This window comes from Periophthalmus magnuspinnatus, chromosome 16 (assembly GCF_009829125.3).
Source record: "Periophthalmus magnuspinnatus isolate fPerMag1 chromosome 16, fPerMag1.2.pri, whole genome shotgun sequence".
Lineage (NCBI taxonomy): Eukaryota > Metazoa > Chordata > Actinopteri > Gobiiformes > Gobiidae > Periophthalmus > Periophthalmus magnuspinnatus.
In genome coordinates this window covers 242319-363660 of record NC_047141.1, presented here as the reverse complement: position 1 = coordinate 363660, position 121342 = coordinate 242319, and the positions used below count along the sequence as shown (strand labels likewise).

Sequence of the window (121342 nt, the reverse complement as noted above, 5' to 3'; positions counted from 1 at the left end):
AGGGACAAAACTTGAAGCCAGTATTAAGTCAGGACTGATAGTGATAGGCTAGTGATACTGGTCTAATTCCAAATGGACAAACCTTAACCTTCAAAACACTTTACCTGTGTCTCCATCAGTGTCTTCTTAGACGAAGTCTCTGCCAGTGTCTTCTTAAAAGAAGTCTCTGCCAGTGCCATGCTGTATTTGAATATAGAATGTATTCACAATGATACAATGCGTTATTATGTGTAAATACATGGACCATTAATGAGTGCACATTAGTCAGTTCACTCCTTTCATTCATCTAAATGTAGAACAGCAAATGATAGTATTTCAGTTTAGACCATGAGAGCTGGTGTAGCTCTGTACTAACAGGAGCAGTTGTAGCCTGTCTGTGCTAACAGGAGCACCGAGTCAAACTACACAAAATACAAACTCCATCGACGTCTTCACATTGTGCAAAGGTAGAGTCTCATAAAAGCTCCCATATAACTAATGATCTGATCTGTAATTAATAATAAAGTCCATCACTAACCTCCACCTGCCGCTCCACACAGAGAGCAACAAAAACAAGTGCTTCTGAGACAGCCAATCAGCACCTGTCCTGCAATGCATCCACCCCGCCCTCGTGCCCGCCCCACACGCACTACTGTGAAGCTGGATGTCTAGGCGGAACTTTTTTCCCTTCTTTTTTCACATGTACCTAATCAGCTCCTCGCATTGCCACTGCTCAGGCTGAGAACCTGTCACATACACACAGATGAAGTAAAAGTATACAAGCCCAATGTCTGTGTAATCCCTCAGTCGTCCACATCTGATCCATAGTAAAAGCCAAAGCTTTCTGGACAAAAAGGTGTAGGAGCTGCTCATTCAAGCCGTGTCTTCAGTTCTGGTCGATTACTGGTGGACACTGCCTTATCTGACGGGAGGAGCTAACTACACTGAAACTATAAACATCTGTTGTTTACAGTTTCTGTATGTAGGCTAGGTCTATTGAGCTACATGTATTCATTCATACCAGGGCAAGTTTACATGCAGAGTCTATGGTAGACGCATATCTTGGCAAAATGTGTTCTGGAGGCACGTTTTCAAGCACCAGAGCAGCGCAGATCTGACAAGGTATGTCTTGAGCGTTCAAGCGTCGGATGCTCTGTTCGCATGTCCAGGGGTTCAAAAAGATGAACTTTTGGCATTTGATGTGCAGTGTCAACCAGTCAGAGACTATGCTCCAGTGATTTAGCGACATCATTATCCTGAAAAAGTAGAAAGACATCAGCTAAAATGTAGCGGAAACTTAAATATGTTGGGCGCACCAACTAGCATAAAGGCTAGTCACGGAGCCGGATACTAAAGCTCTCTCAACCTGGTCTGCAGCGTTCACAAAGACACAGGGAAAACAAAACATCCAAAGGCACTTGCAGACCACAACGCCTCCGTCCCTGGGCCAACCTGAGCCAACCCTGGACGCGAAGGCGTTTGTCCTCAAGTGCAAAGGTGTCCAACTAAAGGCATCCAACTAGAGGTGTCCAACTAAAGGCATCCAACTAGAGGTGTCCAACGTGTTTTTATGCCTCGGTGTGACCGCACCATAAGTGTGCACTGTGCCTGAGACCTACTTAATGTAATAATTCAGCTCTAATGGGCCTACTGGCTAGCACTATTGTTCTCTTTGTTTCCTTTCTTTGCTTTGGATCTGAGGATGGAGTTATAGATGGGGGACAGGTGATGTCTAAGGCCTCCATTTCTTTTTTGTCTGGCTAAGATCTGAACCTCACTATCTTCAAAGCTCTCACAACGGCATTGGTTCATTTTCATGTGGAGTGGCTGTTTAGTTTCTCCAATATAACGCGCACTGCCTTCTTCACTACCCTGAATGAAGTAGACCACATTGTTTGTTTATGGCTCGGGGTTTAACTTTGGCTTTTTACTACAGAAGCCAGAGCCAAAAACACTGAAGGTGGTATAAGTATCCACTGTAAAATGTACTAACTACAGATACCTAAAGTGTATAGTTAAGTACAGTAATTTACCACTACTCTGGTCTGGACACTGTCTCTTTTTAACAACATTTGTTCCACTCTAACCCAGTTCTGTTCTTGTGTCCTTAGGCAAGATATTTCCACATTAGTATGAAAGTGGTGTGTGTTGATAGTGAGAGGGGACTAGGACATTACAAGTGCCAGGCATTATTATTAATGTCTCTCCTTCTCCTCCTCTCCTCCCCTCCTCTCCACTTCTCCACCTTCTCTCCACTCCTCCTACTCTCTTCTCTCTTCCTCTCCTTCCCTCACCTCTCCTCTCTTCTCCTGTCCTCCTCTTCCTCTCTCTACTCCTCCTCCTGTCTTCCCCATCACCCACCCTTCTCTCCTCTTTTTCTCCTCCTCTCACGCCTGCTCTCTCCTCTCTTCCACCTCTTTTCTCTCTTCCTCTTCCTTTCCTCCTCTTCTCTCTTCCTCCTCATCTTCCTCTCCTCATTTTCTCCTTTTCTCACCTCTCCTCTCTCCTCTCTCCTCCTCTTCTCCTGTCCTCTTCTCTTATCCTCCCCTCATCCTTTCCTGTCCTCCTCCTCTTCTTCTCCTCTCCTCTTCTGATTTTCTCTCCTCTTCTCCTCTCTTTGTCTATGTAGGCTTCTCCGGCGGCCCTGGCGAAGTCGGTTTTGGCCGAAATTCCGAATCAAATCATGGAGTATTACAACAGCCGAGGAATCAAACCCAAAACCCACAGGTCCACCAGGCCCTTCTAGACCAAGCCCAGGACTAAACCAAGACTGAACTAGGACTAAACCAGGACTTAAACCAGGACTTAAACCAGGACTGAAACCAGGACTAAACCAGGACTGAAACCAGGATCAAACCAGGATCAAACCAGGACTAAACCAGGACTAAACCAGGACTAAACCAGGACTAAACCAGGACTAAACCAGGACTTAAACCAGGACTGAACCAGGACTCTCAAGTCCACGGGGCCCTTTTAGGCCAAGATCGGAACCAGAACTAAACCAGAACCGAGACTCTCCCAAAACTCTCCCAAAACAAGACTAAACCAAGACTAAACCAGGACTCACCTGAGACAAACACTAAACCAGGACTAAACCAGGACTAGACGAGGGCTAAACCAGGACCAGGACTAACCAAAAACCCTCAAGCCTACCAAGCTCATCAAGGCACAAAGAAGAGTGCATTCACATAATTGATGTACCAAACTGGGACTAAACCTGGACTAGAACAGGATTAAAGCAGGGCTACAACGGTACCAGACAAAATCTACACCAGGACTCAAACCGGTCCAAACTAGAACCAAACCAGGACAAGTGAGACCAGAACCAAACCAAAACTAGATTTGAAGAAGACCAAACAAGGACTGAATCCAGACCCACCTGGGCATATGTGGACCAAACTGGACTAATCTTGATGATGTCACAAAAAATGGTCCAGTCCAGGTCTGTCGGAAACAAATATTTCTCTGTAAAAACCCGGGTCCAAACAGGACTAAATCAGGACTAGAAAACTAAAACAAAATTGAACTTCCTGGTTGGAAATCATGATATCACACAAGGGAATACCAGAACTGTTACTTAGCAACCATGTGGCCAAAACTCCTTTAACTTAAAAACAGAACTCTATATGTTCTGTTCTACAGCAGCCTTTCTGTTCTTAACCATCTTAATTAAGTCCAATCTGTTATACGCATTTAAACAGAGAAATACTAGACCAAACCTGGACTGGACACACTTCCTGTGTAAAAGTACTGCAGTAGTACAGTGCAGTAGGTCGTGTAGTACTGTATTTGTAGTGGTAGTATTTCTATGCATATGTGATCCTCCTGGACCTGACTCATGCTTGTGGTAGGCCTCTGTAAGTCAAAGGTCATAGGCCTCTGTAGGTTGTAGGTCAAAGGCTTCTGTGGCTCAACGACCATAGGCCTCTCTAGGTTATAGGTCAAAGGTCGCTGCATGTTTGGGTCCAGAGTTGCTAAAGCACAAAAGTCTCGGGCTCTGTCTGAGTCGCATGAGAAAAAAATCTGTGATAATAAAAAGGCTGAATGTAACGTTTAGTGTTTAGACCCAGAGACACGCATCCTCTGATTCACTCATCCACTGCACTTCCTCTACACCTCAGCATCACTCATCTTCTGCACCCCTGCATCATTCATCGTCTGCACCTCTTCATCACTCATCCTCTGCACCTCTTCTGCACCTCTGCACCTTCGCATCACTCATCCTCTCCACCACTCATCTTTTACCCTCCTCTGGTCCTCTGAATCACTCCTCTGCACCACTCACCATTTACCCCTGTGCACCTTTGAATCACTCCTCCTCTACACTTCCTCTGCAATTCTGCATCATTCATCTTTTACACTTCTTCTGCATGACTCATCCTTTTGCACCTCCTCTGCATCTCCTCTGTGCCTCTGCATCATTCATCCTTTGCACTTCCTCTGCATCACTCATCACCTGCACCTCTCCTGCATCACTCTTTTTCTGCAATTCTTCTGCATCCCTCATCCTTTGTACCTCCTCTGCACATCTGCATCCCTCATCCTCTGCACACACGAATATAATCACATTGTGGGCCTCAGGTTAAAAGCATCCTCTGACCGGGGGTCTGTAGTTTGGTCACTCACTGCTCTGACAGTGTGCCCTTGGGCCTGACACCTCTCTCTGTCTCTGGGTCTCAGATCTGCATTTTGACTTTGCCTTGCTGTTTTCTCTTCCGTCTGACTGTAATTTAGTAATAATCATCATATAAATATAATAATAATGAGATTAGCCTTAGAGCGGCGCTTGGTGCATGTGTCTCTGCGCTGACTCAAAACAACGCTGTGAAACCTGTGTCCATCAGCTCAAAACACCAGGACTAAAGCAAGTCTGAACCAAGTCCAGACTCTGGTTTAGGTTTATGCTGCGTTCAGACCAAACATGTTTTCAGTGTCAGAGTCAGGTACCTCCTCAGATGTGAGGAGGAGATGATATAACAGTGATGGAGGTGATGATGTAACTGTGATGAGGTGCTGATGAGGTAACAGTGACGGAGGAGATGAGGTAACACTGATGCAATAACAAAGATGGAGGTGATGAGTTGTTGATGATAGAGGTGATGACGTGACAGTGATGGAGATGATGAGGTCACAGTCATAAGGGTGACGATGTAACAGTGATGGAGGTGATGAGGTAACAGTGATGGAAGTGATGAGGTAACAGTGATGGAGGTGATGAGGTCACAATGATGGAGGTGATGAGGTCACAGTCATGGAGGTGATGAGGTGCTGGTGATGTAACAGTGATGGAGGTGATGAGATAACAGTGATGGAGGTGATGAGGTGCTGATGATGTAACAGTGATGGAGGTGATGAGGTCACAGTCATGGAGGTGATGAGGTGCTGGTGATGTAACAGTGATGGAGGTGATGAGGTGCCGGTGATGTAACAGTGATGAAAGTGATGAGGTAACAGTGATGGAGGTGATGATGTAACAATGATGGAGGTGATGAGGTAACCATGATGGAGGTGATGATGAAACCATGATGGAGGTGATGATGTAACAGTGATAGAGGTGATGAGGTAACAGTGATGGAGGTGATGATGTAACAGTGATGAGTGATGATGTAACAGTGATGAGGTGCTGATGAGGTATCCGTGATGGAGGTGATGAGGTAACAGTGATGGAGGTGATGATGTGACAGTGATGGAGGTGATGAGGTCACAGTCATGGAGGTGATGATGTAACAGTGATGGAGGTGATGAGGTCACAGTCAGGGAGGTGATGATATAACAGTGATGAAGGTGATGAGGTAATAGTGATGGAGGTGATGATGTAACAGTCATGGAGATGATGAGGTCAGAATGATGGAGGTGATGCGGTGCTAATGAGGTAATAGTGATGGAGGTAATGATCTAACAGTGATGGTGGTGATGATGTAACAGTGATGGAGGTGATGATGTAACAGTCATGGAGATGATGAAGTCACAATGATGGAGGTGATGTGGAGCTAATGAGGTAACAGTCATGGAGATGATGAAGTCACAATGATGGAGGTGATTTGGAGCTAATGAGGTAACAGTGATGGAGGTGATGAGGTAACAGTGATGGAGGTGATAATGTAACAGTGATGGAGGTGATGAGGTCACAGTCATGGAGGAGATGATGTAACAGTGATGGAGGTAATTAGGTGCTGATGAGGTAACAGTGATAGAGGTGATGAGGTCACAATGGTGGAGTTGATGAGGCCACAGTCACTGTTAAATCATCAGTGATGGAGGTGATGAGGTAACAGTGATAGAGGTGATGATGTAACAGTGATGGAGGTGATGATGTAACAATGATGGAGGTGATGAGGTAACCATGATGGAGGTGATGATGTAACAGTGATAGAGGTGATGAGGTAACAGTGATGAGTGATGATGTAACAGTGTTGAGGTGCTGATGAGGTATCAGTGATGGAGGTGATGAGGTAACAGTGATGGAGGTGATGATGTGACAGTGATGAGGTGATGAGGTCACAGTCATGGAGGTGATGATGTAACAGTGATGGAGGTGATGAGGTCACAGTTAGGGAGGTGATGATATAACAGTGATGAAAGTGATGAGGTAATAGTGATGGAGGTGATGATGTAACAGTCATGGAGATGATGAGGTCAGAATGATGGAGGTGATGTGGTGCTAATGAGGTAATAGTGATGGAGGTAATGATCTAACAGTGATGGTGGTGATGATGTAACAGTGATGGAGGTGATGATGTAACAGTCATGGAGATGATGAAGTCACAATGATGGAGGTGACGTGGAGCTAATGAGGTAACAGGGATGGAGGTGATGAGGTAACAGTGATGGAGGTGATAATGTAACAGTGATGGAGGTGATGAGGTCACAGTCATGGAGGAGATGATGTAACAGTGATGGAGGTAATTAGGTGCTGATGAGGTAACTGATAGAGGTAATGAGGTCACAATGGTGGAGTTGATGAGGCCACAGTCACTGTTAAATCATCAGTGATGGAGGTGATGAGGTACTGATGAGGTAACAGTGATAGAGGTGATGATGTAACAGTGATGGAGGTGATGATGTAACAATGATGGAGGTGATGAGGTGCTGATGAGGTAACCATGATGGAGGTGATGATGTAACAGTGATGTGTTGATGAGTTGATCTTGAATCACTGTTGTCTGAATTCTCTGTGAGGTGATGACCTGAGGTGTTTGTCTCTGATCTCTGAGGTTTAGATGATCAAATGATAATGATGTAAGGATGATGATGTAATAATAAAGACAGGTCTCTGAATGTGTCCAGATGTGTCCCTCCGAGTTTGTGACACCTGGAGGACTTCTCTCTGTTTTTAGATGTTTTCGTCTCTCTGTGGTGAAATGTGGAGAACAGGACCTTATAAACCTAAACCTCACACTCCAGACCTGGTTCAGACTGGTTCCGGTCTAAAGCTACACTGTGGTCTTTTCCTGGTGGATACACGATTGTCGCAGCTTTCTGTGGCTGTGGTTTCTGAGCATGCTCAGTCTGTGGTAGAACAAAAGCACAATTTTATACATGACCTGCCTCTGTCGCCCCCTGTGTGCTGCTCCCTGTGTCTCAGGTTAGGACTGCACCTGTCACCTGTCTGCTCACCTGTGGGGTCTCAACTTTCTCTTTTTGTTCCCGAAAATTCAGAATTAAAATACAAATTTGAATCTGTGATGTATGTGAACAACAAAGAGGAAAGTTATGGTCAATGACAGGTGTGTCCACATGTGACAGGGGCTCACTTGTTGGGCCACCTGTCAGGTCATCTGTCGGATCACCTGTCCTGTGGTGATGTCGTTCAAAGCATGCTTTGTGGAAAAATAAAAGCACAATTTCTCACTTTTCTTCAAACCTTCTGCCTCTAATGTCTCTGTCTGTCTGGGTCTCAGATCGAAGTTTTAGTTTCAAACATAAAAATAAAATTTATATTTTTATGTTTTAAAAAATTGTGATAAAATTTCTCTGTCAAAGCTGTCAATCACCAAAGCTCCGCCTTCCTCTGAATCCTGCTTTTGGATTGGTTAGTTATTACACATTTTAATGTCTTTATTTAGTTTTACACATTTACACATGAAACTGTTTGAATATGTTTTATATAAAAGCTGAGCTCCAAATGGTTCATGTGTTTTTCAAATGATTGCCCCTGAAAGTGTCTCATTTCTCCTGTAGCCACTGTGTGTCTTATGAGGCAGTCACTCTGCTCGTTTGTAAAAATAAAACTTTGCTCTGAACTGAACTCTGACTCTGAGTCTGTTTTAGCATAGTATGAGCTCTTTAAATCTAAACTTAAACTCAGACTTAAACTCAAACCCAAACACTGTTTTCTGATGTTATAATGTTTCCTCATCACAAACTGACCTGGAGTTGTGTTTTGTTTCATTCTCACGTGTTTAACACACAAACCCTGCATACTTAGGCTGAGTTCTTCTCTCAAACAGAAAACACTCTATTCCACCTTGTGATGTCATGTGGTAATACAGGAAGTGCTCCACTGTGTTTTTAAACTCCATACACCTTCACTAGAATCATTTGGATGATTTCAGCCCTGGAATTGCCAATCTCTACTGAACTAAAAGAAAAATCAGCTGTTAACTTGAAAGGTACCACTTAATGACATCACAAGGTGGAACAGAACATTTGAGATGTAGGCAGACTAATAATAAAGGGTTACTCAAACATGTGTGAATGAAACAAAACACAACTCCAAGTATGTTTTTGAGAAGATATCAGCATTAGAACATGGCTAGAGTCATTCTGTGTAATATAGGACCTTTAATTCATGTTTTAACGCTGTCTGGAAAAATTAATAAACACAAAAATAAGCTCCAAATAAACAAAGTGTGTTGCTCAGTGGCATAAGGGGCAGGTCTGTGGTTAGATTTGTCAGTATGTGGTTTGACTCATCCCAGAAACATAGAAACAAAGTTACCTCCCAGAGACATAAGAAGTCTAACTCACAACCTCTTCACTGACAGGAGGAGATGCAGTATTTTCTGACCTAGTTTCTGTCGTGCCCTTGAGCCAAACTCATTTATTTCGGGGTGATGGATGAACCTGCTGCTGTTCTGGGGTTTGGAGTTCAATGACTATGACCCTGTTCCTGAAAACACCACAGGGAAAACAGAACTAAACCAGGACTACACCAGAACTAAACCAGGACTAAACCTGGTGTCAAGATTCCAGTTTGCCTTGTGTTTTGTGCTGTTTTCCCCCTCCCTTCTGTGGCGCAGCATGGAGCTGGGCAGAAATTTGAGCTCCTCCCATGCACACCTGCAACTAATCTCTAATCAAGCTGCACCTGGGGAGGACAAAGGGACTAAGGACCTGACACTCAGCGCCAGATCGTCTGCGTATCCACAGTGGTACAGCTCTGCTTGGCTCAGTCTCATGTTTTGCTTTTGCTACTTTTCACTAAGTTGGATGTATTTTGCTCCACGTCAGATCCCGCTCCCTGGACCCACTCCGCTCCTCTGCCTCTGACCCAGCTCTCCATGACTGGCACGAACCTCACACCCTCCGACCTGTACAGATTACCTCATCTCTGACCCTGCTGCCCACGACCTGCTCAAGGACTACTGCAAAGCTGGCCACTGGAGAGCACTCCAGTGGGCAGAGACAAAATTTTCGAACACTGCTTTAGACCATGTAACTTTAGATGGGTTTGTGGTAGAGTTTAAACTAGTGTTCGATCACCCACACTATCAAGCTGACACCTCACTCTGCCTATAAAGTCTGGTTCAAGGTTCCAGGTCCGTGGCAGATTATACCATCGAGTTTTGGATACTGGCAATGGAAGTGGATTAGACTGACAGTACACTGAAGGCTGTCTTTGTGAAAAAATTAACTGACAAATTAAAGGATGAACTGGTGCCCCCAGCGGCACAACCACCAGAGGAGCAGCTGGGTCGAGTGCACCTGACTGCAGAGGAGCGTCTGCGACGCCTCCAGGCTGGGGAGTGCCTGTATTGTGGGAGACATGGGCATTTCTTTGCAACCTGCCCAGTTCAGCCCAATGAGGGGCACCCATCAGTAGGACTGGGAGTACTGGTGGGTCAGCAACACATTTCAGAGAAGAAACATAATAGATTTCAGCTCGACGCTACCTTGTGCTTTCAAACTATTACCCTACCCGTCTTGGCCCTCATTCACTCTGGAGCAGAGGAGGACTTCCTTGACCAGCAGGTGGCCAAACAGTTGGAGGTAGGGTTGGAGCCACTGAAGCAACCACTCACAGCCTTAGCTCTTAATGGGAGACTGCTAGCCATGGTAACACACATCACCGAACCTGTCACCCTAGCCTTGTCCAGTAATCACCATGAAACCAGGTGGCTCTATGTCATTTCTGCTCCCACTATGCCCATATGCTATACCACGATGCTCATTCTGGGCCACCCCTGGCTTTTAACTCACAACCCTACAATTGACTGGGTTAGGGGAAAGGTGTCGGAGTGGAGTCTCTTTAGTCATGCGAACTGCCTACAGTCTACCCTGTCTCCAGCTGGAGCAGTAGACTCTCCTCCGTGCCAAGCGAATATCATGACCTCAGGGATGTTTTCAGTAAAAGTCAGGTGCTGTCTCTTCCTCCCCACAGACCTTATGACTGCACTATCGACCTCCTGCCCAGTGCTCCCTTGCCTTCCAGTCATCTATATATTCCCTCTAAACCTGTATGAGAGACTATGGACCAATATATTCATTTTTCAATTCATTTTATTTTGTAACACCCAAAATCACAACAACAGTTGTCTCGAAGGGCGTTCATGTTTTGGTTGATGGGGGAAACCGGAGTACCCGGAGGAAACCCATCCAGACACGGGGAGAAACATGCAAAACTCCACACAGAAAGGCCTGGGCGACCCGGGGATCGAACCAAACCATATATCCGGAACTCTCTTGCCGCAGGTATCATCTGCTCGTCCTAGTCACCCCTAGGAGCTGGATTCTTCTTCATCGGCAAGAAGGACAAAACATTACGGCTACGTATCAACTTTAGTGGCCTCAATAATATCACCATTAAAAACAAATATCCACTGCCACTCATTGATTCTGCCTTCACACCGCTTCACAGGGCCACCATCTTTACCAAACTAGACCTCAGGAATGCTTATCATCTGGTGCGCATAAGGGAAGGGGATGAATGGAAAACTGCAGTCAAAATGCCTCTGGGACATTTCGAGTACCTAGTGATGCCCTTTGGGTTAACCAATGCTCCAGCCGTCTTCCAAGCTTTAATTAACAACATGCTACGGGATTTTCTCAGCCATTTTGTGTTTGTGTATCTGGATGACATTTTACTCTTTTCTAAGACCCCACAGGAACACCAGCACCATGTGTGTCTGGTCCTCCAGGGGCTCCTGCAGAACAAGTTATACATGAAGATGGAGAAGTGTGAGTGTCACGCGGACAAGGTCAGTTTTCTGGGGTTTATTGTGGGATGTAGACAGGTGAAAACCGACCCAGAAAAAAATTTCAGCGGTAACTGAATGGCCTACGCCCAACAAGAAACAGCTGCAAAGATTTATTGGGTTTGCTAACTTCTACAGCTGTTTCATCAGAGAGTTTATCCATGTTGTTGCTCCCCTCACTAAACTTACCTCTCCCTCCAGACAGTTCTGCTGGACCCCAGAAGCCCAGTCTGCTTTTGAGGAACTGAAGGATCTATTCACCTCTGCCCTGATCTTAAGTCAGTCTGATGCCTCCCGCCAGTTCGTTGTGGAGGTGGATGCCTCAGACACAGGTGTTGGGGCAGTCCTCTCCCAAAGGTTTGAACCACACAATCGATTATATTGTGCGCCTTTTTCTCTCATCGCCTTTCACCAGCTGAGAGCAATTATGATGTGGGGAATCGAGAACTGTTGGTAGTCAAGTTTGCCCTGGAAGAGTGGTGCCACTGGTTGGAAGGGGCAAAGCATCCTTTCCTGGTTTGGACATTTCACAAGAACCTAGCTTACATTCAGTCAGCTAACTGTTTAAATTCCCGTCAAGCCCGCTGGTCACTATTTTTCAGTAGATTCAACTTCATACTCATGTATCGCCCACAATCCCACAACATCAAACTGGATGCACTCTCGCGCCAGCTCTCCCAGGAGGACACTATCATATCCCCTACCTGTGTGGTCGAGGCTGTTTGCGGGGAGATTGAGGATCTGGTCCGGGAGGCCCCTCTCAGACACCACATGTCCAAGGTACGCGCACTGGACTGGAAAAACTTGCATTTTTCAGGGGACAGTTTTAAGCCAAACTGTTTGAGACAGGTGAGAACTCGAAATAGCCGATTCACGTGTTCTTTGTTTTTTCTCTGAGAATACCATGATGTCGTCAAGGAACACCTGGACTTCTTAGAGGTTCAGATCCCCCATACATTTCTCTATGTGCCTCTGGAATGTACTGGGGGCATTGGTTACTCCTTGCGTCTTTCAATTCCATTCCCAGAACCACCGCGATGTAACGAAAGTGGTCTTAAGTTCCTAAGTCTAGGTCTTCTCTTGGCCTCATGTCATTTCGATGCGCCGCTGCTAATGATTGGAATTTGGCTCAAAGCTCACTTAAACTGGACTCCTTCATTTCTCTTTCTGCTTTTAAATGTAAACTGAAGGTAATTTTTAAAGACATCTGTAAATGTTTTACTAATGATACGAAAGGAGATTTTTAGAGACAGATGTAAATGTTTGTTTTATATTTTAATGAAATGATGTTGTGTTGTGTCTAACTGTGTTAACTCCCCTTCCCCTTCCCTTGGCTGCTCTGGCATGCCCAGGCCAACATTGTAAATAAGAAATTGTTCTTAATGTTTTGCCTGGTAAAATAAAGGTAAAATAAATAAATAAATAAATAGTCTTCTTCTAGCTTTATCCATTTGAATCTGGTAATACCCTGACTTGAGCTGAGATGTCAAATTCTACCCCCCAAAAGTCTTAAGGAAATGTGATTGTCAGCACCATGTAGCCCAGGTAAGGTACTGATTGACCCACAGCTCCCTCCACCTGAAGTAAGTTGTACAGTGACTTCACAGGTTGTTCACTGAGGATCTGGTTGTAGAATGAGATTGGGACTGTAGTCACCTATGAGTGAGTATCCAAGAGACAATGGTGGTTCTGTCTAGCAATGTTGACAGCTGCCCAGCACTTTGAGCCCACTAGCCCCTTTTGAAGTCGGGTCGGCATGTTCTTTTTGGACTGTGACATTTCAACAGATTTAACACTGTTCTTTTCTTGGGACGGATTTGGTCCCCTTTGGCTACCATGTATCTCACAACTCAGTTTAAATGACTGGAGGAGGTGGTGTTCTACTGTCTTCTAGAAAACCTTTTTACAGACTACAAGTGCTGGATTTGGCTCATTCTCACACTGAGGATGGATGTGGCCATCTTCACTGCAACAGAAACAGTAATCAGGCTTGGGCTGAAAGAATGGGGGTTAACACGACTGCTGCGCTATGGATTTTTCTTTGACATGCGGATTGCTGTAGGATGGCGGCTTGAAGGAGGTCTTTGGATGGTTTGCAGTTAGCATGGCTAGTTGCCGCTGTACGTCAGTTAGTTGCCACGTGATGTTGGTCAAAGCGGCAGCTGCCCCACAAAACTTGTTCAGCAGATGTCGGTTGATGTCAGACTCCATTATTCCTCCCCTCTTTAGAGCAGCGTTTAGGGCAACCATAAGTTGTGGGAGGTAACCAGATGGTTTCTCGTCGTGTCCATAAATTTAGCAAACAGTTTGTTTCTGTCCTGAACAGTTCCATATGCAGAATCAAGAGTATCCAAATAAAGTGTGGGCATGGCATCAGAACTCAGGTGCTTCACCACATCAGCTGCTGGAGGAAGGAGACTCTCGACAATCCTTCAAGAATATTGGAAATCGGACACAATTGGATCCCTCAACATCAGGTCAACTTCCAACATCTAGGTCTCATAATCAGCCTCGTGTGAAATTTCAATGCCTTGTTTCACAAATACATCTATTTTGACAATGTAATTCAAAAAATGAATGCACTCAACCACATGACAAAAAATCGAATTAAACACAACCCAGTTCCTCTTGGCTTTATGTAGCATGTACAATGCTGCAGCATGGATCAAAAATATTTGGTAAAAGTAGTATCGGTGTGTGTAGTGCTTAGTCATGGTGTTATTTACAGTGAACAGACATTATTTACAATACTTACAATGCACCCTTAACAGTATTTCCTTTGTAAATGGATGAAATGAATCTTCAAACACATTTAAATAGTTCTTTTTTGGGAGTGCACAGGGTGCAACCAATTCATATAATCCACAAGAGTGGAGTTCCAAAGATCTGGCATTGTGTGCCAAGTCCCGTAAAGTTGAGTGTCCAGTGTCCATAACAAAGCAAAGCAGCTGCAACGCCTCCTACCGCACCAGCAGATGCTTTCACTCTTTGGGGTTTACTTCATGCTCAAGGCCTTAGCTTGCCATACAGTTTCTCCAATCACTCAGGCTAAGGACAGCGCTTCGTTACAAGGCAAGAGGCATCTACAGCAGCTCAGTAACACCCAGCACTAACACAACACATGACTGAATAGTAGTATGTGGCCATGTTTAAAAGTCTTGCGTTACTTGTCAAATCTTGAAATAGTTTAGAACAACCGGTGAAAAAATGAGGCATAGACGGACCAACGGCAAAAAAATATCTGGGAGGGGGGTGGATGTAGGGTGGAGGGTATAGGGTGGAGCATGTAGGGGGGAGCCTGTAGGAGGAGGGTGTAGGGAAAGGGTGTAGGATGGAGGATGTAAGGGGAGGCTGTAGGGTGGAGGCTGTAGAGGGAGTGTGGAGGATATAGGGTGGAGGATGTAGGGTGGAGGATGTAGGGTGGAGGCTGCAGGCTGGAGGCTGTAGGAGGAGTGTGTAAGGAGTAAGGAGCAGCTCTGATGTCTCTGTCGCTGATCTGTTTGTGATGATGGATGATGCTTCTCTGTGACCTCTGACCCCTCGCTCATTTCTCCTCATTTACATAAACACAACACAGAAATGAATACAGCATGGCCAGATACTCCCTCCTCATCATAACTGAACCAGGTCTAAACCAGGACTGAACCAGGTCTAAACCAGGGCTAAACCAGGGCTAAACCAGGGCTAAACCAGGGCTAAACCAGGGCTAAACCAGGGCTAAACCAGGACTGAACCAGGACTAAAGCAGGACCAAAGCAGGACCAAAGCAGGTCCAAATTGTCTGTTGTTGCGTTTTTACAGATAAATCGTTAATGATGTTTTGTCTTTGTCAACCTGTGTCTCGTCAGGACAGTTATCAATAATACTTGAGATTCATAATTGGATCATTAGTGAGAACTTGACTCTCAGTCCATTTGGGAGAAAGCCAGAGGAAGGACACTTTTACACCAGTGTGTTGTTTTGTTGTTGTCACTGAATTTAATTTACTCTGGAGACACTAAAAACTTGTCTCTGTGGTAAAACCAGTTTGTCAAAGCGTGAAAATCTGATCATTTAACTCACAAATAGAATGAATGTGTGCTTGAGTGATGGTGGTGGGAGGGGTCGATGTTTTTAAACCATAATTTATAACCACTAGATTCATCTGCACACAACTTTATGGAGAGAGCAGATCATGAACAGAATAACAGTTCGGTAAAGTGTGTGAAGAATCCATGCCCATGTGCTCTGAGGTAGTGGTCAGCTCATTCATGTAACATGGTGTATTGAGAGCTAATTTGTCTCTGTTATAGTACTAGTACTATAGTACTAATGTCCCTTTCAGAATAGTGTGATGTCTGTTAAACAAGTTGTTATTCCTTTTGAAATTGCATAAAAAACTATCCAGGAGGGATCCTGAACAGACACCCGAGCCACCTCAGCTGTCTTTTATTGATGTGTAATAGGGAGGAGCTATTCTGAGCTCCTCCCATGTGGCCAGCTCCTCACCCTCACCAGATAGGGTGAGGGTGAGGAGCCCACCCTGCAGAGGAAGCCCATTTCAGCCACTTGTATCCACCCATCCACAAATGTATATATATGTAAATATACATGTATACCTTGTACCTATTAGAGCCAGCAGTGAGCTTAGTCCTTTCCAAAGCTGTCTATTGGAGAGAAAAAGAAGCAGAAATATTATTTCTATTATATATTATTTTATATATATATATATATATATATATATATATATATATATATATATATATATATATATATATATATATATATATTATACTATTGGGGACACACATACTTGAATGTGAACCAACTGGGGACAGATGTTAATCAAACCATCATATTAATAATATTGATATAAAAGGACTTTTGGGGACATTGTACACACTTAAACACTCGAGTCAGGACAAATCAGGGATATTAGTTCTATCCAAATCAGTTAATAATAGTATTACTGCCAGAACGAGACTTTTGGGGACTTGGTACACACCCTGTCTTGGCTGACACGTCTCTGCAACATCGCGTGGCGGTCGGGGACAGTACCTGTGGAATGGCAGACCGGGGTGGTGGTCCCTCTGTATAAGAAGGGGGACCGGAGGGTGTGTTCCAATTACAGGGGAATCACACTCCTCAGCCTTCCCGGTAAGGTCTATTCCAGGGTACTGGAGAGGAGAATCCGACCGATAGTCGAACCTCGGATTCAGGAGGAGCAGTGTGGTTTTCGTCCTGGTCGTGGAACACTGGACCAGCTCTATACTCTCCATCGGGTCCTCGAGGGCTCATGGGAGTATGCCCAACCAGTCCACATGTGTTTTGTGGATCTGGAGAAGGCATTCGACCGTGTCCCTCGTGGTGTCCTTTGGGGGGTGCTCTGGGAGTATGGGGTCCGGGGCTCTTTGCTAAGGGCTGTCCGGTCCCTGTATGACCGGAGCAGGAGCTGTGTTCGCATTGCCGGCAGTAAGTCAGACCTGTTCCCAGTGCATGTTGGACTCCGCCAGGGCTGCCCTTTGTCACCGGTTCTGTTCATTATATTTATGGACAGAATTTCTAGGCGCAGCCAGGGGCCGGAGGGGGTCTGGTTTGGGAACCACAGGATTTCATCTCTGCTGTTTGCAGATGATGTTGTCCTGATGGCTTCTTCAAGCCAGGACCTGCAGCAGGCACTGGGGCGGTTTGCAGCCGAGTGTGAAGCGGCTGGGATGAGAATCAGCTCCTCCAAATCCGAGGCCATGGTTCTCGACCGGAAAAAGGTGGTTTGCTCTCTCCGGGTGGTTGGTGAGTCTCTGCCCCAAGTGGAGGAGTTCAAGTATCTCGGGGTCTTGTTCACGAGTGAGGGAAGGATGGAGCGTGAGATTGACAGGCGGATCGGTGCAGCGTCTGCAGTGATGCGGTCGCTGTATCGGTCCGTTGTGGTAAAGAAGGAGCTGAGCCGGAAGGCGAAGCTCTCGATTTACCGGTCAATCTACGTTCCTACCCTCACCTATGGTCATGAGCTTTGGGTAATGACCGAAAGGACAAGATCGCGGATACAAGCGGCTGAAATGGGCTTCCTCCGCAGAGTGGCCGGGCGCACCCTTAGGGATAGGGTGAGGAGCTCGGTCACACGGGAGGAGCTCGGAGTAGAGCCGCTGCTCCTACACGTTGAGAGGAACCAGCTGAGGTGGCTTGGGCATCTGCTCAGGATGCCTCCTGGACGCCTCCCTAGGGAGGTGTTCTGGGCATGTCCCACCGGGAGGAGGCCCCGGGGAAGACCCAGGACACGCTGGAGGGACTATGTCTCTCGGCTGGCCTGGGAACGCCTTGGGGTCCCACCGGAGGAGCTGGAGGACGTGTCCGGGGTGAGGGAAGTCTGGGAGTCCCTGCTTAGACTGCTGCCCCCGCGACCCGGCCCCGGATAAGCGGAAGAAAATGGATGGATGGATGGTACACACCCTCGACTGGACACCCTTGACTGGAGACAAACTGGGGACAGCTGTCTATTCAAACAACTAACTTTAATAATATTGATATAAAAGGACTTTTGGGGACTTTCTACACACCTACGCACTCAGATGGGGACAACTTGGGGACAGTTATTTATCTGTCTAACAATAACAATTAACAATAGTAATACTGACAGGAAAAGTCTTTTGGGGACAGTGTAGCGTACGCATGCAATCAAAATACAGACTTTTTTTTACTTCTTTGTTTTATTTTGTACAAATGCTTACAACTTGCATGATCAAAGTTCCCCAACTTGTAAAATAGCTCATGGAAAAAAGTTCATGGGATTTTGAATATGTAGCTAGCCTCAAAGCACATGATTAAATAAGCTATCTTAACAAAGCTAGTTTAGCTTCTTTAATCTTAGCATAGCTTAAGTTTTGTCCAGTTGACTGAATTGTATTTCCTCTCCAGGGCGACTGAAGGGTCACATAGATAGCTTAGTACTTGTTACTATGTGCAAAGTGCTTTTTAATTTGGATCATGGAAAGTACATCCAGATTTGCCATTGCATTATTTTTTGTCCTCCACGTTGTACCTGTCATATGTTGTGCTAGGTAGTGGGCCCACACTTAAACAGTAGTGAGACTAAAGTTTTCTAGCAAAGCAAATACAAAAAGTTACCTCAATCAGTGTCATGCTGTTCAAATAAGGATTTGATTTAATTTAGTCTTCTTTAGTAATTTAGTCTTAATTTAATTGAATAAAACTTACCAAAGTTTTCTTACCTTGAAATGGTGTAGTGTTATACAAAGCGTAAAGGTAAAAAAACACAATATATAGTGTTATCATCATTTTAGATGTCAAAAAGTATTTGCAGCTCCCAGTGCTTTCTTTTCTGTGGAAATCGGGTCCAAATGGCTCTTTGGGTATTCAAGGTTGCTGACCCCTACTCTAGACGATATGTTATTTTAAGTTTACGATTTTAAGTTTATGATTTTTTAATGGAAAAAACACATCAATAAAATAAACAATATCTTCACTGAAATTTGATTTGATAAACATGGTTTGAACCTCTGACTTATTGTGATGTCATGATGGTGGACGATAGTGCGTCCTTGGAATATTTTCTGAGCTATCAGGAGTCCACAAATTAGGTCAAATTACACAGTGTTTTGACACTATAACTCGGGTGTCCTGAGTTGCTCACATGGTTATTTTGGGGGTTTTGCCACTATTATAATTTTAGTTGGTTGCGCTATCGTTTATGGCAATCAATGCAGACTGACGCAGAAGAGCTGGACTGCTTGGGGGGCTTGCACATGAATGGCAAAACACAGATTTGATTGAAGTAAAATAAAATATGTGGCAAAGTCCCAAAATAAGGTAGGTGAGATACTGTTTCATTAAATGAAATTGAATAACAAAATAAAACCTTTTTAAACAACAAAAAATAAAGGCAGTCCCTTGTCAAACACTTTGACTCTGTCTGAGAGAGTTCAGTTCACTCCTTTTTTAGGATTTTGTTCAGTTCAAAATAACGCAAATTCAGACCATGGGCCGCAAGGCAAAAACAAAATTGGTTAGTCCTACCAGCTCACCATTAGTAGAGAGATCGCAGTTCAGTCCCATAAAAAACCTGACCTGAAAACAAGGTTAAAGGAGTGTCTCAGTTCATAATTAACAGTAAAAATTAATAATTAAACATTCTTAATCTAATTACTGTTACGCAGCATCATTTCAGAAATCAAAACATTTACAGAAGAATGCTACAGCTGAAAAGTTTTGGAACTGCTGGAATCTTTGGCTTCATTGTTAGAACGTAAAACATACCCATCTCAAAGCAATAAATATGTTTGACAATGTGAATAGGCTACAAAAAAACACTGTTTTGGAGGGGCTAGTTCATTGTCTAAGCAAATCAGACATGTGTAACACTGTGTCCACTCCCAGAATGGGAAGTGCAGACCTATTTAAGAATTGTAAGAATTGTTATTTGGATCAACAACGGCCACCAGGGGGAAGTGATGCACAAATGGAGTGACACAAACACACAAAATGAAATTTCACTTTTAGGGACAGTTGAGATTTTAAGTGGGAAATACATTTTGGAGCTTGGAGATGCCATTTTTAATGGCGTCTAATTGGGAACACTGATTTTTGTCCCCAATTGGATTTGTGTCTCCAATCTCCTGGTGTGAACCCCATACACACACACACACATATACATGCACAAGCCTACACACGTATGTACACACACACACGCACATATGTATGCATGCCATATACATGTCACACTACGTGTCTGTGTGTGTGAATTTTGGACATGTCAGTTTTATTTTCTGAGAGATTCTGGAAGTTGCAAAGAGTTACATCACATTAGGAGGTGACCACGTCCTCCAGAGGTACAGACTTGGTATAGACCTGGTATAGACCTGGTTTAGACCTGGTTCCAGCTCTCACTGATGAATACTGTTGTTGTGTCTTTGGGTAAAACACTGCTCTTCCCCTCATTCCCTAAACCAGGTTTAAATTAGCACCAAACAATGTCTAAAAAAGGTAGAAAGTGCTATTTACCATTAAACTATCTTCCTCCTCCTTTCCTCTCTCCTCCTCCTCTTGAATTCATTCATTCATCCCTTCATAATTTTCTCCTGAAAATGGATTTGTTTCTTAACTCAAATGTCACAGAAATCTTTAAATATAGATCCAAATCCAGGACCAGACCAGGGATCAGACCAGAGACCAGGCTAGAGACCAGACCAGAGACTACAGACTAGAAACTAGACCAGAGACCTGAGACCAGAGACCAGAGACCTGAGACCAGAGACCGAAAACCAGACCAGAGACCAGACCAAGACCAGAAGCCAGACCAGAGACCAAAGACACAACCAGACCAAAACCAAGACCAAGACCAGAGACCAGACCAGAGACCTGACCAGAGACCAGAAAGTCCCTGGTCTAATTAAACTTTGTGATTATATTTCTGCATAAAATGAAAAGAGGTTTTTACACATTTTCTTTTAACCTGGAGCCAAAACCAAAGCGATACTTTCATTTGTGAAAATCCAATTAGAGACTGAGACTGGGATTATACTCATTTAAATAACCAGGACTGAGCCAGGACTGAACCAAAACTGGAACAGGACTGGAACAGGACTGGATCAGGACTAAACCATAACTAAATCAGGACTGAACCAGGACTAAACCAAGACTGGAACAGGACTGAAACAGGACTGGATCAGGACTAAACCATAACTAAATCAGGACTGAACCAGGACTGAACCAAGACTGGAACAGGACTGGAACAGGACTAAACCATAACTAAATCAGGACTGAACCAGGACTGAACCAAGACTGGAACAGGACTGGAACAGGACTGTAACAGGACTGTAATAGGACTAAACCAGGACTGAACCAGGACTGAACCAGAACTGAACCAAGACTGGAAGAGGACTGGAAGAGGGCTTGAAAAGGACTGGAGCAGGTATCAGATCTGAGTGATGATATGTGAGTTTGTATGAATCATATCTGTGTGTGTATGTGTCTGTGGTTTCCGTGGTTACAACTACAGTCACCGTTTCCATAGCGACGGAGACAGGACCAACCCATTAACTCCACACGACTGTACTCTCCACACCTCTACATTTAATATACTGCAGACGGGATACTACTACTACTGCTGCTACTACTACTAGAACCACTACAGCTGCAGATACTACTGCAGTAGTAGTAATTGCTACTTGTTAGTACTACTTTTACTAGGGCTGCAATTACTAGATGTGTATAATTCTGCCTGAAAGGTCACTGTTTGTTACATGACAGGACATCCATCTTAAATCTGAGATTATATATGTATATACAACCCCAATTCCAATAAAGTTGGGACAAAAAAAAAATAAATAAATATGGAATACAATAATTTGCAAATCCTTTTCAACCTATATTGAACTGAATAAACAAAAACATGTTTGCAACATGTTCCAACAAAGCTGGGACAGGGGCATGTTTACTACTGTGTTACATCATCTTTCCTTTTAACAACAATCAATAAACGTTTGGAAACTGAGGACACTAATTGTTGAAGCTTTGCAGGAGGAATCCTTTCCCATTCTCACTGAATGTACAACTTCAGTTGCTGAGCAACCTCTCCTCCTCTTCCTTTCCTTTCTTCCTCTCCTCCATCAGGTGAATTAATCCTTCATAATTTCCCATTCTTGCTGAATGTACAACTTCAGTTGCTCAGCAGACCGGGGTCTCCGTTGTCGTATTTTGGCGCTTCATAATGTGCCACAATTTCAATGAGCCTAGCTGTTCGGTGTCCCGGCATCCAGATGGTCGGGTGTGTACCGCCCTCCCGTGGAGAAACACTTGGCAGATCTCCAGCGGTGGGTGGTGCACGGGGGCATGGCCACAAACAGACATGTGACCCACTTTGACCCAAGATCAGACAGCTACTGTTCCTTCTGCCAAGAAGAGACACTTGAACATCTGTGGTTGTCTTGTCCTCAGCTGGCTCCCCTCTTTAGTCTCTTGGGACACTGATTGCAGACTTTGGGACAAACACTAACCCAGGAGCTTTTTGCGTTTGGACTGAAGTTTTCTGTAGCCAAACTCAGAACAGTTGTTTTAATTAACTTTATCCTGGGTCAGGCAAAGATGAGCGTGTGGCTCACCCGGAGGAATAGCATGGTCGGCTCAGGCTGCACCGACCCGGAGCTTCTGTTAAAGAGACTGGTGGGGGCACGGCTCAGAGTGGAGTTTATGTACAGCAAACTGGTGGGGCAGGTGGAGGACTTTGAGGTGATATACATTGAGGTGTGGACAGTGAGGAGGGTGTTGTGTTCAGTGAGAGAGGGGGAGTTAGTATTGCATCTGTAGGAGGGGCTGGAACATGGATGTGTGACTGTGTTGTTTGATTTTAACATTTTCTTGTAACTGACAAGTGGAACAAAATAAATGTATTGTCTTTTTCATAATTATCATCATAATTATATCAGTATTGTATCAGTTTTGTATGATGGAGAATTGTGTATGGGAGCATGGGTGATGTAGGCTTGTGGGTGGAGCCTTGTACAGACTTGTACTGCTGATCATTAACTGATTTGAATTGGGCCCGGGAGAGATCGCTAGATTACTCAAACATGTATGGATGACATCTAAAAACTCTTCAGACATGTTTTTGATGAGGAAACGTAAGTTAGAACATTGCAGAAAGATTTTTTTAAATCAATGATCCATAATAAATTTTTAATAATGCCGTTGCTGTGTTCGGTCTGTTCAGTGTGAGGCATCTGCAGTGACTCTCTTCTCCACCTAGTACTTTGGACTCTCTCAGTTTTTAATATAAAAAAAAATAAAAATAATAAACCCTTCAAATAAAGGGTTCCACCATCACCATGGAAACAAGATCTGAAGAAATATAATAACTTCAGCCCAGGATTCCCCCACATCCCATAATATCCACACACACACACGTACATGTGAAGTGTCCCTGGCTCACACACACTCTGTTTTTAATTTAAAAAAAAAACTTCAAATAAAGGGTTCCACCATCACCATGGAAACAAGATCTGAAGAAATATAATAACTTCAGCCCAGGATTCCTCCACATCCCTGAATATCCACACACATGTACAGGTGAAGTGTCCCTGTCTCTCTCTTACACAAACGTACATGTGAACTATCTCTCTCTCTCTCTCTCTCTCACCCACCCCCCACCCCCCCACACGTGAACTGTCCCTGTCTCACACACATGTGCAGGTGAAGTGTCCCTGTCTCTCTCTCTCACACACACACAAACGTGTACAGGTGAAGTGTGTCTCTCTCTCACACACACACACACACACACACACACACACACGTACAGGTGAAGTGTCCCTGTCACACACACACGTACAGGTGAAGTGTCCCTGTCACAAACACACACACGTACAGCGGGTGAAGTGTCTCTGTCTCTCTCTCTCTCTCTCTCTCTCACACACACACACACACACACACACACACACACACACACACACACACACACGTGTACAGGTGACGTGTCCCTGTCTCACACACATGTGCTGTTGCTGTGCTCTTGGGCCTGGTCTCTCAGGTGCTGCTGGTTCACTCTCATCTCGTCTCAGTGGCTTCGCTCTGAATCTCACGCTCAAATCCTGTTTGATCCAAAATGTATAAAAATAACCCCAAATGAAAGAGACAGGTGTGGTTACCATGGGGACGCACAGGGCATCCTTTGCTCCTCTGACCCTTTCCTCTGTCCCTCTCCTCTGCCCCTCACCCCCTTTCCAGTTTTCTTTTTCTGATTCTGATGTTTGAATTATAAAAAAAAAAAAAAATCCAGAGCACATCTGTTTGAATCTGACAGGAGCGCAGTTTGGAGCGCAGACAGGAGCGCAGACAGGAGCGCAGACAGGAGCGCAGACAGGAGCGCAGACAGGAGCGCAGACAGGCATTTGGGTTTTGAATTCTTGGAACAGAAACAGAGTGTGGAGTTTGACCAAGAAAACGAGTTTAAACTTAATCAGTAAAATCACAGACAAAAAACAGAAACAGTCTGCTTTCAATCTAAAAGTACTTTGGGTGGACAGTGGCTCAGTGGTTACAGAGTCCTTGGGCAAGACACTTCACCCACATTGCCTAGTATGAAAGTGGTGTGTGTGCAAATGATTGGTAGTGGTCGAAGGGGCTACTTTAAGATTTCCAGTAAACATACTGCAGTACTCACAATAAAAGCACTGCAGTATTCAGAGTACATGCTCTGGATGAGGTGCCTCGTTATGGCTCAACACCTGTGTCAGAGTGCTCTCTAGTGGGCACAGTTTGCATAAACCTGAGAAATGCTTGTGTCTGACATTTGGCTAAATGTGCCAATGTGTCAACATGCAATATGTATGTGTGTATGTATATGTACGAGGGTCATTCAATAAATAAGGTGAATTTTTCGTTATAAGGACTTTTAATACGCATAGAAGCTTACTTTTTTTATTTTTTGTTTTACTTGTTTTTCACATGGATTTAATTTCTTTTGCAGATAAAAAAAACAAAAAAACTTTGAGAGTTTTGGCAATTAACAAAGATGGTTGACCAAGAAGTATGCTCCAGGATTGAACAGCGGTCAGTTATCAAGTTTTTGGTTGGTGAAGGGTGCAAATCCATATTCATAGAATGTCAACTGTGTATGGTGCCACATGTTTCATCCAAAAAAATGTCTACAAGTGGGCTAAATTGTTTAAAGAAGGACGGAGCAGTGTTGACGATGAAGGCAGGCCTGGGAGGCCTACAAAAGTGAGGTCTCCTGAGGTGATCGAACCATACACAGTGTGTGTGGGTGTATATATATATATATATATATATATATATATATATATATATATATAATATATATAATACACACACATTTATATATGTGTGTGTGTATATATATATATATATATATATATATATATATATAAATAAATATAAAACACGTGCACACACAGACATGCACATACAGACATTCACAGAGGGGGAGGAGAAAGTTAGTTATAAAAGTGCCAAAGGCACATTCTTTATTAAACATTTGGAGATAAAGTTCCACAATCGACTCAATAAATAAAAAATAATTTCTCAGAATTGTATCAAACATTTTTACAGCAGCGTCGTCCTCAGAGACAAAGTGGTCCAAACATTTATCAGCCCAAAAAACCCAGATGCCCTCACGGCGCACTGCGGAGTGAAGCCTCTGACAGATCACTCACACACGCTCACACACACGTACATATGTCTGACAAACACATCGGCTCCAGAAGCTTCAGTATAAAGTAAAAATACATTTCAAATGGAACTAAAATCTGATAGAATCAATAATGAAATTTGGCTGCTCCCACCAGGAAGTGAAAAGTGTGACAAAAAACGATTAAAACTTCACCTGCAAAGAAATGCCCCATAGCCCCGGTTTAGCCCAGGAGCTCTAAAGAGACACTGTGAAACTTTCCTGATCAACTTGCAACTAAAATATTGGTACTAAAGTCAACTGGAGCCCGGTTCATCGTCTCTCACTCTCTCACTCGACCCAGAACCAGTCCAGACTTGGTCCTGTTGTGGCGCCTTCAGCAGTGGCCAGACTGAGGTCATACCTGAAACACACAGATAGCAATGGCTCAGTGGTACAGCACACACCCCATAACCACAGTTTTCTAAAGCAGAAGTCAGCAAACTTTTTTCTTTTATTAAGTCGTTTTAGATGAATATTGTGGCTTAAAATGTCCAAATTATAACCTAATGATCCACGAATGTCAGAGATTATAACTACAGAGACACACAAGCACAACAGAGATGATTGAAACACAACTTCAGGTGTGTAAATGTTTATCATTTATTAAAGTGCATTAGTGGCACCAAAGTTTCCAGTTTTGAATGAAATGTATTCCATTTTTGGGAAGCAAAAAAACAGCAACAAACAAACAAAAAAAAACATTAGCTTTTTTTCCCCATGTCAGTTCTAGGCAGCATAGACAATCATGAGAAGCTGATGCCATCAACATTCCTTGGAGGTGTGATGCTAACTGGAGGCTCTATTTGTCTGAACACTCTGAAGACTTTATAATCATATTGTGTTAAAACAAAGCTCGCATTAAAGAGCTGACTTATCTGAAAACAGGTGAGCTGATTTGTGTTGTTGAAAATCAAATATCAAACAATCAAATAAACACAACCATGAATGCTGGAAATGTGCTGTTTTAATGATTTTTTATTTCTTGAGTTTTCAGACTAATCTTAAAACTTTTTGACAGTGTTTGCCAATAGCAAAAGGCAAGTTAAATCTTTCAGCTGGATGAAAAGTTGTAAGAGTGGCATGTGGCTGCTCATCCAAGCTTCTTCAGTTCTGGTCAGATTACCGGTGGACGCTGCCTTATATCTAAGGGGGGTTCTAACTACACTGAAACTGTAAACAGCTACTGTTTACAGTTTCTATATGTAGGGTAGGTCTATTGAGCTACACCAAGTGCACTGTGCCCGAGACCTGAGACTTGGCATAATCGTCACTCTTAATGGGCCTACTGGCTAACTCTATTGTTTTCTTTGTTTCAAAAATAGCTTCTTTAACTCCCCTCTCAAACCATTTCTTTTCTCTGGTTAAGATCTGTACCTCACTATCTTCAAAGGAGTGGTTAGTGGCTTTGAGATGGAGATGTGTAGCAGACTGGGTCCATGAAGAGTGAATGATTATGTTAAGTAGGTCTCAGGCACAGTGCACTCTTAGTGTAGCTCAACAGACCTAGCCTACATACAGAAACTGTAAATAATAGCCGTTTCCAGTTTCAATATAATTAACTCCGCCCTTCAGATATATAACAGTGTCCACCAGTAACCAGAACTGAAGACTTGGATGAGCAGCCAAATGTCTTCACTCCTACAACTTTTTGTCCAGTTGATGGATTCAACTTTGGCTTTTACCAAGGATCACACCTGGATGACTGAGGGATTACGCAGACAGTGTTTGCTAATGTGTGCATTGTCACCATGGTAACTTCTGAACATTCCACCATAGAGTATCAATAAAGTCAAGTTTCTAAAGTTTAAAATGCACCTCATGGTAGTTGCGGGCAGGGGGCGGTCTTTCTGTTCCCCTCCATTGCTCCACCTTTTTGATGAACTCGGAGATGAAGCAGACAGAGGAGGTGAGGCCCACGAGAAAGAACAGGTCTGAAACACACAGGTCATCAAAATGGCATCCGTGACAGGAGGAAGAGGCAGCCATGTTCAAACTGACCTGTGAAGCTGAGGCTCTCGGTCTGAAACACACTCTGCAGAGGAGGGAAGTACACCACCAACAGCTGGCCCATGATGGAGGCCAGGACAGCACAGCAGAACGGCCGGTTACTGCACAAGCCCAGCTCATACACCATACGGGTCTGAAGAAAGGAGAGACATGTGAGAGAAGAGAAGAAAGGAAGAGTAGAGGAGGAGCAGAGTCAGAGGAGCAGAGTCAGAGGAGCAGAGCCAGAGGAGCAGGTATGAGTAGACCTGGGAGCGGGAGCTCAGGGCGTTGAACATGTCGAAGAAGACGAAGCAGGTGAAGGTCATGGTGGTGTCTCGAGGTGTGGTCTCATTGTCCTGCAGCTGCAGGAAGTGACACAAAAAAACAGGAAATGACACAAGAAAACAGGAAGTGACAAAAGAAAACAGGAAGTCACAACACAACATCAAAAATAAAACTTTGGATGTGCAAGTATGTGTATTAATATTCATAGTAGTAGTATTTACAGCAGTAGCAGCAGCAATAATTGCAGTAGTAGTAGTATTTACAGTAAAAGTAGTAGTAGTAGCTGTAATATTGGAGCAGTACCTCTCTCCAGAAGACGAACAGCGTTCCACAGACGATGATGAGTGCTGACACCAGCACTTTGACCAAGAGGCTGCGCGTGAGGATGCTGTCGCTAGGGTTACGGGGAGGCTTCCTGATGATATCACGGTCCACAGGCTCCACCCCCAAACTGCAAACACAAAAACAGACTTTTTGAGTATGATCAGACAACACAAATTCTAATACACAGAGATGTCCCTGTGAGGATGGTGCACCTGAAACCTTGTGATAATAAGGATGTCACTGCCCAATTTGAGTCATTTGCTGAATTTGCGTCAGCCATGCTAGTTGTTAGCTTGACTTTTTATTTTTATCATTTCATTATTACTCAGTCAGTTAAACCTTAGTTCTCTTCTCTGCTTAGCTTCTCTGCTCTCATCTGTTTGCTCGAGCTTTTGAGCAGTTAAATGTGCTGTTAACACCAACATTGGGTTTGGATAGTACTTCAAAAAATATATTTAAAGAATAATACAAATAGATAGCATATTAGATGTAGTGTATGTGTTGCCGTAGTAAATGTAGCAAATAGTAAGTGTTCTGCACACGCCTAGATGCTGCACAGTTTTGATGCGAATTCAGCTCCGACTCAAACTGGGAAATGACTGAGGCTACTCTTACTATAGACTACACTTAATCCACCCATAATCCTCTCTCACCTCTGTGCGGGCGGCCCATCCATGATGATGTTGATCCACAGGATCTGCATGGCGTTCAGAGGGTTTGGGAAGTTCATCAGAGTCGCCAACGAGATCAGAGTCAGAGCAGCTATAGAGCTGAAGAGATACAAAACAAAGAGAACACAAATATTATAATTATAACAATAAAACAAACAACAGGATCAGGGTCAGAGCAGCTATAGAACTGAAGAGATGACACAAACAGAACACAAATATTCTCATTATAACAATAAAACAAATAAACAATGAGATCAGAGTCAGAGCAGCTATGGACCCGAGGAGACCTAATAAAAAAACACCGATAAAACCAATAAGCCCACAGACCCTGAGAAACAGCTTAGCGATTCCTCATTTGATCTAATGAGGTGTATGTCAGATTAAGTATAAATAGTAGTAAATATTAGAAAGAATAAATTAAGTATAAATCCTCTGTTAAATCTCAAGTACAGTTTGGTTTGTGTGCATGTGTGTGTTAATGGATGTGTTTGGGTGTGTGTGTGTCAAAGTCTCACGTGCTGAGCTGGAAGCGGACAAAGTTCTTGATGTTGTTGTAGATCCCTTTGCCTTCCTCAATGGCCCACCTGAAACACAGGGAATATCTCAGGTCTAAACGAGGTCTAAAACGAGGTCTAAACCAGGTCTATCCCTTTTGCCCTCCTCAATGGCCCACTTGAAACAGACCAAAGATTAAAGAGGGATAATCTCAGAACTAATCCAGGTCTAAATTTGGCCTAGGATCTGCATAATCATCTAAAAATGGTCTAAACCTGATCTAAACGTGGTCTAATCCTGGTCTAATCCTGGCCTAACCCCAGTCTTTGACTCACATGGTCTAAATATGGTCTAGACCTGAGTCAGGACTCACATGATGGTCTGGAAGTCATCGTCCACCAGGATCATGTCGGCCGCCTCTTTGCACACGTCGGTGCCACTGCGTCCCATGGCAACACCGATGTCCGCCGCCTTCAACGCCACCGCATCGTTTACACCATCACCTGTCATAGCAACCACCGCTCCGATGTTCTGTAGAGACTGAAGAGAGGAGAGAGGGGGTCAGAGAGAGAAAGCATCAGAAACAAAAAGCTCCATAACAGGGTCAGAAAGAGAAACCATCTGTGCAGATGTTCTGTAAAGACTGAAGAGAGGACAGGGAGAGGGTCAGAAACACAGGGTCAGAAAAGGTCACCACTGCACCAATATTCTGTAAACACTGAAGAGGAGGAGGGTCAGAAATAGTAACTACCCATTTATGTTCTGAAAACACTGTGGTCCAGAAAGAGAATCAAACACGGTCAGAGTCAAACAGGGTCAGAAACAAGGTCAGAGAGGGTCACCACTGCTCCAATACTCTGTTGCTGACTGAAGAGGAGGACAGAGACAAGGGGTCAGAAAAAAGAAGGTCAGAAACAGAGCCACCACTGTGCCGATATTCTGTAGAGACTGAAGAGGAGAGAGAGGATCAGGAACACAGGGTCACGTCTTGTTCAGTCTGCCACAGGGTAGGTCTGACCACAGTCTAAGAGCTGTTGCAGATTGTGTTTGGTGAAGAGAAAACACAGACCTCAGGAAGTCCTGTCCTGGACTGAAACCTCTTTAAACTCTTGAGACTCTAGTAGCCCATCACATCATACACATTATAGACATTCACAAATATTCTGTCCCTCTGCTCACTACTACAACTCGATGACTCTGAGGCATTCCTCCTGGAGTTCCGGCACCGTTTTTTCAAAATCTTCGCAGACTAGCGCATAGCCTGTTTAAAGAAGTGGACTAAGGGAGTGCGACCTCACCCACAGCTTTTGGCTTGGTAAATGAAGCTCATTGAGGCTAGCAGCGGTTAATCTGGAGCCCAGTTCCATATTTGGAATTCCAACTGACAGTATCATAGCAACCAATGAGCCAATCCGAAGCGAGGCTGTTGGGCAGTTAGCAACGCTGTCAATCAAACCTATTGCTAACGCTAGCAGGAGCGAAGTCGGGGAAAGAAGGCGCCTGATCGGTCTGTTATTACCCTTCATATCTTTACTTCAGGTCAAAATAGTGAAATACAATCCCCAGGATCATGTAGTGCAGGTTAAAACCAACATTTTAAGGTCAAAATGGTGAACCGGACGTGAGCAGTTAGAGGGAGGGGGGCCACAGTTTTTCAATAGAAAGTGAATTGGAGCCAAAGTCGATGGAGCACCCACGCTCACTTCCTGTTTAAAACGGGGGGCTATGGACACAGTCTATGACACATTAGTCTACAGTGCTGATGAATGAATGAGGTGTTACCTTAACGATCTTAAGTTTGTGTCTGGGACTGGCTCTGTAGAACACGGCGATCTGCACAAACAGGAGCAAACTTATTAGAACGTCTTAGAAACACACAGAAATAAGAATTTATTTTAATCATTTGTGTCAAAAAAAGTGTGATCTTAAAGGTCCTATAGTATGCAAAATGGACTCTTGTGAGCTTTAGGCTCACAACTCTCAAGAGTCTGTTACCTCCTCAAAAACATACCTGGAGTTGTGTTTCGTTTCAGTCACACATGTCTGAGTAAGCCTTTATTATTAGTCTGTCTGCATCTCAACACAGTCTGTTTTACCTTGTAATGTTCCACCTTTAGATCATTAGAGATTGGCAATTCCAGGGCATGACATCACAAGGTGGAATGGAGTGTTTTCTGTTAAAGAGAAAAACTCAGCCTAAATTTGCAGTGTTTGTGTGTTAAACGTGTGAACGAAACAAAACATGACTCCAGGTCTGTTTGTGATGAGGAAACAACATTAGAACAAAAATCAGAACATATCCTAATATGGGATGTTTAAAGAGGATCAGACTGACCCGAGGTACGATCTGAGAGAGCTGCTTCAGGTCCAGAGCATCCACCTCATCTCCAGACAGACACTGGCCTCCTTTAGAGCACAGGCCAAGGCGACCGGCTATAACAGAGAGACAAAGGATAGAGGGTTAAACATGTGTCATGACCCGCTACAGGAGGGAGAGAGAGGGAGTGGGGGGAGACCAGAGGCATAAGAACACAACACAAACCTACCCACAAATGATGTTTAAAGAGGGGTATTTTACTTCTATGGGGTATTAAAGAGGGTGCATTTTACATCTACAGGGTATTAATTGCTAACACATAACATATTTATATCACCATGTTACCATTTATATTAACCCAAAACAACAAAACACAATAGAATACATTGTTGCTCTGACTCAAGAACAGGACTGAGTTCCTATGGCCCTGCCATTAAATACAAGCTCACGTAGATAACACTCTGCTGACCAGATGATCCTTCTACGCCCCCAATACATACTAAACACTGGAAACACACTCTTCGGGGCTCTCCCCGTTTTTTTTCTGGAGGATTGTTGCTACTCTGTTCACTTTTGCCTATCTACGCTGCAGCGTTATCTCCATAAGACTCAATAAATCCTACTGACTTTGCATTTCATATTCACGGTCCTCTTTGTTGTCACATCAGAAACCAACATCTTTACAAGCCCTAAAGTGCAATCAGGAAAACCGCTGTTTAATCCATTACGAAACTAAACACTAAACCCTGTTTGCTAGCACATTTGACTTGAGTCCTGAAAATTACAACATGGCAATATTACCACTACTACTGCAATAATCCTGTACTACTAATATACTGCTACTACCACAATACTACACTCTCCCTCTCTTTCCTACTGTACTACTACCTCACCACTATCACTACAACTACTGCAAGACGACTATACTACAATACTGCTGTCTGACAATATTGTATTACTCCTAGTAGTATTATTAATACTACTACAATACCACTTTACTGCAATATTGGGCTACTACTATTACTACAATGCTACTGAAAAACTACTATTAGCAGAGACAGGGGATTAGGTCATACAGTGAGGGGCAGTATGAACAGTAAGTACAGTATATGTGTGTGACAGGTGCAAGACAGGTGCGAGACAGGGGCAAAACAGAGGTGAGACAGGTGTGGTCCTGACCTATAGCCACAGCAGTCTCCTGAGAATCTCCGGTGATCATTTTCACAGCGACACCCGAGCCAATCAGAGTGGACACCGCATCTTTGACTCCAGAGCGAGGAGGATCCAACATCCCAACGAGACCGACGAAGGTCAAAGAGGAGAGGTCAGAGCCTACGGCAAATGCTAGGACTGAGATAGAGAGACCGGGTCAGAACAAGGGCTGAGACGGAGAGATCAGGTCAGAACCAGGATTGAGAAACAGAGACTGGATCAGAACCAGGATTGAGAAAGAGAGACCGGGTCAGTACTAGGGCTGAGACAGAGGGGCTGAGTCAGAACCAGAACTGAGAAAAAGACATTGGGTCAGAACCAGAACAGAGACAGAGACACCGGGTCAGAACGAGAACTGAGACAGAGAGGCTGGGTCAGAACCAGGACTGAGACAGAGCAACCAGGTCAGAACCAGGACTAAACCAGGACTGACCTCGGAGCCCGGCTGAGCCCATGTAGCTGATCTGCTGCTGGTACAGCTCCCTCTGCTGGTGGCTGAGGGGCAGTGTTGTTCCGTGGCTGTGGTAGGAGCTGCAGAAGCGAATCAACTGCTCGAAGGCTCCTTTGACGAAGAACAGGCCTGATTTGTCCTGGAGAAAGAACGTTAGAAATGACACCTGTCATTACACCTGTCAGACCACCTCATGATGTTCTTAAAGAAGACCTATTGCACTTGTGTATGGTCTATAGTTATAATCTATGACACCCGTGGATCATCATGTTATAATTTGCACATTTGAAATTACAATATTCATCTTAAATGACTTAATAAAAGATAAAAGTCAGCTGACTTCCGCATTAGAAAACTTCGTTGCTCAGTGGGAGCTGACGTTGCCGTAAATGCCATACTAAATTACTATACGACTGCTGAATCCTACGAGTATCACCGATTAAGAAAATAAAACTGGAGAAGGAAGTATGTATGTCACAGTGGGTGCATACGTCACAGTGGACATGTATGTCACAGGGGGCATGTACAACCCCAATTCCAATGAAGCTGGGATGCTGTATAAAACTTAGAAAAAAAAACAGAATACAATGATTTGCAAATCCTTTTCAACCTATATTGAACTGAATAAACTACAAAGACATGATATTTAAAGTTCAAACTGATAAACTTTGTTTGAGACATGTTTACCACTGTGTTACATCACCTTTCCTTTTAACATTAATCAATAAGCGTTTGGGAACTGAGGACACTAATTGTTGAAGCTTTGCAGGAGGAACCCTTTCCCATTCTTCCTGAATGTACAACTTCAGTTACTCAGCAGTCCGGGGTCTCCATTGTCATATTTTGCACTTCATAATGCGCCACACATTTTCAAATGGCAGACAGGTCTTGACTGCAGGCAGGCCAGTCTAGTACCCCCACTCTTTTACTACGAAGCCACACTGTTGTAAAACATGCAGAATGTGGCTTGGCATTGTCTTGCTGAAATAAGCAGGGACATCCCTGAAAAAGACATTGCTTGGATGGCAACATATGTTGCTCCAAAACCTGTATGTACCTTTCAGCATTAATGGTGCCTTTACAGATGTGCAGGTTACCCATGCCACGGACACTAACACACCCCCAGACCATCACAGATTTTGAACTTTGCGTTGATAACAATCCAGATGGTCCTTTTCCTCTTTGGCAAGCAGGACTTTGCCTCAGTCCATCTCAGGTGAGCTCGGGCCCAGAAAAGCCGACAGCATTTCTGGGTGTTGTTGATATATGGCTTTCGCTTTGCATGCATAGAATTTTACCTGGCACTTGGAGATGTAGCGACGAACTGTGTTAACTGACAATGGTTTTCCGAAGTGTTCCTGAGCCCATGTGGTAATATCCTTTACAATACAGTACCGCCTGAGGGATCAAAGGTCATGGGCATTCAATGTTGGTTTTCGGCCTTGTCACTTATGTGCAGAGATTTCTCCAGATTCTCTGAATCTTTTGATATTATGGACCGTAGATGATGAAATCCCTAAATTCCTTGCTATTGTACGTTGAGAAACGTTGTTCTTAGACTGTTGGACTATTTGCTCACCCAGTTGTTCACAAAGTGGTGAACCGCGCCTCATCCTTGCTTATGAATGACTGAGCCCTTCGGGGATGCTCCTTTTATACCCAATCATGACACTCACCTGCTTCCAATTAACCTGTTCACCTGTGGAATGTTCCAAACAGGTGTATTATAAGCATTCCTCAGCTTTCTTTTGTTGCCCCTGTCCCAGCTTTACTGAAATGTGTTGCAAGCATCAAATTGAAAACGAGTGAATATTTGCATAAAAACAATAAACTTTATTGAACTTAATAAACTACAAACATATGATATTTAATGTTCAAACTGATATAGGTTGAAAAGGATTTGCAAATCATTGTATTATGTATTTTTTTTGTTTTCACACATCATCCCAACTTGGAACACTGGAATTGGGGTTGTACGTCACAGTGGGAGTGTACCAGTGGTAGATCGGTGTAATGATGTCTTGAATACAGGCGGATTAAGAATACTCAAACATGAATCACTCCAAATACAACTTCAGAGGCTCAATGAGAAGAAACAACTAGAACATGGTTAAAGGATGGAGGAAGTTTGAAGAATAGCTCTGATTTAAAGTGGAACTAAACTGTGAATATGGTATTCCCAGTACTTTTTGGGTGTTTAATTGCAAAAACGCCTAAACAGGGAAAACTTTAGAAATGCCACCTGTCACAGCACCCGTCATGAGGCTCTTAAAGGGGAGGTATTATAATTCTATGGGGTAGTAACTGCTAACACATAAAATATTTAGATTGCTGTGTTAGCTTTTACTCTTTGGAAACTGATACATTCACACAAAACAACGTAATAACATGTTTCACTTTTCGTTTTTGATGCTCTGAGTCTCCCCTCTGTTTGCTCTCCAAGTCACTCCCCCGTCAAAGTGCCATCACAACACATCAGCATGCCTCCTCCCAATAAAACTACTGCACTTCGCATCAAGTTTGCCAAGTTGCTGCGTACAGTTCCGCATCATGTTTTTGTTTATTTATGGAGAATTGTCATGTGAGAGCATGTAGGCTTGTGGGCTTGTTCCGGCATGTTTTGGTTTTACCATGTTATAACGTTTTTCCCTCATCAAAAAGTCCAGTTTAAACTAAACGTCTATACAGAATAAATGAGACTCAGACCTGTTGCGTTTGGTGGACACAGCGCACAGCCATCCACTTCTGCTCCGAGGAGAATGGCACCTCCTCCATGCGTATGTACTCCTGCTGTACAGACTCCAGCCCCATCTGAGAACATACAAGAATATACAGGGTTCAACCTAAGGGTAAGCAAAAGTATAGAAATGTCGATATAAGGTATAATTTAATTTGATGATACAGTGTTGATACCGTGTCGATACCATGGGCTGCTGTATCAATATCACTCCAAGAGTATTTTCTGACATATTTTACTAAATGTATTTTGCGACAGCTCTATAATTTTGTTGTTTGTTTAGAGGAAGGACACTGCACGACATCTAACATTCACTGTTTTCATGATGGTGTATTTCGTATGAGCCATTCTGTTGTGGGTCTTTAGAGCCGTTAAACTGCACAAATAAAAAAGTAAATGTGGGGCTTGTATAATCTGGATGAACACACAATGACCAGTGCAACACTTGTACATATATGTTCTTCTAGTTAGCAACATGCACTAAACAAAATGCTCGTTGTTCTGTTTGTCTTCTGTAAATAGAAGATAAATGCACCTTTTTGTGAAAATGGGGGTGATCATGGGGCCGAAACCCTTTATTTTTTACTCAACCATAGTAAATCCATTTGAAATATATTGTATCGAAAGTGCCCTGTATCGAGATGTGTATCATACTGTGGACCATGTTCGAGGTATGTGTCGGATCGGCAACCTCTTAATGATACCCAGCCCTAATCAAACCAACCCTCCCACTCCCCAGACACCTCCTTCACATGTATGTATGCCTGCTGCAGACACTCTACATCCGGTGTCGGCAACCCGCGACTCGAAAGCCACATGTAGCTCTTTCATCCTTATCCTGCGGCTCCGTGTACCTTGACAAAACAGTAATAGTAATTTAATTGAAGTGTATTTTATTTGCTAGTTCTTTTTTATTGTAGTTCTAAATTGGAAGATTGTGATCTTGAAATATTAAAATAAAATAAAATTTTATTATTTTATGTCACTCACTGTATTTAGGCTCAGCTACAACGCTCCGAAAGCCCAAAGGCGATATAAGGATGACGGCTTGCGGCATTTTTTGTTTGCTACATGGATAATTTAAGTTCAGCTTTTTAATTCATTTGAAAGAAACCTTCAACTGTTCTTTTCTTATTTTTTTAAGAGTTCAAAATGTGTTCATTACATAAATAAAATTGTATTTTCTCTGTAGCACTTCCTGGATTTCATAAGCAACACAATAGAGTCATTTATACAAAGAGTAAAGGTAAAAAAAACAAAAAAAACCCAATATATATAGTGTTATCTTCATTTTAGATGTCAGTGTGCCAGTGTTTTCTTTTCCGTGGAAACCGGGTTCAAATGGCTCTTTGGGTGTTCAAGGTTGCCGACCCTGCTCTACACCCATCTGAGAACATATCAGTCAAACTATCTCCAAGGAGCAAGTTCACCTGTTCACTGTTGTCTTGCGGTCTTTTATCTTTACTAGTCTAATCAGAACTATTGTGTAATTTCGAGTTGTGGACCATGTTAACATTATGGTTGCTAGGTTATGGCTATGTATGGTATGTCACATGTGAATAAAAAAATTAGTAAAATAATGTAAAATAATGCACTTCACCAAAAGTTTAGCCAAGTTTTAGCCAAGTCCCCCTCCCCTTAGACCTCCCATTTAACCTCTCCCCCTCACACCTTCATGGCTAGAGCAATGAGAGCACCCTCCGTAGGCCGGCCCAGGAGAGTGTGGTTCTTGATCACAGAGTCATTACAGACGCAGCCCACCTGCAACACAGCACCAGGGTTTAAAGCTCCACTGCGGGACATTTCTGAGTGTGTTTGAAGGGCAACCATATTGTAAGAAGGCGCAACTGCCAACCACACATCAACAGGAGATTAAAGGGCTCATATTACATTGTTTTCTGAACTCTGTTCCGATGTTGGTCCTCATCACAAACAGACGTGGAGTTGTGTTTTGTTTTACACATCTTTAACACACAACCCCTGCATATTTAGGCTCTCAAAAGACTCTGTTCCACCTTGTGATGTCATGTGGTAATACAGGAAGTGCTCTACTGTATTTTTAAACTCCATACACCTTAATTAGAATCATTTGGATGATTTCAGCCTTGGAATTGCCAATCTCTACTGACCTGAAGGTAAAATTAACTGTTAACTTAAAAACTACCACTTCATGACATCACAAGATGAAACAAAGCATTTTAAATTTTGAAGATGTTGACGGACTAATAATAAAGGGTTACTCAAACATGTGTAAATGAGACAAAACACAACTCCAGATATGCTTTTGATGAGGTAACAACATTATAACTTGGCTTAAAGTTCACAGGAGTCCATTTTGTGTAATATAGGACCTTTAAAGCTCCACTGTGGGACATTTGTGCCATTACCTCAACGATCTTGCTGATAGAGGGACAGGAGAAGCCGTGGATCACTTCTCCATCCAGCACCACCTCACCCGCTCCATTATAACCCACACCTGAGACCTGTAAGAGACCAGATTGGGACTAAGACCGGGACTAAGACCGGGAGTGAACCAGGACCAGGACTGACCTCTGCGTGGAGTCCGTCTGAGGTGAAGATCTGTGTGACTGTCATCTCATTTTTGGTCAAAGTCCCGGTTTTATCAGAACAGATCACATTACAGCAGCCTGAAAAACACACATGTCAGATGCCCTCCCATCTCCCTGTATCCCTGTGTCAAATGCCCTCCCATCCCCCTGTATCCCTGTGTGTCAGATGCCCTCCCATTCCCCTGTATCCCTGTGTGTCAGATGCCCTCCCATCCCCCTGTGTATCAGATGCCCTCCCATCCCCCTGTATCCCTGTGTGTCAGATGCCCTCCCATCCCCCTGTATCCAAGTGTGTCAGATAGCCCTCCCATCCTCCTGTATCCCTGTGTCAGATGCCCTCCCATCTTCCTCTATCCTTGTGTCAGATGCCCTCCCATCCCCCTGTATCCCTGTGTCAGATGTCTTCCCATCCCCCTTTATCCCAGAGTGTCAGATGCCTTCCCATCCCCCTGTATCCCAGAGTGTCAGATGCCCTTGCCTTCCCATCCTCCTGTATCCCTGTGTCAGATGCCCTCCCATCCCCCTGTATCCCAGTGTGTCAGATGCCCTTGCCTTCCCATCCTCCTGTATCCCTGTGTGTCAGATGCCTTTGCCTTCCCATCCTCCTGTATCCCTGTGTGTCAGATGTTCTCCCTATGCGTCATGTGCTTCAGATGCCCTCCCAGTGTGCCAGATGCCTTCCCTTGTGGTACTGACTGAGTGTTTCGACGATGGGCAGCTTCTTGACGATGGCTCTTTTCTTGACCATCCTCATGACACCCAGAGCAAGAGTCACCGTGACTACGATGGGCAGGCCCTCGGGGATTGCTGCCACCGCCAAACTGTGCCAAAAACATCAGGCAACTGTTTAAACGAGACATACAACACTACAGTCACAGAGAACACTCAAACATGAAGAATCACAGGCATTTCAGAACAGGTTTACAGAAGTTTAAAACAGAGATTCACAAACACCACACCAAGTACAATCAACTCTAAACCAGGTCTATAACAGGACTATTCGTGGTCTAAACTAGGGCTGAACCAGGTCTATAACAGGACTAGTCCAGGTCTAAACTAGGACAAAACCAAGTGTAAACTAGGACTAAACCAGGTCTATAACAGGACTATTCCAGGTCTAAACTAGGCCTAAACCAGGTACAATCTAGGGCTAAGCCGGGTCTATACTAAGGCTAAACCGGGTCTATAACAGGACTAATCCAGGTCTAAACTAGGGCTAAACCGGGTCTATAACAAGACTATTCCAGGTCTAAAATAGGGCTAAACCAGGTATAAACTAGGACTAAACCAGGTCTATAACAGGACTAATCCAGGTCTAAAACTAGGGCTAAACCGGGTCTATAACAGGACTATTCCAGGTCTAAACTAGGGATAAATAGGGTCTACAACAGGACTACTCCAGGTATAAGAACTAGGGCTAAACCAGGTATAAACTAGGGCTAAACAGGGTCTATAACAGGATTCTTCCAGGTATAAAAACTAGGGCTAAACAGGATCTATAACAGGACTACTCCGGATATAAAAACTAGGGCTAAATCAGGTCTAAACTAGGGCTAAACCGGGTATTAACTAGGGTTAAACCTGGTCTATAATAAGACTATTCCAGGTATAAAACTAGGGCTAAACAGGGTCTATAACAGGACTATTCCAGGTATAAAAACTAGGGCTAAACCAGATCTAAACTAGGGCTAAACTCAGTCTATAAAAGGACTATTCCAGGTGTACACAGGTGTACTAAACTGGGTATATAACAGGGCAATTCCAGGTCTAAACTAGGGCTAAACCGAGTCTATATCAGGAGTATTCCAGATCTAAACTAGGGCTGAACAGTGGGAGACAGTGGCTCAGTGGTTAGAGTGTTGGTCCCCCAACCCGAAGGTCGGAGGATCGAGTCCCGCTCGGACCAAGTTCTGTCGTTGTGTCCTTAGGCAAGACACTTCACCCACATTGCCTAGTATGAAAGTGGTGTGTGCATGAATGATAGGTGGTCGGAGGCGCCGATGGCGCAGATTGGCAGCCTCGCTTCCGTCAGTCTACAATAGTAGCTTACCATTACCAAGTGTGGAAATGAATGAATAATGACTATAGTGTAGCGCTTTGAGAGGCTTTGACAAGCGCATTACAAGTGTAAGGCATTATTATTAGTATAAACTAGGGCCGAACCGAGTCTATAACAGGAATATTCCAGATAAAAACTCGGGCTAAACCAGGCCTAAACTGGAACCATTGCAGGTCTAAAATAGGAGTAGACTGGGTAATTTCTCAGTTAGAACTACAGTAGCAACAGAGTGGATAAAACAGAATCCATAATGAGCAAAAATAGAACAGTACAGTTGTAGTTCTCTGAAAGCTGTAAAATGTGAACTTTGAACAGAATCCTGCTTTGTGATTTTTCTGACAAGCATAATAATAATAGACACCATGGACACACAGGGAGGGCATCTGGAGCACAAAGGGGACAGGAGGTTATCTAAATGCAGAGGTTTTCAGTTTGATCATTTGCGACATGATTTTCAGACATCTCTTTTACACACTTTAGTGAAGTGACTCTGATCTTTGTGTTTTGTCACACTGACCTGACTCCAATGGTGAACATGTCCAGGATGCTCTTCCCCTGCAGCCAGCCCACCAACATGATTACACCTGGAATATATTACAGTGTACAACAATATACTGAGGAGAGTGCCACCTGGAGATCTCTCGCGTGCGCACGCACACACACACGCGCACGCACACACACACGCACACACACACGCACACCTGCACACACACACGCACACCTGCACACACACACGCACACCTGCACACACACACGCACACCTGCACACACACACGCACACCTGCACACACACACGCACCCCCCCCCCCCCCCGCACACACACACGCACCCCCCCCACACACACACACCCACCCCCACGCACGCGCACGCACACCCCCACCCCCACCCCACACACACACACACACACACACAGAAGTGAGTGCCATCAACAGGACACCAACACGCACTGCAGCCAGCCCACAGAGAGCACAGGGACAGAGGACACACAAGAAAGAGGACAGAACCACAGAGAGCACAGGGACACACAGGAGAGAGGACAGAAACACAGAGGACACACGGGAGAGAGGACAGAGACACAGAGAGCACAGGGACAGAGGACACACAAGAAAGAGGACAGAGCCACAGAGAGCACAGGGACACACAGGAGAGAGGACAGAAACACAGAGCACAGAGGAGACAGGGACAGACAGGTTAAATGGAAAAATTGCCTTCAGAATTCCCGCCTTATCTTACTGATAAAATGTTTTTCACCAATAAGCGTAAATCCTCACATGCTCAATTTTAGTAAATGGACAAACATCAGGAACGTAGATGAATTTAAATATTTAGATCTAGTAGTAGACTCAAAACCTTTCAAAAGCCACATTAAAAAAACTTTAAAATTGACCCAGTGGATTACAAACACTTTAAAGACCTGAGACCTCATACTATACATATTTTAATGCCATGATTGTCTTGTGCCTCCATAATGTGGTCTCAGGTGTGTCAAACGTCTGTAAAGCTGGTCTCAGGCATGTCAAACGTCTGTAAAGCTGGTCTCTGGCATGTCAAATGTTAGCTTTAATTAAAATCATTGCATTAATGTACTCCAGAGCGGCTTAGTCTGGAAAATACAGTATAAGGTGCACCAGCCAAAAATGCATAATAATGAAGGAAAAAAAAAAACATATATAAGTCACACTGGAGTGTGTTTGGGGAAATTTATTTTACAAAGTCAGAGATCAAGAACAGACCTTTTATCTTTAAAGGAAAGTTATAATAATAATAAAATAGAGAACAACAGGCTGAATAGCAGTACAGCACGCTAACATAACACATTTATATTTATTCAGCTACATGAATCATAGACAACAAACTGAATATGTGTCTGGTATGTTAACGTCAGATATTAATCAGATAACTAAAGCATAAAAACAAGCTCAGTTTACTCTAAGTCTATCCACTGAATTCTTCATCCTCAATATCGCTTTTGAACTCCATCAATTCTGGAAGTAGATGAAGTGCCACATCCTCTTCCGCCTGGCGGTCATACTGGTACACAAGCCTAGAGTGTTCTCGCGCAGTCGTCAGTGTGACAATAACAAAGAGGTGAAATTATATATTTTAATAATTTCACACATAAGTCGCACCCCCGGCCAGGCTATGAAAAAAAGTGCTACTTATAGTCAGGAAAATACGGTACATAGTATTTTATTGTCTACCCCATTTATGACATGAACCTGTCCAGAGACTGAAGCTGGAAATAACCTCCACAAACAGGTGACCTCTTTGTGTAGGTCCATGTTTTTATGTGCATTGTCCCTGATAAATAAACAAGTAACACTTAAAAAAATAAGAGACAGTGTGAGATGTGAGACACTGACCAATGATGCCGAATGAGTAGAGGGACAGCTGCTTCCCCAGGAGGTCCATGCTCTTCTGCAGTGGGGTCTTTGGGGCCTGGACACAGCACAGAATCAAAGGTCAGGGGTCAAAGGTCAAATGTCAAGGTCAGCTGCCCCAGTTGGCTGTGTAAATCCAGACTGATACGAGTCTTTAGTTTTTATACAGAGGGATATCAGTCTGGTCCTCAAACTCTCTGTTGAGTCTCAAGCCAGAAGCAAATCCATCCATTTTCTTTCACTTATCTGGCAGCAGTCTAAGCAGGGACTCCCAGACTTCCCTCACCCCGGACACATGCCCAGCTCCTCTGGTTATCCTCAAGGCGTTCCCCGGCCAGCCGAGAGACATAGTCCCTCCAGTGTGTCCTGGGTCTTCGCCGAGGCCTCCTCCCGGTGGGACATGCCCAGAACACCTCCCTAGGGAGTCATCCAGGAGGCATCCTGAACAGATGCCCGAGCCACCTTAACTGGATCCTTTCTATGTGTAGGAGCAGCGGCTCTACTCCGAGCTCCTCCTGTGTGACAGAGCTCCTCACTCTATCCCTAAGGGTGCACCGGCCACCCTCTGGAGGAAATCCATTTTGGCTGCTTGTATCCGCGATCTTGTCCTTTCAGTCATTACCCAGAGCTCATGACCATAGGTGAGGGTAGGAACGTAAATTGCCCGGTAAATCCAGAGCTTTGCTTTCCAGCCCCTCCTTGAACCGCCACCTTAACGTGGTGGAGGGGTTTGAGCACCCGAATAATCCTGGGAGCTATGTTGTCGGGGGCTTCATGCTCCTGGTCGGGTCACCCATGGCAAACTGTGGGACGGGTCAGACCAAGAGCGGTTCAGAAGCCCCCATGATGAGTTTAAGAATGAGGCCAGTTACGTCGCCCAGATTGCCACTACTGGGGCCCCACCCTAGAGCCAGGCCTGGTGTGGGTATTCCACAGCGAGTGCCTGGTGGCTGGACCTTTCCCCACAGAGCCCCAGCCCAAACCAGCGATGTGGGGCAGTCCTCCCGTGGACCCATCACCTGTGAGAGGAGCCATAAGGGGCGGGTGCGAAGAGATCTCGGCGGCAGTTGAAGGCAGGGGCCTCGACGACCAGATCTCCAGACATGGAGACTGGCTCTGGAGACATGGAATGTCACCTCGCTGGGGGGGGAATGAGCCTGAGCTTGTGCAGGAGGTGGAGCGTTACCGACTAGATATAGTAGGCCTCACCTCCACGCACAGCTTGGGCTCTAGAACCCAACCAGTTTGTGAACTGTGTTCACAGACGATGGCAATAAAAGTCTTCTGATTCTGAACTCCTTGAGAGGAGCTGGACTCTCCATTTCTCTGTTGTTGCCCGAGGGGAGCGGCAGCAAGCTGGTGTGGACTTGCTCATTGCCCTACAGCTCAGCCACCACGTGTTGAAGTTCACCATGGTGAACAAGAGGGTCGCGTCCCTGCGCCTCCGGGTTGGGAACAGGTCTCTCACTGTTGTGGTGGCCTACAGGCCAAACAGCAGGGCAGAGTGCCCGGCCTTCTTGAAGTCCCTGGGAGGGGTACTAGACAGTGCACCAACCAGGGACTCCGTTGTTCTCCTGGGGGATGACAGTGACACCTGGAGGGGCATGATTGGGAAGCAAGCAAGGAGTGTTTTGTTATTGGACTTCTGTGCTAGGCACAGTTTGTCCATAACGAACACCATGTTCGAGCACAAGGGTGTCCGTCAGTGCATGTGGCAGCAGGACACCCTAGGTTGGAGGTCGATGATCGACTTTGTTGTGTCATCTGATCTCCAGCCGTGTGTCTTAGACACTCGGGTGGAGTTGGGCTGTCAACCGATCACCACCTGATTGTGAGTTGGATCCGCTGGCAGAGAAGGAAGCCGGACAAACCTGATTGGCCCAAGCGTATCATGAGGGTCTGCTGGGAACGTCTGGTGGAGCCCTCTGTCAGGGGGGTCTTCAATTCACACCTCCAGAGAGCTTCTCCCTGATCGCGAGGGAGGCTGGGGACATGGACTCCGAGTGGGCCATGTTCTCCATGTCTATTGTTGATGCGGCTGCTCGCACCTGTGGTCTTAAGGTCTACGGTGCCAGCAACCCCCGAACCCAGTGGTGGACACCGAATGTAAGGGATGCCGTCAGGCTGAAGAAGGAGTCCTATCCAGCCTTGTTGGCTTGTGGGACTCCTGAGGCAGCTGACGAATACTGGCGGGCCAAGTGTGCCACGGCTTGTGCGATCGAAGAGGCAAAAACTCGAGGTTGGGAGGAGTTCGGGGAGGCCATGATGGAGGAATATCAGACGGCCTCAGAGAGATTCTGGCAAATAGTCCGATGCCTCAGGAGGGGGAAGCAGTGTTTTACCAACACTGTTTAAAGTGCGGGCGGAGAGCTGCTGGCCTCGACTGGAGATGTTGTCAAGTGGTGGAAGGAATACTTTGAGGATCTCCTCAACACCGTAATGTCTTCCGAGGAGGAAGCAGAGACTGGGAACCTGGAGGCGGACTCGTCCATCACCCTGGCTGAAGTCAGGGTGGTTCGCAAGCTCCTCGGTGGCAAGGCTCCGGGGGTAGACAAGATCCGTCACGAGTACCTCAAGTCTCTGGATGCTGTGGGACTGTCTTGGCCGACACGTCTCTGCAACATCGCATGTCGGTCGAGGACAGTGCCACTGAATTGGCAGACCGGGGTGGTGGTCCCTCTGTATAAGGGACCGGAGGGTGTGTTCCAATTACAGGGCAATCACACTTCTCAACCTTCCCGGTAAGGTCTATTCCAAGGTACTGGAGAGGAGAATTCTACCAATAGTCAAACCTCAGATTCAGGAGGAGCAGTGTGGTTTCATATCAGCGGTTTACAGATGATGTTGTCCTGATGGCTTCATCAAGCCAGGACCTACAGCAGGCACTGGGGTGGTTTGCAGCCGAGTGTGAAGTGTCCGGGATGAGAATCAGCTCCTCCAAATCCGAGGCCATGGTTCTCGGTCGGAAAAAGGTGGCTTGCTCTCTCCCAGTGGGTGAGTCCCTGCCTCAAATGGAGGAGTTCAAGGTCTCGGGGTCTTGCTCAGAACCAAATTGTCCAATCAAATTTCTTAATTTCAGTGACGTGTGAAACGAAGGAGCTCATTAGTCACTCATCATTTACAAATGAAATGACACTTCCCTCTCCTCAGATAAGCAGCCATATTTGTTTTGATACGGATGCGTATCCCTGATTGGCTAATCCCCCCCAACATTTCCCCTAACCTCTTTTTGTGCGTGGACTCACCTCCTCCGCCTGCATCATCTTAAACACTTCTCCAAACTCTGAATTCTCTCCAGTCCCAATCACAATACCCTGCACACAAGACACACAGGAGGCTTTAAGTAAACGCAGAAAAGTACACACACAGATTAGGTAAACACAGATCAAAGGGTCCTATATTACACAAAATTGATTCTTCTGAGCTTTAAGACATACATGTTATAATGTTGTTAGGTCATGAAAAACCTAGAGTTGTGTTTTGTTTCATTCACACATGTTTGAGTAACTTTTTATTATTATTAGTCTGTCGGCATCTCCAAAGCTCAAAATGCTCTGTTCCATCTTGTGACATCATGAAGTAGTTTTCAATTTAACTACTCCTTTTACCTTTAGTTCAGTAGAGATTGACAATTCCAGGGCTTAAATGATCCAAATGACTCTAGTAAAGGTGTATGGAGTTTAAAAACACAGTGGAGCTTCCTCTATTATCACTTGACATCACAAGGTAGAACAGAGAGTTTTCTGTTTGAGAGAAAAACTCAGCCTAAATATGCAGGGTTTGTGTGTTAAACGTGTGAATGAAACAAAACACTGTTTTTGATGCACTACAGTAACATTTCCGTGTGTACCTTGGCCTTCCCGTAGCGCACTAGTGTCCCCATGAAGGCGATGTTCTGTCTAGACGCCATGTCGTTGGAGGGTACTGGGGCGGTGCTTTTGGGACAGGGTGTTGTCTCCCCGGTCAGACTGGACTCATCCACAGACAGGTCAGAGGCCTGAGGACAGACAGGTCAGATGGGAGAGAGACCAGGATGAGGGACAGACAGAGAGAGAGACCAGGATGAGGGACAGACAGAGAGAGAGACCAGGATGAGGGACAGACAGAGAGAGAGACCAGGATGAGGGACAGACGTGAAAGAGGCCAGACGTGAAAGAGGCCAGACGTGAAAGAGGCCAGACGTGAAAGAGGCCAGACGTGAAAGAGGCCAGACGTGAAAGAGGCCAGAAGAGGGACGGACGGACAGACAGAGAGACAGAGAGAGAGACATAGAGAGAAACAGAGAGAGATTAGATGAAGGACAGGTCAGATGAGGGAGAGATACAACTACAGCTACAGAGAGAGAGACAGAGAATAGAGAGAGACACAGACACTCGTGATAGATGATGTATTTGTCTCACCTCAAACAGCCTGAGGTCGGCCGGGACTCTCTCTCCGACCGATAGACACACTGTGTCACCTGGGACCAGGTCTCGAGCTAGACGCTGCTCCAGAGCACCCTCCCTCACACTGTGCAGGAAGAACACATTTACACAAATATTATTCTGTCCAAATTAACAACTAAATACATGAAATACACACTCCCTTTGACCGCTCCTCTGACCCTTCCTCCTTCCCTGACCACTCATCTGACCACTCATCTGACCACTCCTCTGAACACTCCTCTGAACACTCCTCTGAACACTCCTCTGAACACTCCTCTGAACACTCCTCTGACCCTGACCCCTCATCGCGCCCCTCTCTCACCAGTGACATTTTGGAGGCACCAGTTTTCCGAGCTCTTCCAGGGACTTCTCTGAGCGATACTCCTGAAAGTACACAAAAACAACCAAGTATAAAAGTATAAATACTGCCAAATACACAACAATGAATAAAAGAGCAAATACTGCAGAGTGCAAAGTATTAAAGTATGAATACTGAAGAGTACAAATTACAAACAGAATAGACAGTAGTACGCATGTAGTATAGGTACTGACCTGGACAAAGGCCACAGTCACTACGATGATAATGGCCTGAGAGGGAGAGAGGGAGAGAGAGTGAGAGAGAAAGAGAGAATATGAGAACATTTATAATACATTTATGTGAATATCCATGAGTTATGTCTCCAAGTACCCTCCAAACTTTTACAAATGTAATTCACTCCCTACTTCAAGAAGTGCAGTAAAGTATCTGGATCTCTCTGAAGTGTGCTTAAGTATCTGGACCCCTCTGAAGTGTAGTAAAGTATCTGGACACCTCTGAAATGTAGTAAAATATCTGGACCTTTCTGAAGTGTAGTAAAGTATCTGGATCCCTCTGAAGTGTAGTAAAGTATCTGGACTTTTCTGAAGTGTAGTAAAGTATCTGGACCCCTCTGAAGTGTAGCAAAGTAAGAGAGTGTTGTGGTTACCACAGTGATGCTGAAGGCGTCATCGAACTGATGCATAAGAACAGAGATCACAGCAGAGGCCAAGAGCAGCAGAATCAGAGGGTCTTTGAACTGAGGAAAGAAACCAAGGACAGACCAGGTTTAGAAGGACCCGACCAGAGAGAAACCTTTAATAAAACTTAGCTTTAAGACACAGTGAGCTAGCTAGTGTGCTATTACTGTGCACAGCGCCTATTTTAAACTAATAAAGAATGACACTTATCCATAACTTTGCCTATTATAAAACCCATCAGCCTCTTCATCCTTTAGGCTTGAAACCTTTTGTCTGACTCAGCATGTCGGCGAGCCCTCCCACAACAGAGGGCACACTCTGACATTTGAAATATTTACTCCTTTTGTAATGAGCAGGTCCAATGTGGTGGATGTTGCTCTGTCTGATCATTTCTGTGTCTTCTTTGACCTGTCTGTGATTCCCAAACCAGCGGCTGGTCCTGCAATTGTTCGAAGGAGACACATAAATGATAAAACAGGTGCACTGTTCATGGAAATGATACACTTTGAAAATGCCTCATGTTCTAATGTTGATGATTTGTTGAACTCTGTAACTTCGAGTGTTTTGAATGTTCTGGACACCATTGCCCCGATGAAGGTTAAAATGGTTAAAGATAAGCAGAAAGCGCCATGGAGGAACGATGACTCGGTCAGGCCACAGAAAAGGGAGTGCTGGAGGGCCGAGCGGGAATGGCGCAAGTCAAAGCTCCAGGTTCATTATGAGATTTACAGAGAAAAGATGCACATGTACAACCACAGTTTATATAGAAAAAGGCAAAGGTATTTTTCTGACATTATTGGAAGTTGTAGTAACAACTCTTGTGTCCTGTTTGCAACGGTAAACAGATTAACAAACCCCCCAGCTCCACTGCCGTTAGAACTAATTTCCACATCTAAGTGCAATGAGTTTGCAGTATTATTTAATGACAAGGTTCAGGGCATTAAAAATGCCATAAATTCCACAACGCAAATAACCCAGCACCCACCTAGACACTTAGAGATGACTCACTTTGCACCTGTAATGGACAAAACTCTCCAAGAGATTGTCACCAGTCTGAGTTCATCTACATGCTGCCTTGATGTGTTACCCACTAAATTTCTAAAGTCTGTGCTCAACAGTTTGCTATCACCACTCAGTCTCATAGTTAATAAGTCACTTCAATCTGGAACATTCCCAAGAGCTTTGAAAACTGTGGTTATCAAGCCTCTCCTAAAGAAGCGCAGTCTTGATGCCACAATATTTAACAATTACCGACCAATCTCAAATCTGCCGTTTTTAGGCAAAGTCCTCGAAAAAGTTGTTTACCAACAGCTTATTAACTTCCTTGAAATTAAAAACTCCTTTGATGTCTTCCAATCAGGTTTTAGACCCCACCACAGCACTGAGACTGCTCTTATCAAGGTGACAAATGACATCCACCTGAACACTGATGCAGGCAAATCTCAGTCTTGATCCTGTTAGATCTGAGTGCTGCCTTTGACACCGTCGATCATGGGATCCTCTTAGAGAGACTAGAGGACTGGGTGGGCATCTCTGGTACGGCACTAAACTGGTTCAAGTCCCATTTAGAAAACAGGGAGTACTTTGTTGAAATTGGAAAATGTATATCAGATAAAATGTCCCTGACCTGTGGGGTGCCCCAGGGTTCAATCCTGGGACCCCTGCTGTTCAATCTCTACATGCTGCCATTAGGCCAGTTAATATGCAGCAATAATGTGTCTTACCACAACTCTGCAGATGACACTCAGATCTATGTCTCACTGGCAGCAGGTGAATATGGACCAGTGGATTCACTCTGCCACTGCATCCCACCGATCAGTGTGTGGATGCAAAACAACTTTCTTCTGCTAAACTCAGACAAGACTGATGTCATCATCTTTGGCCCACAGAAACAGAGAGAAAGTGTCAGCAGTCACCTCCAGTCTCTCTCTCTAAAACTTTCAACTCAGGCTAGAAATCTAGGGGTAATAATGGACTCAGACTTGAACTTTAACAGCCACATCAAATCAATAACATCTGCAGCGTTTTACCACCTAAAGAACATCAAAGGTATACTGTCAAAGCCAGACTTAGAGAGACTTATCCATGCATTTGTCTCCAGTAGGTTAGACTACTGTAACGGCCTGCTCACTGGCCTCTCCAAACGAGCCTTAACATAGCTGCAGTACATCCAGAACGCTGCTGCTTGGGTCCTGACTAAAACCAGGAAGTACTTCACACATAAGTCCTGTGCTCAGGTCTCTGCACTGGCTTCCTGTAGCTCAAAGAATAGACTTTAAAGCAGCTCTGCTTGTGTATAAGTCTCTCCATGGCTTAGGTCCAAAGTACATCTCCGATATGTTAGTGCCATATGAACCATCTCACACACTGAGGACTTCAGGGACCGGCCTCCTGCTGGAGAGTCAGGACTAAACATGGGGAATCAGCATTTAAGTTTTATGCAGCTAAAACCTGGAACAGTCTTCCTGAAAATGTGAGAGAGGCCTCTACTTTGACAATGTTTAAAACCAGGCTCAAAAAGGTTCTGTTCAGCTGTGCATACGACTGAAAGGTTTTTATTGTGCATTCTTCTCTTTTAAATGGTAAATTTATAATGATTATTTGTGATTATTTATGTTTTGATTTGTGTGATTTTAATGTCTTTCTTATTCTGCAAAGCACTTTGAATTACCTTGTGTACGAATTGTGCTATACAAATAAACTTGCCTTGCCTAGGCTAAATGAACTATCGTCAATTATGTTTATTCTGCTCAATGACTTATTCAATAACTTGTGTACAAATATGAGCCAAATATATTTTACATTCATAGTCTTCTAGGTGCAGTATTGGGGAGTAACTGAATTTATCAAAAATACATATTCTGAACACTCATTTTGAGTAACTGTCATCTAGAACAGTTTCATTTGGGTACATTTGGATTCATTCAGTGCACAGCTTTTTAAATCAAAGGAATGCAGGGCATTCTAAGTATTCAGAATCCAGTACACTGATTGGGGCCATGTTTCCCGAATGTTACAAAACAGATTTTACAATAAATATAGGCCAATAAACTTCATTGAGTGACACATTTTATTTGTATGCTGGTAATAATAATAATATTGAAACTATTCATAATTCATAAGTAATTTAATAAAAATGAAATAAAGAGATAAATGATGCTCACAAAAATATAGCCTAATAATGAAAATAACCAGCTTTAGGCTATTTAATGTATTCCCTCTTCAGATTGAGACACAGCCCAGGTTTAGACCAGGTGGTTCTGTTACCTGTGAAATGTACTTCCTCCATAGTGGCTCGTCTTCACTGATGTCGAACTCGTTCCAGCCGTGATAGCGCCTCCTACGGGCCACTTCCTCATGGGTCAGACCATGCTGCAGGTCAGCCTAAGACAAGAGACACCTGTATGTGCGTGTGGACAGGAACACATGTACGTGTGTGTGCGTGGACAGGGACACTTCACCTGTATGTATGTGTGTGTACACACAGGGACACTTCACCTGTATGTGTGTGTGCATGTGTGAGACAGGGACACTTCACCTGTACATGTGTGTACAGAAGTAGTAGCATAAGTATTAGTAGCAGCCTTCAGCAGTTGTATCAGTAGTACTAGTACTAATATCAGTAGCAATAGTGTCAGTAGCAGTAGTAAAGTTACCTGGAGCAGACAGGTGACTTCGTTGACTGGGAGCTCGCTGGCTTTCTTGGAGCTCAGCACTGGCACCATGATCTCATCTTCACTGCAGCGTCTGTGGGAAGGCTGAGGACAGAGTGGAAACGGCTACAGATCTGTCTCAGGACAAACTTATGAAATACCATAAGTATTTCTATTACTATTAATACTCCATACATCAGCATGTTGTCTTTTATTGTTTTGAAAATACTGCATTCTCCGAAAACAATGAATTAACATGTTTTAAGAGTTTCACTTTTATTTTTGACACTTTAGTCCCCCCTCCCTTTTGATGCGGTCACACTGGGCATCAGAGGCATCCAGTTTACATGCAAGATCTATGGTGGACAAGCATTTAGCCCGCCCTATGCTTTTGGGCATGTTTTCAAGCATCCGAGTGGGGCATCTTGAGCGTTCATGCATTGGACGTTCTGTTCACACGTCCAAAGAGGCAGACACCAGAGTTGAAAAAACTGAACATTTGGTGTTTGATGCGTAACTTAAACCGATCAGAGACTACGCTCCAGTGATGTAGCGACGTCACTATCCGGAAAAAGTAGAAAGACATCAGCTACAAACTAGGGGCAACATAGTTATGCTGGGTGTGCCGGCTAGCCTAAAGGCTAGTCATGGACCAAGACACACCTCGGACTGAAAGCAGCTATAGGCCTGTCATGATAATCACTATATCGACTTATCTCTCAATATAAGAACACTGGAACAATATCTTTTAGGACGAAAAATGTATCATGTTTACAATTTCTTTGCAAAAGTGTGGAGATTTTTGTTAGTTTTGTTGTAATACGATAAGATTTGAGCTGTAAAGGGTTAAAGGCATTTCTATACTTCATTCTGCTATTTCTGCCAGAAAGTAGTTTATTGCAGTATTTCTCTGTAGCAATATATTGTGATTCAAAATGTGTTATCATGGCAGGCCTACTTGGCGTTCTGTGTTGTGATACCATGCTGAAGGGGGAGTGATCGCAATCAGCTGCATCACGCTAATGAAACTACTGCACATCACATCAGGTTTGTCAAGTTGCTGTGTACGGTTTTGTATCATGTTTTTTATATTTATGGAGAATTGTGATGTGGTAGCATTAGTGACGTAGGCTTGTTGGCGGAGCTTTGTACAAGGTCATACTGCTAACCATAGGGAGGGTTAGAATAGAGCCTGGGAGAGATCGATAAATTACTGAATCTCTGTGTATCTGATCCAAACTGCAGTCACAAGACTACACCTGCAGGGGGAGTTCATGCAAAAACTACTGAAAAAATTGCAGAAAAAAGTACTAGGAAATGTGTATTTATATAAAACAGATTAAACTTGTGAATGAGTTTAATCTAACTTTTTAACGCAGAAATACCACCATCATTTAGTGAAAGACTCCATTGTGACCTAGAGATGTAGTGAAGTATCTGCTCCACACACGGGTCAGCCGCATCAGACCTGGTATTTCTCATCTCTGTGTTTGTGTTTGGTAGCACTGAGGCATGCTGGGAAATGTGAACAAACACTGACCCCGCCCCCTGACCACAGGTGGCAGAGTGGTTAGCTTGGTTAGAGATGGGTAGAGATTCTGTCTATCTCTTTGAAGTGTTGGGATTGAGAGTAGATTTGTGATTTATTTTTAAAAATTAGGATTGTGTTCAAAGTCACTCCAGGAGCATTCACATCTGAGAGCTGTGTTTAAAGTTCAGATTTCAGTCTAAAAATCCCACACATTTCAGAACATGTTTGTAGAAGTTTAAACTACAGGATGAGCAGCAGACAACACAGGGAGGACATCTGACACACACACAGAGGGCATCTCATCCACACATAAGGAGGGCATCTGACACACACAAACACTCACACACGCATCTGACACACAGGGGAATTTCAAAACATGTTTGTAGAGGTCTAAACTACAGGATTAGCAGCAGACAGAACACAGGGAGGGCATCTGACACACGGGGAGGGCATCTGGCACACAATTTGAAAATCAAGTTTGTTGTTTTGTTTGTGATAAAAATACTGCAAGAAACATACAGCTAAGAGTCTAAAGTGAAATGTCTGTACTTTTTGTCTGATACAGCGTTGACAAAAGTATCAAAAATCAGATACTAATTGTGGGAGCCAAGTTTTGGTTCATGTTTAGTAATGCATGGCAATTCAGTGCATTGATATTTTAATGTTAATCAGTTATGTTTTATGTTAATATTTGATTATATGTATGGGCTACATTTGATTTTGAGATTTTAGGATTGCCATTGTTTAAGTTACATAAATGTGTTACCGTCGCTTTAAGAGCGATAACAAGCATAAGGGGAAAAATGGCACACGCTGGGAAGGTGGTTTAGTTGAGGCAGTGCATAAGGACGGAGCCAAACGGTTTTTTATTGTAGTATTGTTTATTTTTTGAGATTAACTTCATTTGCTTGCTTTGTAAGAGATATTTTTGCAACTGTGAATTAAAGTTTTTGGAGTCCAGAGCAAGTTATTTTTCTCATCAATAAAAAAAATACACGAGTAACACCAATGACAACGCACAGGCCTCAACTCGCACACTAATCTATACTAAAACTTTCGCAGATATTGATCACAGACTGTATATTAAAAAATAAAATCAAATTTACATACAGACGTGGACTAAATTGTTGGTACCCATCGGTTAATGAAAGTAAAACTCACAATGGTCACAGAAATAACTTAAATCTGACAAAAGTAATAATAAATAAAAATTCTATGAAATTTAACCAATGAAAGTCAGACATTGCTTTTCAACCATGCTTCAACAGAATTATTTTTAAAAAACTCACGCAACAGGCCTGGACAAAAATGATGGTACCCTTAACTTTTTTTGTTGCACAACCTTTTGAGTCAATCACTCCAATCAATCTATTCCTGTAACTGTCAATGAGACTTCTGCACCTCTCAGCAGGTATTTTGGCCCACTCCTCATGAGCAAACTGCTCCAGTTGTCTCAGGTTTGAAGGGTGCCTTTTCCAGACGGCATTTTTCAGCTTCTTCCAAACATGCTCAATAGGATTTAGGTCAGGGCTCATAGAAGGCCACTTTTGAATAGTCCCGTGTTTTCCTCTTAACCATTCTTGGGTGTTAACTGTGTGTTTTGGGTCATGGTCCTGTTACAAGACCCATGACCTGCGACTGAGACCAAGCTTTCTGACACTGGCCAGCACATTTCTCTCTAGAATCCCTTGATAGTCTTGAGATTTCATTGTACCCTGCACAGATTCAAGACACCCTGTGCCAGATACAGCAAAGCAGCCCCAAAATATAACAGAGCCTCCTCCATGTTTCACAGTACGGACAGTGTTCTTTTCTTGATATGCTTCATTTTTCTGTCTGTGAACATAGAGCTGATGTGCCTTGGTTCCATGTTTGTCTCATCTGTCCATAGCTGTCCCAGAAACTTAGTGGCTTGTCAACATGTAGTTTGGCAAATTCCAATCTGGGTTTTCTATGATTTGCTTTCAACAATAGTGTCCTCCTTGTTCGTCTCCCATTAAGTCCACTTTGGCTCAAACAACGACGGATAGTGCGATCTGACACTGATGTTCCTTCATCTTGAAGTTCACCTTTAATCTCTTTACATGTTTTTTTCTGAGCTCCTTTGTTACCATTTGTATTATTCGTCTCTTTGATTTGTCATCAATTTTCCTCCTGCGGCCACATCCAGGGAGGTTGGCTACAGTCCCATGGATCTTAAATTTCTGAATAATATGTGCAACTGTAGTCACAGGGACATCAAGCTGATTGAAGATGGTCTTATAGCCTTTAACTTTAACATGCTTGTCTATAATTTTCTTTCTAATCTCCTGAGACAACTTTCCTTTGCTTCCTCTGGTCCATGTTGAGTGTAGGGATGGGACGATATAAAATTCACGATTATTGTGGCCAAAATAATTGCAATTAACGATATTATCGCGATAATTATTAACCTGTTAACGTTCCGATGGCCCGGGCCTACTTTACAATTTTACAGCAATGTACATACACTTCTGCGTCACCCACACAAACAATCTACACATCAAATGAAAGCTGCCGTGCTGGTCTTTCTGGATATGCAAACCATTTTCACCTGCAATCACCACAGTGCTGACAGGAAAGACGTTTTTACAGAAAAGTCACAAAGTGTGAATCTGGACTTCACTTACCATTGAGCGCTCTGGTTCTGTTCTGTTCACACAAAGTTGGTCTCATTTGTTCTGTAAAGGTCCAGAGAATATAATCCAGTCAAGAAATTATGTCCACAAAATAAGATCTTCCATGTCCAATCTGCTGCAGGAAAGTACTCCAAATATGAAATCTGCTCCGTCACTTCTTTGCCTTTCTTTTGTCGATTTCAGGCATAATAAACTTCTGACAGCGCCAACTTTGTTCCACAGTGCTAAACACACGTGTCAGCTTGTGATTGACACCAGTGTTGGCCAATAAGGTGGGGGTTGTGGGTTACTGAGGCCACAGACAGCGAATTAGTGCTACAGATGACTGAAAGTTTACGCCCCACTCTTCCCCTTGTAGAACCAACCAATTACATTACACACATTTAGTGACGTTTTCCCCTTACAGCCAATGAGGAGCGGGACAGGATGACGTATCACATGCCATGGTTTTCCATAAACAGACGTACCCGGAAGAAAATGTGTACTCCTCAATGCCATGTTGTCGAAATGGACCAGTCACACTTGGACACTTAATTTTTTTAATTAAGGCACTTTGGTGAATTGGGAAACGAGTGGATGCAGAAATGTGTCCATAATGGCGCATTTTACGCACTGTTGTTTTGCGTTTTAAACATGACGAAATGGACAAGCCAAAGGGAGTACGTGATCGAGGACACTGTGGATGTTTGTACAAGTTAAACTAGAGGCATCACGGACCTGGAGCGGTTCATGGCAAAGAGTAAAGATCCCACAGTGGACTCAGGAGTAAAGGACCTTATTTTTTGATGGATTGGATGCTGTTCTCAATCGGTAAACATGGTTTATTCTGCTATTGACTTAATTGTAGGTAAAATATACCATGTATAATCGTTAGCATTGTTTCTGTGCACATAGTGCGCATTTGGACCATGCGTTCTGGCACATTTGTGTTCAGCTGTATGAATTAGACTTAATTTGTCTATTGTTTAAAAGGTGTTGTTTTATTCTGCAGTTTGCATTATTGTAGGTAAAAATCTAAGATGTGCACACATTAGCGTCTCATCTGTGCGCACGGGTGAGGCGCGCACTGGTACGTTCCTGTGGAGAGTTACGGATCAGACTTTGTTTATTGTTGATATCTGACAGAATATAGTTCAGACAGAGATAAGCACAGAAGCTACAAGTGTCATTGCTATGTCAGAGTGGGCAAACACCAGAACAAACATCTAAACGTTAGATTGGAAATGGAAACATGAGGCAGTGTGGTGCCGTAAAGGCGATTATAATCGTGCGCGATGATCGCGATTATAAAAAAATGCCACGAACGATTAATTGCAGACCTTTTTTATCGCGATTAACGATATTATCGTATATCGTCCCATCCCTAGTTGAGTGTGGTACACACCATGTCACCAAACAGCACTGTGATGACCTGTAGCCCTATATATAGGCCCACTGACTGATTACAAGATTGTAGACACCTGTGATGCTAATTAGTGGACACACCTTGGATTAACATGTCCCTTTGGTCACATTATTTTCAGTCTTTTCTAGGGGTACCATCATTTTCGTCCAGGCCTGTTTCATGAGGGTTTTTTTTATATATAATTCTGTTGACGCATGGTTGAAAAGCAGTCTGACTTTCACTGGTTAAATTTCATACGATTTTTTATTATTACTTTTGTCAGATTCAAGTTATTTCTGTGACCATTGTGCGTTTTTCTTTCATTAACTGACGGGTACCAACAATTTTGTCCACGTGTGTACACTATATAAAAAGACACATACAGTTCTTTCACACTGTTTGACATGAAATCAGACTAACTTTTCCTGTTTTAGGTCAATTATTAACAAAATTATTTCTATTTGCTAAATGCCAGAATAATTAGAGAAGGACGTTTTTAGGTAATTTTCCCATTACTTTCTTCAAAGTCAGAAGCTTACATACATTTCATTAGTATTTGGCACCTTCGCATTTAAACTGTATGACTTGGTTCAAATATTTTGGATATCCTTAAACAAGTTTCTCACAATAGTTGCACAATTTTTTTCCCATTGCTCCTGACAAAACAGGTGTAGCTGAGCCAAAGTTTGTAGGCTGCCTTGCCATGCTTTTTCAAGTCTGCCTGTACATTTTCAATAGGATTGAGATCAGGGCTTTGTGATGGCCACGCCAAAACATTGACTTTGTACCCAGTTTGGAAGTGTGCTTTGAGTCATTGTCTATATGGAAGACCCATTTGAGCCTAAGCTTTAAATTCCTAGCTAATATTTTGAGATGTTGCTTCAGCATTTCTTTCATTATTCTGGCATTTAGCAAATTTAAATAATTTTGTTAATCCTAATTGACCTAAAACAGTAAAAATTTAATCTGTTTTCATGTCACAGTGAGAAAAAAAAAAAGTATGTCTTTTTATATAGTGTATATAAACTTCTGGTTTTAACTGTATAAATGGACATAGCTAATCCGCTAGCCGCCACATTCCAAACAGCAAAGTGATCATCAGAGCTCCGCCAGAATCATCGACTCTTGGTCAGCTTTTGGTCTTAAAATGTTGGCTGTAACACACTCTAGATCAGGGGTCGGGAACTTTTTTAGTCGAGAGAGACAAAAAAAGTCACATATTTTAAAATGTATTTCCATGAGAGCCATACAATATTTTTTAACTCTGAATACAACTAAATGTGTGATTTTTTAAACAAGACCAACTTTTGAAGAGTATAAGAAGTCTCTGCATGTATTGTTAATATTTTTTTTAATAACATCTGTAGGAGCCACGTTTTGGTTTACGTTTGGTAATGCATGCAAATTCAGAGTGTTATATGTTAATGTTAATAAATGATGCTTTCTATTAATATTTGATTTATATGTATAAGCTACACTTGTTTTATTGCATTTATGTTGATTTTGGAAAATATTTTAGGATTGTCATTATTTCGAGTTTTACGTAAATATGTTACCCTCACTTTAAGAGCGATAGCGTGCACGAGGGAAAACAGCACGCACTATGAAAACGTGTTAGTTGAGGCAGCGCATAAAAATGGAGCCAAATGGTTTTCTTACCTTAGTATTGCTTATTTCTGAGAATTACTTGATTTGATTACATCTGTATTTATGTACAATTTATTCATTACTTATAATTTATTATATTACTTAACAAATGTCAGCTAAGATTTATCTGAGAGCCAGATGCAGTCATCAAAAGAGCCATGTCTGGCTCGCGAACCATAGGTTCTCGAACCCTGCTCTAGATGATTTTTTTTTTTTTTTTTCATTTCAATTAAGATATTAACATTAATAACAGACACATCAGATGCCTTCTTTTCCCTGAGGTCACTCCCGCTAGCGTTAACAATAGGTTTGACTGACAGTGTGGCTAAGCGCCCACTCCCTGCTAAAGTAGTGGTGCAGGCGGAAAGGAGCGTTACCTTCAACAGGCTCGCTCCAGATTGGCTCTTTGGTTGCTATGATATGCACGGTCTGAGTTCCAAATATGGAACTCTGCTCCAAATTCACTGCTATAACTGCTAGCTTCCATAAGCTTCATTTGACTGGAGCTGAACGCTGTGGGTGACATCACACTCACTTAGTCCCCTTCTTTATAGTCTACTGTCTACGCCTTGGACCACTACAGAACCTACCTGGACCACAGAGGGATTACACAGATATAAGGCCACATAGGAATATAAAAAAGTACCGTAAATTTCAGACTATAAGCCACTACTTTTTTCCCACGCTTCGAACCATGCGGCCTATACCACGCTGTGGCTAACAACCACCGGAGGGCACTCTCTAGCAGTAAATACCAAAGTGAGACAGACGTGGGGAAAGATTATATGCTGAAGAATACACTAGTTTTGATTTTGAACTGTCATTTTGAGCATCATGCACACACCCTTATCATGGAAAACACGAAGAAATGCAAATGATGCAGCTTTTAAGTTGGATCTGGCCTAAAAGAAGGAAATAGAGCCACTGCACGGAAGGAAAGAAGGAAATAGAGCCACTGCACGTAAGCTTGGCATGAATGAACCAAAGAACCTAGTCAATGTAAAAAGACGACAAAAGCTTTCAAAGGAAATAAAAGCAGATGGCCCGTGTTGTTGAAGTTTTATTTTCTAAACATGCAGGTATGGTCACCCCGTGTTGATGGCGTCTTTGTGCCGTACTGCCGATTTTCAGGCACAGTTTGAAAAACACTATGTCTTAAATTAAAACTCAAAAACCTCTGTATACCGTCTCTATGTAAATATCTCATGTTACAACATAAAAACCTGTGGCTTATACTCAAGCGTGGCTGAAATATGTGCAAAATGTATTTTCTTTTAAAAATTAGCAGCAGCTTATATTCAGGTGCGCTCTATAGTCCAAAACTTACGGTATTACGATTTACTGTGGAAAATCACATTCTATTGTCTAAAGAAAGAGTTGTTTTTCTTGTTTTGTTTTTTGAATCATTGTAGTATCAGAATCGGTATCAGGTAACAAGGTAAACAACCCATCCATCCATCCATCCATTTTCTTCCGCTTATCCGGGGCCGGGTCGCGGGGGCAGCAGTCTAAGCAGGGACTCCCAGACTTCCCTCACCCCGGACACGTCCTCCAGCTCCTCCGGTGGGACCCCAAGGCGTTCCCAGGCCAGCCGAGAGACATAGTCCCTCCAGCGTGTCCTGGGTCTTCCCCGGGGCCTCCTCCCGGTGGGACATGCCCAGAACACCTCCCTAGGGAGGCGTCCAGGAGGCATCCTGAGCAGATGCCCGAGCCACCTCAGCTGGTTCCTCTCAACGTGTAGGAGCAGCGGCTCTACTCCGAGCTCCTCCCGTGTGACCGAGCTCCTCACCCTATCCCTAAGGGTGCGCCTGGCCACTCTGCGGAGGAAGCCCATTTCAGCTGCTTGTATCCGCGATCTTGTCCTTTCGGTCATTACCCAAAGCTCATGACCATAGGTGAGGGTAGGAACGTAGATTGACCGGTAAATCGAGAGCTTCGCCTTCAGGCTCAGCTCCTTCTTTACCACAACGGACCGATACAGCGACCGCATCACTGCAGACGCTGCACCGATCCGCCTGTCAATCTCCCGCTCCATCCTTCCCTCACTCGTGAACAAGACCCCGAGATACTTGAACTCCTCCACTTGGGGCAGAGACTCACCACCCACCCGGAGAGAGCAAACCACCTTTTTCCGGTCGAGAACCATGGCCTCGGATTTGGAGGAGCTGATTCTCATCCCAGCCGCTTCACACTCGGCTGCAAACCGCCCCAGTGCCTGCTGCAGGTCCTGGCTCGAAGAAGCCATCAGGACAACATCATCTGCAAACAGCAGAGATGAAATCCTGTGGTTCCCAAACCAGACCCCCTCCGGCCCCTGGCTGCGCCTAGAAATTCTGTCCATAAATATAATGAACAGAACCGGTGACAAAGGGCAGCCCTGGCGGAGTCCAACATGCACCGGGAACAGGTCTGACTTACTGCCGGCAATGCGAACACAGCTCCTGCTCCGGTCATACAGGGACCGGACAGCCCTTAGCAAAGAGCCCCGGACCCCATACTCCCAGAGCACCCCCCAAAGGACACCACGAGGGACACGGTCGAATGCCTTCTCCAAATCCACAAAACACATGTGGACTGGTTGGGCAAACTCCCATGAACCCTCGAGGACCCGATGAAGAGTATAGAGCTGGTCCAGTGTTCCACGACCAGGACGAAAACCACACTGCTCCTCCTGAATCCGAGGTTCGACTATCGGTCGGATTCTCCTCTCCAGTACCCTGGAATAGACCTTACCGGGAAGGCTGAGGAGTGTGATTCCCCTGTAATTGGAACACACCCTCCGGTCCCCCTTCTTATACAGAGGGACCACCACCCCGGTCTGCCATTCCACAGGTACTGTCCCCGACCGCCACGCGATGTTGCAGAGACGTGTCAGCCAAGACAGTCCCACAACATCCAGAGACTTGAGGTACTCAGGACGGATCTCGTCCACCCCCGGAGCCTTGCCACCGAGGAGCTTGCCAACCACCTCAGTGACTTCAGCCAGGGTGATGAACGAGTCCGCCTCTGGGTCCCCAGTTTCTGCTTCCTCCTCGGAAGACGTGACAGTGGGATTGAGGAGATCCTCAAAGTATTCCTTCCACCGCCCGACAACATCCCCAGTCGAAGTCAGCAGCTCTCCACCCGCACTGTAAACAGTGTTGGTGAAGCACTGCTTTCCCCTCCTGAAGCGTCGGACGGTTTGCCAGAATCTCTTTGAGGCCGTCCGATAGTCCTCCTCCATGGCCTCCCCGAACTCCTCCCAACCCCGAGTTTTTGCCTCTGCGACTGCCCGAGCCGCGGCACGCTTGGCCCGCCTGTACTCATCAGCTGCCTCAGGAGTCCCACGAGCCAACAAGGCTCGATAGGACTCCTTCTTCAGCTTGACGGCATCCCTTACTTCCGGTGTCCACCACCGGGTTCGGGGATTGCCGCCGCGACAAGCACCACAGACCTTACGACCACAGCTACGAGCAGCCGCATCGGCAATAGAGGTGGAGAACATGGCCCACTCGGAGTCCATGTCTCCAACCTCCCCCGGGATCAGGGAGAAGCTCTCCCGGAGGTGGGAGTTGAAGACCCCCCTGACAGAGGGCTCCGCCAGACGTTCCCAGCAGACCCTCACAATGCGCTTGGGCCTGCCAGGTCTGTCCGGCTTCCTCCTCCGCCAGCGGATCCAACTCACCACCAGGTGGTGATCAGTTGACAGCTCAGCCCCTCTCTTCACCCGAGTGTCCAAGACACGTGGTCGAAGGTCAGATGACACGACAACAAAGTCGATCATCGACCTCCGACCTAGAGTGTCCTGGTGCCATGTGCACCGATGGACACCCTTGTGCTCGAACATGGTGTTTTGTTATTGGACTTCTGTGCTAGTCACAGCTTGTCCATAACAAACACCGCTCGGGTTCAGATCGGGGAGGCCGTTCCTCCCAATCACGCCCCTCCAAGTGTCACTGTCGTTACCCACATGGGCGTTGAAGTCCCCCAGGAGAACAACGGAGTCCCCGGTTGGTGCACTGTCTAGTACCCCTCCCAGGGACTCCAAGAAGGCCGGGTACTCTGCACTGCTGTTTGGCCCGTAGGCCGACACAACAGTGAGAGACCTGTCCCCGACCCGAAGGCGCAGGGACGCGACCCTCTCGTTCACCGGAGTGAACCCCAACACGCAGCGGCTGAGCTGTGGGGCAATGAGCAAGCCCACACCAGCTCGCCGCCGCTCCCCGCGGGCAACGCCAGAGAAATGGAGAGTCCAACCCCTCTCAAGAAGTTGGGTTCCAGAGCCCAAGCTGTGCGTGGAGGTGAGGCCGACTATATCTAGCCGGTAACGCTCAACCTCCCGCACAAGCTCAGGCTCCTTCCCCCCCAGCGAGGTGACATTCCATGTCCCCAGAGCTAGTCTCCATGTCCGGAGATCCGGTCGTCGAGGTCCCCGCCTTCGACTGCTGCCCGGATCTCTCCGCACCCGCCCCTCATGGCTCCTCCTGCAGGTGGTGGGTCCACGGGAGGAAGGTAAACAACCTTAGTTTCAAAATCCAGTTTGAAGTTTTACCGTGGTGACAGCATTGGTTCAAAGCCTCACACTCTGGTATGCTGCATCATTCAGACGTATTCTACTGTTTGACTCTCATTAATACTCTATAATTATCTTAAATTATAATTATCTGAAATTAAAATTATTATTTCAGATCATTATAATGGTGAGCTGACCTCTGCCAAGTGAGAAGGGTGCAGCAACATTCACAAGCATTATTACAGATGGGAACTCCCCACAGCAGCGAACCACATGACCACAAAACACTGAGCAAATATGGTATATTATAAGAGGTCCATATCCAAAAGATCAGGACAGATCAGACTGATTAATCAAATAAATCACAGCTTGAAGAGAATCACACTCACCTCTGACACTGCAGTGAGGAGCTCCATGCTTTCAGAGTCTGCCATAATCCAGGACAGAACCAGGACAGAACCAGGACAGAACCAGGACTGAACCAGGACTGAACCAGGACTAAACCAGGACTAAACCAGGACTAAACCAGGACTAAACCAGGACTAAACCAGGACTCATGCGGTCTAACAGAGGACTGTCCGGCTACACAAGTGTGACTCTTATAGACTCAGAGGGAGGAGACGTTTCTTCAGAACAAACATTCAACTCTTCACAGAATCCACCTGATCCTCACACGCCCTGAGACCTGGACCGGTGCCAAGACCAGAGCCAGGACCAGAGCCAAGGCCAGAGCCAAAGCCGGAGCCAGGACCAGAGCCAGGACCGGAGCCTGGACCGGAGCCTGGACCGGAGCCTGGACCGGAGCCTGGTCTAGACTAGGGATGCACCGGTCCAATATTGGTATCAGTTAATGGCACCAATACTCCTGGTTGGACATACATTGATATAATAAGACTTTTTTCTAATCGTATTTGGCCCAGAAAGTCTCAGAATGTTTGAACTTCAACACGCAGAGCTTTTATTTACCTAAAGACCAACTTAAAGATATTTGGATTCGTTCGTATTTTTGTTTTCAGGAAATAAATGCTGTTTTCAGTCTCTGCTCTGGTATTGGTTGATATCAGGTATCGGCTAATACTTAAAGTTATAGTATCGAAGTAGGTATCGAAACTGAAAAAGCTGAATTGGTGCACCTCTAGTCTGAACCCAAGAGAGCCTGAGTCCTGGCCTGGACTAGAGCCAGATCCTGGTGCAGATTTATAGCTGTCGCAAGTTTATACTCCTCTGATAGTGAAAGGAGTAGGTCTGAGTGACACCTTTCTCAGTGAGGCTCAGAGAAGCTGGAGGATTTTATGTTTGACAGAAGCACTTAAAGAAACTGTCCTATTTTCAAACTCATTAGAGCTAAATCCTGTTGTTCACTCAAGCACCATGGGCCCAAAACTAGAGCAATCTGTCCAAAAATACACACAGCATTTGAAAAGCCATTACAAACTGTTCATTACTCTTCCATCTGATGAGAACAAGACAGGGACAGAGGGAGAGAGAGAGAGAGAGAACAGGAAAGGGAGACAGGGAGAGAAGGAGGGAGAACAGGACAGGGAGAGAGGGAGGGAGAACAGAACAGGGAGAGAGGGAGGTAGAGAGAACAGGACAGGGAGGGACAGAAAGAGGGAGAACAGGACAGGCACAGAGAGAGAGAGAGAGAAGCACAAAGAGGGGAGAACAGGACAGGGAGGGAGAGAGGGAAATAGAACAGCGCAGAGAGGGAAAACGGGACAGGGAGGGAGAACGGGACAGGGAGGGAGAGACAGAAAGGACGAAAGAGAGGACGAGAGAGAGGATAGGAGAGGGAGAGAGAGGACGAGAGAGAGAGAGAGAGAGAGAGCAGGAGAAAAGGACAGGGAGGGAGAGCAGTAGATAGAACAGCACAGAGAGGGAGAACAGAACAGGAAGGGAGAGAGGGAAATAGAACAGCACAGAGAGGGAAAACAGGACAAGGAGGGAGAACGGGACAGGGAGGGAGAACGGGACAGGGAGGGAGGGTGAATGCAAGGAAATGATGCCTAATTTTAAAGGGAATTATGGAGGAAGTTGGACTTTTTGGAACCTTCTGCCTGAGGACGTTTTAGATGTTGTCAATGTGTGTTTGAGTAATCTAGAGATCTCTCCCAGGCCCTGTTTAAAACCTCCTTGTGGTTAACAATACGAGGCTGTCACATCCATCCACAACTATACAAAGCAACTTGACAAACCTGATGTGATGTGCAGTAGGTTCATTAGTGAGATGCAACCCGAGTGTGTTGTTATAGCGCTCTAAAGGGGGAGTTACTTAGCCCATGGAGCAAAGTGAGGGGAGAAATCCAGTTTGAGATTTTAGTATCGTGACAACACTACCACGTAGCAGCATGTGCAGCATTAGTCCCTACACTGTGATACAAACCCGCCCAGTGCAGACAGTCCTGTGTTAAACAGAAAGGCTCATTGTCTAAGTCTGATCAGTTCAGGTCAGAACCGAAACCAGATCTGGATCCAGGACTTGGAGGGGTCTAAAGGGGGTCTAGGACATTCTGATCTAAACCAAGGAATTCAGACACTGAGGACACTCACTGTGTTTCTGTAGAGTGTTAAAGGTCCTATATTACACAAACACTGACTCCTGTGAGTTTTAAAGTCTGTCATAGTGCTGTTGCCTCCTAAAAAAAATACCTGGAGTTGTATTTTGTTTCATTCACACGTTTGAGTAACCCTTTATTTTTAATCTGTCTACATCTCCAAAGCACAAAATGCTCTGTTCCACCTTGTGATGTCATGGCGTGGTAGTTTTCAAATTAAAAGCTGTATTTACCTTTAGTTCAGTAGAGATTGACAATTCCAGGGCTGAAATCAACCAAATGATTCTAGTGAAGGTGTATGGAGTTTAAAAACACAGTGGAGGACTTCCTGTATTACCAGATGACGTCACAATGTGGAACAAGGTGGAGTGTTGTCTGTCTGAGAGAAGAACTCTTTTTTTTTTTATTAAACGTGTGAATCAAACAAAACAACTCCAGGTCTGTTTGTGATGAGGAAACAGAAAGATGAGAAAAGAGTCACATTCTTTAAGCTACAGCAAATATACAATCCCACAGTGGGGCTTTAACCTTGTTCTAATGTGATGAAATGTTCCGGGTTAAATCCCCACTGTCTCCCCACATCTTAGATAAGTCTGTTTGTGATTGGCCAGTGACTCCTCCCTTTTATTTGAGTGCATATTCAAATGAATTGAGCCTGAGACCAGTTTAACATTGAAGAAATATACAGAGGTCTAACTACAGGCCGAGACTCGGCCGGGTCTAAACCAAAGCAGGACCAAAGCAGGACCAAAGCAGGACCAAAGCAGGACCAAAGCAGGACTAAAACAGGACTAAAACAGGACTAAAACAGGACTAAAACAGGACTAAAACAAGACTAAAACAAGACTAAAACAAGACTAAAACAAGACTAAAACAAGACTAAAGCAAGACTAAAGCAAGACTAAAGCAAGACTAAAGCAAGACTAAACCAGAACTACAGCAGGTCTAAACCAGAACTACAGCAGGACTGAATCCATAAACTCGTCTAACTGCATAATGCTTTACAACAGGAAGTTACCTTGAGCCTGTTTTTTAGTTTATCTTTCACCCCGATAACAATAGACTGGTTTATCTGTGATTGGGGTCAGGGTTGCAGTGGGGTTAGAATTGGGTCATATGTGTTAGATGAGGTCATACCAGGGTCAGAGTGGGGTCAGAGTGGAGTCAGAGTGGGGTCAGAGTGGGGTCAGAGTGGAGTCAGAGTGGAAACAGATGGGTGAGGGTGGGGTCAGAGGGGGGTTATGGCTTCAGGGAAGTTCTCAGTCCCAGAACAATAACTAAACAGATCCTTTAATGAGAGTTGAGTCTGTCATTACAACTGAGCTGTATCAGAGCTCCAGTGTGAGAAATCCTGATGTGGCGTTTGTGAATGAGCCAGCAATTTTGTACAGCTCCTTAATGACTGGAACCGGATCTAATTTTTTTAAAAGAACTGAATCTTATTTTTTCTCATTTGTATACATTTTTATACTGAAACACTGAACCAACACAAGAATCAACTCAGAAGCAGGCAACACAAGTGAGAGCTTTGGGCTTAGAAAACAGATTTGACTGTTTATTTAGATTCTGCATAATTTCAAAGAGTAAACTCACTCCCACCGTCACTCTGAACCATTTTAAACACATCTGAGCCTTTTCTCTGTGATTAGTTTGTAGATAAAATGAGTTCCCACATTGACTTCAGTCATATGAATAAATATAAATGAGTATTTTCAACAACTCTTCAGATCCCATAAAAGAGCCAAAAGTCTCATCACTAGTGAGAAAAGGCAGGCTACAGACGTGGCTTCATGACAACACAGAGCCTACCGACCGTGCAAGGGCACAGTCATATGAACTTTGAGGTTTGCAGAACACAAAACTCCAACTCCAAACCAATTCTAGATAAAGTTCCCTGCTGAACCTTGGCCTGTCACAATAATGACTATATCCACCTATTGTTCAGCCATCTGTTTATTTCAATAAATTCTTTTTCCAGACCAAGTACTTTGTTTTCATACCTGACAGTTTAGACTGCTCACTAGTGCTCTTCCTCAGAGTGGTCACGTGATGTTGCTGTGATGTGACCATATTTGCAATTCCCAGCACAAATATCATAGCAACTAAAGAGCCAATCAGGGGTGAGTCTGTTGATGGTAACTACCCATCCCACCCACCAGGGAGCGGTTTGGCAGGGAGCGGGGGCTTAGCAATGCTAGCAGGAGTAACTTTGCAGAAAGAAGGCACCTGATTTGTCTGTTATTCATGTTCATATCTTGATTTACAGATACAATAGTGAAGTAAAAACACCAGGTTTATGTAGAGGGGGTTAATATTAACATTTTAAGACCAAAATAACGAAGCTCACTGCAGCAGTTACAAAGAGAGTTGCGACAGCTCAGTGTATTAAATATAAAGTGAACGGGAGTCAGAGTCGATGGAGCCGGAAGCACACCCATGATCACTTCCTATTTGGAACACGGCAGCGAACAGGTTAGCTATGTATATTCATACAGTCTACGAATAAAACACAAATGGCAGAAACTGTGAGGGTTTTCAGTACACAAAATAAGGAACATAGGACAGAATGTGAGAAGGAAACAGTTAAGGCATGCACACTAGCAACAAAACACAAAGCAAAACAGGAGCAACTTAAATTGGCCATTTTTGATCATTGTAAGAGAGAGAACCACATTGTGGAGTGGAACAGGGCAAACATCATTGGGACCGAGGACAACAAACATCGTCGCTGGATTAAGGACGCAAGAGAAATACGGAAATGTGCCCCCCGGGACGAGGGAGCCTTTCAACTCTCACACACCTGCAATACTGTCCTGAAGGAGTCAGACTGCAGTTGGCAAAAGACAGCACCAAAACCTGTTTAAATCAGCTGACCAGACACGTCACCACAACATCACGTGACCACTCTGAGGAAGAGTGCTAGTGAGCAGTCTAAACTGTCAGGGATGAAAAAAAACTAAACATTTGTGTGAAAAAAGACTTTGTTCAAATAAAAGGTGGTTCAGTACATGAAAGAAGGAGCAACATATTTTTGGAGCATGGGAGATTTTCTTAATACCACAAGAACTGAGTAAAGTAACATTTTTAGCTAACCATTGTTTCATTCTGCTTTTATTTGTTACGGCTCATGTCATTTGTATTTTTACTGGGTTTACTCGGATTATCCTGTATTATTGTCTTTGTGTCAGTGGCATGAAGTAGTTTCAATATTTTCCTTTAGCGCAACATTTCTAGCTATATATCAAGCTTCAAAATGTCTGTGAAAGGCCTAGTGAACCTGAGCATTTAATTCAACTTTGAAAATATGTCTTTCACTCAGAGAATACGGTTACCTCAGCTCATCATAGCAGCAAAACAACTCAAACTTCCACTTCAGATTAGATGGAAATCAGTAGCCATTTCCTCAACCGGTATTTATCTAACCCTAACAGCTGAAGGGCTCTAAACACGGGAATCAACCCGGCCATCCAGGCTCCAGTTCCGGGGCAAAGCTCGGTGCCTTTGCGGTTGTCATTGTGGAGCTCCAGTCCAGAGCTGTGTGGTGTTTGGGAAGCACATCCCCGCAACCCCCGCTCTGTCCCATTCCGTCCCGGGGCCATTCCACCAGGTTCCCCAGGGCTAAAGTTCACTGTGCTCACGGTTCAATCACACCCACAGGCAAAGCACCTGACGGACGAACAGTCTGACATTAGCCATTAGCTATTAGCCACAGTTAGCTCCTGTTAGCATGCTAAAACCTCCAGCACCATCTCATCTGACAAGTTTAGGGACTCAGAATCAGCATAAACAAAAAGCGTGTCCCGTGACAACCAAAACACCATTTAACCTGAACACCGGGGACAGTTCGAGACAGAGACACGAGAAACAGACAGAGCAAACACGCTAACCGGAGCCTCCCCGGTGACATCTAGGCTATAGGCGCACATAGCGCTCCTCTCTCAGCGTGAGGAGCCCAGACCCTCCGCTGCTCAGCCCTGTTCCTACGCTGCTCAGGCGGGGATTCGGGGGTCCGGGAGTCTAAGGCAACGGAGAGCGGCTCGTCTCCCCGGGACAATAGCTTGGATAAGCTGCTTTTGCACAAACTCACCAGAAGCTCCCGATTCTTCAGCATCTTCCGTGAATCATTTGGACTGACGTTCAGATGGACCGGAGCGGAAGCGGCCCTTCACCGTAAAACCCCGCGAGACCCCGGGGCACCACGGGAAACAGAGGAGCTTTATTCTGAAGGGCCCGCTCTGCTTCCGGGACGCTCTCCGCTCTTATCATAGACTATATATATAAATGTCATATATATATAAGACCCATGTCTTATATATATTTATGAGTAAGAGTCAAAGAGAGAGATTCGTGAAACATAGGTCCCTCTTTGTAGATATTTTCCTCACACAAATCTGCTGCAGTTTCGGCCTAAGCAAGTTATTTATCCCCCCGCTCTTCTGTGTGAAAGTGACCCGACCAGAAAAGCAGCTCCAGCCTCACGCAGCTCTGAACTGAGACCTTCAACCACCACAATACGCAGCTATAATTAGGACTGAATCATGACAATATTATTCTAAAGATAAAAGAAAGAACGCTGCAGGACAGGCCTCAAACAGAAAACATTCCGCCTTGTGATGTCATAGGGTAACACATGTGCTCCACTGTGTTTTTAAGCTCCAGACACCTTCACTAGAATCATTTGGATCATTTCAGACCTGAAATTGCTGAACTAAAGGTAAAAGGAAGAAAGCATTTTGAGCTTTGGAGATGTAGACAGAGTAATAATAAAGAGTTACTCAAACATGTGTGAATGAAACAAAACACAACTCCACGTCTGTTTCAAGGAGGTTGAGGTGGCTCAGTTTTGTTATTTAATTAAAAGTACAGATATTGGAGCAAAGAAATATGCAAGTCAGAGTAAAAGTATCACATGAACAAATTCACTTAAGAAAAGTATTAAAATACCTGTTTAAAAATGTGCTGAAAGAGTAAAAAGTAAAGCATTTCTCGCAGATTTTGAAATTTAATAAAGCTTCAAATGTGGTGATTTTGATGAATATTTGTGTTTAATTTTCTTTAACGGAAACAATTGGATCAATCGTTGTTGGGTTTTTTTTTGGTTTTTTTTTTTAAATAAACCCTCAGCCTTTTCAACAGGTCTCAGACAATAATATAAGTACTTTTACTTTTCAGTCCAGTTCAAAAATGTAGTGGAGTAGAAAGTGCAGATACCTGCTCTCAGATGTAGTGAAATACAGATACCTCAAATGTATAAAGTACAGTACTTTACTATTTTTACTTTGTTACATTCTAACACTGATTTTGTGTAATACTGTATAGGATATTTAAATATTTGAAGGATATTGCAGGATTAGAATAAACTCTTGCACACTTCATAGACGCCTTATTTACAAATATGGAAAAATCGTGTCCCACTGTGAATACCTTAAACCTCTGCTGCTGGTGACTACTCTACTGCTGAAAACTTTGTGTAGTGACTCTTTGTCAGTGAATACTGGCAAACAAAGGTGCTAACAAACTGAAGAATAAACACTATGGGCATGTGGTTTACGCTGAGGTCACAGGTGAGGTCAGTGATGATGTCACTGATAAGGGCACTGAGGTCAGAGGTGAGGTTGCATGTGAGGTCACAGGTGAGGATACAAGCGAGGTCACTGATGAGGTCATTGCTGAGGTCATAGGTGAGGTCACAGGTGAGGCCACAGGTGAGATCACTGATGAGGTCACAGGTGACGGCACTGATGAGGTCACTAATGAGGTCACAGGTGAGGGCACTTATGAAGTCGCAAGTGCAGTCACAGGTCAGGGGACTGATAAGGTCATGGATGGGTGACTGATGATGTCACTGATGAGGGCACTGAGGTCACAGGTGAGGTTGCATATGAGGTCACAGGTGAGGACACAAGCGAGGTCACTGATGAGTTCATAGGTGAGGTCACTAATGAGGTCACAGGTGAGGGCACTGATGAGGTCATAGGTCAGGGGACTGATGAGGTCACAGATTAAGGCATGGATGAGGTCACAGGCGAGGGCACTTATGAAGTCGCAAGTGCAGTCACAGATCAGGGAACTGATAAGGTCACAGGTGAGGGCACTGATGAAGTCACAAGTGTGGTCATAGGTGAGACCACAGGTGAGGTCACTGATGAGGACACAGATCAGGGGACTGATGAGGTCACAGGTGAAGGCATGGATGAGGTCACAAGTGAGCATGCACACTTTCGCGCTGCTATATCCCATCATGCACTGTGCCTACGCAAAAAAGAGATAATGGAGTGCGCTGTGCAATACACGTTCAAATGTTCCTACTGGTGTACTTTATGTACAACTGATTAGTGTTGTCTGGTTTATAGACTGTGAATGTAAAAATTATATTGGTTACCTCTGTCTCTGTTATTACGTTTTTAACAAGGCATATTTTGTTAACGTTATGAAGTAGCTACAATTGGGGGAAAAATCACCTATAACCTTATATTTGCCAATTGATATTCAAAGGGAAAGATTATTTCCTTACTTCATTCAATCTAAACAGAAATAAACGGCTGCGACGACGACACCTTGACTCTTCTTCTATTAAATAATAAAGAATTACATACGTAACGTAGGCCCAAAGACAGCGGTGGAAGTACGGTCCGTGGTGTAGGCCTGTCCCATTTCGGCAAGATGGCACAGACGGGTACACATTTTCGCCCGGGTACTTCAAAGGGTACTTCGAAGGGTATGCATTTGGCGAATTGGGACACGGCCTACAACTGACCAGCACTCATCTTCTTTACCCAAATTTTTATAATACGGCGTGGTGCCATCTACTGGTCACCCACTGGTATAACCCATCTTGCCATATACAGAAAAGGTGAAAAAGAGGGAAGGAGATGAGCAAAACATAAGAAATATGAACATAACAAAAAATATATAACAAATATGCAAATGAACAAAACTAAACTGATAAATTAACTTGGCTTAAACAAAAAATACAAATAACTACATTTTAGAATAAACCAAAATATGCAAATAGCTCCTACACTTTAATTAGTTTTTATTTGTGATACATGTTTATTTTTAATGTGGATTAAAGGGATCATATTATGCTATTTTCTGATGTATGTTATAATGTTGTTTTCTCATCATAAACTTACCTGGAGTTGTGTTTCGTTTCATTCACACATGTTTAACTCACAAACCCTGCATACACCTTCAGTGGATGATTTCAGGCCTTGAATTGCCAATCTCTACTGAACTAAAACTCAAAGGTAGCTTTTAACTTGAAAATTACGACTTCATAACATCACAAGGTGGAACAGAGCATTTTGAGCTTTGGAGATGTACACAGATTAATAATAAAGGGTTACTCAGATCTGTGTGAATGAAACAAAACACAAGCTTTACGTGGCATAAGGCATTCGAATGATGTATTCTAACCTATGAACTTGTTTCTTTTACTGAAATATATTTATTACAAGGTTTGTTTTTGTTTACTCAACCTTAGATTTGCGCGTCAGGACGTCACTCATCTGACAGCACCAACCCGGAAGCACAATATCAGTTGCGCCGCGGCTAGTTTAGCCTTTAGCTCCGAGCCTGTGATTCCCGTGTTTATTGTTTACTTTTCACTCAGGATGGTTTTATTTTCATAACCTCAGAGTCTGGACATATCACTCCTCTGCAGCCTCACGCACTGTTAAACATGTAGTGCGCATAAGTGGCGGAGTGGTCTGAAAACCTCATTTTATTTCCGGAGCTGAAGCAGGACGTGAGCTACAGTTAGCAGCTCGGCTAAAGCTAACGACAACAACATCTTACAACATCCCACATAACCCGACAGAAAGAAGCCAGAGCCAGGTAAAACGAGCTCCAAACTCCACGTCTGCGCCCCTGACACCCGGAGAAAAGCATCTCACGGTTTATGCTATCACAACAGTGTAATGAATGTATAATAAAGTCATAATAAGAGACGACCAGCGCTGAGTCACTGGACATACACCGCGGTAACATTTAATAAACTCACATAAACATGTAATTACACCGCGCACACGTGTCATGTGTTTGTATCAGGGCTGGGAACAGAGTTCCCTCACGATTTATATGAAAAAATGACAAAAAAAAAAAAAAGGTAGGTAAGTGTGAAATAGAAAGAAAATTATACATCATTTCCAGATAAAAAAAAAAAAAAAGTTGAAAAGTGCAGTGTGCAAAAGTATTCAGCCCCCCTAAGTCAATACTTTGTGGAACCGCCTTTTGCTGCAAATACAGCTGCAAATACAGCTGCAAGCTTTGCACACCTACCAAACTGAAATATTTGCCCATTCTTCCAGTGTCACCATAGGCCTCCTGGCTGCATCTCTGATGAGTGTTGTTCTTGTTCGTTCTGTAAGTTTTGGTGGACGGCCATGTCTGGGTAGATTTGCAGTTGTGCCATACTCTTTCTATTTCTTGATGATGGATTGAACAGTGCCCCTTGAGATGTTCAACGCTTGGGAAATCTTTTTAGATCCAAGCACCGCTTTAAACTTACCACAACTTTTTCTCTGACCTGTTTGGTGTGCTCCTTTGACTTCATTTTGTGATTTGCTCTCCAACACTCTCTTAACAAATTTCTGTGGCCTTCACAGCAGAGCTGCATTTATACTGAAACAAAATTACACACAGGTGGACTCTTTTTAGTCATTAGGTCAACATTCAATCTTTGCAAAATCATCAAGCAACTTCTAAAAGCAATTGGTTGCATTCAAGAAAAAGGGGGATGAATACTTTTGCACGCTGCACTTTTAAGTTTTTTATTTAAAAAAAAAATTGAAAATCTTGTAAAATATTTCCTTCCACTTCACACTTGTGTGTCATTTTGTGTTGCTCATTCACATAAAATGCTAAGAAAATGTATTTAAATTTGTGGTTGCGACGTGACAATATGTGAAAAAGTTCCAGGGGGATGAATACTTTTGCAAGCCACTGTACATGTGAACAACAATATTTCTTTGTTAAGCCACTATCTACACTTCATAAAATCCAAAAATAGGCTGACCAGATTTTCAAACTCAAAAACTGGAACACACTTCAGCGTGTAATTAAGGATAATAGTTATGTACTTGGTCCATTCGTGACATACTCACAGCTCTTTCAAGACTCACCTCTGAGTCAGCATATAATTTAAAAGAGTTCAGTCGGTGCGACTGACTGTATTGCATTTTTTGTGTTTTGGTGCTGTTTAGGAGTTTGATTTTCATCTAAAAGATGAGAGTGACTAACTGAAAACTGTTGGCTATGGCTAGCTAGCTTGTGGCTGTAATGTTATTTGAGAGGAGCACAAATCAGCTCACCTGTTGTTGTTCCTGTCAGTCAGTTCTTTCTGGTCAGACTGTTTGAGTAACAGAGCAGAGCTGAAAGGGCTGTGCCTATAGTTACCATCACACCCCCAGGGAATGTTGATAACATCAGCTGCACAGTCTCAATATACACGCAGTATTCTGAGTATTGTAGTATTGATCCCTGCCTCCCTCTGACTGTGTTCTTCAGGATGGGTAACCAGCTGGCAGGCATCGCTCCTTCTCAGATCCTCTCCGTGGACAGTTACTTCTCAGATATCCATGATTACGAGTACGACAAGAGCCTGGGGAGTACACGCTTCTTCAAAGTGGCCCGAGCCAAACATAGAGAGGGCCTGGTCGTGGTCAAAGTGTTCGCCATACAGGTCACATGTCTGTTGCGCTCATCTGTCAATATTGTGTTCATACTATTTTACTTCTATGGGGTATTAACTGCTAACACATAACATAATTTAGATCACCATGTTACCATGTTGTACATTTAGGGCAAATTGTTTTGTGGGAATTGTTGTGTGTGGGGGATGACGTAGGCTTGTGCACAGGCTCGTACTGATAACCATAAGGAGGGTTCATCTAAATCCTCTTCAGGCATGTTTTTGATGAGGGAGCAATGTTATAAAATGGTAGAAAGCTACAAAAAATGCATTTTCCATAATAACCCCTTTTTAAGTGGGGGAATAAATTCCAAAGCGAGTAATGAAATCACAGCGAATAGAAGAAAAACTGATTTAAAGGTTCATTATGTAACCTTTCTGGTAGATGGTCGGCCACCTTAGTGTCACCATGGAAATGTTATTGCATTGCCTGGAATGTTCCACAGTATGGGTTTAACCTTGTATATCTTAAGATAGATAAGATAAGATAAGATAAGATATGCCTTTATTAGTCCCACAGTGGGGAAATTCCAGTATTGCACCGCACAGTTAAAGAACAGAAGGAAAATGGTACATGCAATAAAACAAGATAATAGATAAATAGCTTAAAATAATTAAAAAAAATAGACTTGCATTAATTTTATTACATGTGTTTTTGCTACTGAAAAACACATTTTAAAACATTCATTCTTACACACCACAGATCTGATCTGTAACTAGGCGTGGCAGATTCTCTATGGAGATAGATATGTTTAATGCCATAGTGAGGAACATTATGGCCAAAGTGATATGATCTCCAAAGACACAAGCTGGTGGCTGACCCTTCACCAGAAAAGTTTCATAGTGCAGCTTTAAATTAGAAAGTTAGTTCTTAGTTAGATTTACCAAAGCTGGTGCACTATAGTTTTGTCCTGATTTTATCCCCTCTACCTAATTCTATCTCTGCCATTCTCTTTCTGCCTCTTTCTCTGCCCCCCTCTCTACCTCTCTCTGCCTCTCTGTCTCTGCCCCTCACTGTCTCTGTCCCTCTCTCTTGGTCCCTCTCTCCCTGCCCTCTGCTCTCTCTCTATGTCGCTCTTTTCTCTCTCTCCGCCTCTCTCTGCCTCTCTCTGCCTCTCTCTGCCTCTCTCTCTATGCCCCCCTCTCTCTGTCTCTTTCTGCCACTCTCTCTCTTTGTTGTTTTTAGGCAAATATTCACTCATTTTTAATTTGAACAACATGTCAACATAGTTTAAAGCAACATGTTCCAATAAAGCTGGGACAGGGGCATGTTTACCACTGTGTTACGTCACCTTTCCTTTTAACAACAATCAATAAGCATTTGGGAACTGAGGACACTAATTGACACTAATTATTGAAGCTTTGCAGGAGGAATCCTTTCTCATTCTTGCTGAATATACAACTTCAGTTGCTCAGCAGTCCGGGGTCTCTGTTGTCGTATTTTGCACTTCATAATGTGCCACACATTTTCAATGGGAGACAAGTCTGGACTGCAGGCAGGCCATTCTAATACCCGTAGATAATGAAATCCCAAAATTCCTTGCAATTGAGAAACGTTCTGAGATTGTTGGACTGTTTGCTCACAAAGTTGTTCACAAAGTGATGAACCTTGCCCCATCCTTGCATGTGAATGACTGAGCCCTTCGGGAATGCTCCTTTTATACCTAAATATGACACCTGTTTCCAATTAACCCGTTCACCTGTGGAATGTTCCAAACAGGTGTATTTTAAGCATTCCTCAACTTTCCCATTCTTTTGTTGCTCCTGTCCCAGCTTTATTGGAACTTGTTGCAGGCATCAAATTGAAAATTTGTGAATATTTACATAAAAAAACAATAAAGTTTATCAGTTGTGAGTGTATCAAGTGTATCAGTTTGGACATTAAACATCATGTCTTTGTAGTATATTCAGTTAAATATAGATTGAAAAGGATTTGCAGATCATTGTATTCTGTATTTAAGTTTTACACAGCGTCCCAACTTCATTGGAATTGGGGTTGTATCTGCCTCTCTCCGCCTCTCTTTGACTCTCTCTCTCTCTGCTTCTCTCTCCACGCCTCTTTCTCTATGCCCCCTCTCACTGTCTCTGACCCTCTCTCTGACCCTGTCGTAACGGCTAGTGCAGGTGCGGACCAAGGAGTGCAGACTCGGGGCACGTGTTTATTTACAATTCGTGCAAAAGACAGTTCAGACAGTTCATTTATCACACATGGGACGTAGGTAGCGGGAGGCAGACCAGACGGGCGTAGGGCAGGGCAAGAGCAGGAAGACCAGGACCGGAGCGGGAGCGGAGACTGCCAGGACCGGAGCACGACAAGACCAGGGACAGGACCAGGGAAGACTGAGCAGGAGTGATCCAGAGAGCGGAGAGGGCGGAGGGGAGCCGGACGGTGGGAAAAATGTCACTGGTGCTGGCCGGTAGACTGTCCAGTGGGGCAACAACGGTCCAGGCAACGGGCGGATGACACAACGAGGTCCCTGGACGGAAAGCTGTGTCCAGCGGAGCTGCAAGGGTCCCACCAAGGGGGCAGAGGACACGAGGAGGCCCCTGGACGGAGAACATCTTCATGACAGACCCTGTCTCTCTCAGTGCCTCCTCTCTCTGTCTCTCTCTCTCTGCCTCTCTCTCTTTATGTCCCTTATCTGTCTCTCTCACTTTCTGCCCCTCTCTCTGTCACTCTCTCTTTCTCCCCCTCTCTTTGACCCTCTCTCTGCCTCTCTCTCTCTGCCACTCTCTCTCTGCCTCTCTCGCTCTCTTTGCTCCCTCTCTCTGCCTCTCTCTTTGTGCCCCTTCCCTCTGTCTTTCTCTCTTTTTCTGTCTCTCTCTCTCTCTCCTCCTTTCTCTCCCCTCTTTCTGACCCTCTCTCTGACTCTCGCTCTGCCTCTCTCTCTATGCCCCCTCTCTCTGTCTCTCTGCCTCTCTCCCTCTGTCGCTCTGTCTCTGTGCCCCCCTCTCTGCCTCTCTCTCGCTATGCCTCTCTCTCTCCGCCTCTCTCTCTGACCCTCTCCTGCCTCTTTCTCTCTCTCTCTCTCTCTGTACTCCCTTTCTCTGTTTCTCTCTCTGTCTCTTTCTCCTCCTCTCTCTCTAACCCTGTTTCTGATCCTCTCTTGGACCTAGTTTCTGACTCCATTCCTTATCCTCCTCGATCCTGTTTCTGACCCCTTTTCTGCCCCTCTAACCCTATTTCTAACCCGTTTCTGACCCGGTTAATGCCTTGTGTGTCCAGGACCCATCACTGCCCTTGACCAGTCACCGTCAGGAGTTGGAGGAGTTGAAGATTCGTCTCCATTCATGTCATAACTGTCTGCCCTTCCACAAAGCCTCGCTCACAGAGAAGGCTGGGATTCTGTTCAGACAGTATGTGCGGGACAACCTGTATGACCGCATCAGCACAAGGTCAGAGGTCAGAGGGGGCTTAGGCTGGGATTAGACGTAGTTTTAGATCAGGGTTTAGACCAGGTTTAGATCTGGGTTTCAGTATGGGTTTAAACTTGGTTTAGACCAGGTTTAGATCTGGGTTTCAGTCTGGGTTTAAACTAGACCTTTTGACTAAAGCTGACATTCATTCTGGACTAGACCAGGACCAAACAAGGACTAAAACAGGACCAAACCAAATGTAATTCATGACTAAAATGGGCTCAAGTTAGGCCCAAATAACATTAAGTATGAACACAGCCTTTTTCCCACTAGACCACTATTATATGCACTCTTACTACTCTGCTGCTATTTTATGTACTAGCTGTTTCAAACCTGGTTTAGACCGGGGTTTGGACCTGGTTTAGACCAGGGTCTAAACCAGGTTCATCCCTGGCTTTCTCAGATTCCAACTACTATTACATGTACTACTACTCCTACTACATAAATTTCCTTTGCACTGACAGCCTTCTCATACAAAGCCCTTAAAGAAAGGAACAAGCTCCAGACAGGCTGAAACTCTCCTTTGACCCGAGGGACTTCTCTTCACTGTATTTGCACGTGGTAAACTGTAATTTGGCTTTTAATGGTAATTTCTGACATAGTATTCATTTTAAATGAGGAGATGTGGAGTTTTTAAATGAAAGAATGGGAGAATGCATGACTTGATTATGGTTATTTGGATGTATTTTAATTGTTTGTTAACCTGCCTTGGGACTGCAGATGGAAACTTTAGATTAGACTGACACTACTCTTCCCTCTTCCCGTAGGCCGTTCCTGAACAACATCGAGAAGCGGTGGCTGGCATTCCAGATCCTGAGTGCAGTGGAGCAGTCACACAGGTCGGGCGTGCGTCACGGGGACATAAAGTCCGAGAACATCATGGTGACCAGTTGGAATTGGGTTCTACTCACGGACTTTGCAAGCTTCAAACCCACATTCCTCCCTGAAGATAACCCGGCTGACTTCAACTACTTCTTTGATACCTCACGCAGACGCACATGCTACATTGCCCCCGAGAGGTTTGTGGACGGAAGTATGTTTGCCACAGAGAGCGACCAAACCACGCCCCTCGTCGATCTGACTAATAACAACCAAAGGAGCAGAGGCGAGCTCAAGGCCGCCATGGACATCTTCTCTGCAGGTAAAACCACTGCTACTGTGTGTGTATATATGTTTTTATATGCGTATATTTGTGTTTTTTTTTTTGTTTTTTGTTTTTTATATATTTTGAAGAACACCCAGTGACATAGAAACACATACAATATTTACAGCTTACTATTTACAGAGAAAGTTGTGTTGATGTGTAAAAGTGTTGGGGGGGGGGGGGAGTACAGTACGGTACCTGCATTATTCTGTCTTGGTTGGTTTTCTTTGTAAATATGTGTGTGTGTGTGTGTGTGTGTGTGAGTGTATGAGTGTGTGTGCGGAGATAAAGAAGTAATACTAATAATATTAATAATAAAAGTAAAGATAACGATAACAGGTTTTATTATTGCTGTCATACTCAGTGTTGGTCAATGTTGCTCTATGTTAGTTTTGTGGTCCTAATGGTGGTATTGGTTATTTAGATTTAAATGTAAAATGTGTGTGCATGCGTGTCCTGTACAATGCATTAAAAGAGGCAAGGTTTTGGTGAGCCCGCACTCAAGGGGCAGTACCCCCTAGCAACGCGCCCATTCCTTGCTAACCCTAACCTTTTTATGTATTTGTTGTCAATTATTATTATTATTGATTAATAATTAATTTATTATGATTAATAATTGTTATTATTGTGTATTTATATATATATATATATATATATATATATATATATATATATATATATATATATATATATACACATATTATATTATATATGTGTGTATATTTAAATTATTATTTAATAATTCATGTTCTTTATTTTAATATTTAATATGTGTGTTTATATTCATCCATTTATTTATCTCCATCAGAACCACAAATTAATTCAATAAATAAATTAGTTAATGAATAAGGCAATAATAATGACAATAATAGTAGTGACAGCAACAATAGAAACGTGTACATACAATGAAAACAATAACACAACAATAATAGTGGTATACAGCAATAGTGGTGGTATGATTGCAATTATTGTAATAAAGTTTACATAATGTCGTGTGTGTGTGTCTTTGTAGGAATGGGAGTGTGTATAGGAGTGTGCGTGGCGTTCTCATAATTACTATGTTAATGGTGTTATAATAGTCTATTGGTGGAGTTTATGTTGTTGATATTGATGACTGATTGAAAACAATATTGAAGTGGTTTATGAATGGTGTCCAAGTTTCCATGAAAGACGGTATGTCATCCTCAAAGTATGCTGTCGTTTGAGAGGTTGAAATGTGATGGATGAGCGAGTTAGACCAGTGTTTGATGTTTATTGACTGTTTTGATTTCCAGTTTTGTAGAATTATTTTCTTGGCGATAGTTAGAGATGTCAACAAACTGTTTTTATATTTAGGTAGTATGGTGAAAGTTGTAATAATGCCAAGTAAACATAGGGATGGGGAGGGAGGAATTCTGCAGCTCAGAATGTCTGAGAGTTTGTGTGTAACTGTGTTCCAAAAACCCTGAACTGGTGAACATTCCCAGAGTGCATGTAAATAAGTGTCTGTGACTCCCATGGTGCATTGTGAACAGGTGTCTGTGTCTGTTAGTCCCATTTTGAATTTCTTGTATTGGGTGATGTGTGTCCTGTGGATAACTTTGTATTGGATAAATTGTAGATTAGTGTTGGATGTCATTGAGAATGTATTTTTGCAAATTTCTGTCCAGAGTTCGTATGTAGCTGGTGTATCTATATCTGTGTTCCATTTGAGTTGTGGTGCATGTATTATATTGTCTGAATGGATAAGTTTGTATAGTTTGGAAATGAGTTTCTTTGGTTTCTTGATATTCTTTATGTTTTCTAATAGTTGAGGGGGATCCAGGGTATTATTAGTTATATTAATCTTGCTTTGGATAATGGATTTGATTTGTAAGTATTGAAAGCGATTATTGTTGTTGATTTCGAACTGTTCCATAAGTTGTCTAAATGTTATGAATTTATTGTTGTGGAATAAGTGGTGAAGGTGAGTGATGCCTTTTTGTTCCCATGTGCGATAGTGAAGTGGGGTATTATTCATGTGAAAGTCAGGGTTGTGCCAGATGGGGGTGTATTTACAAGGTGCCGTGGAAGAATTGGTTAATTTTAAAGCTTTCCACCAGGCTGTCAGAGTTGTTGAAATGACTGTGTTCTTGAAGCAGTTATGTTTTTTGAGAGTAGTATTCATTGAGGGTATGTCTGCCAAAGAAAGATTTTTGAAGTATGACTGTTCCAAAGAAATCCATGTGTTATTATTGTATGTTTGTCCTGTCCACTTAACTAGATATTGTAGTTGATTTGCCAAGTGATAGTGGATGAAATTTGGTGCTTCGAGGCCGCCTTGTGCTTTGTTTTTTTGTAATGTTGAGAGTTTGATTTTTGCTTTTTTGTTCTTCCAATAAAAGTGTATCATTAATGAGTCTAGTGTCTGAAACCATTTGTCCGGAGGTGTAGCTGGGATGTTTGCAAATAGGTAATTCAATTTGGGGAGGACTTTCATTTTTACTGATGCTATTCGTCCTATTAGTGAAAGTGGTAAGTTTGTCCATCGTTCAAGGTCGTTTTCTATTGTTTTAAGCAGAGGGTTATATTTGTATATTTGTGTTTATATGTGACCCCTCTGGTGTTGTGTGCAGGTTGTGTGATCGCTGAGCTCTTCACTGAAGGCGTGCCCCTGTTCGACCTGTCTCAGCTTTTGGCCTATCGTAAAGGACTGTACCACACCGAACCTGTGCTGATGAAGATTGAAGACCGCTGTGTGCGACAGCTGGTAAGACCTGTGTTGAGGAATTTAGCCTTTTCCTCTCATGTTCGTTAGTTTCTGCTAAGACAAAGAATAAACTTGAAACAGAGATAAAGTTCAGAAAGGAATTTACTCAATCACCCAGTAAGGAGCAATACTTGTACACGGAGTCTGTGCAGCTGACGTTCCCAGGCAGAGACTAAACGTTTACGCCTATACAATGAGTTTTTACACGCATACTATAGTGGGAGGCAACCATGGTTTAGACTTAGCGCCTCTTCGTTGGTGCACAGGCCAGGCAGGCCTCTTGGCACGTTGCACAGTCTTATCAGACTGTGACGAGCATCCTTGTTATCTCTTGCTCCAATTGCTGACACATATTTTGTTGGTTTTACCAGGGTGACCAGTCATGAGTCAGTACATGCCTATCAATAAGTAATTTCCCTGCTTAGTTATTTGATTAGATTTATAGATAGATGTAGAATATGTTGTACATGTCCTGAACATATATCTGCGCTGCTACAATAATGAACTATAGAATCAGAATCAGAATCAGAAGACTTTTATTGCCATAGTCTGTGAACACAGTTCACAAACTAGGAACTTGCTTCGGTGAAAAAGTGCAACATAAGCACACTGAATAAATACAAATACAAATAGCAATACAATAATAAACTATGGCAATGGTTATGCAGAATAGCTTAGCACCGATATTTTTCCTAACACCTGCTTTACAGCTAGTTCAGTCCTGGTTTAGACCTGGTTTAGACCTGGATTTCAATCTGCTTCAGTCCTGGTTTGGACCTGGTTTAGATGTGCTTCAGTCCTGGTTTAGACCTGGTTTAAACCTAGTTTAGGCCTGCTTCAGTCCTGGCTTAGACCTGGTTTAGAACTGGATTTCAATCTCCTTCAGTCCTGGTTTGGACCTGGTTTAGACATGCTTCAGTCCTGGTTTAGACCTGGTTTAGTCCTGTTTCAGTCATGCTTTTCCTCTGCTTTATTTCTAGTTCTGTCCTGGGTTTGTTCTGGCTCTGGCCCAATTCTTATCTCTCAGGTCTCTCGCATGGCTGAGTCCTGGTTCAGTCCTGGTTCAGTCCTGGTTCAGTCCTGGTTCTGATCTGGTTCTGATCTGGTTCTTGTCTCTCAGGCCTGGTTCTGACTCATTTCTTGTCACTCAGCCCCAGTTCTGACACAGGTCTTGTGTTTCACCGCCGGTTCCGACCCAGTTCTTGTCTCTCAGCCCTGCTTCTGACCTGATTCTTGTCTCTGAGCCGTGGTTCTGACCCGGTTCTTGTCTTCTCAGGTGTCTCACATGGTGCAGTTGGACCCAGATAAGCGTCTGTCTGCAGAGGAGTATCTGAAACAGCAGAGGGGCAGAGCGTTCCCTGATGTCTTCTACTCTTTCCTCCAAAACTACATGGTCCAGTTCACTACAGAGTCTCTGCAGCCCACCGATGACCGAGTCCTTCTGGTGCATCGGGACCTGGACCATATACTGGACCGACTTAGCACCGGTGAGACCCACAGAGACCGGCTTTAGACTTGGTTTAGTCCTGGTTTAGTCCTGGTTTAGTCCTGGTTTAGACCTGGTTTAGACCTGGTTTAGTCCTGTATTAGTCCCAGATTAGTCCCAGTTTAGCCCTAGTTTAGTCCTAGTTTAGTACTGGTTTAGTACTGGTTTAGACCGGGTTTAGACCGCGTTTAGACCTGATTTAGACCTGATTTAGACCTGGTTTAGACCTGGTTTAGACCTTGTTTAGATCTGGTTTAGATCTGGTTTAGACCTGGTTTAGACCTTGGTTTAAACCTTTAGACCTTCTCCTGTCTTCTCTCCCCAGGCCCCCCCTCCTCCACCCTGGTTGTGGAGCCCTCCGTCTCTTCAGAGGCCTCCCTCAGCTCTCGGGAGGAGCAGGGCCTCACGGTGCTGGTGTCTCTGCTCACGTCGTGTCTTCAGACCCTTCACTCCTGCGACAGTAAATTGGCAGCTCTGGACTTGGTTCTGAGACTGTCCCCTCGTTTGAGTGTGGATGTGCTGTTGGACCGCATCACACCGTACCTGCTCCACCTGTGCGCCGATGCTATGCCACGTGTACGTGCCCAGGCTCTGCACACGCTCACCCGAGTCCTGGGCATGGTCAAGGAGGCGCCAAGGAACGATACCAACATCTACCCTGAATATATACTACCGGGTCAGTATGCCCTACTACAGTGTATACTACAGATATATACATATGTGTGTCCTACGGCAGTATATACACTGCCTAGTAAAAAAAAGTCGCCACCTGGATTTAACTAAGCAAATAGGTACGAACCTCCTCCAGTGTGTCATGTCACACAGAATGAGTTCAACTAATTACCTGAATATACTGAATGACCAGGTTATTCCATCAATGGATTTGTTCCATCAATGGTCAGACTCTACCATTATCAATGCAAGATCTTGGTGAAAAATTAATGCAACACTGGATTTAAATAAATCTTGTGACATTTCAGAAGCTTATTGAAACATTGCCACAACAAATGTGTGCTGTAATCAAAGCTAAATGAAATATTAGCTAAATGAAAGCTAATGAAATATTAGTGTGTGACCTTTTTTCGGTGGCGACTTTTTTTTGCCCAGGCAGTGTATTACATATATATGTTTATGTGTGTGTCCTACTAGGCAAGGCAAGGCAAACAAAAAGTCATAAATAATCATCATAAAATGAACATTGCAAGAAAAGAGTTCAGGCTAAAAACCTTTCAGTCATATGCATAGCTAAACAGTACTATTTTGAGCCTGGATTTAAACATTGTCAAAGTGAAGGCCTGTCTCACATCTTCAGGAAGATTGTTCCAGGTTTTTGCTGCATAAAATTGAAATGCTGATTCCCCATGTTTACTTCTGACTCTGGGCACGAGCAGGAGGCCGGTCCCTGAAGTCTTCAGAGGGTGAGATGGTTCATGTGGCATTAACATGCGGGAGATGTACTTTGGTGCTAGACCTGAACACAAGCAGAAATGCTTTAAAGTCTATTCTCTGAGCCACAGGAGGCAGTGCAGAGACCTGAGCACGGGACTTATGTGCTCGTACCTAGTTCTTTTCAGGACCTGAGCAGCAGCGTTCTGGATGTACTGCAGCTGGCTTAGCATTCGTTTGGAGAGGGCAGTGAGCAGGCCTTTACAGTAATCTAACCTACTGGAGACAAATGCGTGGATAAGTCTAAGTCTGGTTTTGACAGTATACCTTTGATTTTTGCAATGTTTTCTAAATGGTAAAATGCTGCGGATGTTATTGATTTGATGTGGCGGAAGTTCAAGTCTTGAGTCCATTATTTCCCCTAGATTTCTAGCCTGTCAATTTCTGATTTCTGTCAAGCCATGTTTTGGTTAAAAAAACAAAGTCAAGATTAAAAGAAGAAATAAATTAATTTAAAATATGATTTGTTAGATAAAGATCTGACATTAAGCACAGCAAGTTTCAGATTAGTTTCAGTAGGACTGGATGTTATCTTCTACAGGGAATGTGACCAAAATTTCTCTGATTGGACAGTCTAACTGTCCTTCTGTAAACCAGTCTAGGTGGTGTAACTGCAGATATAGCTCCATCACAGCGCCTCAGCATGATATTATCTTTATCATGACTGTATGTCCTGGGACAGCAGAGGCCCAGGACATACAGTCAGAGATCCTAGCTCTTTGTGATGACAGCTCTGGGGGAAGGCAGGGAAGAGTAAGCAGGTGAGAGTTTGGATGAGGGACCAGTTGAGGGCCGAGGAGGCAGAGCAAGGAGGAGTGTGGGTGAGGGACCAGGTGAGGGCCGAGGAGGTGGAGCAGGGGGGAGTTTGCGTGAAAGATTAGGGGGGACAGGTGGGAGGGTCTTTTGTGTTAAAACAGGCATAAAGTGTGTGCAGAATTATTAGGCAAGTTGTATTTTTGAGGATTAATTTTATTATTGAACAACTACTATATTCTCAATCAACCCAAAAGACTCACAAATATCAAAGCTGAATATTTTTGGAAGTTGGAGTGGGGCTTTTTTAGTTTTGGCTATCTTAGGAGGATATCTGTGTGTGCAGGTAACTATTGCTGTGCAGAATTATTAGGCAAATTAATAAAAAACAAATATATACCCATCTCACTTATTTATTTTTGCCAGGCAAACCAATATAACAACTCAAAATTTACAAATAAACATTTCTGACATTCAGAAACAAAACAAAAACAAATCAGTGACCAATATAGCCACCTTTCTTTACAAGGACACTCAAAAGCCTTCCATCCATGGATTCTGTCAGCTTCTTGATCTGTTCACCATCAACATTGCGTGCAGCAGCAACCACAGCCTCCCAGACACTGTTCAGAGAGGTGTACTGTTTTCCCTCCTTGTAGATCTTACGTTTCATGAGGGACCACAGGTTCTCTATGGGGTTCAGATCAGGTGAACAAGGGGGCCATGTCATTATTTTTTCATCTTTAGACCTTTACTCGCCAGCCACGCTGTGGACTATTTGGAGGCATGTGATGGCAACTTGTTCTTGTACCACTGCTTGAAGAAGGTGTCTTCCAGGAACTGGCAGTAGGACTGAGAGTTGAGTTTGACTCCATCCTCAACCTGAAAAGGTCCCACAAGCTCATCTTTGATGATACCAGCCCATAACAGTACCCCTCCTCCACCTTGCTGGCGTCTGAGTTGGAGTGGAGCTTTCTGCCCTTTACTGATCCAGCCACGAGCCCATCCATCTGGCCCATCAAGACTCACTCTCATTTCATCAGACCATAAAACTTTAGAAAAATCAGTCTTGAGATATTTCTTGGCCCAGTCTTGACGTTTTATCTTGTGTCTCTTGTTCAGTGGTGGTCGTTTTTCAGCCTTCCTTACCTTGGCCACGTCCCTGAGTATTGCACACCTTGTGCTTTTTGACACTCCAGTAACGTTGTAGCTCTGAAATATGGCAGAACTGGTGGCAAATGGCATCTTGGCAGCTTCACGCTTGATTTTCCTCAATTCTTTGGAAGTTACTTTGCGCCTTCTTTTTTCAATGTGCTTCTTGCGACCCTGTTGGCTATTTGCCATGAAACGCTTGATTGTTCTGTGATCCCGCTTCAAAAGCTTGGCAATTTCAAGGCTGCTGCATCCCTCTGCAAGACATCTCACAATTTTAGACTTTTCAAAGTCCATCAAATCTCTCTTCTGACCCATTTTGCCAAAGAAAAGGAAGTTGCCTAATAATTATGCACTCCTGATATAGGGTGTTGATGTCATTAGACCACACCCCTTCTCATTACCCAGATGCACATCAGCTGATATACTTAATTGGTTGTAGGCTTTCAAGCCTATACAGCTTGGAGTACGACAACATGCATAAAAAGGATGATGTGGTCAAAATACTTATTTGCCTAATAATTCTGCACATAGTGTAGTTTTGTACAGGGAAGAGTTCAGCATAGTTGATGCCAGAACTCTTGATTGTGCTATATTGGGTGTGAGGGGAGCTACTTAATTCCTGATCTGATGAGGATTTCAAGATGGTTGAGAAGGGCCATGGGTAAAGGTGGGGAGGAAAAGGAAAGTGATGAGTCCCTAGAGGGAGTAGACGTAGCAAAGACGGCCCAGGGCTGGTTTCTGGGCAGGGGAGGTGATGGAAGTGCTGCTGGTACTGAAACCTCTGTTGGGGCTGTCACAGATGGTTTCAAGGCCTGTGATGAGATGATTTTTTTTCAATTGGGAAGGTGGTGGTGCTGCTGAATTCCTCGCTGGGGGAGATGGTTGTGGTGGTGGTGATGATGACTCCTTCACTGGAGTAGATGGTTGTGGTGCTTGTGGTGACTCCTTCACTGGGGAGATGATTGTGGTGCTGGTTGTGACTCTTTTGCTGGGGGAGGTGGTTATGGTAGTTGCAGTGCTGCTGGTGCTGACACATTGGCTCGGTCTCTGGCTGGTGCAGCAGGAATACATCTCTCATTTCTGTTTTCTCTCAGTGGCTGCCCAGGACCCTGTCCAGGCCAGTGCCTCAGAATGTGGAGGAGATTACCGTATTCGTCACCACTCTCACTCCACCTCTGCTCAGGTGTGGGCTATTTCCCTTGAACAGGTCCTCTCATTTCCAGAATAGATCAAATTTTTCAATGTAGTGCAGTCCTCTGGGTGCAAATGCGTTGAACAGCCATGTCTTCAGCTGAAACAGCCGGGTAAATTTGTTGATCTTCCTTCTGTCTATGTTAGGAAGAGGTTCAGTGATGAATGTCTTAACCTCCATTTTATCAAGCTCCTTGAATAACTTAATGAAATCCCTTTGTTCCGTTCTGGTTTCAACTGCACCACACATGCACAATCAGCTGTTTAACTCCTCGATGTGTTGACAAAACTTTTGGCAGGAGTTTTGTAACTAGGATAGGAGCAAGTTTGGATTCTTCCGTGCCTCACATCTCTGACAGCACCGTCTCCTAACAGCAGTGTACCTCTGACCTTGACGTTTAGCACAGATCACCTGTCTGCTTGCGCTCTTTTGCCAACTTCATTACTCTTGTTTAGGAACAAAAATCAATTTTCTGTTTTGTATGTTAACATCAGTCTCTCACAGTGTACTACAGTATACTACAGTTGTTATATAAATAATATGATATAATAAAAAATATTATTTTATTAAAGTAAACTTTTCTCACAGGAATCGCTCAGCTGGCACAAGATGAAGCCACCATCGTACGGCTCGCATATGCAGGTGAGAGACTGGCCCTTGTTTAGCCCTGGATTAGTCCTGATTTAGCCCTGACTTACCCTTTGTTTAGCTCTGTCTTTGCCCGGGCTTAGCCCTGGCTTACCCTTTCTTTAGCCCTGGCTTAACCCTGGCTTAGTCCCAGTTTAGTTCTGGTTTAGCCCTGGTTTAGACCTGATTTAGTCCTGGTTTAGCTCTTGTTTAGCTCTGGTTTAGACCTGGTTTAGCCCTGGTTTAGATCTGGTTTAGTCCTGGTTTAGCTCTTGTTTAGCTCTGGTTTAGACCTGGTTTAGTCCTGATATTTAGTCCTGGTTTAGTCCTGGTGTAGCCCTTGTTTAGCCCTGGTTTAGCCCTGGTTTGGCCCTGGTTTAGCCCTGGTTTAGTCCTGTTCTAGTTCTTGTTCAGCACTTGTTTAGCCCTGGTTTAGCTCTGGCTTAGTCATGGTTTAGCCTGGTTTAGCCCTGGTTTAGTCATGGGTTACCCTGGTTTAGTCCTGGTGTATCCCTGTTCTAACCCACTCCTCTCCGGGTTCTCCCTCAGAAAACATAGCTCACCTGGCGGAGAGTGCTCTGAGGTTCTTGGAGTTGGTGCAGGAGAACCATGTGAGTAACTGTGAGCAGGACCTGAACGAGGAGTCAGAGGAGGCTCTGCAGCACAGTGACAACTATGACTCTGGTAAGTAGTGCTACTATTACTGCTACTATTACTGCTACTATTACTGCTACTCCTACTACTCTTACTACTACTGCTACTTTTATTGTACTATAAGTTGCAATTATATGTAATATGTTGGCATGCTCTTTCAAAATCAGTCTGAGCTCAGACTTTGGACACAAAACTTCTTTGGAACATTGGGAAGGACAACTGGCGTGTACTCCTGTCCATGTGTGAGTGGTTTGTCATGACATGTGTAATCCCTTTTCTGCTCTGTGTTGTGCCCAGAGCTCCAGGCCCTCCATGAGATGGTTCAGCAGAAAGTGGTGACGCTCCTCTCAGACCCAGAGAACATGGTGAAGCACAGTCTGATGGACACGGGCATCACCAGACTCTGCGTGTTCTTCGGACGTCAAAAAGCCAACGACGTTCTCCTCAGTCACATGATCACCTTCCTCAATGACAAGACCGACTGGCACCTGCGAGGCGCCTTCTTCGACTCCATAGTGGGTAAGGATCATGACTAAACCAGGCCTAAACCAGGACTGAACAAGGTCTAAACTAAGTCTAAACCTGGACTACACCCTAACTAAAGTAGGTCTAAACAAGGTCTAAACCAGGACAAAAACAGGACTAAGCTGTCTCTCTATGACCCTGTCTTTGGCCTCTGACCCCTCTCTGACCTCTGACCCCTGTGTTCCAGGCGTGGCAGCGTACGTGGGCTGGCAGAGCTCGTCCATCCTGAAACCCCTTCTCCAGCAGGGCCTCAGTGACACAGAGGAGTTTGTGATTTACAAAGCTCTGAATGCTCTGACCTGTATGTGCGACTTGGGACTACTCCAAAAACCTCACATCAACGAGTTTGTGTCTGACATTGGTACGAACACAAAACACAGGACAAGCAGGGTAGTCATAAGTATTGAAAATCGAAACTACATCCTCATTGTTTGCAGGTATCAATACTAAAAATGTACCATACTCAGGACAGAAATGAACCTTTCCTGAATGGCTTTATAATGATCTTGAGCTGCATCAGAACAAGTATAAGACACATAGTATACTAGTATATGCCTATGGACCACTATGGAACCTACCTGGACAACTGAGGGATTACACAGATATAAGGCCACATGGGAATAGAAAAGAAAGAACTATCATTTATTGTTGAAAATGACATTCTATTGTTTAAAGAGTGCTTTCATTTCCCACAATGCACCTTGAAATGTAGTGTCCAGGGCTGGTCACTAGACCGGTCAGTATAGACTACATTGCATTGCTAGAGTCAAAAAACATCAGTAGACAGGTCTGTAACTGGACACAACATGGCTAAATGAAGCAGATAGAAGCGCTGGTTTATTGCACTGTTGACAGTCCTTTCATTCAGTAGAGATTAGTGATTCCAGGATTGAAATGATCCAAATTATTCTAGTGAAGGTGAATGGAGTTTAAAAATACAGTGCAGCCTGGGTGCTGTATGATGACATCACAAGGTGGAGCAGAGTGTTTCTGTTTTTCTGTTTGAAAAACGCAGCCTAAATATGCAGGGTTTGTGTTTTAAATGTGAATGAAATAAAACACATCTCCAGGTATGTTTTTGATGAGGAAACAACATTGTAACATTGATCAGAAAATAGCGTAATATGGACCCTTTAATGTCCCTGTGTGTTCCCTCAGCCTTGTTCCTGTTTGACCATTGCAGGGTTATGGCTATGGTAGGGTTAATGTTAACATGTCTCTATTCTCCTCAGCTCCATTCCTGTGCCATCCAAACCTGTGGATCCGATACGGTGCTGTGGGATTCATTACCGTTGTGGCCAAACACCTGAATGTAGCCGATGTATACTGCAAACTTATGCCCCACCTGAGCCCTTTCCTCACGCAGCCAATTATACAGGTATGAGTGTGTCCCCCTCACATAGCCCGTTATACAGGTAAGTGACCAAGTGACCTTTAATAAAACAGCTATTATTCCGAGGCTTGTAATGGTGCCACTGCCTGCCTCATTTCTTGTTGGTACAGTTCACAATGCAGCAAGCATAGGAGATATCTGCTTCGGTCCTAAAGATGGCCAACACCAATTAATGTGTGATGTCACTTCAGACCCATGAATAGCTGTGTTTCAGATGACATCACCATATTCCGCAGGTCAATCATATTTAACACAGATTGTGATGGCTCAAATGAATCCCGGTCAAAAGCAGATTTGTGTTGTAATACAGTGAGGTTTTTGGTCTAGTCACTGACAGAAATTATCAGGTTCAACATTTGTGGATTTACCTTTTGGATATTTCATGGTTAAGTACAGGCACAGGAAAATCTGTCTCTTGCCCCGTTGGGTTTTGAGCATGACTTTAAATGTTGGGAGTGAGTCAAATTCACGGATGTCAGGTGTGAGAGAGTACCAGAGCTGGGGGAGTGAATACGCAGTAGTTTGTCCTTCAGATCTGTAACCAACTGGTGCTACTGACCCTGTCTCTCCCTCTCTTTTTTTGTCTTGTATAATCTCACTTTCTCTTTTTTCTCTAACACATCCTCTCACAGGTTCTCTTGGTTATTCTCTGTTACTCTGCTACAGATTGATAATGAGTTGGTTCTACTGAGCGTGCTCAAAGCCCCTGTGAGTCGCTCCATCTTTGACTACACTCTGCGATCCAAAGACATCTCTAGCCTCTTCCGCCACCTCCTGCTCAGACAAAAGCAACGCAACGGCTCTTTGCCCGAGTGCCCGGCCCCTGAAGACCCCAACATCGCCCAACTTTTAAAAAAACTACTGTCACAGGTAAGAACTAAGCCAGGACTAACCCTGAAGACCAGAATATCACTCAACTTTTAAAGTTACGTATGAGACTGAGACTAAACCACGACTGAACCAGGTCCAAACTAGGACTAAACCAGAACTGAATCAGGTCTAAACCAGGACTTCAAAGTCTCTAGAAAACTGTCAGTCTTTGGTTGTCGTTGTTTTTAAACTTTGGTGAGAGCGACTATAGTTCTCATTGTATCCTCCAGGGGTCAGAGTGAGCCTGTCTCTCAATACTGTGTGTGCGTGCGCGTGTGTGCGGTGGCGGTGTAGCAGTACTTGTAGTAGCAGTAGTGGTGACAGATGTAATGACAGTAGTGGCAGTAGTAGTTAATCAGTGAACTGCAGTTAATGGACTGAGATAAACATGAGAGGTTTAAAGCCTGGGACAGCACAGGAGCAACAGGACCCCTTCAGTGTTAGTTTGCATTTGTTACGACCCAAAGAGATCAAAACATATTTAAGAATGGACACAGGAGAGGGGGGGGAGTTGGGAGGGGGAAAAAACCCTTATCAAACCCCGTGCCCACAAAAAACAAAATGAAAAAGGAAAAAGACCATGGTGAGCCAACCAAAGTAAAATAAGGACGTGCGCTGGGCAGGCCAACCCTGTACAGAACCGTAGGAGCCGCCAGCACACCGCTGTCCCTACCCTAACGGAAAAAAACAACCCATAAACTTCCCCTATGCAAAATAAAGGACAAAAACAGGACGTTTGGACTCACCAGGCCAAACAAAAGAAGCTAGGCTGACAAAAGCTATATGGACCCGGCATAGAGACACCAGCAGGGAGCGGTGCCGGACTCAGAGCAAGCGGAGTACGTGCGCACTATGGCGCAAAGGAGCAGAGACCGGCAGAGAGTGGTGCAGAGCGAGAGCAAGCAAGACGGAATCATGGTATTTAAAGCCCCTGGCACGCGAAACCAAAGCGTCCAGAGTGGGACCAAACAAAAAATTAATTATTTAGATAAAATAGGCAAAAATTCTTAACTAACTACTAACTAGCTAAAACTAACAAAAATGTACAGCCTGTCCTTGAAAATGTCTCCATACTGTGCTGAATTATTTGATATCAAAGACTTTTACTACCAGCTGACTTTTACTACCAGCTGTTGGAGCGGTTGGGCTTTAGAAAAAACACTAAAATGCGAGAAATTGTACCTATGTTGCACAATCTGTCTTAGGGGAGAACCCCCCCTCACATCTTTTCATTGGACCTGGTTGGCAGGACTTTCGTGCCACTTATAGGCTTCCCATATTTTCTACTACAACATTAGACTCATCCACGTGTGTAGGTGTGTGTATGTGTGTGTGTGCGTGCGTGCGTGTGTGTGTATGTCTATGTGTGTGTTAGAGTGTGTTTTATGACCCCTCTGAGTCAAAATATTGGCATCATTTGCTTCAGTTCTGTGTTAATCTTGAATCAGTTCCATTGAACAACAGTGTGGGAATAATTCTCATGCAGACAGAGCCAGATGTACAGTGTGAGCAGCATGTGAGAGTGCATGAGAGTGTGTGTGGTGCGTGTATGTGCGTGTGCGTACGTGTGCGTGCATGTTAGTGTGCCTCAGGAATACATATAATCCTTAATCATCCAAAAAATCTGAATTCCACAGAATTCCACAGAATTTCACTCAAATTTGACTGCACTGGACCTAAACCAGGACTAGGCAAGGAAGAAATCAGGACTAGACCAGGACTGAACCAGAGTGAGTGTGTTAAATATGTCCTTTAACAGCGCACATCTGTGTCACATTAAACATGAAACTGAGGAAGTTGAAAAGACTCTGCACTTTCCTCATCACACAGCAGGTGTAAATGTAAGAGATGTTCAGTCTGTGGGCTGGATGATTTCAGAGTGTAATGGTTCAGTCCTGGTTCAGTCCTGGTTTAGTCCTGGTTTAGTCCTGGTGTTGTCATAGTGTAGTCCTGGTTTAGTCCTGGTGTTGTCCTAGTGTAGTCCTGGTTTAGTCCTGGTGTTGTCCTAGTGTAGTCCTGGTTTAGTCCTGTGTACTCATGTTGTAGTCCTGGTTTAGTCCTGGTGTAGTCCTGGTGTAGTCCTGATTTAGACCCAATTCAGACCTGGTTCAGACTTGATTCAGACCTGTCCTCTCTCTTAGGGCATGACAGAGGAGGAGGAGGACAAACTCCTGGCTCTCAAAGACTTCATGCTGAAGTCAAACAAAGCGAAGGCGTCGATGGTGGAGCAGAGCCAGACTGAGCATGCTCAGAGTGGCGTCATCGACCTGGGCACACTTGGCATCATGGGACGCCAGGTGGACCTGGTGAAGCCGCGCAGCGACACCGATGATAAGAGAGGTACTCCCACCCGCCGAGAGGTACCCTCAGTCTCAGAGAGGTACTCATAGACTGTGCATGTCTTTGGATATAGATAACCCGCTAGCCGACTCATTCTAAACAGGAAGTGAGCGTGGGAGATTTCTCTTTGTAACTGCTGCTGTCAGGCTCATCATACTAATGTTAATATGTTGGTTTTAACCCGCTCAATGTGATCCTAGGATTTTTACTCTTTTGTCTCTATGTCTCTAAGATATGAACATTAATAACAGACCAAGCAGGCACTTTCTTTCCCCAAGGTCACTCACGCTAGAGTTGACAAAAGATTTGATTCACAGCACTGTTAAGCACCCGCTCCCTGTCAAACCAGTGGTGTCGGTGGATAGGGTTACCTTCAGCAGCCTTGCTCCTGATTGGCTCTTTGGTTACTGTTATACTTACACTTGGAATTCCAAATACACTGTGCCTTCCAGAGGGGAGGGGCTTGTGGTGAAGGCACAGTGTGACCTTGGCTCCTCTGGTCCCTGTAAACTCACTGGAGGCGCTCTTTCTCTCCTCTTTGGCTCCAGCCTCTGTTGCTCTCCTCCTCTCTTCTCCTCCTCCTCTCCTCTTCTCCTTTTTTCTCCTCCTTCCCTTTTCCTCCTCCTTCCCTTTTCCTCCTCCTCTCTTCTCCTCTTCTCTTCCTCCCCCTCTTCCTCTGTCCTTTCCTGCTCCTCTCCTCCTCATCAGCCACTTCTCCCTCCCCTCTTCCTCCTCCTCTGTCCTCCTTTCCCTCTCCTCTTCCTCCTCTGTCCTCCTCCTCTGTCCTCCTCTCCCGCTCATCTTCTCCTTCTTCGGTCTTAAGGAGATGGACAGTGTGACCTTGACTCTTCTGGTGAACTCACTGGAGGTCCTGCGGCTCCCCTCTCTGGCCCCAGCATCTCCGCCTTACGCTAATGTTCACTTTCTAAATAATTGCTTACACTTGGTTGTGCGTTTATTTTCTTGTTAAATTCTTTGGTTTGTCCTGGCACTGACCTCAGAGCTTTTTACAGAGCTGCTCAAAGCTGATAAACAAGCTCATTTAGAGGCCATCCAGATGCGCCTAATCACCTCCATGTGCAGGGCAGCCTGAGACAGAGGGGGGAGGAACTGTGGGAGGTATGGGAAGGGGGGAACCAGATCCCTTTCTGTCTGCCCCTGCCTCTGCCCCATGCTCCTGTCTCCTGCTCCTGTCTGTCCCTGTCCACCCCAGCCTCTGCACCATGCCACTGTCTACCCCTATGTACCCCTTTTCACATATCCTTGTCTCTTGTTTTGCTTTGACTGTCCAGGAGATAAGTGCATGGTGAGGAGTGACGGTCAGATGAGTTCTGTTCTTACAGTAAAAACATGTCCCTTGTCACATGAGCCAAAATAAATAACTGCTGGGCCAACAGTCTTTCTGTGCAGATCTCCACTGGGGGGGGGGGGGGCTGTTTTCTGCTGACATCATTTACATCTACATTTATTAGCAAATTTAAATAAAATGGTCACCACTTGTATTTCTCGCACGTTTTTTTGGTAATTGACAACTTTTTAAGGTGAAAACAGCAGACAGCCATCGCAATGTGTGCCGTATCTGCTGCAATCAGCTAATAGCAAATCTGGAAATATTCTCGTGCCAGCTCAAACCCTGCCCACCTGTTCCTCAACTTTTGCTGTGCTTCCAATCATGAGGTAGATGCAGTGGTGCGGTCACTTTTTTGAAACTCATTGGGCGTCTGCCATAGATGGTCTCTACCAGGGATTTATTCTAAAATCTCTGCACTGAACGAAAGTTACGTATGTAACTACGGTTCTATGAATCCCGGATGACCGCCAGAGGCGGTGCTTCAAGCACTGGATGATCACTCTTGCGCATGCACAGGTCGAGATTTAATAACAACAAATTCACCTATGACCTTCCGGTGACCCACGTGAGGCTATATAGTCACGTTGTCACGGTTCCTGCTCTACTCTCTCCGTGCCCTCGTCTTCCCCCCTCCCTCACCTGTCTGTCGCCGGAGCTGGGCGGAATCCGGACTCCTCCCACGCGCACCTGCTCCCCATCAGCGCAATCAACGCCACCTGCCGTGGATAAGAGGGGTTCGGACGAGTCACTCGGCGCCGGAACGTCCGCGTGTTTCACGTGATTATGCTCATGGCTTAGTACTTTGATTCATGCTCGTCTACTTTGTCTCATTGGAACCTTTTTGTCCTGCTCCAGATCTCCGCCCCAGAACCTGCTCCGGACTACCCCAGCACCCGCACCTCCGCCCTGGTACGTTTTGTGTCTTCACTGCCGTGCACTGTGTCTCTCTGCGCTCACGGACCCGCACCCACGCTCCCCAGCTACGCTGGATTAATGAACTGTGTAATACCAGACGCTATGCTGTGAAGCTGCCTCGTTTCCCCGGCCATGTGGATATATGAACTCTGGTTTCTATGAACACTTATATGAACTCTGGTTTCTATGAACACTTATATGAACTCTGGTTCACTAGAACACTTATTGTGAATAAAGACATTGTAAAACTTCGTGAGTCTCGCAACTTTGGTCCTTACCTGGTTACGACACACGTGACTCCTGAAGCACAGTCCTTTAATCTTCTCGCGAGGGCACGAGGATTCCGAGGGACAGAGACCTCTGGCGGTCATCCGGGATTCATAGAACCGTAGTTACATACGTAACTTTCATTCTATTTCATCCCTTCTGACCGCCAGAGGCGGTGCTTCAAGCACTGGATGACTTGTAACAACATGGTCACGAGGAATCCATAGACCACGACAAGTAACCTACGTCCTCATAGTGAAGCATGATGCTTGCGTAACACTCCATCCAGGGGATGGGGGACCGACATTCACCCGGTAAAATCTGGCACACGTGCAGGGTGAGGTCCAAGAGGCCGCAGCACAGATCACATTTAGGGGAATCCCATGCATAGCAGCCCAGGAGGTAGAAAGGCCCCTGGTTGAATGGCATCTCACGCCCTCAGGCATCAGCCGTCCCTGCGAGGTATAAGCATGTTTAATGGTCTCTACAATCCACCGAGAGAGACGCTGTGTAGAGAGAGCCCTACCCTTACGTGGGCCAGCATAACACACAAACAGACTTTCCGACTGTCTTATACCTGTCGTAACCTGTATATAAGCCTCCAATGAGCGAACAGGGCATAAAGGTTCTGAGGTGAATTCCGTGCCAAACCTCGCCAACTGGAGCAGTTGGGCATTATCAGCAGAAGATAACACCTTAGGGAGGAAAGAGACATTAGGCCAGAGAGTTACACCTGAGCCATCAGCATGCCATCTACAGCAGGACTCATTGACAGACAAGGCCTGCAGTTCACCCACACGCTTACCCGAAGCCATGGTGAGGAGAAATGCCGTTTTAAACGACAGCCACTTAATGTCTGCCTGGGCAATAGGTTCGAATGGATGAGCTTGCAGAGTCTCCATGACCAGTGAAAGATCCCATGAAGGAGCCACTGGTCGTGTAGGTGGGTGAAGCCGTCTAGCACCTTTCAAGAAACGGGAAACGTTCTTGTCACTGCCCACAGTGCCACCATTCACAACACTGTGCCAGCAAGATATTGCAGCCACATATACTTTAAATGTCGAAGGCGACAGACCACGATCCAAAAGTTCCTGCAAAAACGCCAAGATAGCAGAGACTGAACAGCGCACCGCATCTTGTCCATGTCCCTTGCACCATTCCTCAAACAGTTTCGACCTGTTTGTGTACAGCCGCCGTGTCGATGGTGCCCAGGCATTACAGATCGTATGTCCTATTCCTCCAGCATACTCTGAGAATGCAACACCGGGCCTTGCAGAGGCCACACCCAGAGTTGAAGGCGGTTGGGATGGGGATGCAGTATATGTCCCCCCAGCTGGGACAAGAGGTCCGTCCTGGCGGGGAGGCGCATTTGAGAGCTGCAACAGAGTCTGTGCAGAAGTGAGAACCAGATCCTCGCTGGCCAGAAGGGGGCAACCATCAGAAGCTTGTGTCCCTCCTGCAGAACCCTCAGGAGTGTTTGATAAATCAGGGGAAAGGGAGGAAAGGCGTAGAGGAGAACATGAGGCCAGTCGTGAGCCAATGCGTCCTGACCCAGTGGGCTGGTGTTGTCCCTCAGAGAGAACCAGAGAGGGCAATGGGTCGCTTCCTGTGAAGCGAACAGATCCACTTCGGCCCTGCCGAAGACCCTCCAGATGGTGCGGACCACCTCTGGGTGAAGCTTCCCTTCCCCCGGCAAGAGAGTCTGGCGAGAGAGGAAATCTGCCACCTGATTCAGCATCCCCGGGAGATAGGCTGCCCGCAGGCTGGCAAAATGGACGAACGCTCACATGAGAAGCTGCTGTGTTCGCTGTGTGAGATTCACTGATCTGGTCCCTCCCATGTGATTTATATGATAAACCACCGACCTGTTGTCTGAACGTACAAGCACAATCCTGCCTTGCAAGTTCGGCAGAAAATGGTGCAGTGCCAAGTCCACAGCCATTAACTCCAGCACATTTATGTGTTCTTTAATCAGACTCGAGGTCCATGTCCCTTGTATCACACGACCTTGCCATGTTGCACCCCAACACGTGGAGGATGCATCTGTATACACAACCTCTCTCCGTGACGGTAGAGGCCTCAGCGGGACGCCCTGTAGGATCCAACGTCTGTCTCTCCACTGAGACAGGGAGTGCAGACACTGGGGAGACACACACAGCCTCTTGCGTCTGTGCGCGACCCGAATTGGATCCAGATGCAGGCTGTTCAGCCACATCTGCATCAGCCGTAATAAAAGTTGTCCCAGTGGAACTACACTGGAGGCTGCTACTAACATGCCCAGAAGCTGGAGATATTGCAGGAATAGCAGGGCCTCTCCCTCTTGGAATGCACCCAGCATCCCCATGATGTTGTCGACCCTTGTGGGAGAAGGGCACACAACCATGGTGACAGTGCTTAAAGCCATCCCCAAAAAAACAGTGTCCTGGGTCGGGACCAGACTGCTCTTGTCCATATTCACACACAGACCCAAGCGGCTCACATGCTCGAGTACAAGCCCTGTGTCGCGAATGGCCTGGTCGCGGCTGGGTGCACAAATTAGCCAGTCGTCGAGGTAAGGTAGAATCTTCAAACCCCGTGCCTGTAGTGGAGACAAGGCTGCTGCCACCACTCGAGTGAACACCCTGGGTGACAGGGACAGCCCAACGGGAAGACCCTGAACTGAAAATGTCTCCCCTGAAAAGCAAAGTGAAGGAACCTCCAATGATTGCGTGCGATCGGTACATGAAAATAAGCATCCTTCAGATCGATTGTCGTGAACCATTCGCCTGGGGAAAGTGCCTGAAGCACCTCTGAGGTGCGTAGCATGTGAAAAGGCATGACTTTTAAAAACACATTGAGACCTCGCGGGTCTAAAACTGGACGGAGGTTGCCAGTTTTCTTCGGGACAAGAAAGTATCTTGAATAAAAAAAACCCGGATCCTGCCGAGGGTCTACGTGTACAATTGCACCCTTTTCCAGCAAGGTTGCCATTTCCAGATTGAGTGCCACGGATTTTGCAGGGTCTGAAATGGCTGTCATTCGGACCTGGCCAAAAACAGGAGGCCGGTGTCGGAACTGTAGGCGGAGGGCTGGTGACCAGACTGTGATGACCGTGGCATATGTGAAGCCCTGGGCCGATCACTCTGTGAGCGCCCAGACCTTGTAACAGGCCGCCGGGGAGCCAAAAATGGGCTTGATGGTACAGCATGTGTCTGCTGGTGTGTAGTAGATGACCCAGGAGCAATAGGAGGAGGGGCTCGTCGGTGAAGGCCCGCCAGCTGATGTCTAGTCTGAGAGGCCTGGGCTGTCCGTTGCAAAGCCTCCAGCACTGCCTCCCCAAAAAGTTCACCCGGAACCACAGGTAATCCTCTCAAGGTTCTCCTACACGTCTCGGTTAACGGAGATTGTGCCAACCAAACCTGCCGACGCGCCTGGGTCAGGATGGACAGCAGGTGGCCCAGCTCCCTTGACATAAAAGCAAATGCTTGTAGGGACGTGTCGACCAAGCCTTGCGTAGCCGCATCGACATTAGAAGCCTCTAGTGAAGTCGCTACACCTAGCAGTAAATGGGACAGGGAATTGCCAATACGACCCATGCGCGCCCCAGAGTCGTAAGCTTTACACAGCAATTCACCAGTAACCCGGCACTGAGGTCGCGGGCACCTGGCATTGGGTCTCCGAGCCTCGCCTGGAGCCACAATAAAGGAGGCCACAGCTGGTTCAATCGCTGGCATATGTCCCAATCCAAACTTGGGCGCCTCCTGCAAGGACCCTTCCATCAGACGTCGGTTTAGAAAACGCTTTTGTATCTGACCAGCCGGCATGAAGTTCCTTAATATACTCCGTAGAGGGAGGAACCAAAAAGGAAGACGCAGAGCTCTGTCGTCTAAAAAACACACTAGAAGCCATAGGCTGTGCCGTCGGTGCCTCCAATTGCAACCGTGCAAAAGCCACGCATAAAGAGGAGGCAGCTGAGTCATCTCACCTCCCTGAGAGCAGGTGGAGTTGTGTGAGCTCAGCTCTGATATGTCAGAACACACATCCAAACCGTCCCCAGTATGCGGGTCAGTGTCGTGGAAGTGCATATATGATGCCGCCACCGACAAGGCATCGTCTTCACAAACAGAAACCACATCCCGCTGGGCAGCTCGCTGGTCGCTATCCCGGGTCTGCATGGACTCAATGAGATCTTTCATTCTAGTGAGCTCTGAAGTAAGGCTATCCACCTTCGAGGATAATCCCGCAGAGCAATCCCCTTGCTGCGCTTATGCGGAGTAGGGGAAGCGTCGACAGTTGAGCGCTTTCCCCTCACCTCCCCGCTCGCCGGCAACTGGGTGTCCTGTATATCAGAGAGCCCAGCTCCTCCAAACGCGGCCAGGCGGTCAGCACGCAGGGATCTCGGCATAATGCTGGTATTCATGCAAGCATTCTCCGTCAAGCCCTCCTTAAGGTGGTCCACACCCAAACATAAGGGGCATAAATCATGTCCATCCTCAGGTTGAAGCTGGGTCATGCAGGCTCTACAGCACATGGACTCCATCACAACAGACGCTAGATCAGGTCAAGCTGAAAACGCCACTCTTGATCCGCCAACTGGAATTAAAAAATACCACGTCGAGCCGAAAACGCCACTGGTGGTAGACTCAAAAACTCAAAACGAACAGTAACACTGCTGACAAGAATGAGCTTAAGAACCGAGCACGGTTCCAAAATAACAGAGATATTTTAGCCGAATGCGGCAATAGTCAACGCAAAAAGTCGAGCTGAACCGAACACGGCAGCAATACAAACCAGCTCCACCGACCCGGTGTCGCTTCCAACAAAAAAATGCAGAAACTACTTACCATACAGTCCTTGTGAAACGTGCACCTCACCGGCATCAGGGAAACACCCGCTCCAGGTGAGGCACTCCGCCACGCGCAGCTTACGCAGCCCCTGAGGGGCGAGCCGCACTCGCTACCCCGACTGTGATACACTGTACTCAAATCACAAGTCACGGGACTCTGAGCAGTAAGCTGTCACCAAAGGGAGAAACAATTGTGGTATCAAGCAGTATTCGCGAGTAGCCACAACACACTCGACCTAAGCGCGAGAAGAAAAAAAAGGAACTGTGCTTCCGGAGTCACGTGACAATATAGCCTCACGTGGGTCACCGGAAGGTCATAGGTGAATTTGTTGTTATTAAATCTCGACCTGCGCATGCGCAAGAGTGATCATCCAGTGCTTGAAGCACCGCCTATGGCGGTCAGAAGGGATGAAATAGAACCATCTTTCTTAGTAGATTTACAAACATAATAACAAAGAAACAAAAGAACAAAACCAACAGAATTTAGTTTGTGTGGATGTTGTAATAGCCTCATTTCGGGAAATATGGCTTTCTTGTCTGCAAATGTCCACTATATTCTAACACTGACCTTATTGTAATATGAAGCCGATCTCCTGCCACTGTTTGTGTTGTGAGTGAACAGCTGAGCAATGCTGCTTGCTGATTGGTTTGTGGTCAAAATCTGAAGTGTACTATTGGTTGACAGGCGTGGCATTTGCATGAAAAATGGCCAAGGTAGTATACATTTTGTAAAATGTGCACCTGTGGTCTTGTTGAGTGAAATATATTGTACTTATATGTTGAGTTCTGTGTCATCCCTCGATGGAGACCTACAAACGTGGACAAAAAATTGTTGGTACCCTTCAGTTAATGAAAAAAAAAAACTCACAATGGTCACAGAAATTGTATTGTCTTCTGTTTTTAATGTTAATTGTCTTCTGTTTTTAATGTCTTTTTTTGCACTGTAGCACTTTGAGATTTGTTGTTCAAATGTAAAGTGCGTTATAAATAAAATGTATTATTATTATTATTGTTATTAGAAATAACTTGAATTTGACAAAAGTAATAATAAATACAAATTCTATGAAATTTAACCAATGAAAGTCAGACATTGCTTTTCAACCATGCTTCAACAGAATTACTTAAAAAATAAACTCATGAAACAGGCCTGGACAAAAATGATGGTACCCCAAGAAAAGACTGAAAATAATGTGACCAAAGGGATTTGTTAATCCAAGGTGTGTCCATTAGCATCACAGATGTCTACAATCTTGTAATCAGTCCATTGGGCCTATATATAGGGCTACAGGTCGTCACTGTGCTGTTTGGTGACATGGTGTGTACCACACTCAACATGGACCAGAGGAAGCAAAGGAACGAGTTGTCTCAGGAGATTAGAAAGAAAATTATAGACAAGCATGTTAAAGGTAAAGGCTATAAGACCATCTTCAATCAGCTTGATGTCCCTGTGACTACAGTTGCACATATTATTCAGAAATTTAATATCCATGGGACTGTAACCAACCTCCCTGGACGTGGCCGCAGGAGGAAAATTGATGACAAATCAAAGACACAGATAATATGAATGGTAATAAAAGAGCCCAGAAAAACTTCTAAAAAGATTAAAGGTGAACTTCAAGATCAAGGAACATCAGTATCAGATTCCACCATCCGTTGTTCGTTGAGCCAAAGTGGACTTAATGGAATATGACCAAGGAGGACACCATTGTTGAAAACAAATCATAAAAAAGACAGATTGGAATTTGCCAAACTACATGTTGCCAAGCCACAAAGCTTCTGGGAGAAGGCTCTATGGATAGAAATGGAACCTTTTGCCAAGGCACATCAGCTCTATGTTCACAGATGGAAAAATAAAGCATATCAAGAAAAGAACACTGTCCCTACTGTGAAACATGGAGGAGGCTCTGTTATGTTCTGGGGCTGCTTTGCTGTATCTGGCACAGGGTGTCTTGAATCTGTGCAGGGTTCAATGAAATCTCAAGACTATTAAGAGATTCTAGAGAGAAATGTGCTGGCCAGTGTCAGAAAGCTTGGTCTCAGTCGCAGGTCATGGGTCTTGTAACAGGACCATGACCCAAAACACACAGTTAACACCCAAGAATGGTTAAGAGGAAAACACAGGACTATTCTAAAGTGACTATTCTATGAGCCCTGACCTAAACCCTATTGAGCATCTTTGGAAGGAGCTGAAACATGCTGTCTGGAAAAGGCACCCTTCAAACCCGAGACAACTGGAGCAGTTTGCTCATGAGGAGTGGGCCAATATACCTGCTGAGAGGTGCAGAAGTCTCATTGACAGTTACAGGAACCATTTGATTGCAGTGATTGACTCAAAAGGTAAATAAGTTAAGGGTACCATCATTTTATCCAGGCCTGTCTTCATGAGTTTATTTTTTTTTATAATTCTGTTGAAGCATGGTTGAAAAGCAATTGGTTAAATTTCATATATTTTTTTTATTTATTATTACTTTTGTCAGATTCAAGTTATTTATGTGACCACTGTGAGTTTTTCTTTCATTAACCAACGGGTACCAACAATTTTGTCCACATGTGTATTTTTTCACCAAAGAAAGCAGATAGACTCTCAGCCCATTGCCTAGAACTCTGTCTGAATGTCCGTCCTAGCCCCTAACCCCTCACTACACAGGCCTGCACTATTTAGTGGATTCTATAGTGCCTCACTGTGAGCAGGTCAGACACGCAGCTCACCACCGTAGATTGCATATATAAATGGACTTATCCCGCTAGCTGCTGCGTTCCAAACAGGAACTGCGCATGGACACCCTTTTGGATCCATCAACTCTGACTCTAATTCACTTTCTATTGAAAAAAGATGGCCCCTCTCTCTGTAACTGCAGCTGTCAGGCTCATCATTCTGACCTGTTGGTTTTAACCTGCTCTACATGATCCTGGGGGATTTATTTTACTTATTTGTCCCTAAATCAAAATATGAACATTAATAACAGATCAATCAGCCACCTTCTTTCCCCAAGGTTGCTTGTGCTAATGTTAGCAACAGATTTAGTTGACAGGGTTGCTAAGCGCCGACTCATTGCCAAACCAGCGGTGTGGGTGGGAAGGGGAAACACCTTCAACAGCCTCGCTCCAGACTGGCTCTTTGGTTGCTATGATACTCGTTGTCGGAATTCCAAATATGGACCTGACCTCCAGATTAGTCACTATAACTGCTAGCCTTGATAAGCTTCATTTCGAACCGAACGTTGTGGGTGACATCACACTCCCTCAGTCCACTTCTTTACACAGTCGATGCTCACTCTGCATCCAGGTGAAAAAAAGTCTCTGATAAAACTTGATTTCTGTCATAAAGAATGATTAGATTGGATTGGACAAATATTTATGGACTCACAATAACTACACATTTTGGTCAAACAGGATCTCACGTGAACAAACTGGATTGTCTCTTGTCTGAGATGTGGAAATGATCTCTCTTTTAACAGCTCAAGCTGTTATTCATAATCAGGTTCAACAGTGAGATAAACTAGCTCTCCTGTCTGCTTCATTCAATCATGTTGTCTCCAGTTAAAGACCTGTCCACTGTTGTTTTTTTTTTACTCTCGCAATGCATTGTGGTCTATATTGACCAGTGTAGGGACCAGCGCTGGACACTGTTTTTCAAGGTTCACTGTGAGAAATTTTGAGTGCACTACTTTTTCACTTACTGGCCATTTGTACACCACTACAAATGTGTGGCCCTTAAATAGTTCTGTAAGCTCAAACAGTGTGGACATTCAGACAAAAGATTATTCTGAACTGAAAATGATCCCTCACAAACCACTTCCTCTGTTTGTGCTTGCAGAGCAAAGATCTCCTCCTCCTTGGCTCTCTCTAAGGCCCATATCTCATTCTGCTCTTCTCCTCCTTCTCAGTTCTCTCAGCTCTCTCTAAAGTCCACAGTCCAGTACAAACATTTCTTCCTCCTTTTCCTCCTCCACTTCAGCTCTCTCTGAAGTCCACAGTCCAGCACACACATCTTCTCCTCATTTTTATATAGTGCTTTTCCACCTTCAAGACACTCAAAGAACTTTACATCAAGGAGCCACTCACCCATTCTGACAACTGACAACCACTCAACACTCAACCGACAAACACCAACTGAGCTACTGTCACTAGACCTGTCATGATAATGCATTTTGAAGCATGATATATCGCTAGAGAAATATCACAATAAACGATAATATCAAAACTACTTTATGCCAATGAGACAAAGCAGGAGAATCACAGTAAACACATTTTTAAATAGACAGGATCATTAAAAAGCCTGAGCAGATAAACAGCTGAATGAACCAATAATTAGCCATAGCAGCTATTTATTCAGCCCCCTGCAGCTCAACTCTTACCATATTCCAACTGAAATAACAAAAGTCTTCCACTTTTATGAAGAAACTGTTCGCATGATAAATACTCAGCTCCAACATATATTTTTTCAGCTTTCATATAATAAACTAAAGTGATACAGTGATGATCGTGACAAGCCTACATCACTGCTGCAGAGGGGTAATCGTGTTTTTACAAATACACAAGAAACATCCTCAAACTAGTCCAACTGCTGGATTCAAACAGAACGGAAATTCTGTCCATAAATACAATGAACAGAACCGGTGACAAAGGGCAGCCCTGGCGGAGTCCAACATGCACCGGGAACAGGTCTGACTTGTTCCCGGTTTATAAAATGTTTTTATTCAAATCATCAATTTAATTATTTGAAAGTGTTAAACTTGTGTAAGAGATCGTGAATCATCCAAAAAGTTGTCTTTGCATCCCTAGACCATTTCTAGTTAAATCCTGGTTTAGTCCTGGTTTTGTCCTGGTTCAGACCTGGCTTAGTCCTGGTTTAGTCCTGGTCTAGTCCTGGTCAAGTCCTGGTCAAGTCCTGGTCTAGTCCTGGTTTGATCCTGGTTTAATCCTGGTTTAATCCTGGTTTAGTCCTGTTCTGACCCGGTCTTGTTGCTTCTCATCCACAGCTCGTAAACACACCAAACAGGACTCCACGATGAATGAGGAGTGGAAGAGCATGTTTGGGTCCCAGGAGCCGACTGCTGCCTCTGTTACAGTAAGGAAGACCTGGTTTATCAATCAATCAAACTTTATTTCTATAGCACCTTCTAACAACCCAGGCTGCCCAAAGTGCTGTACAACGTTAAAAAACACGATTAAAAACAATAAACTTCATACAAATCAACAAAGCATATTACATCATTAAAATAAAGAGTCACAGGGCCACTAAGTGCTGAAAGCCATTCTAAATAAATAAGTTTTCAGTTTGGCTTTAAACAGAGGCAGGTCAGAGGTCAGAGAGTTATGGTTTAGCCCTAATTCAGTCCTGCTGCTAGTCCTGCTTTAGTCCTGGTTCAGTCCTGACTCAGTACTGGGTTAGTTCTGGTTTAGTCCTGCTTTAGTCCTCCTTTTTAGCCCTGGTTTAGTCCTAAGTCTTTCTGTCAGCCCTCAGAGTCCTCGCAGAAGCGGTCCTCAGCCCCCCCTTCGGTTCCAGTGGTCCAGTCCTGGTCCAGTCCTGGTTTTCAGCGTCGGTTCCACAGCTGTAGGTCAGATCTTCAGACTCTGGTGCAACTGAAGAGAGAACAGAGCAGTGCTGAGAGGATGGCCAAACATCTACTGGAGAGTGCCGAATGGGAGAGTCGCCCTCCACCTCCAGGTACTCTCCTCCTCCTGGTACCCCCTCTCCCCCCTTTTCCTCTCTCTCCCCTCCTCTCCTCTGATATCCCTCTCTCCTTCACTCCAGGTTGGCACCCCAAAGGTCTCCTAGTGGCACACCTTCACGAGCATAAAGCTGCAGTGAACAGGATCCGAGTCTCAGACGAACACTCGATCTTCGCCACAGCTTCAAACGATGGAACAGTGAAGGTGTGGGACAGCCAGAAGATGGAGGGCAAGACCACCACCACCAGGTACTCACCAACAACCAAGTACCAGTCTAATAAACAGTTGCATGTTTTGAGTCTTGCAGAGAAGCAGGCTACAAAACAGACTTGTATTCTATTATTCTGTAACAGACTTACCGTAAATTTCGGACTATCAGCCGCGACTTTTTTTCCACGCTTTGAACCCTGCGGCCTATACAGCAGTGCGGCTTATTTATAGAATTTTACTGGATAACGGCCCCTGGGGGGCGCTCTCTACCTGTAAACGTAAAAGTGAGACAGACGTGGGGAAAGATTCTGCTCTGAAGAATTCACTAGTTTTGATTTTGAATGATCATTTTGCGCATCATGAAATGGATATGATGCAGTTTTTAAGATAAAGAAGGAAATAGAGCAGGGGTCGGCAACCTTTAACACGCAAAGAGCCATTTGGACCCACTTTCCACGTAAAATAAAACATTGGGAGCCGCAAATACTTTTTGACATCTAAAATGAAGATAACACTGTGTATAATAATAATAATGTAACGGAATAATGTAGGTTTTATTTTCACGGACAAGCCTTCTACACGTGGCAGATAAATATGGCAAAAATAACTTAAGTGCATAAAAAATACAACTCACCAAACCGCTGCATCAGTGTGAGCCCTGCGCTGATTATGTGATTATGTCTACTCTGCTTCGCAGTTTCTTAAAAAAAAACAAACTCTAAAGGCGTATCGTTTAATCCCAGGTGCTTATTCTCCATGTGCCAAAGCAGTTTTGAAGGTTTCATTGCCTCATTTGCTTTTCCCGCATATTACGCAGAGCGGACTGAGCGTGAGAGTCACCTGTAGCGACAAACCCAGATTTTAAGTAGGCATTGTCTGTTAAATTTATCTTTCTTTTTCTTGGAGGTCGTAGTCTCCTCTTCTGGTTCCTCAGTTGTCCTTTTCCCCTTTGTTAAAAAGCCCTCCACAGACTTTTGTTTTGGCTCATTTTCACTCTCTTGTGGCTCTACTTTTGGGCGACATGTCTGATGTGTTATACGTGATACATCATCACGGAGACAAGAGCAGATTATATACTTGCTACTACATCAAATTTTCATGATACATTAGTTAGCTTATTAGTGTGTCATTAGGGACGGGCGGAGTTGCTCCTGACCCCTGTGCACACAGCGTCTGAAAATCAGGGCTCTTTACGCAGGACAGTGAGCTGTGTCAGTGTCTGTGAGACGTGAGCGGTGTTTGTTTTGAACATTGTTCGCGAGTGTGATGCTTATTTTGAGCAACGAAAAATAAGAAAATATCATTTTATTTTAAGATCATAATAATCTTCCAATTTAAACTACAATAAAAAAGAGCTAACACAAATAAAATACACTTCAATTAAATACTTAAAATTTATTTTCCCAAGCCACGCAGAGCAGAGAGTATAAGGCTGAAAGAGGCGCATGCGGCTCCGGAGCCGCGGGTTGCCGACCCCTGAAATAGAGCTACTGCACGTGAGCTCGGCATCAATGAATCCAACTTGGTCAATATAAAAAGACGACAAAATTTTTCAGAGGAAATAAAATCAGATTTTCCGTGTTGGTGCAGCTTTATTTTCTAAACCTGCAGGTGTGTTCATCCCGTTTTGATGTTGTGTTGGTGCCAATTTTCAGGCAGGTGTCAATGCACCGTCTTTCTGTGTAAATATCTCATGTTACAATATGAAAACCTGAGGCTTATATTCAGGAGCGGCTTGTATATGTACAAAATTGATTTTCTTTTCAAATTTAGCTGGTGCGGCTTATATTGAGGTGCGCTCTATAGTCCAAAATTTACGGTATATTCTATGATTCTGTACCAGACTGCTAAAAATATGATTTCTTCACCTAAAACATCCCATATTACTGCAAATTACATTTATTTTTATCAAAAGGTCCTCGATGAGGGACCTTAGGCCCCCTCACTTGTTCCTTTTTTGCTGTCTTGCTCAGTTTTAAAAATATTCTTGTTGGTCTCTCAACTCATACACCTTTGCACACACCTAAAAGTAATCTTTAAAGAAGCTAAATCATTTTTGCTTACTTTTAAAACCCACAAATTAGTTCATTTTAAGCAATATGGAAGTGCCCCTTTTTTTTTATTTAAGACCTGCCCCTCAAAATGTCTGCATGTCCCTGTATACCGCTCTCTTAAAGGTATATAGTAAATATAGTTATAGCATATAAATCAAAAATATTGGCCATGGGTTCCTCTAGATTCTGAACACTCGGCATCGGCCATCAAAAAAACCCATATCGGTCGATCTCTACTCACACCACCAGGTACTTGAGAGAGTAATCCCAGAGCACACAAAGTACTTAGAGCAGCCAGGTACCCCTACATCATTGCTGGCTCCTTACAACCGTCAAAGTGTAGAATGGTCAGAAGATGGAGGGCAAGACAACCACCACCAGGTACTCACGGCAGCCAGGTACTTTTAACACACCAGCTATGGACTCCTTACCAGGATCTTGGCTCGGATCTGATCCACTGCTCCTGACTGCTCCTGTCTCTGTTTCAGGTCTGTTCTCACATACACACGCCTTGGGGGTCACATAAAGACGCTGTCCTTCTGTCAGGGCTCTCATTATCTCGCTGTTGCTTCAGACAACGGCTCCATCCAACTGCTTGCCATCGAAGCCAACAAGCCCCCCAAGTCCCCCAAGGTCCAGCCCTTCCAGACCAGGTCCGGCACAGGACTGAACCAGGACTGAACCACAACTGAACCAGGACTTCATCCAATTCTACCTTAAGCAAGATAAGAACTGGACTAAACCAGGACATTTGCAGGACTAATAAACCTAACCCTAACCTGATGCTCTTTGGTTAAGTAAATTTCTTGTGGTTCTAAGCATGTTCTTTGGTTCCAGGACGTTGGACCTAGCAGAGGAGGGCTGCGTGGTAGATCTGCACCACTTTAACTCTGGGGCACAGTCGGTTCTGGCCTATGCCACGGTCAACGGGTCGCTGGTAGGATGGGACCTCCGCCAAGGCAACAACGCTTGGACCCTCAAACACGACCTACGGCTCGGGCTTATCACCTCCTTCTGTGTGGACATGCACCAGTGTTGGCTCTGCCTCGGTACTCACCATAGGCCATACATGTCTGGACATAGCTAACCTGCTAGCCACCGCATTTTAAACAGGAATGGGTGCACTTCAGCTACATTGGCTGCAGTTCACTTTCTATTGAAAAAACGTGGCTTCTCTCATTCTGAAATCTATTAAATCAGAACTATTCTGTAAACTGGACTTTTCAGAGCTTTTAACCATGTTCTAGTTGTTTCTTTTCATTGAGCCCCTGAAGTTGTATTTGGACTGATTCATGTTTTTCAAGACACCATTATGCCGATACGTGCTTCCTTCTTCAGTTTTATTTTTTTAATCAATGATACTCGTAGGGTCGGCAGCGTTGCGTAGTCATTTTGGTCCAAATGACTGAATGGGCTGTTCACTAGTGTGATGTGCAGCTATCCATAGGTGTCGCCAACAGCATTGGCGCTTTGTAGTGATGATGTTTATGGCGACCTCAGCTTCCATTGGGCAAAGCAGTTTTCTAACGTGAAAGCCTTGACTTGTTTATTTTATTAAGTCACTTTAGATGAATATTGTGATTTAAAATGTCTAAATAATAACATGATGATCCACAGGTGTCAGAGATGATAACTTTAGAGACACACAGGCACAACAGGGCTGATTTAAGGTCTTGACCTGGGTCTAGCAGAAGATAGAATCTGGTTTTGTTGTGTTTTCTTGTCCCAGATTAAAAGCTGGACATGTAAAAACATTGATTTAAATATTTCAAACATACAGTGACCCCTGACCTTTTCCCGCCTCAGGCACGAGCAGTGGCACCATGGCATGCTGGGATATGCGGTTCCAGCTGCCCATCTCAAACCACTCCCACCCTGCACGTGCCCGAGTGAGGAGGCTGCTCATGCACCCGCTGTACCAGTCCTCTGTCATCGCAGGTACAAGTCAGATCAGGTGTACACAAGCCTGTTACCATGGTGACCACATTGATTTATTGTGGGAAACTTTTTGGTATTTTTCTGTTTTATGATGAGATTTAAGCTGTAGAGGGTTGAAATATGAACTTGTGTGACTCATTATAGACACAAACTAACGATGTCATTTATTTATTGCAGCTCATATTTACTTCAGCAATATATCACACTTCAGATGAATAATGTATTTTCTGGACTATACGTTTCTCTGGAGTATAAGTCGCACCAGTGAAAAAATGCACTGGACTATTGCATTTTTTGGGGAAATTTATTTTACAAAATCTGAGAACAAGAACAGACATTTTATTTTTAAAGGCAAGTTATTATAACAAAGGTATAATGTATAAATGAAGATGTGAAAATTATATATTTTAATCATTTCATATATAAGTCGCATCTGAGTATCAGTCTCACCCCCGGCCACACTAGGAAAAAAAAGTGCGACTTATAGTCCATAAAATACGGTTATCATGGCTAGGTGTAGACCAGGGTTAGACTGGTTTTAGATTTAGTTTTAGACCAGGTTTAGACCAAAGATAGACCGGGTTTATACCAGGTTTAGACTGGGATTAGACCAGTTTCAGGTTTCCAGTTTAACCCTCCTTTGTGTCTCAGCCGTGCAGGGGAACAACGAGGTGTCGATGTGGGACATGGAGACCGGAGACAGGAAGTTCACTCTGTGGGCCAGCTCTGCCCCCCCTCTGTCTGAGATGCAGGTGAGTCCTGGTCTAGACCTGGTTTGGGTCTAGTCCTGGTCTAGACCTGGCTTGGGTCTAGTCCTGGTATAGACATGGTTTGGGTCTAGTCCTGGTCTAGTCCTGATCTAGACCCGGTTTAGGTATAGTATTGGTCTAGACCTGATCTAGACCCGGTTTGGGTCTAGTCCTGGTCTAGTCCTGGTCTAGTCCTGATCTAGACCCGGTTTAGGTATAGTCTTGGTCTAGTCCTGGTCTAGACTTGGTTTGGGTCTAGTCCTGGTCTAGTCCTGGTTTGGGTCTAGTCCTGGTCTAGACCTGGTTTGGGTCTAGTCCTGGTCTAGACCTGGTTTGGGTCTAGTCCTGGTCTAGACCTGGTTTGGGTCTAGTCCTGGTCTAGACCTGGTTTGGGTCTAGTCCTGGTCTAGACCTGGTTTGGGTCTAGTCCTGGTCTAGACCTGGTTTGGGTCAAGTCCTGGTCTAGACCTGGTTTGGGTCAAGTCCTGGTCTAAACCTGGTTTAGGTCTAGTCCTAGTCTAGACATGGTTTGGGTCTAGTCCTGGTCTAGTCTTGGTCTAGTCCTGGTCTATACCTGGTTTGGGTCTAGTCCTGGTCTAGACGTGGTTTGGGTCTAGACCTGGATTGGGTCTAGTCCTGGTCTAGTCCTGGATTGGGTCTAGTCCTGGTCTAGTCCTGATCTAGACCCGGTTTGGGTATAGTCTTGGTCTAGTCCTGGTCTAGACTTGGTTTGGGTCTAGTCCTGGTCTAGTCCTGGTCTAGTCCTGGTTTGGGTCTAATCCTGGTCTAGACCTGGTTTAGGTCTAGTTCTGGTCAAGTCCTGGTCTAGACCTGATTCTTACTCTTGTCTTCTGCAGCCTTCTCCTCACAGTGTTCATGGGATCTATTGTAGTCCAGCTGATGGGAACCCTCTGCTACTGACCGCCGGCTCAGACATGAGGATCAGGTACAGACCCAGTTTAGTCCTGGTTTAGTTCAGATTTAGTCCAGATTTATTTTGGTCCTAGTTTAACCCTAGTCTAAACCTGTTTTTCTACATTGAACATTAAAACTTTGGTTGTTTAGTCCTGTTTTCCTCTGTAGATTATGGATCTTTGCTCCAGTCCTGGTTCAGTCCTGCTTTAGTCCTGGTTTAGTCTTGGTTTGGTCCTGGTTTAGTTCTGGTTCAGTCTGGGTTTAGTTCTGCTTTAGTCCTGGTTCCATTCTGGTTCAGTCCTGGTTCAGTCCTGGTTCAGTCCTGGTTCAGTCCTGGTTCAGTACTGGTTCAGTGCTGCTTTAGTCCTGCTTTAGAGTGGTTTAGTCCTGATTTGGTCCTGGTTTAATTCTGGTTCAGTCCCTGGTTCAATCCTGGCTCAGTCCTGGTTCAGTCCTGTTTCTCTGCAGGTTCTGGGACCTGGCATACCCGGAGCGTTCATACATTGTTGCTGGAGGAGCTCACGACTCTCTGCACTGTCCCTCTGTGCTCTACAGCCGCAAGATCATCGAGGGAACGGAGGTGGTCCAGGTACCAGCCCACTGTTAGACCTGGGTCAGACCTGCTTTTAGTCCTGGTTTAGGCCTGGTTTAGACCTGGTTCAGTCTCGGTTCTTCTGTTGCAGGAGATCCACAGTAAACAGAAGTCTGGTTCTTCGGAGGATGGTCCGCGCAGAGGACCAGATGCCCTCCCAGTGGGACACCATGACATCATCACTGACATCGCCACGTTCCAGACCACGCAAGGCTTCATTGTTACCGCTTCCCGGGACGGCATCGTCAAGGTGTGGAAGTGAACAACCTCCTCATGAGAGGGTGCGACTGCCAACCGCACATCAACAGGATATCAAACCGGCAACCTCAGCATAAGAGGGCATCGGAACTACAACCTCATCACAACATCACCACAACAAGGGATCAGACTCATAACCTCACCGTAAGAGGACTTGATTGGCCACCGCACATCAACAGGACATTAAAGGGCCCATATTACACTCTTTCCCTATCTGATATGTTGTTTCCTAATAACAAACAGAACTGGAATTGTGTTGTTGTTTCATTCACATGTTAACACATAAACTCTGCATATTTAGAGAGTTCTTCTCTCAAACAGAAAACACTGTTCCACCTTGTGATGTCATGTGGGGAATACAGGAAGTGCTCCACTTTGTTTTTAAACTCCATACACCTTCATTAGAATCATTTGGATAATTTCAGCCTCTAATAATAATAATAATCAATCTCTACTGAGCTAAAGGTAAAATGAGCTTCTAACATGAAAACTATTGCTCCATGACATGACAAGAAGCCTTTAAACCGGCAACGTCATCGTAATAGGTGTCAGAACTACCACATCACACAACCTCACCGGGGATAAGACTAGCAGCCTCACTGTGACAGAGCATGCCACATTCTTTGACCAGTCACAGCTGTGCGTGTATCTTTGCTCGTCTCTGATTGGTTTGTTTTGAAGATGTGTGCTGGTCGTGCGTTGTGTTTGGACAGATCCTGATTAAATGGGTTTGTGTCACGTCCTCAGTGCTCTTCCGAGAAATGACACACTGAACTTTGGTCCCGTTTGTCTGGTTTATTTTCTCCTGTAAAAGTGTATTAAAATGTCATAAATCATGTTTGAACACATCTGAAGGCTCTGGGTTTTATTTAGTGATTGTTCTGTATAATTTCTATAGCCATTTTTCCCTGATTTCACGTTTACATACACACAACAAATCTGATCGTGATTTGATTTCTGCAGTTGTCAGGTTATGTAACTGTCATGTAGGTCTGTAGTTGACTAGATACATCCTTGTTGGACTAAAGACGTACTGCCGATCCATTGGTCGACTTAAAAGGAGGCGTGGCAGAAATTCTCAAAACTATTCTGTATTTGTGTATCTGACCCAAACTGCACTCACAAAACTACACCAGCAAGGGGAGTTCATGCAAAAGCTACTGGAAACACTACAGAAAAAAGTACTAGGAAACTCTAGGAAACTTTATATAAATACAGAGTAAACTTGTGAATCATGTGTTTAATCTGACTTTTATAGATGTATACCAAAAAATGTCAAATGTTCTGATGACTCACTCTTCTGCTGTCTCATCTCATAGAAATCCTTATCATTTAAATACAAAGATGACTGGACTCCATCTGCATGTTCATCCACAAAACCACTAAAGGTCTATAGCCCTAAAGTTATGTAAACAGAAATCAGGTTACTTGCAACTGATGGAACTGAGCATTTGGACAAGGAAAATACTGTACCTATGTCTGTCTCTGTGTGTCTGCCTCTGTGTGTGTATCCAGCCAGGACAGTCTCATGGAGAGGCAGTATTGTCAGGAATTGTGATGAATGTATGTGTGCTTTTAGAAGCCATTGAACTCACCAATAATAAACACAGTTGCCTGGTCCTTTCTGTATGGAGTTTGCATGTTTTTGTTGTGTCTGTGTGGAGTTTGCATGTTCTCGCTATGACTGGACCCATCCTTCACTGAAGGATGGGTCAAATGCAGAAGACAAATTTTCTTACGGGGAAGGTAAAGTCTGCTTCACTGTTACATTTCGTGCAGGTTGGTGCACGTGTGGAGCAGAGACATTGAAGGATGGGTTAAATGCAGGTTTAACCAACAGATATTGAAGGATGGGTTAAATGCAGGTTTAACAAAGACATTGAAAAATGAGTCAAATACAAGTTGGTGCACATGCTTAGCAGAGACACTGGAGGATGGGTCAAGTGCAGGTTGGTGCACATGTGGAGCAGAGACCCTCGGCTCCCTTAAAAGAATCTCCTCTGAGAAGCTGTTGTTGGATATGGAGTCGGTGACTATTGTCCCTGCAGGGAAATATGTTTTTACAGCTGCACAAAAGAAATGTCATTTCAGAGGACGCACAACACAACACAGAGAAGACATCACAAGTGGAACTGTCCTCGCTGACACAGTTTGACAGCAAGATAAACTACAAATGTATACATAGAGGCATTGCTTCCATAGGAGTTTGATATTTAACTGTTTTTATTGACCTTTTAAAATCTATAAACGAAAACATTATACATTCTAGACTGGAGGTAGCTGGAGTAGGGTGACTAGATTTTCAAAGTTCCAAATTGGGACTCACTGGTTAGGTGATATAATTAAAATAGCAAAATGAGCCTGTAATGTTGTCCATTCTCCACTGAATGAATATATACACAGAATCTGAGGGACTTCTGTTGAGGGATTTTTTTTTTTTGCCTTATGCTCATTTTCAAGCATACGTTTCTATGTTTTGGCTAAACAAATTACATCATATTCCCACCTTTACTGTTGGTGGGGATCAAATTTGTCAACAATAGGGAGATCTGGGATATTTCTTGTATGAAACCTGGACAAATCACTGGTTTTGGATAAATCTGCTGGACAGAGCCATAAGGGTCTGTTTTGAGAAAAACTAACCCCTGTTAAATTATCACATTTTTCTATAGCACTTTTAATAAGGCTCAAAACGCTTTACATCAAGGAACCACTCATTGTTTCGATAAGCTTCTGCAATGTTACAAGATTTTTTTTCCATCCAGTGTTGCATTAATTTTTCACCAAGATCTTGCATTGATGACAATAGAGTCTTCTCAAGCACATCCCAAAGATTCTCAATGAAGTTAAGGTCTGGACTCTGTGATGGCCAATCCATGTGTGAAAATGTCTCCTGTCAGTTGAGAGCAAGAATCAAACCACGGTGCAGTGGAGAGCATGGTCCTGTGTTATGAGAGGTACTGATTATCAAAAGACTCAAAAGATAAGATGACAGTTTGTCAATTAAAGCCTTAGGGATGAGGACAAGCAGATGAAGATGAGTAGATAAAGATGAGTAGATGAGGACGAGTAGATGACATTTAGATGAGGACAAGTAGATGAAGTCTTCATTGGCTGTTGAGAGCCGTCCAGTAGTAGTAATGTGTGCCCATAACAGCAATCAGTCTTTCCTCTGGTCCCTCGTCCTCCTAAACACGCTAATCAATTATACAAGACAAAGGGCAAACATAACATGCTAAATAACTAAATAGGCCACATTCCCAAAATATTATCAAAAGATTCAGAGAATCTGGAGAAATCTCTGCAAGTAAGCAGCAAGGCCGAAAACCAACATTGAATGCCCGTGACCTTTGATCCCTCAGGCAGTACTGTATTAAAAGCAGACATGAATGGTGAGGTGGATCCAGATATAGTGTGGGATACTCTAAAAGCTGTAATGGGAGGGAGAATTATCTCTTAGTGTTCCTCGAAATGCAACATAAGGACAAACAGTGCCCAAAACTTTCAGAGGAGATGAAAAAAACACGGAATGAAATAAATCTACTGTATTCACAAGAGGTTGAAAAAAAGTTTGTCTTTGTGAAATAATAATACTATGAAGCAGGCCCCAAGGCTGCAAAAATACTTGCAAGAAGGCTGCAGAAAGAGAGAGCTGAAGGTAATATATACAAAATTAAGGACCCCAGACTCTAGTGCTATACTGTATAAACAAGAACAACTACATGAAGCATTTGAAAAATACTATAGAAATTTGTACACACAACCACCCATAGAGGGTGAACAAAAAATTTAGGCATTTCTTGACTCTTAATTTACCTAGACTATCCGAGGAACATAATAAAAAAAATGCTGTCAATGGGCATTTTGACAGCTGAGATAACAGAGAAAGAACTCAATAGTGCCATCTCCAATCTGAAGGCTGACCCAGATGGCTTTCCTCCAGATTGGTACAAATCACTCCGATCTGAACTAATCCCATGCCTTCTCAAGGCAATTAGCATGGTCATGAAAAACTCAAAGATGAAGCAGTTATTTCAATTATTCCCAAAGAAGGTAAGGATAGACTGGAGTGTGGCTCATACAGGCCAATTTCAGTACTAAATGTTATTTACAAGTATTTTTGCTAAAGGACTGGAAAAATTACTTCCATACCTTATACACACAGATCAACCACCAGCAACAACCTGGAGCTCAACGCCCAGAAGACAGTGGAGATGATCGTGGACTTCAGAAAAGTCACAGCCCCCCTGCCTCCCCTCACCCTGACAGACTCCCCCATCACCACTGTGGACTCTTTCCGCTTCCTGGGCACCTGCATCACCCAGGATCTCAAGTGGGAGCCGACCATCAGCTCCCTCATCAAGAAAGCCCAGCAGAGGATGTTCCACCTGTGGCAGCTGAGGAAACGCAAGATGCCAGTCCAGATGATGGTGCAGTTTTACACTTCCATCATTGAGTCCATCCTCACCTCCTCCATCACTGTGTGGTTCGCTGGGGCCACTGCCAGGGACAGACAGAGACTGCAGCGCATTGTGCACTCTGCTGAGAAGGTGATTGGCTGCAGCCTTCCATCTATACAGGACCTGTACGTCTCCAGGACTCGGGGGCGAGCAGGCCGTATAGCAGCTGACACCTCTCACCCTGGACATGGACTATTTGAGCCACTTCCCTCTGGCAGGAGGCTACGGTCCATTGGGACCAGAACCTCTCGCCATAAGAACAGTTTCTTCCCCTCTGCTGTTTGTCTCATGAACACTTTATAATATCTGCACTATACTGGACACTTTATAACACCGGTCACTTTAATAAGCCACTTTGCACTGTTGTTCTGATGCTGCTATTGTACATATTTTCTCTCTTTAAGTATTTCATTTGATTTTTTTTAAGCATATCTTTTTAACTTTGTGCATGCCCTTATTTGTATTTGTATTTATTCAGTGTGTTTATGTTGCACTTTTTCACCGTATCAAGTTCCTAGTTTGTGAACTGTGTTCACAGACTATGGCAATAAAAGTCTTCTGATTCTGATTCTGATCAGACTGGTTTTGTTTTGCAGAGACAAACTCATGATAACATTCAACGCTCCTTACATATTTTACATCACATTCATCAGCACGAATTGGAGGCTCTGTTGATAAGCCTAGACGCTGAAAAAGCGTTTGACTTGGTCAGTTGTTTTTTTCTATATAAAGTACTGGATAGATTTGGTATACATTCAAATTTCATTCAAGTAATTTGTACACTACACAATAAGCCATCTGCCAGAATAAAAATAAATGGGCATCTTTGAAAATCTATCAAATTACAGCGTGGATCAAGAAAAGGCTGTCCCACATCTCCAATTTTGTTTGCTCTTTATATTGAGCTCCTGGCACAGTGACTAAGACAGACTGAAAGTATAAAGGGCATCAGTGTAAATGGAGAAGACCATAAGGTTGCTCTGTATGCAGATGATGTTTTGGTCTATCTATCTGACCCTACTAATACGTTTCCAGAGGTGATGGCACTTTTACAAACATTTGGCAAATACTCACGATATAAACTGAATATACAAAAGACCCAACTTTTATCTTTCAATTATTCACCTCCGAAACAAATTTGTAACAAATATGTTCTTAAATGGGATAAACAAATACTGAAATATTTGGGTATTTATTTACCAAAGGATATTGCAACACTGGCAGAAATTAATTACAGCCCTTTATTAATAAAAATGAAAAGATATCAGAAGATGGAACTCCTTCCTTTCTGAGTCTGAACCACAGAATT

General features: G+C 44.2%; 2 protein-coding genes across 2 annotated transcripts; one reads left to right on the top strand and one right to left on the bottom strand.

Moving 5' to 3' along the window:
* Positions 1 to 25340: 25340 nt before the first annotated feature.
* Positions 25341 to 78281, bottom strand: atp2c1 (ATPase secretory pathway Ca2+ transporting 1). The gene is made up of 29 exons (XM_033980882.2): positions 78277 to 78281; positions 70487 to 70533; positions 52137 to 52238; positions 51748 to 51864; positions 48450 to 48539; positions 48037 to 48072; positions 47807 to 47868; positions 47461 to 47569; positions 46911 to 47057; positions 46306 to 46374; positions 43043 to 43118; positions 41197 to 41263; positions 39317 to 39441; positions 38601 to 38698; positions 38438 to 38533; positions 37722 to 37811; positions 36020 to 36124; positions 33296 to 33452; positions 32830 to 33000; positions 31669 to 31766; positions 31116 to 31166; positions 29707 to 29873; positions 29354 to 29422; positions 28821 to 28937; positions 28147 to 28294; positions 27825 to 27920; positions 27571 to 27712; positions 27388 to 27503; positions 25341 to 25933 (listed from the first exon to the last, which is right to left on the bottom strand). The coding sequence occupies exons 2-29, from the start codon at positions 70508 to 70510 to the stop codon at positions 25928 to 25930; spliced, it is 2751 nt and encodes a 916-aa protein (XP_033836773.1). The 5' UTR covers positions 70511 to 70533; positions 78277 to 78281; the 3' UTR covers positions 25341 to 25927.
* Positions 73941 to 116420, top strand: pik3r4 (phosphoinositide-3-kinase, regulatory subunit 4). The gene is made up of 24 exons (XM_033980971.2): positions 73941 to 74238; positions 75910 to 76084; positions 79320 to 79489; positions 80278 to 80651; positions 83249 to 83382; positions 84659 to 84869; positions 85194 to 85544; positions 90003 to 90056; positions 90591 to 90725; positions 90993 to 91214; positions 91408 to 91581; positions 92453 to 92598; positions 93280 to 93483; positions 95625 to 95823; positions 108164 to 108252; positions 108642 to 108852; positions 108940 to 109105; positions 111610 to 111774; positions 111959 to 112170; positions 112928 to 113059; positions 113711 to 113811; positions 114666 to 114754; positions 115192 to 115312; positions 115407 to 116420. The coding sequence occupies exons 2-24, from the start codon at positions 75911 to 75913 to the stop codon at positions 115575 to 115577; spliced, it is 4005 nt and encodes a 1334-aa protein (XP_033836862.1). The 5' UTR covers positions 73941 to 74238; position 75910; the 3' UTR covers positions 115578 to 116420.
* Positions 116421 to 121342: the final 4922 nt, after the last annotated feature.

What these genes read in the sequence shown, in the direction of transcription:
- atp2c1 (XM_033980882.2), bottom strand. Translation starts at nt 70,510, where the DNA reads ATGCTGAAGAATCGGGAGCTTCTG. An exon ending in ATGTTCACCATTGGAGTCAG is followed by an intron (nt 39,442 to 41,196) that starts GTCAGTGTGACA and finishes TTTTTGGCACAG; the next exon opens with TTTGGCGGTGGCAGCAATCC. An exon ending in GCCCATCGTCGAAACACTCA is followed by an intron (nt 38,699 to 39,316) that starts GTCAGTACCACA and finishes TGTGTTTTTCAG; the next exon opens with GCTGCTGTAATGTGATCTGT.
- pik3r4 (XM_033980971.2), top strand. Translation starts at nt 75,911, where the DNA reads ATGGGTAACCAGCTGGCAGGCATCGCTCCTTCTCAGATCCTCTCCGTG. An exon ending in TATGACCGCATCAGCACAAG is followed by an intron (nt 79,490 to 80,277) that starts GTCAGAGGTCAG and finishes CTCTTCCCGTAG; the next exon opens with GCCGTTCCTGAACAACATCG. An exon ending in CCCTGAATATATACTACCGG is followed by an intron (nt 85,545 to 90,002) that starts GTCAGTATGCCC and finishes CTTTTCTCACAG; the next exon opens with GAATCGCTCAGCTGGCACAA.